We start from the raw sequence: 121,896 nt of genomic DNA, 5'->3' as shown, positions 1-121,896 counted from the left end.
TTTGAGGAGGCCTCTGCTTGCTCTCCTCTGCAGCATGGAGGGCTCACTTTCAACGCAGTGTTTTCGACTGAACAGGATAGCCACATAGGGGGTTACTGGGGGCGAGGAGATACAATCTACTAAGTCTACTATCTCACAAAACCGTACACCCCTTCAGGGAGGCACTGTGAGCGCCTGGGTAATGCCTCCACCGTCTCTACCCCCACCATCCCCAGTTCTCACCAAAATGAGTCATGGTATGAGTGGGTGACAAGACCTGTCACAGAGCCAGACATATGATCTGCATTGCTAAAGAGGAGAGAAAGTTGACTACTCCAAGGAATGCACAACCCATTAAAATGGTCTCCTCTTCGATCCCTTGCCTCCTCCCTTGCCCACAGATTTTGCGGTATTTGGATTAACTGCAGACAAACATGCCGATTACCTTTGGGTACCAAAAGCAGCAAGTCAGAGCACAAAACATACTTCAATGTATCACAAATAAGATGTTCATATCTAGAATTTTTATCAATTACTGTGTTCACACTCTGCAAAACAGAGATTCTATAGCATTTGAAAGAGAAAAATTGAAAAAAACTGAAATCCTAACATAACAGTAACAGCTCAACTTCAGCTTCAGAGCTCAAAATGAAGACTTTCTTCATTCTCAGGCTTTTAAAATCAATAAAATCATGCCCAGGGCCTTCTGCTGAAGCACTGAAACCTATTATACAAATATTTCAGCAAAAAAGCTTGCATTTAAGAATAAATGGTATGTCCAATATTCATTCTCCTTTTAGGTCTGTTTTTGATCTCCACCACCTCCTGACGGATACATCTGGCTTTTCAACTGCTAAATGCTCTACTATGGTCACCAGCTAGTCGCTAATCTTGTCTGTCTGCAGTTTGGCGCTAAGCAGGTAGTGCACAGTGGGTTTTACAGCTATTCACCAAAATCAGCTGCCTGGTGCAACCACAGTGAAGTTTTAAGTTGGATATTATACAGACATTCACTCCAGACCTTCAGTGTTTGGCAATAGGAGGACCTTTAAGAGTAGGAGGAATTTTAAAGACAATTCATTATTTTTTCAGTAACTTCCATATAACATGATGCAGTGACTCTAAATCAATACCCAAATATATTACTTAGTTGAACTAATAGGCAGACAATAATTTTATCCCATGATTATAACCACTGTAACCGTACTGTAGATGCAATAGATGGAATCTATAGAGCTATGTCCTGTGTTGTATTTAACAGAGTAACTGTGAAATAGACTTGACACTATCTTGAGTTCTGAAAACTGGAATCCCCCCCCTGCCACCTGAACTTTCACATTAATCCCCAACTGACATCAATGGATTACTTGCACCACTGATCCCAGCAGCACACACACTTAGGACACATTTTGACCTGCAGTGTTGAGTAGAGGAAGTTGACAACGATGTGTCATCTCTATGTGGTGGAAGAGAGGACTGCAAATACCAGAGCGCTAGTGAGGATATGGGGTAACTAACAACAGCCGGAGGATCGAGGCGTTACCACCACAACACACTCTCCTCACTCTCATCAATCACTTATCAAGGCTTTTGGACAGCTATTTATACCTCCGTCGGCATTAAATGGCACTGGAGAACAGTGTGGGCAACATCTGTGGAAATTATATTAGATATAAATGCAAGAACACTGTATTATGTGTTAAGACCAATGCATTCTGTGCAACCTGAAGAACTCAAGAGTTTCACACATGATCCATGTGAAATGACAGAATTCGAATGTCTCGAATTTAGGGCATTTTTTAGGAAATGTCTTTACTCACTTCCTTGTCGTGAGTTAGATGAGAGGATCAATACCATTTAAAAATCTGAACGGTTAATAAGATACAGCCAGCAACTGGTTAGCTCAGCTTAGCATACAGAGAGGGGAAAAGGGGAAACAGCTTGCGTGGTTTTAACAAAATCCACCAGCACGTTTAAAGCCCACTAGCTTGTTACATCTAACATGCTTAACCACCTGTAAAATTGCCATTTTTACGCTACTTATGCAGCCAAGCTGTTTCCAGTCTTTAAGTTAAACAAAGCTAAACTAAGCTAAGCTAAACAGTTTCTGAGCATGAGCATGTTTGTATATGATATCAATCTTCTCATCTAAAGCTTGGCAGGTAAGCAATGAATTTCCCAAAATGTCAAACCATTTGTTCAAAGATAGTAAATAACAATTTGTTAAACAAATTGTTTCAGTTTATGATGATTTCAAAAGCTCAACATCAAATACATCACCATCTGTCTCTTTCTAAAAAAGTGCTGTATGCTCCTCTCGTGTTTGCTCATTTGTCCATATCTTTATTTTCTTTGACACTATCAGACATCTACAGTTAAAACACAACATTTGGCAAAATACAATGATTTGGCAAAAAACTTGTACTGATTGACTCACTGATTAGGTCAGTGAACTGGCAGAAAACGAGCATTTCTAGAAACCTTCATGTTCAACCACATGACGATTTCATCCCACTTGGTATTCAGTGTTTTTAAGGACTCCAGCAGAATCAGTGCCAGGTCAGACAGTATCCAGAGACATCCTGATTCACTCTCTGGTGCTGTGACACACTCACAGACTCAGACAGGGGACAGAGAAGCCGCGGCTCCTCATGTTTGTTTTTGTGCAAAAAGAGAGAGGGAGAGAGGATGAAACAGACAGACAACACTATAAAAAAAACCCAAAAGAACCAAAAACTGTTTGCTCCTTAAAGTCACCAACCACATTGGACAAGAAACCTTTGTTTTCATAAATGAGATTCGACTGTACAATATGAAAACATGAGTGGCGGACTCACAGTTAATCTGTGGGACAGCCGAGGTCTTGGATGACAGTTTCTGAACTCACAATAGCTCCATCTAAGACAGGCACCAGCACAGTGAGTCACACAACTCCACATGAAAAAAAAGTGCTATATCTCTGCTGCATTTTGGCATGACTTATTCAATTAGCTCATGCCAACAGGATTACCAAAAGAAAAAAAACAAAGACAAAAAAAAACTTCAGTGTAAAATTGCCTCCCTTGATGAAGACGTCCATCTCACAACACTAAAACCGTCGTCTCTGACTCTGACGTATTCCTTTTCAAGTGTCTCTCTGCTTCCTCCTTGATTCACAGCCATTGAAGCACCGTTACTTGCAGCGAAATCACATACGCTGCCTGACAACGCTAGCATGTTTTTAAGAGATTTGAACATTAAAAATATATACAGCACATTGTTTCTTTTCCCCGTAAATCCAAACTCTGTCCCTCAGTCTGGCGCACAGGAATGATCTGTGTTAGTGGGGCTGGTTTGATCCAGATGATAATCTGTTCACTACAAGGTTTATATACAGGTTTCATTATGGCATTTGGAACCATACTCCATAAGAAAAATAATTGAATTCATCCTAATTTACATCAATGGTCCCTTTGACAGTGAAGAGATATCAGAATGATAATAACCTGAAACATGTCCGAGTAGTTTGACCAAAAAGACGCCGGCTCATCTTGCATAAAATGTTGACATGGTTTTGCACAGTAGTACTTTCTGTAAAAACTTAACCATCATGTCAATAGCTGCTGAGTGCTGTTGAGATGCATTGTTCATGGGTTAGCTGTTCTAACATTTAAAAATGATGCAATATCTACAGATGCTGAGCTGTTGTTTAGTAGTGTGATCTTGAGTGGTGTAGGTTGGCTGGCAAGTCACACAACTGTAAACAGGAGAGGAATTTTAAAAAAATCCAGAGAAATATCTTTCACATGCACCCCGTAACTGCCCAAACAATCCTGTGATGTGTGATGATTCAAAGACAGAAATATGGATGATCTTGCTGTAATCGTTTCACATCTTTTGCATTTTTCTTCCAAACGTGTGGGCAGATCTCACTTGATCTGATTTCATCTTAATTAACACCGACTTCACCGATATGTTAACATCTGCTTGAAATAGTTGAAAATATCGGTGTAAATACTTAAGATCACATTGTGGGATGACTGTACAGTACACACAGCACAACAGCTTAATCAAAGGATTCAGTAATGTGTTCATTTTGTGCTCTTACCGTCAATGTATTCAATTAAAAATTACAGACTTTAGCAGATCAAATCAAAATGCAACATAATGAGGTGTGTGGGAGTTTCATATTGCAGTGCAATGGCTCTGTATTGTATGATCATTATCCACACGGGATCCCAGTGCACTGTGGCACATTACATGTGACAATGAACAATTCACAACATGATTTAAATAGTAACCTCCTTCTGACAGAGCAGCGTCGCATCTGCTGTCAGAGTCTACCGGGGTAATGATCACCATATGCCATCTACAACCACATAATATGATGACCGGCTGTCTTACTGTACATATGTAAAGGTAACAGTTGGATCAGCAGTGCAAATGCAAACATATAAAAATATGGAGAAATAAATGACAGCTACATAATTCCAAGATTACACAATATGTACATGACACAATTAAACTACTTTCACATTTGAATTCGGTAAACACTGCATAGGTGACTGCATCACTAGCACAGATGAGATTGTTTTTTATCATATAATGCCTCACTTGAATAAATATTACATAAATATTTTCACTTTTTGTGTCAGTCCCCTTCTGCAGCCAACTATATTTTGATGTCCGCTGTGTGCCACTTCATGGAAAGATGATATTTAAAGAAAAAAACTTGCATCATGAATCTTTATGTACTATACAAGAACATCCATTCAATCTCGCGTTCATACTAATAATAGAACAAAAACATAAAAAATAGCAGCAAATGTAGACATGTTAAGCAAAACATGGGTTGAAATAACAATAAAAAATGTAGTGCATTTGTACTTTATAAAAAATAAATAAATGAGTGACAGAAAAGGCAAAGTAAGGCTAGAATAATTGGCTTGCAAATAAAAAAAAAAAGAAACAAGATGGATGTCTTACTCGGCCACTGAACCAATAGAAAAACATCATTCGGGAGCTCGGGACAGAACAGTAATGAACCTTCATGTTAAACGAAGGACAAAAATCTTAAAGCACTGCCCTCAACAACAAAACAAGCACTGCATAGCCCTTCACAGCACTATCCGCCCCAGTACCACTTGTCAAGGTTATTGAATGCCTTGTACTCCTTGTGCCTACGCAGGTAATCACAAGCCAGACATGTGTGCTCTGCCCAGAAATAGGCCTTCTTTACTTTAAAGTGCCGCCGCCACTCAAAGTACCTGAGGTACATTTCCTCGTTCTTGTCCAGGAGCAGCAGGTAGTCGGCCAGCTCCTTGGGCGAGGTGAAGTCGTCCACGTGGATGAAGGCGTCTCCCTGGATAAAGTTCTCGTAGTTCTGCCGGGGCGGGCCGAGAACCACTGGCACTGTCCCCACAGAGAGCGGGTTGTACAGTTTTTCAGTAATATAGTCCTTGTGGATGGAGTTCTCAAAAGCCAGGTAGAACTTACAGCTGGCGATGGTGGGGAAGTAATCTTGGTCAGAAATGTACTCCCCGAAGGCTTGTCCGTACGCATGAACCTCAATGTGTTTGTACAGCTCATTGTAGTATTTCACCCGCACATGGTCCTGGTTCCAGTTGCTCACAATCCAGCAGATCAGCTTGTTTTTGCTGGGTGGGACAAAGTCCTCCTCGCCCTCTGCTGCTACGATTGACCCATAAGGCACTTCAATGTCGGCGTCCTGACGGTAATTGAGAGTCAGATTGAACAAGTTCTCGATCCCGGGCAGCTGGGAGGAGTGCGACGGCGACTCCAAGTTCATCCATATCCACTTTTGAAAGGATGGTCGCTGGAGCGGCGGCAGGTTGGACAGGTCAGTGCAGATGTCTCGGTGATGGATGACGACCCCATCCGACTTGTTGTAGAGGTTTCGGTCCGCTGTGACGAAACAGCCCTCGATGTTGAAGAGGGAGCTGCACACGCTCAGGTCGTAGGTTTGTCCGAAGGGCCAGAGCCAGATCAGCACGGTGGTCACGTTTTTATCACTCTTGGTAGAGAAGAGGTTCTTGACCCGGTCTGTGGATACTGTTGACTCTACAGGACCCGATAACCAGCTGGTGGATGGTTTAAAATACATCAAAAACAGAGTCACAAAGCATCCCAGTATGAAAGTGCCGAGCAGAAGGGGTCGTAGGATTCTGTGAAAAGGTGCAGATGGCATACTCTGTCCTGAAAAGGACACACCAAAGAAAAAAAGGCAGAATAAAGTCAAGATCAAGAGGATACAACATCCAGGCTAATCACCATATCATAAAGAGGAGTTGCACAAACCATCACGTCTTTATGATGTCTATAATACTGGATCATTGATTCTGAACATCATTTGTGCCTCTATTAATACAGTTGGCTTGTGAGCGTCTGCATGCGAACACAGTGTTCATACTCTTGCTATAATCTATGAACGCACACCCTGCCATACGTGAGGTGCCCACTACTTTGGATCAATACTCAAAGAAAAATGTGTTGCCTCCTCAGGCACATTAAAATACAAACCTGGTGGATTTGACTGAATGCTGAAATCCAAGCAAGAGTAGAGGTTGTGGGAATTGGAGGGAGCTGCTCCTACATTGGGTCGACGGCGGGATCAATCCTCTTCGTGATTCAGTGCTTATAGACAAAAAATAATAATTTGCAGGTCACGGCTATGAGGTGCCTCTTTGCTCTTACGCAGAATAACAATGATCCGTAATGATCTAACGAGGGGTGTTTGATCTTGAATGTACAGGTCTTCTTAATGATGCCTCCTTCATGTGAGCAGAGAGAGAGAATCAGGGAGAATCAATTAGGGCTACAGAGGTGGGAAAAAACACCCAACATCACCACAGAAAAAGCATGCGGTATAATGTTTGGAGGTCATATGCAATCAACATGCAGAGATAAGCTTTATCTCCACAAATCTTTTAAATTAGCTGGAAAATAAAGTGAAAATGTTAAGGTTATTGCAGTTAATCATGGATGTTGTTTCAAATTTGCTAGTAAACCAGGGGTATAAGCTTCAGCTGTTATTAGTTTTTGTCATATGCTATGTATTGTAAGAGAATGCTGCCATCTTAAGGCTGAGGAGAGCAGAAAGGCCCCCTGACTCTCCAGTTCTCTGGGGCTCAACACACCTGCATGTTGCATAAAGGGGCCATACAAGAAGATTGAGACACCTTGAGAGGTGACTTTATTTTTCTGTTCCACACATCACTTAAGTAAATTTAAAACAATAAGACCAGCTCCAGCCCTGATTTTCCTCACATCATCGGCCCAATATGACATATGGGGAATGATATTGGCCTTATATGTGACAGCATCCCTTCATCTCTCCCATCTGTGATTTAGGTACACAGATCTGTGCACAAAGGCCACATGAACCAGGTCCAGATGAATGCAACTCCTTTTAAAGGCTTACGGTATCAATACATTTTCATGTAGGCAAAGCCTCTTACACCGCTCAAACATGGTTTATGTCAGCAGCGGCGATAAGCTCTTTGCTTTACAGAGGATGCTGCCCATGCCTTCATGTGCTGGCGTCAAACATGTCAAACACAATATAGATTCAGAAAGGCTGAAGTGTACAGCAGCGCAAAAGATCAAAATCAGGGCTATTAAATATGCAGTGTGATGGTAAAGTTATAGTGTCTCCATAGTGATGCTGCTGAGGTCAGAGTATTTAACATGAAGGGGTGATGTGGCTCACACAGTGGAGATGCTTCTCTCTTCTTTCCATGCCTGTTTTAAATAAAATAGCTCTGGTTTTGCCAAATGCACTGTGATGTATTTGGGACACCGAAAGAGCACCGCATGGGTGAGTAGTCTGCAGCGGGGCTACGGTTGAAATGACTGGAGAGAGGCGGAAAAGACGCAGCCACACATTTTGGCAGCATCAGTGACAGAGACGCATCAAATCCCTGGTGTGGTTTTAGGACCAGGTAGGCTAAAGGGCAACAGGGAAAGCTCTCATGTCCTGCAAAATGACTTTTGTTTCCGCCTATTTCACTTCGATTCATGTGCGTTGTGTCAGGAAGGCCACTGCACTGATTGTAAAAGGACACTCCATCCCAGGTGAGAATCAATTCCCAGCCACCGAGCACTGAAGGTCATTTTATAGCGTGATGCTGTAGTCGAGCCACTGTTTAAAATGGTTGTCTTTTAGCGTGACACTGAATCCAAGTTAATGAGAATATTGGAGACTTGCTGGAATATTTCATGTGTTGCAAACACACAACAGCCCTTTGCGCACGAAAAACGCGCAGAATATAAATAACAGCGTGGAGGATGATGCTGGAAAAAATGTATGTATGTGGAAGGCAAGCACGACTTAGAGTGCACATCGCATTCACAGGAGGAAAAAAAAAAAGACCTTTATAGTCCGCTGGAGTAGAAACTGTCCAGCGCATTAAACGTGTTATGTAGGCTATCTAAACGCCCAGAGAGAAAGGGAGAAAGCACCGATCATTGGCTTTGCTGTAACATTTTTTTTTTTCCTTCTGTGGAGATCATTTCTAATTAGCTGGCGAGGATTTGCCATCAAAAGCAGGTACCACCGCTCAGCCATGGGGTGCAGGGGGAAAAAAAAAAATAGCCATGCATTTCACTCACCATCTCGACAGGCGTGAGTCAAAACAGACCTTCCTTCTCATTTCCTCCAGAGGTCCGTACCCCTTTCAAAGACACCTTGCAACATACGGAAGATGTGGATGCGTTTGGAATAAAAAAATCGCGCCCGTGTCCGCCGTATTTGCAGGAATAGATCCGGACGAGCCCGCATCCATCGTCCTGATCCACAAAATGATGGTACCTACTGTAGCAATGTGCACTGAATCTTCCCGACTGCTGCACACCGACGCAAAGAATGATGGCTGAAAAAAAAAAAAAAAAAAGAAATTGGCGGCTACCCCGTCAGCCTGCACACTACATTCATGGCTCGGTGTGTGAGGACGCCATGTATGCTCAGGGATGTGATGCGATGTGGAATAATTCCCTGCTGGCTGCCCATGCGCTACCTTGCTCTGTTTACCGTCAATGCAGCTGCAGGCTGTGGCGGAGCTCCAGTGTGTGTGTGTGTGTGTGTGTGTGTGTGTGTGTGTGTGTGTGTGTGATGCTGAGACTCAGCGTTAGTGCATATTACACTTCAATCATCTGCTTCAGGTTCTCTTTTGAATAAACAGGTGAAGCAGGAGGTATTACTTGGACTGTTTAGTCCAAATAAGAGAATAATGGGATGGTAATGTGGTTCATAGCTGCTTTTTAGTGATGCAGCCAAACGCTGAACTATGACCGCCGGTCAGTGATGATGATGATGCACCACAACCACTGAGGAAGAACCAGGTTAAGTGCAACATTTTCGTGCAATTTATATTCACGGATTGATGCCCCGGTACATAAGGTGGGTTAATTATTCAACAAATAACAAAGAGGCACTTGAGCCTCCAAATGTGGCTATTGGTACCATTAAACCTTTAACATCACTAGTTTGCCTATTAGCTCATTATTTCTCATTATTAATTAAAGGGGCACTTCGACATTTTATTATTGCACTTCCATAATGTTAGGAGACTTGTGAGATAGATTTTACTGGAAAAAAAAGGTTGCAAAAGAAGGCGCAAAGGCTGAATTTAGTCTCTCATATAAGCCACGCTCCAAAAACACAGGATACTCAAGTTCCCATAATGCAACTCAGTTCTGTCTTTCATTAGACTCCCTTTGCCTGGAAAATACTCACTTGATCTCACAATGGCTACACACAACTTTGGCAGCAAAATAATCTTCAGGGAACGCTTGGGGAGCGTTTCCCCGACCCAAAAACTGTTAGCTGGGAAGTTTCAAAATGAAATCAGATAATCAGAATGACTATGAGTGACACGTACAGACAGAAACATGGCAGTTTCCGATTACGTGGTGGAAAAGGGGCTAAAATTGAGGAGAACAGAGAACACAGCAGGCAAATGACGTCAGATCATTAATAAGAAGGCAAATTACAACTCGGATAAAAATAATCTTGATTCTACCCTCCACTTGCTGTTTGGGCTCTTTGCCTGATTCAATAACTGAACTGCTGTCCTGTCAGCCCTCTACTGTCGTCATTGCTGTTCTTCATCTCAGATTTAAGGTTGACATGCCTTTCAAATATCAAGATCTGTGTCGTGCTTTTTCTAGCATTGGGCTGAGGCAGAGATGGAAGCTGAGAGAGGCGACAGCTTTACACCAGCTGGCTGCTTTGCTTATTTGCATCTTCCCGTCCTTTGCAGGGTGTACTTCATTTATTTCTGTTGAGGTCTGATATAGTCACAGATTACAGGATGGCAAAACATGCCTATGCACAGTGTCAGCAGGAGAACGGTGATAAAACATGCCGACTATGGTTTTGTATCCAGATAACGTACAAGGCTCCGTGAACAAGAAGTAACATCAGTTAAATCACATACATCACTGCAGCCAAACTTAAGATAATGTAGTTCACTTGTCTGGTGCTCAGCAAACTATTTGGCTGTTCTCAGTTATTAGTCATTTGCATTTTGTTGTGCATTCTGCTACTACGGCTTCCTTTAGCTTTCATGTTATTACTATATACAAAAATTAATAAACATAAATCAAGTATTGCTCTTGATCACATCATTCCTGCCATTTTCGTCGCTCACCACCAAATATCACAGCCCATTTGTGGGTTATTTCCAGGTAGACTGCCGGTTTATGAGGCAGATAGTCCAGATACACAGTCGGGCCTGTTTTGGGAATGGCCATTTCGATCTGAGTCCCCTCGTGCCACTCATTAAAAGATGTTATAGAAATAAAATCAGGCCTGGCTTGCAATGCAGCACTCAGTGAGGTTTCATAGTATTTGCCGTTGATGCGGTTTCGAGTGTTTTGGAAGTTCCAAGGTCTAATGTTTGTGTCAATATACCCCGGGCCCACACTTGGGATGAATAACAGATTGTTGTCTTCGCAGAAAGCTTTAATGGAGTCCCAGTTTCGTTGAGTGGACCCATATGAAAATCCATTAGTAGCAAAGTAGGTGTAGACACCGTCAAAGCCGGCAGTCAGGATATCCCTCTTATGCTTCTCCTCAACTAGCAGAGCAATGAAGATGGCATCATATGGGCTGTCCCTGATGCTGCTACTCTCTGTGTGTTTTAGCAGTTTGGCCCACTGCTCCGAGTTCATCAGATATGAGTCATACACATAGAAGAGTGGAAGCAGCTTGCCAGTGTTTGTCCGGTACTTGAAGAAAGCAGGGTGTTCTCCGTATCTGAGAGGAGGAAACACAAAATAAACAACTCGTGAAAGATATCCCGGGAATAGAAATTGTGATGCAAACATGATAATTATTGATTGATGTGTCATGACAGAATGATTTCCAGAGGGAGCATAAGATCATTGTGCTGACATTTGACTGACAACACTGGAACACTGAACTACTCACTTCTCAATGATGTATTTGACATTAGTGAACATGTTGACTTCATCTCTTCCTTTGTATGGTTCAATGTGAAATACAACCTGTAAACGCATAAATGACAGCAAAAGAAAAGATCGACACTGTCAACAGCAACACAAAGCATCTTTATATACATTGATTTTTTTTAAATTTTCTTTCCTAAATGTTCAGAATATTAAATGTTTTTAAAGATCAAATGTTTAGTCAGCCGCTAAATACAAAACTTAAGGCCACTTAACTCCCGCATTATCTTCATACGGACCTTAATGTGATATTTATGTGCCACTTCCAGCAGCAAAGGCACAAACTCATCCGTTGGATCACCATTATCGTCGTTCAAGTTTGGAGGATACCAGGAAACAGCAATGACACCTGAGAACAAACACAGTTACAGTTCAATGGAGGAAGACACTGAGATAATTGTTCATAAATAAAAGATGATTCATACAGCGTAAATGTATTGCAGTGAAATCAAATGTGGTGTAGGGGTAACACAGAATGGCTGACATGAACATGTCAGTCAAAATATGCATCGTGTATGTTAAATCACGTTAATTGTTTTGTTTTGCAAGCAAAATGGTAATTAGTTAGGTAAAGGGTCATTTAATTTAAATATCAGGTATCTGTTAAATGTCCAAGAACAGCAACTTAAATAGCAAAAGACCGGTGAAACTGAAAAGTTATTGTATATCATGTTTATACTGATATAGCATACTTACAGGCAGCACTAATTATTATTATTACTTTATAATGTAAGTAGGGTGTTGTCAGTTAATTGCATTGAAGATCTGCTTGATTTAACATGTGATTTTACATACATCTGCTAAATTGCTGGGAATTTTCCTTATTAATACTTTAATAGTGGTTTCATTAAGGACAAACTAGTTTTTCCCCCACAATGTAGATTCTCATACCTGAACTCAGTACCGAGGACTGATCGGACACCAATGTTCCCTTTTTTCCTCAAATCCTTTTTATGAGGTAACATGATAGCATAAATGGATAAAAGTAACTCAAAGCAGAAATGCTGAATTTTATGATGATGTTAACAAAGAAACTGTGTTCAATGTGAATTATTTAGGTCAGTATGCATCCCTAGATCACTTAGGACGATCACAGCATCATGATATCATCAAAAAATGGTTTCATTGGTAAAAGACAGGTGATAATGTTGAACTATTGGCCTGCCCTGAAGTTAAGTTTAGGTTTCTGTCTTACCAATGGCTGCTGAACGTAGCTGCTGCATATGAGCCTCTATAATGGAGGGATCCCTGGAACTGTAAGCCCCTAAAGACGGGTAGAAGTTGGACCCGATGTCATCAGGGGGTTTGTGTCTCCCTTGTGGATACCCCTGAGCCACCTTAAAGTCCCAGTGTGGCAGCTGCGGGTGGTCCCAGTGGACGTATTTGCCATCAAACTTGGGGTTCCCATACCAGGCGTAGTAGAAGGCATGGAGATAGTAGTTGGGAGGAGGGAACTTCCTCAGTGCAGCCTCCAGTTCTGCATCTTTTTCTGACTGAGCAGAGTCATTCATTTTGCTCCGGTCAGGTTTATTGTTGTTTTCTCTCTGCATCTCATTCTTGCCGTCTGGCTCTGCGCCAACAGGGCTGCTGAACAGAGAGTCCTCTGGTGTAAGTGCCTTCAAGACCACTGTTATTATGAGCACAAGCAACACCAAAACAACCAGTGTGATGCAAGATTTGCGCTTAAACCTTGCCATTCTTCAGTCAGTGCTTGAGGCTTTCCACAGTTCATTGTTGAGACAGCAGCGAGGGACTGTTGCTGGACTGGATGCCATTGAATCTCGGTCAGTGAGTTTCTGTTCAGCCTGGAGGTTTGAAGGTAAGAAAGGATGTAAGTGTGCCACAAAAAAGCATTAAGGGCTGCAACTAACAGTTATTTCCTCGATTAATCAACTAATCACTTGGTCAAAAGGCCAGAAAATAATCTCAAATGCTTGTAGGCTTATTGTTTCATTTCCCAAAGTCCAGCTCCTCAAATTCCTTGTTTGTCCAACCAACAGTTCAAACCCAAAGATGTTCAGTTTAGGGCTGAAGCGAACAATTAATTCCATAATTGAGTAATCGATTGATTAATCATGAAATCGTGCAGTGAAAATGCATCAAATGTCAAAAAGCCAAAGATAATGATAATGTTGTAACAAGGAATAGCAGCAAATATTTTCATTTGAGGAACAAATATGTAGTATTTTTGCTTGAAAAATCAATAAAGTTGCAAAATTCATTTCCAGTCGAGCCTAATCGAGTAATTGTTCTATTTACTACAAACTGAGGCAAAAAAAACAGCAAATTCTCACATTTAAATGGCTGCAATCGTTAAATATTTGGCGGTTTAGTTTGAAAAATTACTTAAACGGAAAAACAATTATTGATAATCGCTTCGGCTCTAAAAAAGCAGAGAGAACGAGGCGCAGAAACGCAGAGAGCCACGTTATTTCAGATGACTGCACACTATGCGGAAGTGCTGGTACATATACAGTTACAACCACTTACAGTCACTACTGTGTGCTTCACCACATATAAGTTAGCTAGTGCAGTTTAGCAATGTTCACAGACACAATTATTAGGCTGACAACATTAGCTAATTCAACTCTACCTGCAGAGATGAACTTTAGACTTGCAGCCAAGAACCGCGGATGACACAATATTTGTTTTGTCCTCCGGTTGTCAAGAACTTCTCTTGTTTCCGTATTAGTACTGAGTTTCCTCTAATGTCGAACCCAGTCTGTCTAACAGCACCGAGGACACCTCATGAATTATTCTCGTAGCATAAGATGTAGAAGACGGGACGCACCTGCACTTCTGGTTCACCAGCTGGTTCACTGGAAAACGTCACAGATCTGTAAACCATCTGCGACTGCGGCTGCGCAGTGACCGCTCACAGTCCACAGTAGTGACCGTGACCCATCCGTGTTGTGTAGGAAGCTGGTGCGGCGTGCTGCATCCTGTCCAGTCAAAGAGCACTTTAACTGAGTCACAGCGATGCATGTCGCCCCCATTCGTTTGGGAAGGGCATTACACAAACAATCCTCACCAACAGGACCAACAAATTGATGCCATTGATAATTTTTTTTCAATCTGTTTTTATGTAACATGATTGCATAACATTCCTGTTTCGAAAAAAAACATTCTGAGTAGTTTAAAGTTTGTTTTGAAATGCTGGCTGACATCAAATCCTGAAAACAACGTGCTTAATTTCCATCATCAGGCACAATCTGTGTGCGCGGTAAGTGCATCAGACTGCAAAAATAGCTAAATTAATGATAAATACTTCCACCAAATAAGAGAAAACAAGCCTCTCTCTAACATGAACATTCATGCTAATTTGATTTGATTGGTCAATTTGATTGATCATATTTCTTCTGTCATTTCTGTTCCACAGTTGTTTGAAGTGATAAACACGTCACAATGAAAATGGTGAAACCAAAGTCTCGGAGGTCTTCTGGGGGCAGAAGGGAGAGAGCGATGACTCTTGAAGGACTGTATGAGACCCCCTACTTCCTGAGGTCCAATGACAGTGATGATATGATGACGGTTAATGCGAGGGGTGTACAGGATGCACAGGTTCAGCAAGACATGCTATTAGTTTACATATACCCGTAATCAACGGACATAATAGTGTTTTGTTGCAGGAATCATAAATACATGTGAAAATCAATCTAATCTCTCCTCAGGGCTCCTCCACATCCAGCATCATCCTCTACTACACTCTGCTGTCTCTGAAAGTGGGGTTGTGGATCGTCTTTGCTTGGGTCTTGTCTCACCTCCACCTGGGACTTCCGTGTTTTCTTCTGCCACTGACCATCTGGTTGTACTCAGGGCCGATGCACAGAGCTCTGAGCTGGGCTAAGAGACGTGTGAGGGGCCCAGTTACATAAGCTGTCACACTGGGCTGAATGACATAAATTTTGAACAATCACATGATTTTACCTTTATGTGTGTGTTCAGTCCTTCAGGACTACAGAGGAGTTCAAGTGTCAGTCGCATTTTGTGACAAACAAGGAATAATAATAACTTCACAATGTCTCTAATAACTTGACGGTACAGAGATTCATTCATGCAAAGATATTAGTTGAAACAAAGGTGACGACAATTTTGGTTTCCATTGATTTTATTGAATTTATAGACTTTCAAACAAACTTGTACAAATAGCAAAACAGCTTTTGGTAACACCTCATTGTTTTCTTATTATAATTATTAGGAAATAAATTAAGTGAATAAAAAGTAAACAATATGAACAGAGAACAGACAACAGAAAGAAAAATACCACCAAGAGCATAAAGAAAAAAAAAAAACAGGAAGAAAAGGAAAGAGGCAACTGTTTTCCACAGAGGGTCGACTGCACGTCATTTGCAGTCGACCGACATTAACTGCCGACCAGGCTGATCGCTGGTCAGCCCAACGGACAATTGAAGTACCTCCTCGTGGTAAATGACAACATTTTGTACTAGCGAAGCCCATCCTGAGCCAGCTATATCTGATTTGTACTGCTTTGGACTGTACTACTATATTCATACACCAGGTGGCATCTCTACCACGTAGCGAGTCGGCCCGCTCCTGCCACCCACTCCTGAATCCACCAGCTTTCTGACTGTACCTGAACAGAGTGGGTGATGTGAGAGGAGGATAGCTGGCATTTTATTTCCAAAAGCAAACTTTATGCATCATGTTGCTTGTTGCGTGCTCTATAAACACAGCACTAAACAATTCAAATATTGTGCAACATTTTGTGAAGCTTGCTTTTAATTTATTTTGCTGTACTTTTTAACATTGTATGGGCTTAATTAGATGTAGTACACAGTTGTGAAGTTGCAACCTGTGCTGTTAGATAATGTCCATCCTCACCTGCTCCTAAAAGGACAGTTTTATAAGCACTTTTAGTACACCATTTATCCAGAATGTCTGCAAATACTGACCAGAGGGGACTCCAATTAGTTAAATGACTGTACATGGACTTCCATGGACACAGAATTAAAAAAAAAAAAATCTCTTAGCATCTTTCACTATAAATCAAGAGGATGATATTGGAGAATTGATCTTGATGAGAACAAATAATAAATAGATCCAGGAGAATGTCAATACCAGCTCAGCGTGAGAAGCGGCATGTTTTGTGTGGGTGTGGAGCTGAGGCACAGGGAGGCATAACAGAGTGGAGGAATCGATGCCCAGAGGGCGTTGGGTAGAGCATGTCCACTGCCAGCAGGACCTGATTCAGCCTCTATATTTCATTCAAGCAGGTCTCTTCACATTCTTTGCTACTCATGGGGGGGGAAACGACTTTTTCAATATATAAAATGTGCACAACAACCGCAAGTTCACCACACATGGTGTCATGTGTTTCAACTGTTAAATTGGAATATGAGAAATGTTATCATTTGTGTCTATGGAATCTCGTGCTGCACGGAAACCTCTGTCTCATTGAAATACATCGGAAGGATTCTCTCTGCTCTTTGAGAGGTCAAGGCAAAACTATGTTCAATCTCTTTTGTGTTTTTGTTCAACTGAAACACAGTCACTTTGCCCCTCTACACAGAGAAGGCATTTCCTTACACAACACAGAACCTCAGAAAACCTCAAATGGCATTGGAAGTAAAACCACAAAAAAGATTATCTGTTAATAATATCAAAAATACCAACAAACAGGCAAAAACAAAACAAAAAAAACAGATTGGTCACAGCAAATTTATGTACACATACACATTAAGAAAAGAGCTGTCAGTGGAGTTGGGGAGGGGGTGGGTGAGTGAGGGAGACAGGGGAGAAAGATTTGGGCAATTAGATAAGCCCTGTATCTTCACTATACAGGGGGAGTTACAGGGGTTGCCTTGACGGCAGAACAGGGACGGACAGGGTGAGAAGGAGGCGAGAGAGCCAAGGCTGTACGTTCACCTCTTCTTGGGTGCTTGGGCGGTGCGGGGTGGGGTGACAGGCCGACCAGAATTTACACCCCCATACTGGTACTTGGCCTTCTTCTCTGAGGGCTTTAGGATCTTTAAATAACAAGACACAAACACAGAGAGAGATGACACGTGTGTGAGTGTTTTCAGATAATGTGTTAGGTAATAAATCAAAAAGGCAATTAGCATTAATGTACGTAATGTGTGTCCTTTTAGTTTTTACTCTACCTGGAAGGAGCACATGAGGGATTCATCAACGCTCATCATGCCGCCTGCATTGTCGAACTCCCCGCAGTAGTTGGGAGCAGAGAAAAGTGTGACCAGTTGGCGTTTGGCAAAGAACTCATATCCATCCTCCACAACCTGTTAGAAGACACATGACATTATTCCTCCGCCCACGGCGATCAATATCAAGAAACAGATATTCAGCTTGTTTCAGATTCCAACTCTGCAACCACCTACACCTCAATCAATACGAAATGACCAACGCAGAGCTGACATAGCTGTGGCCAATCTAACAACTCTTGTGCTAGTTATTCAGTAATTTAATCAATTAGCAGAGAGCATACACATTTCAGACTGTGATAAATAGTTGTTTTTTAAATGTAAACGCTAGCTTCTCATCGTGTTTCATCACTCATCATTTCACTTCAGCCGAAATACAGATCGACAATAAATGAGTGCTCAGTGAAATTATAATGAATGATGCATGGGGCGAAAACAGATGAAAATGGAGCAGGAAACTAGGGGCTACGCTGTCGCACAAGGTCTATTAATATGTTGTTTAGCTCTGGTGTGCATGTCTTTGAATCAGTCACTGTAATCACTTGCACCAAAACACACAAACTCATGGAGGTCAGCTATCATTAAAGTGCATGGCCAACCGATTACAAGTCTCTCCGTAGCCAGGCTCTCTACCAGCACTCCCTTCATGATTACCTGGTGGGCTCTGCAGATGAGGTCCAGGTCGTGGCGGTTTAGGAACTTGCTGACCACATCTGCCCCGAAGGTGAAGGAGACCCCGCGGTCATTTTCTCCCCAACCTTGTACATCCTTATCTGGGTCTGACCACAAGAGGTCACACAACAGGCCTGACAGGCACACATGGAGATAAAGGACACGATACCCAGGTGAGAGTTGAAAAGAGAGCATAGAGGCAACGGCAGGGGGAGAGACTGTGATATCAGCCACTCAGGCTGGGTGTTGTCATTTTAATGTAAACTTTAAATTCCAGAGGAAGTGAACATGTTTAGTATTAGCACACACATGGTACCTGTATCGGGAACGTCTGTTGGTCTCATGATCCTGCGAATCTGCTCCATTGACTGCAAATCAGGTGATAGCCCTAAAACAGAACATAAAGACGTTGCTTCTGATTTGATTTGCTTTGAATATGTTTCAAACTAAAAGTTCTGGTTTACATTTTGGGACAAGGGGAGGAAACACATGCTAACAGGTCTCTTACCTCCATGGCAGCAGAAGATCTTCTCATCAATGATAGCAGCAATGGGGAGGCAGTTAAAGCAGTCAGTGAAGGTCTTCCACAACTTAATGTTGAACCTGCGCTTGCCTGGCGGGAACAAGTAAACACACATTTAGTAGAACCAAACTATGTATGTGCTTCGGGGCTGTTTGTGTGTGTAGGATGTGCTTATTTACACTCATCGTAGAACCCATAGATGCGGTTGATGGAAGCACACTCATGGTTCCCCCTGAGCAGGAAAAAGTTCTCTGGGTATTTGATCTTGTAGGCCAACAGAAGGCAGATGGTTTCCAGGGACTGTTTCCCTCTGTCCACGTAGTCACCCAGGAAAAGGTAGTTAGCCTCTGGAGGGAAGCCACCATATTCAAACAGCCTCAGTAGATCTGTGTACTGCCCATGGATATCACCTAAAAAAAAGGGGGGGGCGAGAGGTATGGGGGAAGAGAAGGACATGAAAAAGAAACGGATAAGATGAAAAGATTGTAGGAAGATGCTACAATATGATCAAAGAAGACTTAACAGAAAAGCAAATACCTTTCAAAGTAAGTACTAAACCACATATTTGCACCCACACACCTACTTCTATCTCTCCGAATCCATGTTGATTATCAGAACACAGCCAGACATGAAGGTTTGTGGGAATATATGATGTGCTTATGCTTTACTGGGAGTAGAGCAGCAAGCCCAAGGATACACACACAAAAATGAGCCATTACAACTGCCACCAGATCAATGCCATGGCCCAGGGGAAATGAGCTACCAATCCAATCCAGGTTAATCACAAAAATAAAGGACGCGCATACTCATATCCTCACAAACTAACTTTAATTTAAAAACTCTCCCAGGATCCAGGGTCAACCGTGTCTCTTTGACATCAGTCAGGCTGCAATGTGCTGGAACTGCTCTTACCTCTACTAGATCTCTCTGTAGGGGAGTCTCACTTCATCACCTAGCCAAGACCTGCTTCCTTTTATATCCTCTTGCACCAACTGAAGAGCTGCTCTAATTTGGGCTAAGCGCTCCAGACACAGATGACTACAGAGAGCCTCACCAGAAAGGCTAGGACAATAATAACAGGCTTTATTTTGACCCGAATGGAAAGCAAATTCACGTGCCACACTTTTCATGGCAATGCTCAATTACAAGATGGCACCAAATGCAAATTAAATTGAAATAATAGGCCTCGTTAAGCCATGCAGCTGTCTGGCCCTGAGATAAAAATGACCAACAAAAATTGCAACTTTATATCATGAGAGTGTCTGGCATGATTTTCTAAATTTTACGATGCCCGTTAGTGATCTAGGCACCAAAACCCAAACCGCAACAGGCACCAAACCTACATGGCTAAACGCCTATACTTATTTTTGTCTGTGTCTTAGGATGGCATGCAAAAACACACTTTTTTACGTGCAAATGAACGATCAAAGGGACAGTTCTGAATGTCTGAAGTCTATCTCTGTCTTATACACAGTGTTCATGTTGTACTGAGCCAGTTGGGTTTGTGTTTCGCTGTGTGTCACTTGCTTTGCCCTGGACACGCAGCCATAGTTTGCCATTTGGAGTTTTCACGCGAGTACTGGTAGCAGTAACTACTTTACGATCCTTTACAGTGAGGAAACTTCAATGAAAGAAGTCTTAAAATATTAATGTAGTCTTTCAGCAACAGTCCAGGTCTCAAACTGTCAGTGTGAAATCAGGAAGGCATTTTAAATTTTGATTTCTTATTACTTAAGTTTCTGCTTTTAACCCCTATTTTGAGTTTTAACTTCTCACAGGACAGTGAAAAGGTGGTGGCAGGTGGAATGTGGGGATTTCTTTTACCTAAACAAGATGTTTTAGGCTTTTGAAGATTTCAGTTGTATAGCAAAAGATTACTGCACTTAGTTTGTGCTCCAATTAACATTATTCAAATGTTAGTCTGCCATAATAGCAAAAGTAGTCATATCTTTATCATTCTGTCTATGTGCATACTGAACTATCATACAGTCTACACTGTGCTAATCTTGCTTAAGTTGGGAGCAAACCTGAAGACTACTAAAAGCTACAATTACTAGACAGAAACATAGAAATACTGTTTTTAACTAACACAGATTTTTAGTCTTGGCAGTCTGAAAGCAACACATGCTGGAAAACAGAGGGCCGAGTAAATACAGAGGACAACACAGAGGACAATAAAAATGTTTGTGCCTGCACCAAGACAGAAATGGACATGAGGCAGAAACAATCGGCCTTGCTCATTTATGCCGCAGTTTGCTGAGAAAAGGTCATGAAATGCAGGAACGAAACCATTTGTAAAAATGGTGGACGGAGAAACATGGCAACATAGGCTGTAATCTCTGCAGAGACAGTTGGAGGTGAATGAACTTTGTAAAAGTGGAGCTAACTTTGGCTAAGATGAGGCTCTGCAGTAACCTGGATTTCTCAGCTTTGTCGCTGTATTCACTGTATTCACCCACTTTCCCTTCCTGTGACAAAAATTGAGCAAGTACAAAATAATATCAACAGGAAGGATTTTGGAGCCACCATGTGTGTGTGATTTTGGCTGTCTGTTTGAAAAAGTCTGCTTCCAGCCAAGGCACCTCAGGTTAGTTTTACTCCAACTATCCCCAACTTCACACAGAGTTGCTGCATGACTGCATAGTGAATTTGTGAGCTTCACCAAGACTTGCTTTATACGGGTCAGCCCTCCTTCTGCCCTATCACAAGGAAGAGTAGGATGACAGCGAATTATTTACTCAACACTGCCTCTGCAGTGTCAAAACAGTCCGAGAATAGCAGCACAGAGATTTGGGGTTTTCAAGAGGGAGCAAAAAAAGGCTGAAAGTTGTGGGAAAAATGGAGCGCTGAACCTGAGGTGAGAGATATAAATGAGCAAGATTTGTCACAGGAGATAACACAATATAAAAGTGGTGATAACAGAACTCTGCAATAACATAAAGGACACAACAGTGCAAAGTATGCCACCCATGAGTGGTGCATCAGCATAAGTCACCCTGATGAGCTCCTATGCACTGAAACAACATGAAAAATAGATAGGATCAGTTTATCAGATTAAAAAAAACAATAAAACTAAACAATGCTTATGCACGCACAAAGGACTGGCCATTATATCATTAGCCTTGCATGAGAGAACTGGTACATAATAATAACTTGAATTAATGAATAAACAGTGATAAAGCTGTAATTATGTGCACTGTTGAATGACCTTGTGTACCCAGATAATCAGGTTCAAAAGCACCCTCAGTAAACAGGTTGTTTGTCCATAACTGTAATATAGTTGATGTAGATGCCATGACACTTCAATAAAATGATTTCAAAATAACAAAAGATTCTGAAAGTGAAAGAAAAATGAACAATAACACAAATAAATGTGCAATATAAGAAACGCAAGTGATCGAAGTTCCTTCAAGCTGTGAAGTTACAAAAACATGCTGCCAGAGATATTCTGCTAAAATAAGTAGTTACATTTACTTATTATATCATCAACTTCTTAAATGTTTTCATGTCATTGTCTTCAGTCTGTGAGCTGTTTGTGTTTCCTGTCAGTCAGTACTTGTAGTCAGACAATAATCAAAATGATTCTCTATTCAACTCGGACCTAATAATGTATTAAAAAGTTTGAAAATGTGATAAATGCTACCACTGAATGCAAACATATACAGTATAACAATAAGGTGCATGTTTGTGCTCTTCAACTAATTCAACTGGCTACAGCCAGCTACATTTCATACTAATGGTCCTATTACGGTTAACAAACAACCCCTTCGTATTTTTGCAGAGGATTGTGATTGCAGGGTGCTGTTAATAATTATCATCTGTCTAGAATATTTTAGGAACAAAATTACTATCTCACACACCCTCACAATGCGAGTTTGTTTATTATCATCCATGTCACTGCACAAGGAGCACCACTGTCAACAACACTGTGCTGAGACAAAAAATCCAATTTCATATTATTCTGGTTTAATAAATGATAAAGTCAAACAGGGCTTGAGCTGCCAGCTTAGGCAAAATGATGCCAGTGGCATTAAGGTTAACATGTGAGAGAGAGTACGCGCAGAACCTGATCCATGTGGCCTTAGTAAATAATTAAAGGCATTCACTGTTTGTTTGGTCTTTATGCTCACAGCACAGGGTTAAGGGCAAGTAATCAGTCTGGGGATAGAAGTTCAGCAACAAAACAGAGAACGTAAAGGAGAGGCACAGATACTTCATACGGTGACAAATAACACCACCTCAGACTCATGCATCTTTTAGAATAATGAGTCAGGGTTAGGTCTACATGGGTGAAGTCATTTGAGGACATTTGATCAGACATACGTATTACATCTCTCAACATTCAATTTGATAAAAAAAAACAAAAAACTATGCCAATTAGACCTCATCAAATTACTGCTTCACTATATCGTGCTTGTCACTTAAAATACAAATGCTGGCATCTGAGGCTGACACAGTATTGGATCTAAAACACAATAATCTCAAAGTGTGTGTGGGAGGAGGCTGGTATGAGGACAGCCACAAATGAACCGTGTGTAGGCCTGCGCCTATGTGTGAGCTTGTGCACTGTGTTCTGAAGGCCTAGTACATATATTAGACTGCTCTGAGTTGTTTGCAGTTGCAGCTCTACGCTGGAGGGACGAGATAAAGCAAGTGGGAGTGTGCAGAGATGTGCAGGGGCCAGCCAGAGGTAGTGATAGCTGTAGCATTTTCCACTGCTGAGAACTTGCAAACTTGCACTGCTTTGCTTTGCGTCCGTCCATATTTTGTGTGCACGACAGTGATACACAATCTGTGTATGTGTGTGCAACTTGCCTATATGTATCCATCTATGACATACACAGTCAAGACGAGAGTGCAACAGTGGCTTAATCTATGACCCAGGCTGCAGCAGTGTTATCTGGTGTGGTTACATAATTAAACTTGTAAAGCTTTCAGTGCTTTAGAGGAAATGTCACAGCCCTGAGTTTAAGATATTTAAAAAAATTTGAAAGCAAAACTAAACATGTGGTGGTGAGAAAACGGCCGAAAACAAGGGTACAACACCTACCACAGATCTTCAGAGGAGCCTCAAGCTCCAACAGGATGGGCTGGCTGAGGAAGATCTCCCTGGATTTGATGCAGAGGCCCCGCACCTCTGCCTCTGTCATCTGGACTATCTTCCCCGGGCGACATCCCCGTACTGGAGAGGACAGAACAAACACCGTCAGTGCTATCAACAGCTATTATCATCACCGTCAGTGTTGACACAGCAGCACCAGCAAGCCCAAACACCATAAAGTTCATCAGAATGAGGCCAGGATACAGTAAATTTTCACCTGAGGGGAAAAAAAACACTTAAGGCAGAATCACAAAGCAATCTTAAAATCTGGTGAGCTGTGGGCGTAATGGTTCAGTAGCTTATAGCTGCTTATTCTCAGCCATACTTAAGAAACCCACCGCTTAGACTATGAGAGCAGCTTGCATCTTCAGCACTGGTGTGGGTTTATTGGCTGTGTAGTTGCACTGTTAGTTTAAGCCTACTTTCTGGCGTTCTGCCACAGCTCTGGGTGCAGATTTATCTTTACAACGATGAAAAGAGGAGTGAGATTTGCAAACGCTGGCTACAGTCAGCAGTTGAAATAGTCAGAGATATGAAAAGTACGATTATACTGCACATAAAAACTGCTTCCTTGCTATGGTACCTTGTGGCTTTCATAGGATTAAGTTCCATCTGGTTTCTGCATTTGTCTGCATTTTATATATTTGATATTTTTGATTTAATATCTGAACAGCCTGACTAGCGCAATGTCTCTGAGAGACGGCTTCATTTTAACGAAAAAAGAGCATAGAAAAAGCAAAAAAAAAGGGGCAAGAACCAAAGGTAAATAAACATAAAAGAAGATACATAGTAGTAATATGCGAGCGACAAATATATTAGTGCATATACAGCAAATAGTAATCGAACAATACTTTGGCGTCGCAAAAAGCAAATCAAAGCACATATGAAAACTTAAAGTGATGAACAAATCCATAACTGAGGAACTGTGTAATGCAGAACCATTTTGGTGTTATCTTAAAGATAGACGCCCACTAGATATTCCAAGAAAGAATATCTGAGTCTAGAAATCAGTGTGTGTTAATCAGACGGGAAACGTCCTTAAACAATTTTTTTATTTGCCTTTTTGTTTCCTTAAAGGATGACAAATTAGAGAATGGTCAAACAGGGAGTAGCTGGATTACCTGATGCATTCATGGTTTAGTACATGCATTTGTGTGTATACATAAACACGTGTGCATATACATACTATTTACACACGGTCCTCTTCCCTGTCTGTGTCATTAGTCATATAATCCAAACCAAATCTGAGAGAAGTAATTGGACCAGAGGAATATGGATCCTCACAGATGGTCAACCCGAGTGCCAAAAACTATTCTCGGGCTCCACAAACCTTAATTAAATGTTGCTTCACACCATCAATTTCCTTTATCATCCATCTACTGTGTCTACACTGCTTCATACCCATGGTGTGAAGCATGAAATTGCAGAAGTAGGGCTCTTCACTCCACGGCCAGGCCTCATCACAGCTGAGAGAGTTAAGCTCGGATGCTTAGCCTGCTCGGCTTTAACACAGAACCTTTCACTGTTCGCACTTCTGCAGGCTGGCACTTTTAAAAGAGATTACGTTCTTAAGAACATTGAGGGGCAAAGGCTAAAATGAAGCAATGACAGGGATTTGCAGCCATCAGAAACCAGATCACTGTTTGTATGTGTGATTGTGTGTCTGTACATGTGTCTGGAGAAAGTGACACAGTGTTCCATAAGTTTTAATCCCAATGAATACGCACTCTCGCTCTCACTTTACTCAGCAAAACATATAGTAAGCTATAATGTTATGTCAGGATGCAAAAGGCTCCAGGCCTTTCAGATGATCTGGTTTGGAAACTTCTAACCAAAGATTTTGTTGTCTTTTGATTAGGTAACTCTATGCTGAACATCAGGACATATCATCACTTCCCTATTATCATGGCCAAAAGAATTCACAATAACAATATTATTGTGATATTTAAAGACATTTTTAAATAATAATAATGATAATAATAATAATAATAATAACGCTTCTATCAGTCAAATTCATCTTTAACTTTGTTTATTGTGTGTTTTGTTTTTGTTTCTTTTTTGGCAAATGAGTTACACTCACAATCCAAGTGTAGGGTTGTGGGAAAAGAGGTCTGTAACCACATTTGTCCAACAACCACAAAAGCGTAGAAAAAGAGCAATTGCACTTTGAAACAGCTGAAACAAAATTGCTTGGGGGGAGCAGGAGACAGAGAGTTTGTGTGTGAGACCAACCCAGGCTGACAACTAACCACTCTGATAGACTGTGATTTAATATCCACTGACCATGTCCTCGCAGACTCTTTCCACTTGTCACATTCTCCGTCTACGGCAACGGACTTTTATGAAGGAAGACAAGCTTGATTAGTTGATTGGACTTCACGCTGGAGCGAAAACACAGTCTGAATGTGTACACGATTTTATCAAACACTTTTAACACAAGATCAATATTTCATTTTTAAGTATTATGATTATCTTCACTACTGGTGCATCCTGACACCCCCCATCTACAACTACCCATTAAAAACAGACAGAGTTTTGCAGGCAGTCATGTACTACCCTCAACACAACAGACACACAAACCCAGAGCTGGATACTGGGAACATAAACATCTTTAATGAAAGGCGCAAACCAATTTGAAAGACTGTCTTTGGTTTTTTTGTTGCAGGCTTCATTTTTATGTTTGATTTCACAAAACCCTTTAGAATAACAGCTTTTTCTTTTCTTTAAAGGCCTGAACTGATCCGGGCTAATTTAGTCGACCTTACCTTACCTTTCTTACCTACAGACAATCAAAAAAAACCTGCCAATTTATAATGCCCATCACATATTCCTAAATGATCGGCACGGGAGCTTGATTCTACCTTTTCGAACATGTTCACACCACCAACTACAAAGCTAAATAATTATGTAAGAGGCCTATGAAACAATAACATCCAAATTAATTAGTCACGTGTAATCGCTTGAAAATAGAAGTAAAACACAAAATTGGCATCTTGCACCAACAAGATCACTGCAAAACTGACCACTTATGAAAGATGACAACGCCTTGTCAAACTTCTATTCAAAATAAAAGCAACACAATTAACAAGTCGCAGCAGTCCGGGCTGAGTACGAAAGAAAAACAAAGCGTGTGAATCAACAAGGTTTCCAGCTGGGAAAAATTTGTTTCACGATTAAGAGCATAAAACAGGGCTGATCGCAGGCTGTGAAGTCATGGTATTATGTATTTATTTCTGTTTATTTTCAATTAATTTCACCATTTGGTAGCAACGTCAACATAAAAACAAAACTGCAAGAAACACAAGGCAGTTGAAGCACTATGTAATTTTCCAGCAACTACTATAAATAACAAATCTTCGCTTTTCGATGCTGGCGTAGTGTCTCATCGTCTCTCCAACAGTCACAGATACTGGTGGAAAGTATGCCAAGGACAGCTGAATTTGCCTTGGTGGTCTGGTCTGACTGAAAGGATATCTCACAGGGGAGCAGAAAACTCGCAGCCCCCCCCCTCCCTCCCTTCAGCAGGTGGATGGCCAAAACAAAAGGATTTCTGCGCATCCCTCTCCCTCTTCCAAACCCCCAAAAACTGGTCCTCACACACCAACAAAGTTCCCTTTACTCACCAAGTACGAAAGCAATAATGTGATAGCCAACACAGCAATGCAAGGTGACGTACTTTAAATTGCAGATATGAACATCTTTGCAGATATGCCAGAGAAACACACTGTATTCCTTCTGTCTGTCCTAAATGTTACATATTTACTTTTTCTGTTATTCACCTGTACCAATCCTGCAAACACAGACAGGGATTTCAAAACAAGTGTGTGTGCATCCTGGGCCCATAGTGCACAAGTTCCCACTAAAACACACACTACACACACTAACACTACTTTACAATAATCAAAATACCTCACAACTCAAATGCGTCCAGGATGTAGTTATAAGGATCTTTTGGATTAAAGAGTTCTCCATTTATGAGCATCTATCTTATTACTAGAGCTTCCTCTAGCTTACCAAATACATATTAACCACCAAATCTCCAAAAGAAGTTGAAAATACTAACAAAAATACAGTTTATTGGTTAATAAATATTAGCTTAACCTACATAACAGTTACAACCGTTAGAGCCATGATCCTGGGTAGTATTTTAATGTTGTCTCTTCGGCTCGATACATGCCAAAATACATTTAAAAAAACACCAGGCAGAAAGTTTAATTACATGCTAAAGAGCGGACCTTGACACAGTTATTTTACTTGCGAGGAGTAGCGTAGCTTTTACTGCGAAAACTGAGAAGTGTAGGCGTTCACCGCTGACAGTGTTTATAAACACGGCCAGCTAGCGGTAACGTTAGCTGGAGCTAGCCGGGGGATACACCGTTACCATAGGCTGACGTTAGCCGCGCTAGCTTACACATTACCGCGGTAGTTATCGAATAAAACTCAACCAAGGCTTGATGAAAATGCGCAGCTAAGCCTGTGTAACATCACAAACTGTACTGAATTTGTTCACCTTCCAGGAGCCGAGAGATGAGGCTGTCCACGTTCAATTCACCCTCCGCCATCTTCAAACTGATGTGCTTCAGTGCTGGCCGCTTCGGCTCCCCCTCCAGACACCAGGGGGCGCTGCTGTCACTAAAACAGGACCGTACAGGCTGTGAACCACTGAGGACGGAGCACATGTTTATTTTAGAATAGAAGAGACCTAGAATAGAATAATATTTAAAAAAAATATTGTATATCCTGTACAAAATACCATAAATAAAAGGCAAAGTTTGTGAGTCTATGTTTGCAGTGTTGGCTGAAGCATTCAGATCCCATAAGTTAGTACGAGTAGTAGTCTTAAAATCATTTAGTACTTAAATACTAAAATATAATATAAATAATTTTTTTTACTTTTTTAAAAACGGGTTTCACTTATATTTTATGACATTATTTGTCCATTTTATTGTTTGTCAATTGACTACTGGATACCTGAATTTCTAGCAGGAAAAGTAAATACCCAAGTAAAGTACAAATACCTGAAAATTGCGCTTAAGGACTTGAGGAAATGTGCTTTTGTTTGTCACAAAATAAACAGAAGCAGTTGGTGGCTTTCATCGCTGCAAGAAGGTCATAAAATAACCCCTTTTATACTTTATGACAAGACTATCTCACCAGAGGTAATGATTAAGGTAATACACGTATACTGATGTGTGCTGTGCTCTAAGCACAACATGTGCATGGCTGGTTTGTGTAATCTATGATATGGTGATATTTGTATTTCCTCTCTAAAATAAATACCATTCACTTGTAATGGTGATGCTTTCGTGGACAGGCAGGCTACAACATGTCAGGACTGGATGGCGTCACTTGAGCAGCCAAACTAGCTTAGACAACACTGTTCATATGAAATATTGCAAACTGTTTTATTATAACAACCAAAAACATTGTTGTTACAATCAAAAGCAATAAGATCATTTTTTTGTCTGACAAAAAATTAATCGATAATCACATTGTCTTTCCAAATATTCATCACTGAATAAAAAGTGATAAACTGCAATGGTCATACTAAGCACAAGTAAATGCATTTAATTACAATTAATTCAAGCTTAAACTTACTTGTGTATTTTACTCTACAACATGTATCTGGTTAAAATGTGGCAATACAGACATTTGCATTTTAATTAAATATATAACAGCAGTAATAAGTTAATGGGCATTCAATCATTTCAGTCTTTATTTTTGATGAGTACTGGACTCTGCACTCAACTGAACATTTATGAATTTGCCTTCTGCACTTATGGCCAAAGCAGGGCTTAAGATGAAGAGTCATGTAGTCATCTTATTTGTTGCTTTTCTTAAGTAAAGGCTGATGTGCTGGCGTTCTACAATCACTGTTAATAGTCCAGCGAAAAATACAGGAGGCAGCACTTTAAAACGAAGTGCCCCTCATCTCCACCGCAGACGTCACCGTCGTCTTGCCTCTCTTGGCTCTGCAGGAGAGGAGGAGCCAGGCAACAGCCCAGCCAATCAGAAGACCCGCCACGGCCAGCACGGCAGCCACCCATGGTGCCACATTGTTCATGCAACCTGGGGTGAGAGGCAGGGCTGTGCTCTGCATTGTGGGTGCTGGGGTGCTGGAGGAGGAGAGGGGTGAAGCTGTGGTGTCTGTTTTGGGTGCTGTGGTGGTCGTGGTTGAACTGGGCAAGCTGTTCACCTTTGTGAAGATGTATGGATGCTCCTAGAGCACACACAAGGGAAGGTCTTCCATTCAGTCACATCATTATGCACAAATTACACAGATAAATCACAACTAGGTCAGAAGTAGCATGCGAGAAGTTCTCCTGTGGCAGCTTTCTTACCTCAGTGGGGCATTTGATGTTATTTCTTGCATTTGTGAAATTGTTGTAAGTCTGTTTTTTGCCTACTGGCTCCAACTACAGATAAAGCAGAGTACATCTTTGCTCAGCCCATGAGTAAATTACAGTGAGATGTGGTCATTTTGAAAGACATATCCAAAAGCCTCCCCCTGTCAAACACAGTCAGCCTTTTACTGCTCTCCTTGTCGGACTCACCATGTTATTCCACAGAGCGACAGCCATGTCAGCATGTCCCCGTTCACTGAAGTGGAAACAGTCCTCAGAGAAGTAGGTGGCATCAGGTTTGCCGTCCTGGAGAAGAAATAACACAACCTCAGCGTTTGTGAGAATTATGTTCTTTGAGGGGAAAGACTCGCTACTGTCCCAAAGATGATGTATACGTTTGCATATGTGGCGTGAAAAGGAGGGCGGACATGGGGGGCTTACAGCATTCAAAGGAACAACGGTGTTCTTAAAATATGGCTGCGCGACAACTGCAAAGTCCTCTCTGCCATCGTAGCGGCCTCCGTAAACCAACTTTTCCGTGTCAGTCTGAAACAAAGACCACAAATGCTCATGATGTTTGGGTGTATTCACAAAATGTCCATTATCAGGCTATATGTACTTAAATTTCCACATCACACTGATGCATGTTACATTTTGGACCATGATTGTCTCCAAACTAGTACTGATGTTCACACATACACGTCTTAAACTCTGTGAGCACAGAGCACAGAGAAACTGTCTGAGACGAATGTGAAAACAACCTTCAAGTGTCAAAAAAATTATTCTGCACAGTGAGGCTCAAACATCCAAGTGAAATAAAAATAAGCAATGTTTGGAGGGGACTTTAACTAAAGTAAATGTTGGTCTCACGTTTTGGCCTCACCGTTCCTGTCTGCTTACCTGTAATTCCCGATTTATCCGTTTCACCTCAGCCAGCTCAGGGGAATCATCTCCTGGTAACAAGAAGCAAGGGCAGACATACCTGAGGATCAAGGGTGAAAATAAACAGCTGATTGTTGTCAAATAAAATGTCATTCATGCTTTTATAATAATCCATTATTCAGGGATGGGGTATCATTTAATAAACACCAAATTATTACATTGTTCATATTATATAATTCTTTGATGGATTAAAGTAGTAATAGTATTAGATCGATGTTAAAAAAGTGCTGTTGATTCAAAGAACAGTCTGTCCTGGACTGATGAGCATACTTTTGTAACACACTGCATCCGAGACTATCCCTTTTGATCCTTCGAAGGCCTTCAATTTCCAGGATCTCCAAGACATTGACAATCGTCCTGGGAACCTACACCCAGAAAACAAGAGGTCAGGACCTTTATACAGTTTCAAAGAGGAAAATTCTGAATTGATTCTTTTATCAACGATCATTTAAGGAGAAAATCACATATGTGTGTGTGTGTGAGCCAATTTATTCTAGCAATTTTTCAGTTTCTTATGATAGATAACATAATTTTACCTCTTTGTAAAGCATATCCAAGCTTGTCATCATATAATGGCTGTAGTTCTGCGGTGACAAAGAGGCCTGTAGTTTTGAGACCAAAAGAACAATAAGATTGCGCACAATGTCCAAGACTTGTTATTAATTCATGGTAAACACATGTACGCTCGAGCCTTTTTTTAAAATTAACAGTTGTTGTCTGTTGTGGGCAGAAAAAAAAAAAAAACAGGATAAGTAAGGCATATTTCAGAGAAACTGGGCAAGTTTGTAGCTAAAAAGCAGACGCCATGCAACATGCATGAGCGTGCGAGCAACAACTAACCCTAAGCTGTCACTACCACAGTCTCAGAGCTCATCTTAAATTGATGCTGTGCTTTGATATTCTGCTTCAAAGCACAAACATTAAAAGAGAGACTACCCTGTCAGTGGAGAGCAAGGAGAGTAAAGGAAAGAGAGAGAGAGGGAGAGAAAAGGGAAATGGAGGCGAAGTGAGAAAGGAGAGGGAGAGAGAGAAGGAGGGAGTGAGACGGAGACAGGATGAAGAGAGTCTGGGTTGACCTCTGTGTTGTTTATGCCTCTTAGAGAACAAGGCCTGTCACTGTGTCCCATGTGCTTGTTTAATGCAGACAGAGGCTGAGATAGAGAACGGTGGGAGGAAGGAGGGGGGGTCTCTGTTTGAGGGGCGAAGTGGCAGAATGTGCTCATTGAAAAGAAACCACGTCTGCTCTCATCTTACTCTGACACAATAAAACAATTAGGGGAGGGCTGTTCACAAAGCTTGATTATTCTGCTCCAGTGCGTTGTCCCATTTGGAGGGTGATATCATGAGACGGCTCTGCACAGGGTATGACACAACACTACGGGATGTTTAACCACTCCGCTATGGCAGGAGATTATTTTTACTGAAGGAAGTACTTTGAAATTGCCCTTCATCCATTGGATCATCCTTCATCTCCTGTGACGGCTTCTTAAAGCAACTCACCCGGTCGTTGCAGTACTGACACAGGTCATTGCCTCCAATGAAGAGGGTCACCAGCTTCCAGTCATTCTCAAAATCCACTGTCTATTTCCGTTAAAAGGATGGAGAAAAAAATCAGACAGATAGAGATGGAGAGATGGAACAAAGATGGCATTTTTTGTGGTCACAAAATGGCAACAGTGCTAGTGTTAGTGAGGCACAACTCACAGAGTCAATCTTCATGGTATCAATCAGGCGTCGGACCTGCCCAGGGATTCCTCTGTATGAAATTAGAGAAGTTCACAAAATGAGTGCGCAAAATGCTTAAACCTGGTGCAAAATATACGAGAGTGAACCATATGATAACAGATCAAATAAATGTTATAGCTCACGATATTTTAGCCCCTGATACAGCCACGTTGAAGCCAGTCTGCCTTTTCCCCTGTCCCTTTGACACACCTTTGATTTCAGGATTGAACTTCTTAAGGATATCTGGTGTAAAAAAAAAGCAGGGAAAAGACTGCACAAGAGCCAAAACACTAGCGTCGCTACAGTCCAAGTCTGCTATCTAGTGGTGCTAATGTACATTACATGTCAAGAAAGCTAAAGGACAGACAATGTTTGGGACTTACTAGGTAATGTTGTGACAGTCTCAAGATTTTTGTCTCCTCCAATGCTTTTTAATGAAAAACAAAGAAATAAAAAACACTAAATATAATGGCCACAATGCAAAGTGCACAAATTTGTTATGTACATAGTTTGAGAGGAGTGTCTCACCTCCACGACACCCCTCTGTACTCAGTTCTGAGCTGCAGCAGAGTCTTCGCCTTCGCACCAAAGCCGGCCTAAAGACAACCAACAGTATACAGAAAATGTGTGTGTGTAGAAAATGATGCATTAGACAAGAAAATGTAATAATAGCACTGACTACAAATTTCATAGAGTAATCTATTCCATCTGTCAGTATGATCATTACATCATTTGTTATATTCCGCATGAAGTACCAAGAATCAGGTAACATAATAATGGAACGTTATTAGCAGGAATGCAAGCAAACTTATAAATCTGGTACTTTTCAAAACAGAGAAAGCGCTTTACAGTAAGAAACAATAAAAATTTCATATGCTTCTGCACAAACTCACTGTTATCGAGTCTCCCAGGGCAGCCACCACTTTGATGTCTGCTGGTCGTAACCTGTGAGCTAACAAAAGATCAAAATGAGCACAATTTCTACTTCCTGTTAGGTAATGCTTAAGTAACGTCTTGAATGATTACCTGAAGTGGGCACAGAGTTGGATGGAGCTGTGTCAACACAGGAAAAGTCACTGCCCCAATTCTAAAGAATGACAGAGGTGTATTTTAGGCATTTATAGTTATTATCTATTTTTTGCCATCATGCATGAATAATAATAACTTGCCACTTTAAAGCTGTGCAATGTATGAAAGACAGAAACCATGGCCTACTGTATTAGGAGCAGGAGTGGGGGGAGGGCCTGGAAAGGTGTAGTTGCTGTTGAAGGCAGTACTAAAAAAAGGGCTGGCCTAATGAAGAAATAATCAAAAACACATGCATTCACAAAATTGATAAAAACAAGAACATCTATCTGTTGGACTCAATGAGTGTTGATGAATGCAAAGTTACCTCAGAGGGACACTTCAGGTCGATGCCAGCTGAGAAGTTTTGCGTAAAAGTCTTGTTTCCCACTGGCTCTAACTAAGAGATGGTGAAAGTCATTGACTACTTCCAAAATAACAATGCAGGAAGTGTCTTCTAATAAAGCAGGTCCTACCATGTTGTTCCAAAGAGCGCGGGCCATGAGACTGTGAGCTCTCTGGCTGAGATGAAAACAGTCAGGTGAAAAGTAAGAGCGATCAGGCCGGCCATCCTTTCAAAAAGACACAACAGGAGGGATGACACGCTAACACCACTAAAATAAATAAATAAATAAATGAAAACACCATTATGAATATTTTAATGTTTCAGGTGTTCTGGCTCTTACCTCTAAGGTGGGAAGGTAAACCTCCCTCATGAAGGGCTGCAGCACCACAGTGAAGTTGTCGTGTGTGTCATACCACCCAGAGTCAATTAGCTCTCTTATACCTTTCTGGATGGAAAGAAAAGGACCAAAAACTAACTAAGTTTGATGTTTCACTGGCAATTATTTTGAGTTGACACATTCGCGATGGTGATGATGATGATGATGATGATGACTTAAATGAGACCTTTTTAGGTTCATTTTAAAAGTCAAATTAAGACTTGTGTTTTAGCCAAAGAAATGAGAACTTAAGAATATGTACAAAAACTTTTTTTGAGCATTCCTTAGTCTTGTACCTGATAGGCTTTATTGCGGTCCTTGACCCTCTGGAGTTCAGCGGATCCCTCTTTAGGCTTCAGTACACAAGGGCAAACTAAACTGAAACATAAACATCAAACTGTTTAATAATAACTCGATCAGTTTTTTGTCAAACTGTGGTGTACGATGAGAAGTCACTGACCTCACAAACCAGGTGGGACAGTCCAGAGTGTTATCTCTGTGCAGATCACGCAACGGTACAATGTTTAACAGCTCTACCAGATTGACAATGGCACGAGGCACCTGGGTGATGCAAAACATAAAGTTTGTGGGCTGTCTGTAATTTGGGTTGTGACTTAATAGTTGCTGACATGCAGTGAGGTTGTATGTTTGTGCAAGAAGATGAAAACACACTTCTGTGTGGAGGATGTCTAGAGCTTGGCGGATACGATTGACCACATTCCTGGGTGAGAAAAAGACCTGTGGGGAAAAAAGAAGCAGACAAGACCCAAAGCATGAAATGAAACGTGTATGCATAAGTGAAATAAGTTCACAGCTCAAACACTAGACGATTGAGAGAAAAACTAATCAGCAGCTATTTTGATAATGGAGTCAGTGAGTCATCTTTAAGAGGCTGACTCCAGCCTCTAAAATGTTTTATGGTTTTCTTTGTTTTATATGGTGGTTTTGGACTGTTTGAATATCTCTCTGGGAAGTTGTGATGGCCATTTTTCCCTATTTTCTGAAATTTTAACAAATCAAATAATTGAGAAAATAATCATATCAAATTAATTGACAATGATCATAACTGTTCAACAAAGTTTTCAATGGAACAAGGACATTATAGAGTCGATTATGAACAGATCCGAAATTTGTTTTTTTGTCCATCAAGATATTTTAAGTCAGTTCAACAATTGCACTAAAATAAGCAAAACATGCTGCAAAAGTAACTGTGAAATATGAAATTATTGTGGAAATCTTGATAAAAAAAAAAAAAGTAAGAGTGCTCACGCTGTCTGTGCAGAAGTCACATAAGTCATTGCCACCAATAAACATGGTGATCACTTTCCAGTCATTGTGGAAATCAATGCGCTGTTAAGGAGATAAAGGAGTTAAACAGTCTGTTAAGTTGGTCATTGTGAACATAAAACTGAGCCAAAGTTCACACAGGACGTATGTATCTGTGTGTTTCCTCTGTAGTGCACTGCTGCCTTACCGAATCCTTTTTCATTTTGTCCACTAGGACGCGCACTTGTTGCACCATGTCACTGAAAATCAGAACAAGGTCACATTTTAAGAACACATTCTTTGATCTGGTGTGTGATCTGTGACTGAAACACAAATTAAGAAAAGAACAGGACTGACCCACTCTTCGCTCCTGCCACAGCCTGATTGAAGAAGGCTTTAGTGGAGTCCTCATTACCTATTCCCTGTGAGAAGCCGGTCAGGGAGGGGTTAAACTCCCTCAGGATGTCTGCAGACCACAGACACAGGGAAGATCACATAAACTAAAATGGACATTGAATAGGTGCATAGGATTGTGTAGCAATAGATACATGCATTTAAATCATGTAACGTTTATTTCTAAAACATCTAAAAAATTTACTTATTAGCTTTTCAGGTTTCAGGATATATTTGGGAATTCTATTTCAAAGATTAACATGCATTGACGATGTTGCTTCTTAATATTGGTAAAGTAATGCATCCTAAAATATTTTGTTGATTCAGGTCACTATCTGACATAAAAATCAGCCCATAATGATACTGATAAGACACCAGAATCATAAGTATCACTAAGCACAATGCTACAGTGATGATCTAATGAGATAAACCTTAAGTAAGCATTTTAGGCTAATGCTATTACAATAAAAGAAAATCAAATATAATAACAGACACACATACTTGGCAGAGTGGTCACCGTGGTAATGTTCTCATCACCACCAATGCTGGAAATTGAAGAAACAGCTTGTTAGTTTAAAGTGTAGCGCACAAAATGACTAAATTTTGAGGTATTTTCAAATTCAAAATTTGAACAAAGGTGTTCTTTAGCTTATCTTACCTCCAGGACAGCCCTCTGTACTCATTAATCACTAACAGAAGGCTGTCTGTCTGGTGTGCACCCACACCATTGGCTGCCTGCAGAAAACATCAGATGTGAGATAGTAAGACCACATAGAACCAAAGAAAATATCTATTGAAGCATATACTGTATTGTAGGGGTTGCACAAATATTTGCAAGACATTTCACAGCATTAAAACTAAAATTTGCTCAAAGTACTACTATACTAATATATTAATGCCTGAGTTTGGCTATGTTTTTAGATATAAATCTAGACAATAGTGCCAATAATAGGAGGAGAGAAACACTCACTGTTATAGAGTCACCAACTGCTGCCACCACCTTTATATCCCCAGGTCTGAGTTCATGAACTACACAAGGAATAAGGTAGCTGAGTTGGTTGGACTGAACTACATTTCCCAAAATATATGAGCAGAATAAGAGCTAAATAGCATACTTTACCTGAAGTGGGTGTTGTGGGAGATGGATCGTGGTCTACACAAGGTATGTCAGTACCCATAACCTGCAAAAATACAGTATTCTCAGATAAACTGAAATGTATGTGCTGTAATTCCACACTGTAGCTCTGAAGTGGGGTTCAAAGACGTACAGGATCTGTGAGTGTGGAGGCTCTGTAAACCGTCCTCTCTCTTTCATTTTTCTGTGTCCGCAGGAAAGGTCGTTCCTGGGATGAGAGTGGAAAAGATGGAAACGGCAGCTTTAAGTGACCAGAAGGCCCACATTTAGAGGTCAGTAGATGGTGCTATGGGACGACATGCCTCACCTGGGTGGGACAAGGAACAGAAACAACACTGCTGTCCCTGACCTCTGCCTGACCTGCCGATGACTGAAGCTGGAGGAGAAAAAGCCATTCTATGAGCACACAGTGTCAAAAAGTACATATTACACAATTCTTCTATCTGCATATAGACGTAGAATGAACAAAGCTGATGAAAGGTAACCTGTAGGATAATCTCATCAGGTTAATCTTTTGGTATATGTCTTATCTAATCTCACGCCAGAGTAAAAAACGTTCCCTGTTATCATTGTTCCATCTTACTTTTGCTTTGGGGGATTATGATGACTCTTCCCAGTTGGCTCATTGAGAAATTGTTAAATGTTGAAGGCTTTCTGTATGCTGATTTGTCAGATACCTTATACAGTACATTGTGCATTTAGGACATTTAATTAATAAAAACTTACCAGGTTTGTCCATAGCTGAACAGCTAACTGGTTTAGGTCAGACCATTTACTCTCCTACAAATGCACAATATATGCTAGTTACACATTAGCCATTTCAAGGCAATTTCATGTATTTTCACATTTCATGTATTGTTACAGGAAGACAGGCTGTATAATTTAGAGGCGTTAGTTACAGTATTGTTGATTATAACATCTGGAAATACCCTTTCTTACTTACAGAATCTGAAATTTGATCAAGGATAGCTGGAGCAGACTGCAGCACTGCAGTGAAGTCTTCTCTTTTGCTGTGCCACTGTGGATTCTCCAAGATGTGACTGAGAGAGTCCTGAAAACAAGACAAACGGATATTTGGATATTTAAGTAGCAAAATATGATTGATGAGCATAGACCCCAAGTATACAAATGCCATTTATCTACACGATGTTTTACCTGTAGTGTTTTGAGAAGAATGGCTTTATGTAGTCGCTGGTTTGTGCTTTCACCTCTCATACACTCACACCTGCGACAAAATAAAAAACAACCATTGCTGCCACACGCATTTTACAATCTTACAACAACACTATAGACTACATGCATGTAAAAATAAAAAAATAATGAGTCAATCCAATGTATTTTGCTTCAAAACACTCACTTGTCCTGCTGATGATGTGCGCTCCAGACTACCACATGAACTAAAGTGCGATGTAACTGTAAACACATACCGAGCATTTTAATTTTTTTTCCACTTCCATCTTTTCATGCAAAAATTGTGTTTAACAAAAATTGTAATACCCTTTTCTGCAACAACCGCAGAGCTTCTTCCACTTCCTGCACAACAGATTTAACATCTGCAGCAACCTAAAGCAAAAAGACACAAAGTCATACGATCTTAACATCCTTTGCCAACTCTAATGTTTGTGACCTCAAACGTGATTTTGTTGTAAAAAGGAATCTCACATGTGGTGAACAGGCACACATGGAATCTGCCGGAACAAACAGCAGCACAAATTTCCAGTCTGTCACCTGCAAAGATTATAGGAAAGAGAAAACTGAGCAAACTCCATCCACTAAATCAGGACCTTTTTGCTGTGAGCTGATATTGATAACCAGTGAGACACCGCGCCACTCGATTCAGTTTAAAAAATGTAGAAGACGTTGTTCTTTCTGATAATCAATGTAGCATCTCAGAATCAGCGCAGCTCTTCACCAACAATCACTTTTCCTCCAGTTTTTCTATTTCTGTCACTGCCAAGTAATGAAATTCAGTTTAACGTGATAAACACCCAGCTTAGATTAGCATAGTGAAACAAGGGGAACAGCTAGACAAAAAACACACTTATTGACATATTATATCTTGTTTGTTTAGTCTGTACAAAAATGTAAGTGTAAAAGTTGTGGACTTATGGGTCTTATACGAAGGACTATTTCTTGGGTGGGCACAGTGACTCCCTTAAGTCTTGAACTTGACATAAATTTCTAGTTTATCTTAAATTAAGGAAATAGAGGCTGTACATTTAGACAATTAGAGTCTTGTTAACTGTAGTTTCTAGGTTTTGTACGTCCCAAACATCGACAGAGGTGTCCTCAGGGAGAGGATAGCTAACATGAGTCCTCACACTGTTTGATATTCTGCTGTCAGTCCAGGCATCATGGTACATGTGTTATTTGTCTATTTCCTGTCATATTTGTAGTGGGCAAACTCACTCAGTGTAGAATTCTCTTAATTAAAACAATACAATGTTTCAAATACATCAAATATTGTAACAAGAGGGTTAATGTGTACCTGGTGTGACAGGGAGAGACACAGCTCCTCAGTTTCTTCCAACAAGCTTCTGCAACACACACACAATTCATATATAACACACCTGCAGCAACGACCATTTACAGCAATTATGTGTGTGTGATGTGCGTGTGTGTGTCACCTGGGCTGCAGTGAGATCTGATCCACATGTTGAGTGATCACACCAGGGTTAAACATGGACAGCAACTCTATTCAACACACATATGCACAATTGTATTGACTTAATTTACAGTATGTATAACTCCTATGTGTTTTGCTTACTTCCATGTGAAATGAAGGTCAACAACCTGAGTTTATGGCCCACTCTCTTATCCTTTGAGATAAACTTGACAAAACTATAACATTATTGTACTGAGAGCTTTTTTTCAAAGTGCATTATACGGTCTTGACTACACCCTTGAACTCAGCTTTCTGCCAAATTGTAAATACTTCCCCAATAGTGTGGAAAGTGTCTATATTTAACCTAAATCCATTCACAGTTAATGAGTTACAAAGCGTGATTATTGTGGGGAAATTACAACAAAATGAATTAATTTGAAAAGTAAAGTAATAATCCAAATTCAGCACACTGAAAGTGCTCTGCAATGTAGTAGAAATTATCTACAGTTCTTGATCATAAAAATGTTAATAAAACCTCTAGACTTACGTGCCAGTCTACTGACGGCTCTGGATGCTGCATCCCTGATGACAAAGACAGACATGTTTCATCAGCTTCAGCCTTAAAGCATTGTGCATTTAATTGCATTCGTGGTGTGCCAGTACGTTTTACTGACTTATATTTGCACAATTTATTTTTGTCTGCTTACTTGTGTGAATGTGGAACTCCCAAGACATAAACACCTGAGATATCAACAGGTCTGAGAGTGTGGACTAATGGAGAGGAAAAATTCAGAAGTTGGCCATTTCATGATACAACACTAGATGTCATGTTAGAAAATGTGCGTATTGTTTGTATCAGGTAACAAAGAGCATTTGGAAGGACTAATAATCATTACGCCTAAACACGTTAAAACAGTTAAGATGATTATCGGTGATGGGTGCAGTACCTGAGGATGATGGGGATGAAGGGGCGGGGATTGGTGAGCAGAGTATTGACATGTAACTGTCTGTCTGTAGCACAGAAAAACAATTCATCTGACTGTCACTGACACAGCATCCAAACAGTATAAGAGTATATTTTAAATTCATATATTTTCACAAGTGACATACCGTACCTTCTCTGATTTTTCTGCTGACACTTCATTTTTTCGTACATCAGTGCTGACAGAGACTAAATGTGACATAAGAAAAAATATTTTGATAAAATAATGAAATTAAAGTTAAATAAGTTTAAAACATTAACAGGTACGAATAAAACATTTTCATTCCTGCACTTCCTTTACAATATTTTCTTTACTATATTTTCTATGAAGATATTGTTAATATAGGTCTTATGACTTACTTAATCTTAGAGGTCAGTACAGATTCATGAAGAACTGGCTGAATCTACTTTTACTCAGTGCTTTAGTCATCAGATGATGCTCAGTCAGCTGCAGTTTAATAAACTTGATAACTTAAACTTTTCCCAACCTCCCTTATGCACAGTGGACATTTAAAGTATTATGTAACAAACAGAGATTCTATAAACTTGTCTTCATGCTGCGTACATCATTCAAACATATATGCTACTTCATATAATACTGCAGAAAGCTTTGCGATACACAAGAAAAGCTTTACAAACACAAGTTTGTAGCTTGGACCTGTTTTCATCTTTTTCATCTAAAGGGTACAATAGTGCAAAAACCAACAGTGTGCAGACTGGCTATTCATCTACCAAATCTTTCTGATCTCATCACGTGACTGTGCCACCTTGCACTTAAAGGTCCATATCTACAACAAATATTCAGTGTTCAAAATCAAACCGATTGTCAAAACAACCATGCTGTGTATCTTACCTGTAAATTGAACGCAGGATCCAACAAGGGCTGCCAGTATCAGGAGTGCAGATGTAGTCATGATGTGGTGAGATCCGAAGTGCCTTCCACACTGAGGAGTGTGAGCAATACCCTCCTCTCGTTTCCCCCAGCCTCAGAGAAACAATGACTGTAAAAGTACACTGTACCCGTAAAAGGTGCGGTGAAGGAAAAGAGTTCCCAAGAGGGCAAAGTTTTTTTGAAAGGAAAAGGAGAGGAAAACCGCTCATGTGAAAGGAAGAAAATCCTGCGACTTTTTCCACTGTCACTCTTTTATCCTCTGTCATATCTTGCGCTTATCAGTTTATCTGGATGACAAGCTACCAAATTACAAGTCGCACTATCTCCTCTCTATCTAAGCATTTGTGTCTCCTGCAATTTTTATTGTAAATCTAAATGATATCTTCGTGTTTTGCAACAGGCCAACTGACACAGGTCAGTGAGATGCTGAGTTATGTTTACAGCTCTCATCATCTCTCCGTTATATAAATCATTATATCATACACCTGATGGATGATGATGCATGAATGGGTGATGGATATCCCAAATAAAAATATGATCTAATACCATCAGAATAGACATTGACTGAGCAGAAATCTTTAAAATCCATATCTAATTAGAAATTCTCTAATCTTCCTGTTTTCAGTTAGTGTGTTTTTTAGTAAGGTGAGAACTGTTTTTGCTTTTGCTTATACATCTTCGCAGGAGGTATGAATGAAATTCACATCATCAGGAGACACATCTTGGAGCTGTTCCATCATTTCAAGGAACAAGACAGAGTTTGTGGACACAGTGATAGGAACCAGAGTGATTTTCCATTTTCCACTCTCTGATAAATGTCCGGTTCATAATAAAACTCATTTGGGATTAAAAGCTCAAACAACCATAAATTGTCTGCCTCTTAACCAAAGTTTAAAATCTTAGCTCTGTAGCTTATAGAGAGGGTCTTCAATGTCGACTTTGAATCTATCTATAATATGTTGCTCTTTAACCCTTTAAATCTTTAAGTCATGCTCGCGCTTTACTGGATGCACGTTCATGACACACTTTGCAAACTGTGATGATAAATGTAGCTTCCTGGTGTTTCATATATTTGACCAAGGTTATGCAATTAAACGTTAACGACCAGCAATTTAGTAAAACTGGACAGGTTCAGTTTTGGAGATGAGATGAGATATGATTGGATTGCAAAATACTTTATGAGTTTGTCCTTAGATTGGCTTTGCAGATAACCTGACCCTTGGAATCATGACACAGTAAAACAGCAAGTTATCTTGATGTTGTGGAGTTATGAGATTACCATCAAGCAGCAGAAAATGTTTGCAGTTTCTAATGTTTTCGTATGTTGCATCAAAGTAATTGCGTGCATCAAAATGTTGACGTCCAACACCTTACATAGAGACTTTATAGTGTGTTGGTTTTTTCTTTTATTTCTCATCCATCTGTATATTCCTGCCAGAAGAGCAGTTTGAAGTTTCTGCTTTCAAATGTCTCATATTCTTTATCCCATTCAGAACTGCTACATCCACCACCACTACTGTTTTTCTGCTTTAGTCCAAACTTTGCTGGAGACGCTCTGGTACGTTACACTCTAAACTTTTCTTCATTTTGACTTGTCGTAGTTAGCAAAAGCATGTGTGCCACTAGTAACATTAACAATCACTCCGTTCTATTCAAGTGTCCCAGCAAACCTGAAACCCTGAAACTGAGCAAGCTAAATGGAACTCAGCCAGCTTTCATTTTATCATTACACCTGCGTTTTCATTACTGTGATGTGTAAAATGGCAAGTTGTTCACATTTGATAGCTAGACTGGATGCATATTGCAAATATCTGTACTGCAACTCTTCTGAGTTAAAGAGAACATCCCAAATACACTGTGACTGGTCATTATTCATATCCACAACTGGCATTATGACTAGTAAAAAGAAAATTTCACACATCTCTGATCAGAATTGTATCCAGAAAAAATACAACTGCAGACATCCACAACACATTTTTACAAGTAAGGGACATGCAAATGGATTTACCATCCTTTTATCATACTTTTGTATGTCCAGAATTGCATATAATAATGTCAAAATGGCTTAGTTCATGTTATGACTGGTAACAGTTGTGTTAGGAGTCTTTCCTAGTTAGAATTCTAACTATTATCCAGATATCAACAGTGACGTAGATGAGCTCTGAAACTGAAGGCCCAATACACATGAACGGCAGTAGAATGACAGTTGTAGATATCTTGAAAGGCATCTTACCATCCTGTCTCTCTGGTTTAAGACATTCAGAGGTTCATTTTCACTCAGGTTTGCGCTCTGCTGACACCTCGTGGAGCACCCATGGGCCGCTCACAGCTCAGCTCTGCTTTGCTGCGTCCTGACCGGATGTTGATAGTAGCTCGGAGCAAGCAGGAACAGCTGAAAAAGAACAACAAAGCCACGACGACGGCTGTACAAACAGATGTGCTACTAAAATACACTTAAAATATCGGTGACAGTATCGCTGCCGGGGACATTTTGTGCCACCGAAACTAATCTGAAAAGGTAGGACGCCGTCATTTGGAGCCAAGCAGAAATAAACGCTTTGTTGTCGTTCCCCTTGTTGCTAGCTTGTTGTCGTTATCGCTGCTAGCTGGACGGCTAACGTGTCGTTAGCATCTTTTAGCTTAATACGACAGCTCTCAGTCCTAAACCACGGTGGAAACCAGCCTGTGTGTTTCCTTTGGTCGGCTAGTCGCAAGTATTTGTCTTCTAAAGAGAAGTTATTTTTATTGTTCTTCATAATGTCAGTTATTTTCTGCACCATTCAAAGCTCAGCTGCCTGTCAGGAACAAAAAGTACTTGTTGAAATCAGTAAAATGCTCAACAGGAAGCTTCTGCGGCGAGGGGAGGCAACAGAAACACCTCAAAATACAGCTAAAAAAAGACTAATGTGAGCTCATTGTGGGTTTTTTTTTTTTTTTCCTGTTGAGACTGTCCGCTTCAAAGTCATAATAATTATTCCCCTTGCGAAGTTGTTTTATGTTGCCTTTTAAGTTGTTAATTAAAGAAGAGAAATTCTGGTGATTGGCATTCAGTGTACATGTGTACTGAAGGATTGTGACGACTGCCTGAATTACTGCAGCAGTTGTCACAAGCACTGGATAAAAAATACAAAAAGACACTTGGTAAGCACAGGAAAAGTCAACTGCATAAGATGAACAGTGTAGTATGGGTGCTCCAAGGGTCGATCTATAGTAAAGAATATTGACCCAAAGATGTATGATTGCTTAACAACAACACCACAGATAATTATCTCAAAGGTTACTACCCTGATCATCTCTAAATTAGTATTTACATTAAGCGATATTGTTGTTTTGGCTGATACTGATAAAATCATCTATCCAAGTATGTTATTTTATACTGTCACATAGATGAGCTTTACAATATAGTGCATTTTCTGGAAACTAAAACGAAAATGACTAGAATATATGTTGTGGCTAATCCAGTAAATTAAATACTTGATGAATTCATAATAAAGTCCTTCTTCAAATTATGGCAAATAATCATAAAAATCCAGTATATAGAAGTGCTAAGTGAGAGGCAGTTCAGATTCTTGAGCGCGTCTCACTTAAAAGGCGTCAACATTTCTGACAGATTGGTTGGGAGTGTCAGGCATTTAACCTCTGCAGGGTTGTTCAGGTTCAGAATGGTCTTCTTCACACCCTGTCGGTACGCACACGTCTGTAGGATTACACAGGTTTTCACAAGTCATGTATATTTTTGCTTAGGTACACTGTCACTCTATTTTAAATCATTAAGCACAAGTGAAAAACTGTTAGAAATTGTAGAGAGAGGGATAAGGGGATTGAAAGTAAGTGCGAGAGAGAGAGAGTTGAGGCTTAAAAGTGAATCCAAACACAAACCAAAATAACTTTACTACTACTTAGAGCAAGCCCAGTTGTTTTTGACGTAGCACTTCTAGATATACTAAATACTGGATGACCATCACATACATTAAAATCCAATGGAACCATAACAAAGCCCTTTTCATTGATTTACATGATTGCCTACAATGGCCTCACACACCCAGCTAAGTCAAAGGAGTATCTACCACATCACAAACAGTATGGCAAAATAGATAGATCATCAACCCAAGGTTATTGCTTTGTACAACGTGACTGCATGTACTGTTTATGGTCAAGTCCTATTTTTATGTACTTTGGAACAATTAATAGCTTGCCTTACTATTTCTGTCATATTTTAGCCTTAGTTCAGTCACTCCCAGAGATTTGACGATGGGACGCATCTTCTTGGACCACATTGGTGGAACACGCCTGTTTTCCTGTGCCAACTGTGACACCATCCTGACCAACAGGTCGGAGCTCATCTCAACACGTTTCACAGGAGCCACAGGGAGAGCTTTCCTCTTCAACAAGGTACGGGCACATTGCTTATAACTGCCCGTGGCATTTACTCATCAAACAGGATGCACATATTCAGTATCTAGTTCTCTGCTTCAAAAATATGTGTGTATGACTGTGTCTCTCAACACCACAGGTGGTGAACCTCCAGTATAGCGAGGTGCAGGACAGAGTGATGCTCACTGGCAGACACATGGTGAGGGACGTCAGCTGCAAGAACTGCAACAGCAAGCTGGGCTGGATCTATGAGTTTGCTACTGAGGACAGCCAGCGGTACAAGGAGGGACGTGTCATTCTGGAAAGGGCGCTGGTGAGGGAGAGTGAGGGCTTTGAAGAGCATGTCCCCTCAGACAACTCCTGAGCCCCTAACGTCAGATTAACTTGTGTGGGAAAAGCTCACTCCCGTGTCCTCCCCTCCCTGTTGTTATCCCCTTACCTCTGTGCTGCGCACCACCATCTGCAGACTTAGCGGTCAGTGAAGGTTTGGCTTCACCCCTCACACCCTTTCCCTGTCTCTGGCCTGTGACCTTAGACCTCTGCTGATTAGAAGATTGGTTTGCTGGCTCTATTCTTGCTGAATAGGCCTCCCTAAAACACTCCCCGACTTATGTGTCACAGGACACCACCCCAAAACAGCTGAGGACACAGATAGGGAGTTGTAACTTCACCTCACTGCACGGTCACACAATTTTCACTATCTCGGCACCAGGCATGCTCCACACTTCTTCATATGGTAATCAAACACTTGCATGATAATAGACATGGTCTGTCACATTAAAAAAAAACATCTGGTTGTTTATTTAGGTAACTGGAAGCAGTTGGGTTCATCATGCAGATGACACTGGAGGTGTCACTCTACATATTGCTTTCATGGGTCTTGTGCTTCTGTGTTGTCAACTGTGTTTCAGTGTATTTGTCACTGGTGAGCACTGAATGCAATTAAGACCATGATAGTTGTTATTTATGTATCAGTTACCTTTTATTAGCCGATAGTGTAATAACTATGATAGTGTTTAAACTCTGTGTTCTCATCCAAATTATTCTGTAAAGACTGCACAGATTGATGTCATATTTAAGTATTCATCGTTGTGTTTGATGAGGATAGGAGTTTTACTTAGAACTGGCTCACATGATGTGCATTTAAATGTACACAAAGTGTCCCATTCTTGATGTTCATGGTGTGGAAGTGACCTGTACAGTAGATAATCATACACGTGATCCTACATTTTAATTCGGGTCTGCCGCTCTCCACCTGTTACCATGGATTCTGTGCCTGTGTGGTGTGCCGTGTGAAGAGCAACGTGTCATTTTGGTGACTTATGAGGAGCATGTACCTTCCAGCCATGTGTCTTCAGTATGACAGAGGAGGAATGTGTCTGAGATGTGTTGGAGACATTCTCTGGCTGCCTGCTGTCTTAAGGACAGGATTATGAGAGGATGGGTCATGCAAGCATTTGAAAGTAGCCAGCACCAGGAGACAATGGGAGACGGGCGTACAGCCAGCCTCTAGAAAAAATTACAAACCAAGAGCAGACGTTCTCTTGCTTAGTTAATAGTTTACACTTATGGAAACAACACACTAGTAATCTGTTTAAATGAAGCTTGAGTTTCACCGTACAATGTTATTTAAACACAGTCGCCTGCAGATGTTGTCTCCTTGTGTTGAACTACTAGTGACCCATCCTCTTTTTATAATCCAGGGCTTAAGGCACATTTGGTCATAAGATGACTTGTTTCGTACATTACAAAGCCAAGCAAGCTTTAATGGAGTATTAGTCCTCTAAAGTTCAGCATTTGTCCTCTGACTATGCCAGAGCCTCCATTTTATATTGTCAGTGTCCTGCAGAGATTTCTACCAAAATGTCAAATTGTAAAAAAAAAAAAAAAAACCAACAAAAAGAAGTTGACATTTGAGGTTATTTTTGGAGTGGGTTACAGCACAGCATCATGGCCCTGGTGTAACATTGTGCCATTTCAGAGTGTGCATGCCTGCGGGCGTTACCAGAATGACCCAGCCTTTATTTGTGACATTGTTAATGTTTTTGCTCACCTTTACAAGGTCATGCAAAATACTACAATAGGTCGTTTGTACAAAAAAAGCTAAATTAAATAAAAAAGGCTTTTACAGGACACCGACACCATCCATATCCCCAAGTTAGTGGTGTACAGTCAGTGGCCATGACAGAATATTATCATTTTGCTGTTCACTTTTACCATTTTATTAAAAGGCCATTGTTTTTATTTGCTTTACTCTATATGCTTGTTATTTTATTGACTGATGCATCTATCTTATTGTATATTTTCTTGATTGAAGGTTTGAAATGAGTTTTCTTGAATGGCTACAGGAAGGTTTTCTCTGATGTGATTTCTAAATAAATATAGTCTTGCTGGGTTAAATTTGTCTTATCTGTGCTTCTTTTGTAGCTTACAACTTTTTTTTTTTGTCAGCAAGTAGCAGTAGAGTGAGAGAATTATCAATTGCATGTGTTTGAATACTGACAATAATGTCAATCTACTGCCAAATAATAGCTTCTTTTCTCTTAATGTTTCCCTCTCCCTCAAGATGTCTGTAGTTCAAATATCCAAATTCTTCTTAACCCTGACAAATATGTAAATAAGCTCACATGGATTTACAAGCTTAGTGCTCGAACATTGTCTCGTTCATATAGAGATCTGGGTGATGGGAGGCCACTCATGGGTAAAAGTGAATCCTTACACCTCTAGGTGGCAGCAGGACACTGAGAAACAGATGATCTCTGAGGATGTTTTTCCTTTGCAGGAATGATGCCTCGCCTGCCTGCTTGACATGGTCTGTAGAGCGTCACTGCAGTGTGGAAATACATGTCAGTGGTATTACTCTCTGGAGCAGAAAAATAAAACGGAATTATGTGCAGTTAAATAAATGCCCAATACAGGCAAAATTGAATAAGTGACTGTAAAACAAACATTACAAAAATACATACAGATTCCATTTTAATCCCACCTCTTCAGTGCTCACTGTGAATCACCCTCGATGAAGAGGTTTGACTGCATTGGGCTTATAAATAGGCAGTGACGATTCACTCCTAATCCACCCACTAATATTGCAGCGCTGCCGTAGAGTTATTTATAGCTCCAATCCTGTTGGAAGGCTTCTTTGTTAGTGTGTCTGTGTCACAGCGGTGGAATCAACAACAGGTCTGCTTTTCTGCAGTCACCCTTGGAGGCCACCTACACCGATCACGCAGCACTGAAGTTAGCTGGGACACATATTAATCAAGGTTTTTAAACTGTTCAGGTCACGGCCATGTTTGCACCCACTGCGGTTGTTTGCTCTTTTTTTTTTCTTTTGAAGGATCTACAGCATTAATGGCTGTAATGACCATATCTAGAGTTATTTAAATGCTGGAAATAGCCAGAGGCAAAAAGGAGGCACCACCTCCACAGAGCTCACTGTCCTGCTTTATAATTCATGGTAGTCTTTGACTTTGTCCCTGCCTAACCTCAGGATTATCTGCTGCTCTTTATTGAAAAAAAAAAAGCCATCGGGCCAGATAAGGATAATTACACTGCCTTGTTGATCCTATTAGTCTGCATGCAATTGGATAGACATGGCACAAATCTAGATCTGACAGTCTCTACGTGTGTTCACAGCGAGAGCTATTTTTCCTCTATCCTTAAGACACTTCCACGGTGCTCTCAAGACACTGAGATGGCCTAAAGACTTTAACCTCTCATGAGTCTTTAAGGGATCCTTTACATCCAGTCTGCTATTCTGTTAGTAAGAGAGGAAGTCTTTTAGAACTATATCTATTAAAAAGAAAAAAGACTCACTAGTAAAGTGATGCTCTTATGGCTCTCATATAGGATGTACATGTGCATCATCCATCTTCCTTCCACCCACCATCAAACCTATCAGAGCGAATTTGAAGTTATATGATGCAGAGAGTGATTTTGGGGTGGGAGTGAGATGGAGACCAGAAAAGGAACCAAGAACATAATTGCACCCTTAATTGGCTCATGATTCATCATCACTGGACAGCTATTTTAGTTTATCCTTACCTTTTGTCTATCTTTGAATCCACGCGATGTCAGCATCACGCCCCCTCTCTATCCCCCCCCCCACACCTCCCCACCCCCGGCAGAGCAGAGATATAGAATATAGAAATAAACTCTTTCCACCACTCTCTCTCTTCACACACACAAAAGGAGTGACATCATTCTGTCAGCAGGAGAAAATAGCATGCTTTCCATTGACATCACTCTACATCCCGTTGCTAGGAGACAGGGGAGTCAACATTAGTTACTATGGTGACTGCACTTCACCTTCAAAGCTCCTGACCTTTCTGGTTGTCTATGGTAGACTAGAATGAGTGTGTGTGTGTGTGTGTGTGTGTGTGTGTGTGTGTGTGTGTGTGTGTGTGTGTGTGTGTGTGTGTGTGTGTGTGTGTGTGTGTGTGTGTGTGTGTGTGTGTGTGTGTGTGTGTGTGTGTGTGTGTGTGTGTGTGTGTGTGTGTGTGTGTGTGTGTGTGTGTGTGTGTGTGCGCGCGTGTGCTCAACAGACAAGGCAAACCTAGTGTTGTGTAACACGAGCATTCAAGGTCTTGTTGACTCATTCGCTGCAGTGTAGTGATTGTTATAGTACATTCTAGATTAAAGGACTGCAGATACAAGTAAAAACATGACAGTGTAATGGAGGTGTTGCTTTACAGGAGCGGAATGATGAATCAGAAAACCTACAGTCACAATACTTACGTGTTGTAGTGACGTTACACCACGTCAGCAACATGTTGACACCAGCTATTACGTCATCTATCAAAAGATCAGATGAGTTTATAAGCAGTATTAGGAGTCAACATTTCCTAACTTTGCCATAAAGCCTGAAAGAACAACCACCGGAAACATGAATGATTTAATATAGTGTATTTATTTTGATATATATTTCCTCCTCGAAGAGACTGACTCGTTAACAGTATGTACTGTGCTTACCTGAGGACAGTGACTTTAAAGAGGTCCAGCATCAACGAGTGATTGTAAAATGAGCAACAGAAGACAGCACGAGTGAGAGAGTAATATGTGGAGATTCTAGCTGGTTCAGGGTTGAAGAGACGGATATTGTACCATGTTTGGTAAACTACTACATGCTGATGACAGCTAGATCACAGTGACTGGAAACAGCCCCTTTACACTTAAACTACAGGGGCTTCAGAATCATATAAACAAACAAACGAAAAAAAAAGACGCAGTCAACTTTCTGTTGTGTGGTCGACCGGAATAGACATTTGTCTCGCAAAGTAGGGCCAAAGCTAGATCACACGTTGCACAGTGTTACAGAAACTCCTATAGACTGACTGAAATGTTTCCTGACTCTCTTCCTGAATTGACATGATTTGATTGATAGAGTGGCAAGGAGACTCTGTGGCTAAAAATGTGGTTGAAGCGCTGCTCCAATCTTGTTTCAATTTCTGTCCTTTTTTGGCACAATTGGAGTAGCTTTCTCAGCTGTCATTTGCTAATTGAGTTTAGCAGGCGCATCAATGCCAGTCCTCTAGAGAGGGACACAGGCAGAGGTGGGCATTACGGGGCTTTTTTGGATTAGGTTGAGTTCAGGGCCAGTTTTCCACTCCAAGTCTGGTCCTCTGTGCCACCCTGCACATCGAGGGGTAATGTTGTCCCAACAGGACATTCTTCCAACCCAGCACCACCCACATCCTGCCTCTACAAGGCATCCCTTCATTCCCAGAAAGGGCACAAAGCTCATCTGCTTCTACAGTTATCCAGACATAAGATCTCAGTCAGATCTTTGATCTTGATGAGTTAATGAAGTGTTACCTCAGCGTAGTTGTGGGCAACCTTGCCGATGGTATTTGAAGCTACCCTTTCTTGACAAGACAGCCTACATTCTGTTTGGTTACTTTTTTTAAAAATCACGTCTGCTTTTCACACCTTTGGCTTTTATGTGCAAAAGCTACTTGAGGAAACAAGCAGAATAACATACTTTATGTTTCAAGACATTAATAAACATTATCGCACATGACATCTCTACAGACTAACTGGGAAAGGTTAATTCCCCAGTTTGTATAAAAAGGGTAATTATACCCAATAAAGGTAAACAATGGTACACATATATACCTGTATATTCCTTAATAATTCTCTTGGAATTATATCAATCCTTGTGTTGCTGGACTAGAGGCTACTAATGGCAACTGATTCATTTAACTAGTTCTACCAGTCTAATCCAGCCAACTACAGTGCTGAATTGAATATTGGTTAGAGTCAAGTCATCATATGTACAGGTGGCCTGTACTATGGCTCTGCTCCATAATCTATGACACGGTAACCAAGGGCAACATATCATACAGTAAAACCAGTTTCAAAGACGTGGCAACAGTATAACGAATACTAACAGCACTGTTTCATGACGCATGTACACACTGAGGTTCTGAACCAACAACTATAATAAACACTAACAACATAAACTGCTAAAATGCACCGACAGCAAGCTAAGTGACGGTGATTATACAAGGAGAGACATACGAGGGGCAAGTGGCACATCATGTGTGACGAATTCCTTGAATCCAACACAGATAAATGTACATAACATTCTTCTTCAACATAAAGTTAAGCTCTCTTAACTGAAGCCATGCACACCGGCAAGGGGTGAACTCATTACTCCCTTTCTAAGGCATGGAGCATTGGGTAACTCAAAGGGAGACCCTCACTCTCTAGACTGAACAAGCCAAGACAACTGAGTCGTCAGTGTCCTTGCTGGGCACAGGTGGAAAGTGTCATTGTCCAGTCAACCCTCTCTGTGATCCTCACTGCATCTTCCCATCCAGCACCTTTTTCTTCTCACCCACATCGGCAGCCATGGACTTCCAGTATCGATGGCAGGACAACTCCAGCAGTTCCATCCCTCCAATCAGCTTCTGCTGGACTAAGTACAAAGCAACCGCAACCAGGAAGTAGAGCCTGACTGGAGCCCACAGCCACAGGCCGGTGAAGCACAGAGCAATGAAGCTGCTCCAGTACAGCAGTGAGGCGGCTTTGATCAGAGCCACTCGCAGCTCCGTCTTACAAGGTGGCACACGTGCAACACCGTCCCTATCAAAAGCCCGGGGCTGGCCTGAGTAGAAGTCCCGCAGGCGGCTCTCCTTCTCAGCCCAGCGATCTCGGCACCAAGACTCCAGCTCAGAGGAAGAGGTGGGCAGTGAAGTCACAGGGTAGCGGCGGACGTGGAAGTGGATCTCTCGGGGGAAAAGGCCCAGGATGAGGTGGCGTTCTGTCTGAGGGATGTTCTTGGGGTATGCCACTGTAATATCATGGACGGCATCCAGGTTGTCTCCTAGTAAAAGGGAAAGCTTGAATTATGAAATGAACAACACTCGCTGATATACCCGATACACTCGTTATAACCAAAACAACATTGAATTTAACTACTTACTTACCACACAGTTTCAGACATGGCGACTTGACACTGCAGGCAGAATTAATACTATCCCTTTACTAAATCCACACGTTAATGGAACCATGTTATGCACCCTTCAAAATCCCAGCTCTTATCTCCATAACACATGTACCTCTAATTATCCAGGGGCTTACAGCTTCATCCCCTCTCTGCCTTCAAAACTACCAGGAGCTCTGTGAAATCAGCGCTGATCTGCAGTGTCCTTACAATACACAGATGGAGCTGAATTAAATATCAAGGGGACGGGGTGACACCTGCCAGCGCCTGCTCCTGTAGAGCTCATCTCTACCGCAGTAAAAATAGATCTGAGAGGGGCACAGTGGACCTGAACAAGGCACAGCATGCTCAGCGTGTCAGTCAGCGGTGCAGAGAGAGGTAGAGGAGAATTAGCCAAGTCCGATGACATCACGCTGATTCAAAACACCTGCTTGGAGAGTTAGTGCCATGCTCAGCATCCATGGTGGGTTGGGGATGAGACGGCAGGGCCAGAGGTGGTATTTAAGAACTCTGGAGGGCTGCCAAAATTAGCTCATAGGGAAACATGAGAATCTCAGGGGGGTTGTAATGGCTGGCAGAAGCATGGGTCTGTGAAGAATAACAGGTATGATCCCTTGTTGACAAACCGCGTCAGTGGATTAACTGCAATCATCACAATAGTGCGGCATTTTCCCTTAGTTTTGCTGATAAAATATTTCCATCATGATGGCAGGCTTTGCGTAATACTTATTTTTCTTTGACCAAATAGCGTCAATGAATGAGTGTCCAAAAATGAAAACTGTCTACTGTTTGACTGCCAACTAACAACAAGATTTCCACTGTAAGTGGATCACAGTCATTTCATGATTTCAGAAATGGTTGATGTGGTTCACAGCTGACCTTTTCGTAGTCTGTCCACAATGAAGGTGAATCCAGTGGTGCGGGGATGCAGCACATACTCCAATTTTGGCAGGCTGTTCTGGGCCGCAAACACATCACTCTTTGCTCTTGTGTTTTCTGCAAGAGACACAGACACATGATAGACCTCTGGCTAGTGCAATCACCATGTGGCTACTAGTTGTGCATCCAACTATGTGTACATAAATTATGTGCATCATGTTCTTTTTAGCTGCAGGCGAGGAGATAGACCCATGTATAATTGTTTACTTATTTTAAGGTACAATCTGGAAGTAATATTGTCACCTGCATTATACTAATCCTGTTATTTTGTTTTCCACTGACAGCTCAATTAGTCAGCAGCATTAGTTGATTCATTTTGACTTTGTACTTAACAGATGCTTACCTACAGAGTAGCTTAAACTATCTACTTTTGATTGTGAGCAGAAAATATTCAATGTACGTAAACTGTACAAGACTTATTACTGCAAATAAGGTATCCTTGTTTTTTAATAAGTATGACTAAGCTTACAAGAGATAGCAAAAACAACAGTATGTGCTCATAAGAAGTAGCAGTCAAATAACGTTTGTTACGGGATATGACTGTGTTAATGAAATACATTCACCAGTGACCAACGCTTACACATTTGTAAAAACCACAGGGGGACATAAACACAGGAAAGATGACTGTTTATTAACCAAACATTCCTCAGGAACTTGTTGCAGGAACATGTAAACTATATCATGACTCATTAGTCATATTATGTAACGAGTAGCTCCTTCAGGCAGACTTGTAGGAAAAAGAAGACAAATGCAAAGACCAGTTGGGGGGACAGCACTGTTACTCGTCATTCTTAAACAATCTTTGATTCACTCCACACAAGCTCTAAAAATGGGGACATGGAAATTTTTAGAGGGGCTCAAGTGTACCCTGGACCTGATCCTGCAGATAGAGGTATGTATTTATGCCTCTGGAACAAGTAATAGTAGAGTTAAGAACAGGACAACTTCTACATTAGACATAAGAACATACTATATAGATGAAGTACGCAGGACACAAGGGATTGTTTCTTGCGTCAAATTAAGCTTTGAGGTCTAAGAGGCTTAAATGCAGACGTGTGTTCACACGACGACGCACATATACGGGCCCCAGCACAACACCAAAAGTGAAACAATCTTTAAAGCCCTAAATCTGCTGGCCAATTATGACGTAACTTCACTGGACCCATCATGATATTACGGTATGTAAAAAGAGGTTAAGCTCCCCCCAGTAAAGCTACTCGGGACTTTGATTGGCTTAATTGTGGGCTGAAACGGCTTTAGGCACTGGTGTGGCTGTTGCCTGGATTGAAACATCAGAGCATTCTTGCAGAAATGACCGTGTGGGGTGTGCGTCAACGGATTTGGCTATGCCTTATCACTTGGAAATTATGTTTGCATAACAGTGTCAGTGCAAAGGTGTAAGACAGGTGCAGGGCCACACTGGACGCTCTGGAAACTGGTTGGTGGGCAACGCATTCTGAGAATAACGACTCAATGTGAAATGTGGGCAAATTGTCACATGAATGGATGGAGTGTTGCATTGTTTACTCCTCACCAGTGAGGTCCGTGCCCTCTGGGAACAGTAGCAGCTGTAGGGGCTCTCTGATGTCACAAAAGTAGTCCAGCATGTTCCCCAAGTGCTTCTTGTCCTCCTCCCAACGGCGCTGAATAAAGACGAAGCAAGCCACCTGCATCGCCCAGCCTGGGAAGTACATACAAGGCCTTAACAGGTGTAATAGATTACTTCTTATGCTCGACAGATTCTATAAGAGTTTTCAAAGCAGACAGAGTCTGGGCCTTTGTCATCAGAGTGCCTATGCTCTGGAACAAAAATGCTTATTTTCTTTGTTTGTACTAAACTACACTTAACTAAAACTGATGCAGGCTAATATGGCAATCCTGCAATGAAGCTTACTTCCATGATGGTTATATGTTTTTTTTTTGTTTTAAACTGGTTCAGAGAGGTGTTGATTTTGGATGCGCTGACTTTGGAGGTTGCAGTTTGTGATGCTGCTGAATTGCACTGCATTATACGGATGTTTCAGTTGTTTCGTCCACAACATTTGCATCAATAATTGTGAACAATAACAGCTCAACAGGACCACAAACTGCATCCTCCAAAATTATTTTACAGTCTATATAATTCTATTTTTTATGATGTAATAAATTCAATGATGTGATGTTTTGCGAAGCATATAATATATTATGGTATGTGAAGGTGTGCAAATCCGTGTGTGTACGTGCATGTGTGCAGGAAAAGACACCCACTGTGTACCCACCAAAGCCAGGCACAGCCTTCAGGGCAGCCTTGAGGCAGATCTTCTCCAGACGCAGGTAGCTGTACCTGAGCAGACAACACCAGAGGAACATCCAGTCCAGACGGGTTCGGTGGTTCATGATAATCACACTTCGCTCCCCAGGAATGAAGCCATCACCCGTTATCACCACCTTCACGCCAAAAACCAGCTCCAGCAAGGACTACAGAGGGGAGAGACGCCGGGATGGAGGATGAAGAAGTACAAGAGAGGGAAGAATGGAGAGCAGCAGTGAGAGGGAGGAAAACAGAGAGGTGGATGATCAAGGTAAGAAAAGAATGATTGTGTAAAAAAGATGAAGATGAAGAGAGGAGGAACTGGGAAGAGGAAAGGTGGTAAGATAAATTTAAGAGAGAGACAAGAGTGAGAGGAAAATAAATGCATAATGCCGACAATTCATGCGGTCACTGTAAATAAGATTTGCATAATGGATTTCAAAGGTAATCTGGATATAAAGTCTTCTTCTGACAAAAGTAAAATCAGATCAAATAGGGAGACATATATGGCCGAGATGACGCAAATCATCGTGTCTGTGTCAAACACAGGTACCTTAAGACCATCTGGCACATACAGAAGTAGGCTAAGTAAAGGCTAAGCTGGTTTACACACCACAGGCAGGGTGAGCCAGGTAGCGACGATGCGATCAGTGATCCACCGGTACCAAGCAGGAGACAGCAGCATGAGGGGCAAAACTGGACTCAGCATGAAGACACTTCCAAAGAAACTACCCAAAAACAGGGTCACCACAAAGTACAGGCCCCGCACCGACACAGCCATCTGTGGAGAAAACAAGTCAAAGTTCAGCAGTCTTGATCAGGCAAAGTGTGAGCTGAAATTCTTGCATTAAGAAAAAGGTTTGACAAATGACGACATTTGTGGAATTCATCCCTGACTTGGATTTCTTCTATGGAAAGAAGTTCTACTTGAGCAACTCTGTAACGTGAAACAAGTGGGATTATCGACCGTCTCATCAATAGCCAAGACTCCTGTTCTGTTGTTCCTCTGACATATTTTCCCACAAACAGTGGAAAATCCAGGGCAGACATTCCTACTGTGGAATGTAAATAGGGGAACCTTTCTGACTGTGGGTGACAAAGTGTGGCTGCATGGCCACTAAGTTACATGTAGATGTGGCTTCAAAATGATTTACTGATTGTGCATTGGCAGAAATATTTTCTAATGTTTTTAAAATGAAAGAATTAGAAGTAAAATATCACTGTTAAATCCTCTGAAACACTAGTGTAACTAGAGTCCTTCAATATCTGTGGGTTTATTAGGACATTGTAGGCAATATTGAACATTTTTTCCATAAATAGTTTCACATATTTTCCAGAAAATCTACTACATCACATAAATGAAAAAGAAAAAAAGATTACATATACTGAGACAGAGGATTATAACCCTATTGGTCACTCCTACCTGAAGCAATCCAGAAAATATAGTGCCAGTCTCCAAAGTAAAGTATACAGAGGTCACACTCTCACTTGCAATGGATATTTGTAATTAGTTGTGGTCATTTAAATAAAAAATGTGTCTTTTGGTAGGCTTGGTAGCTTATACTAAAAAGAGAAAAAAGAACAAAACACCTTTACAATGGAATCATGTCTCAAATAAATTTCAGTGGCCCACCAGCACCTGAAGCTTTAACGGTTATCTTTGCGTGCCATCGACCCAAATTTCAGGAGTGGAACTACAAGAATGAATTAAATAGCAGACTAATGAAGGTACAATTGAAGTGATACGCGTAAACGTTATCCTGCTTTGATAAAGACATGAATGATTTGATTACAACCTTGGTTTGATAATTATACCCATCATTCATTAATCAGTCTGTACTCTGATTATTGTTCGCACTGGTTTATGCATTACTAGGAAATTTTGAAAACACCAGATGACGTGATTGGCCTAAAATATACATAGACACCAGCGCTCTAGAATAACGTAAATGGAAACCGTGTAAGTAGACTGAATACTGATTAAGCATGTTTGTAACAGTAGCTGCAACATAGCAAAGCTGAGCCTGTAATCCTTCTGAAATTCAAAACCAAGTAATGGGACCTTCAATTGTCCATGACATATCTGATCAGTTTAAAGTGACTCTTTTGGACATGAGACGAGGGATCCCTCGTCATTTTAATAACATCTGCAGTGACCATTTCAGCTTCCAGCGGTGATGTTATTCATGTGGAGCATGCCCCTCTTGAAAATATCTATCACATGGTCAACCCACACAGGTGTTTCTTTTTTCGTTTTACCTTATCAGTACAGAACTTTGCGGATCATGTATTTCATTGTCTGACAAGCCTGTGATGGTGTGCAGGGCCCTTAAAAGTGATCTACATAGCCGCAAAGCAAAGTCAAATTAAGTCAAATACACCAATTTATTTCCATGTAGCCAAACCACAACTGTAAAATCTGAGGTAAGTGGATGACCAGTCTCAACGGCAACCAAGTCAAGTTGTCCTTGTTTTGATGTGCTGCACTTTTACTTGCTGAGACACTTTTGAAGAAGAGCTCTGTAAACAAACTTGATTTGACACAGTAAAAACAGTGTTTATTCACGTTAGTTGCATTAGGATCTAGATTATGAGTTTCTATAAATAAGAAGCAGGATCCTGCTGACAAACAGCATTTATGTTTATAAAAACGTACAAATCCATGTTTTTAGAAAAAATAACCTAAACCTCTAATCTTAAACTTCGCACTAGGGGAAGTCAATCCAGTCCCTTGAGATGAAGGTTAAAAGGGGAAATACAGTGAGTCTTGATTAGATTAGGCCCTTCCCTTGCTGACACAGGGAGCTATTTCATCCAGCAGGTGTTTACGTCTCCTGTATGAGCTGCGGTTCACACCTTTCCACCTCAATTACTGTTATGACAGCACAAGCCTTCAGTTCAGTCTGCCTACCCCCAACACTCCCATCATCTTTCCCTCTGCGGCACCATGACGCTGCAAGTCTCATGGCAGCCACCAAAGTGGCTGAAGGTGCATTTAAAGGATGCGAGTGTGTTTGCGTGCAGGATTATGCTGGCAGTAAGGGTTTAAGGGTTACTGGTTTTAACAACGGAAAATGTGAGGCATGAGAGAGGTGAGAAAACAGGCTTGCTTTGCAGAATTAGGCCACACCCTTGGGTGGCTGCTGGAACAGCCTGTTCACACATATAGCAAAAAGGGATGACACACCTGGAGCCAGAGATGTGAGAAGTGAATGGAATCATGGACATTAAGATGCTAAATTAACATGTTTTTCTTCTGCTTAGCTGGACACCTGGGACATAGCACTATTTATACAAGGCATCCACGGAAACCCTTTTGTTTCCGTACTCCAAAACAAGTACCACTTGTGAGTTTGATTTAGTCCAACCCATTTGGGTTGGTTTAACATTTATTTAATCCCCATAGAAATGATCCTGAAAGCACTTCCCCAAACACACCGCCACATGCAACTCACAGCATACTCCTCATGGTCAAAGCTGGAATTCTCTGGCAGTCATTTTGCATTCCTTACTTTAAAACAAGACCAGACATCCCAACAGAGCAAAGCAGAGCGAAGAGGTCAAGCATGTCTAGGCTAAACAATGTGCTTAAGTGGTGTGTGTGTGTGAGAGAGAGAGAGACAGACAGAAAGGGAAAGAGAGAGGAAGAGAGGAAGAATGAAATAGATAATGCTGCAGAATAAATTACAAATAGATTTAAGTGCAAGTCTATTTTACAACTTTGAGGACACTTGGAGAGGACAAACTTCTTCCCGAACTGAGCAACTCTCCAACTTGCTGTGACACCCAATGTTTCGCTCCTTATCATTTCTAAATTTGATTTCTTGACCTTGCAAAATTTGATACAAAGTTTGGGAATCAAATCTCTCAATATTTACCAAGATAATTCACAGTAAACCCCACGTGACTTTTGGAAACCCTTTTGACAAAGATTAACCAGGCTAATGGTGAATGGCAAAAAAAATTAAACATATAAAAAAAACTACATGGATTAATACCTCATATTCACTCAATATGCCATCATTGATTATGCTTAGACTGTATGTAACACAATGACACTATATGGGATGCGTCATTTTTCAACTGAGTCATAGTGAGCCGTAAAAGCTTAACAACCTCAGTGGATGAAAGGATAAAATATAGAGGACTTAACAAGCGGAGTTGCTGATGTAGTGATGAAGTTAGTTGTGGTGGAAAATCTGGTTTTCTGCAGCAAATTTTCCTTCACAACATCCTTTAGTGTCCAACCACTTTTTGGAAGGGGTGGGCAGCACACCAGTGACATAGTCACCACCAGTGCGCTGATGTGCCACAACATGGATTTTGAAATACCGTCATCACTGCGATGAATCAGCAATGATTCTGAAATAATAAGGCATTTAATTTTCTTCAACACTGCTTGCTTCTCCCAGGGTTTTCTCCCAGGTGTTCTGAGGGCCTGACTAGACATGTGGGTGTGCTCGCTGGAGGGACGGTGGGCTCCTGTCTGGTGCCGCCCTGCCATTTGGAACATTAACTGAAGTTTGGCGCAGCGACCTCGGCTTTGCTGTCCTCCATGCACCTCAAAGTGTCCAACTCTACACTGTCCTCTGGAGGGAAGGAGTCAGGCGTTCAATGATTAATATCTCCTCTGTTGCTTCATGCATTGGTCTTCTATATTCATTTCAATTTCATTTTATAGAAAGGGCTTTCTCATGATAACCCTGGACAAAAGGCAACAGAAAAACAAGCAAAAGGACTTCAATGGCAAAGAGGAACTGCCTGGAGAGAAAAATCTCACCTCCACCTATATACAGTATATTTATTTGTTTTTTGGTTGTTGTTTTTTTTGCTGAGTCAGTGCTGTTGAGAATGCATTAATTTTTTACATAAAAAGGGACAGGACAGGCTAGTCCTACAAAAGAATTAAATTACTGTCATATAATACCATCACCATCCAAAAATAAATTGCCATATTAATTTCAGGTCATAGCAGCTTTCAAGCAGCTTTTTTTTTTTTTTTTTTTTTTAAATATAACCTTTGGACATATGTTTCTGAATTGATTTGGGTTTATTGACTGCTGCAGCTCTTTAAAAAGCATATGAAAGGGTGAGGAGTGAGTTTGGGAGGAAGGTGCAGGATAGTGGCTGCTTCTTGTTCCTTCCCTGGCGACCATATCGACTAAACCAATAACGCTGGGTAGTTTATGTGGCTGAACCAACCTACGTTGGGAAACAAGCACCAAAGCGCAACTCGTTGACGGAATCCAATCGAGAGCAATAAGTAGTTAGTGCACCATTATCACACGTGCTCACACGTTTTCCATGAAGCCTGGGTGGGGCAAAGAAAGAGCAAGGACTTTAACCAGAAAGACAACAACAGTTAGCCAACATTTAACCCCAAGCCAAGTCGTTACACAAGCGAACCCCACAAGAGATTTTCCATGCTCGGTCTGTAAATAATCATCCCATCGGTCTAGCATGTTGCTTTGTAAATTATTACTTAACCCAAGTCTTGTATGCAAATAAGTGACAACCCTGCAGAGATGATGTGCGGTGAATAAGATTGGCTAAGCTAATGATCGAACAAGTTATGACAGTTTTGCAGAGAGTTTTGCGGAACATGTCCTGCGGGCATTACTATTAAATAAGGAAACTTCATCGATGCCACTCTACCCTAAGTTGTGCTGTCTTTACACTTTAAGGTCCGCCACAGACGACAATGCTAACTTCCCAGCTGTCAGTGTGCTCTCTGGCTGCAGCGACAACAACAACGTGAATGCTAACTTAGCGACCCAAATATAGCATAAAGCAGAAGCTGCTATCCTGCTCGTTTCAACAGCACCGCCTAATGCACTGACAACGAGTCGCTACATATTGTCGGGTAACAACATACTCACCTTTCGTGTTTTTCCTCCAGAGTTGAAGTTAGGTGGGCTAGCTGTGTTAGCTCCACTGGGTCCAAACACTTGGTTGAGACATAGCAACGCAGTGAGTCAGCTAACGCTAACGGTAGCTAGAAAACTAGCAAAGCTAATCAACAACTGCGTTACTGCTCCTCCTGTTTCACGGGCGATTTGTTGTTGTTTTTTAATCGAGCTCACCGCATGCCCACGACTACTTCTTTTTCTTTGAGTGCCTTTACTTGCTATGGCTGCAGCAAAAGTGTAGCTGCCTCAGCGCTTTGCTAACACGACCTCTCAACTTGTTACCTCTCACCTGTGTTCACACCCAGCCATCGACAGGGGGCGCTGCTCCTTCTGACTCCATCCACAGTCACAACCAGCAGCAGCAGAAGAAGCAGAATCAGGTTTGAGGTTGAGAACATATACAAGGGATTTTTTCCACTGTATTTACACATAAACAAGAACACATGATCAACAAAGCTGAACAAAGTAAACACACATTTAACTTGTGCAAAATATAATAAAATATAACATAATATATAATTAATATAATAAAAAACATTTAAGGCCTGTGTACAATGTAAATATATATGTACGCATAGATGTAAAGAAAACTAGAGTGTAAAGAGTGTGAAGAAGACAGTAGTGCAGAGGTGCTTGAATAAAAATTAAAATACTACATACAGGTTCCATTATTGTTATTGTTGTTATTGTCATGTGATGTGCAAAAATATGTGCTGAGGTTTTTTTACCGGTCCCACACTGCACTCCACATGAGTACAGTCTGGTGTCGCATGTTTTTTTCTCCTCCCCTCTCTCTCCTCTTGTTTTTTCTCCCCCCACTTTCCCCACCACTGTAAAAATGGAATTTCCCCCCTTGGGGGATCAATAAAGGTGAATTGATTGATTGATTGATTGATTGATTGAGGTAGGTAGGATATGGGTGTGTACAGTGTAGTAATGGTGTGCTAACCCAAACTGTTTTCTGGACAGTGAAGAATATACTTTAGAGAGAGTAGGCACAGCGTAACAGGGTTATTGCACAGGGGTTTGTTTCTGATACTGTGACAGATTAAAGTGTTCACTGAGTGTGTGAAAGAGACAGAGACAGAGCATGAGGAGTGACACAATATACAGTGTGCCCCAGTACTGAAAGCTGTGTAGATTTCACATGCTGATAGTGACTGTGGTTTACATGTTTGTTATATTTTAAGCAATAGTCAAATGGTCTCATAAAGCTATTATAGAAGGTATAAAAAGAGAAAATGATCAATGAGGAAAAAGATTCCACGTATGCACAGCTAATGTATGGAGTCTACTAGTGGTAGAGGAAGTCAAAAATTTACTAATACCGATATGAGAAAATACTCCATTATAAGTGAAGGTCCTGCATTTAAATCACCAAAGTAAAGTCACCAAAATGTACTTAATGTATCAAAAGTAGATCTCCTTATTATGCAGAAAAATGGTTCATTTGAGTGTGGTGCTTTTATATGTCATATTATTTGATTTTCAATGTCTGAGCAGCTTTTCAATCATGTCTTGATCAATCTTGATCATAGGTTAATCTGGAAAGTAACTTGTAACTGTAGCTGTCAAGTACTAGCAGAGTGAAAAGTGGACCATGTTTGCCTTCAAAATGCAATAGAGTAGAAGAATAAAGAAGCATAAATTCTCAACAAGTACCTCAAAATTGTACACTACAGATAAGACATGGACACGTACAAGATACACATTTAGGTATTTATTTTACTACACTACACTTGTCTATAGATTTCTCCTAAATTGCTGTTTTTAAAAGGCTGTTTTGTTAATATTTTCTCTCACCCCGAGCCAGAAATCTCCACTTCAGTATCATTTTATTCCTATTTATATTCAGAAGGTTTTTATAGAGGAGTTTGTTCATATATCTTTCATAGCCTGATTAATATAAAATTTTCCTCCTAAAAACACAGCAAAAATAGTTTCTCTATGGCTGTTGACAGTGTCTTATGATTTAAAGAGTGATTTAAAAAGATGTAAAAAAAATTGCTCTGTAAAAACCTTTGGCACTAATATGTCAACAAGATGAAACATTTTGTAGACTTTTGTAACTTTCTCCAATGTTCAGATTTCTATTCTGGAAATTTGGGCAAATTAGTGCATATTTGATTAGAGACATCATTTGCATATCTAAACTTTCATAAAACATGTAAAACAAAACGACAAATAATTAAAAAATAATTATCTTAATGTAAGTCGTCAACTGGGGAAGTTTCAAGGGTCTTTTTTTTCTCTTATTCACCTGTAGTGTCTCCCCTGAAGCACTTTATCAGCTGAGCCTTTCAACTTTAGTATATAACAAACAAAACAACAATCACATCATGTAAAGTGAATTAATACAGTTAATCTATAACAGCATAACACTTTAGACTAACATTTGTAACCACGTGAGCATTTCAAAATGTAATTTATCCAATTAACTAATCAAAACATCATCGTTTAAATCATTATACGATGAACAATGAACAAGATTACACTGTTAAGAAGTTTGTCATTCATGCCTCTTGGTTGAAGTGTTTCAAGAGTAAATATCCACATTGTCTCAACAGACTCCTATTACCTAATAGCCTACTTTGTTTCTGGGAGTTTAACCTTTGCAATGACATAAAAGGTCTTTAAATCATGTTTGAAATGACTGAAATGAGGCCACTGGATAGGTATGTCCTTTCCGTAACAGCACATGTGCTCACTAAAACTAGTCTAGAGTCAGTGCTCTTCCTCAAGATCCCCGAGTTAGTAATATGTCAGAACTCACTCAAATCTCAAGCATGGTATTGATGATATACTTCTGGACTCAGTCCCCCAACATATCCTTTTAAAGTAGTGTAAATCCTCACATGTGTCATTTGTTTCTTTTACCCGCAGTTATGAGCTGTTCTACTGTTACAAATTACCTCAGCATTCAGTGATGCGTGTGCGCGCAGATTGGTCAGTGTGCCTGAGTGTATCCGAGCATGCACACGTACTCTCTTGTGCGTGCGCGCGAGTGTATGTGTGTGCGCATGCTGCTGCTGTGTGTGTGGTGAGTGAGTGAGGTAGAGACGGACTGACAGACAGGGTAAAAGAGAGAGTGCACTTAGTCAAACTCAAGACTTTTCCATGACCTGCTCCCTGTGGCATGCACTCTATCTGAGAGACTGAGTGAACTGTATAGCTTTGTCAGTATAAACTTCTCAAGGGTCAACGCATCACTTCACAGGGGAACGGAAAAAACTTTGCTTTGAAACAAGCTCTCATTTTTTCGGTTTAGTGCCAGCTCACCTTCAAAAGAGAAGCACGTCCACATGATTAATGGCGCTTGTCTAAGATAATTTAGCAAAAGCAATTTGATCAGGTACTCCTAATCATATGCGCTTTGAGAATTCCAAATATCTAAGCCCTGTGGTAAGAAACACACACATTTAATCCATGAAAAACATAAAACATTTAAACTTCAGTTATGTTTGCTGATAAAAATGACATAGAATCGCCAAGTTATGTGTAACATGTTTTTTTTTTTACACTGAAAGTTCGGATCAAATTACTGTATAAATGTAGAGATGAACAGCATTAATTCGTGGTAGACATGCCATCTTACTTACATAAGTCTGTGTGGGAGAGGCTATTTTCGGGTATTGTACACTGTGTTTTGGTTTATTTTCAGTGGAATCTATTGATAGCACTTTAACAAGGCTTTACTGAAAAAAAACAACTCCTTTTTAAACATTCTTGCCTCCAACGACCTCTTGAGGTTTCTCGGTATAGTTCAAACGAGGGACATGGGTGATTTCACTTGAGTCTTCTTCTCTTTCACTTCACTTCCTCTTCACATTGACAGCATGTCTCGGCCTCACACCTTTAACAGCACACGCACATCACGGGAACTCCAGTCTTGATTTCTGTGTGTTCATCTATATACTGATCCTGTTACTTCTTCTTTTCCTCCCTCTCTCCACCCTTTTTCCATCTAGGCAATGAGGATTAGAGTGGCGGGGCCATAAGATTTCTATTTATATCAATAACAGCCTATGGAAGAACAGCAGTCTGCGGCTTAGCACATTAACGCACAAAACTACCCTATAAAGTGGATGCCAGCAGATTTGTATTGATCAAAGCTTTAAACGCTTGAGGATGAGATCTAGATTACATCACCCTGTTAAAATAGAGAATGAGTCCCAGGGTGCTTAGACTCATCTGTCCAGATATGTGCTGCGGTTGTGAGTCCAGCCATCACATTACGTCTTCAAAGGTTGGTCTGTTGGCGTGCACGTTACAGAGAGCACTTTGAGTATTGAGTACGCTTGATTCTGATTGATTGTGAAGATGTGGAGGCTTTGTTTTGACTAGCAATCACTACTTTGTAGCTCTCTGTTCTTGATTGGTGTATCACATGGCACTGTGGGCTTTTCAAATGTCAAATATGTTCAGGGAAAAGGCACATTACAGCAAAATGAATTATCTTACTGACTTCAACAGGTCCTGTGTATTTTTTTTCTTTTTTTTTTTCCATCCGTGCTATTCATAGTGTCATGTGGAAAGTACATGAGTTACATTTTATGAGGGCATTTTTCCCAAGTGTCATTCTTGCGACAGTTGCATTTTACCATATCTCATGGAGTCTTATCTAAGCTGACCACCAGGAGAGACAAGCAAACGTGCGATTCACACATGTCTCAGTGCAGGTGCTCTTTATGCTCTACCTCCTCAACATCATTAGTTTTCCTTCCGTGACCCCTTCACCCATTAATCCTCCCTCCTTGTTGTATGCCTCTCAGCGTATCTTACTCTAGCTCTTCCCTTGTTGACAGTGCCAGATATGTGTCTACGCTTGGTGGGCCGTCTCCAGACAGGTTATAAATAACTAGCAGAGTTTTTGCTTAATGTCCTGAGAGCTCTACTTTCTTCTCACACTTGAGGAACCATGGGAAAAGAATCTTTCCCTTACGCACATGGCACTCATAATAACAGACACGGTTATACATAAAACCTCCAAGCACAATGTGCCCGTTTGCAAGCTTTGCACTAACACACAGACACAGTTATGCATGCAGACACAGAATAAACCTTGGCGGCTTATACAGTAAGGTTGCAGCACTAAAATAGCAAGGTTATAAGAACTGGAGCGCTGTTTATAATGAAATGTTAACTTACATTACATAACCTGAATTGTGGGAGTGCAGAGTACGTTTCTGCTGTCATGTAAGTATGGGAAACTTGCTGAAACAACAGAATGGGATAAAAGTCTGGGAGAGTGAAAAATAGAAAGAACAAGAAAACAACTGCATTGGAGAAAAAAGTAAGATGAGGATAGGGAGTGGAAAAAGAGTTCATCGGATAAGCATTTTTTTCCCCTTGTGACATACCAGATTGAAGAGGGAGGGGTTATGTTATGGGTACATGAAGGGGTTGGTGTGAGTTTATGTGTAGAGGAGTGACGCTGAAACAGCGTTAATGCGGACTATAGTTGGGAGTAGGGGAGAATTCAAGGGTTGGCAGGTCAGACTCTGCTGACACACTGGGATCAGCGATGGGATTGTTTCCATTGGAAAGAATTCCAAGAATGAGCTAGAAGAGCTATCAGTGACTTCACTCAGAGGGCTCTGACAACAGTTTTAATACATAGCCAGACATACACGCTCTCACACACGCTCAAAGATACTGTGTCTCACGCCAACAATGGTGTGCGAGACATACTCCGTTCCCCTATGTCACTGAGTACTCAGTGACTCTCTCTGAGTAGGCTACTCATCTTACAGTTTGTAACATGAATGCTGTCACCTCTGGCTGCCAGCAGAGTGGTTAGGAAAAAGATTAACAGAGTAAATAAATTACTTTCACGCAAGAGATACAAGATATGATAGTTAAGTGAACTAAATGTGTTCATAGGGCAATATAAGATTAAAAGCCCTGAAAGTTTGGTTTCAAATCATAAAATTTACACATGTAAAATTGTCATGACTAAATAAGTAACGATACAATTTAAAGTTAGGAATAAAAAACATCCTTTTTAGTTCATTGAGTGTAGAAATATATTTTGGGAAGTTTGTGTATTTGCTGTTTTGAAGAGAGATGGAATTACTGAGCCTAAGATGTGTCAGTGAGTGGGTTTTATTCATAGATGTATTATAAGAACTCGATACTGGATTGCCTCATAGCCTTGATTCTCAGTGGCCACTGGTGATATTGCAATGGAAAATCACTTGCATCCCAAAAAGCATTTTCCCCATAGACTACCATTGTAAAAGAGGCATCTATAAAACTACTGACAGGACACCTCCAGCTATAAACATGGTCAATTACTACTCTTTGTATCGTATATCTTTATGCCATGGGGGTTTAATTTTTGTAATACATTTCCAAAGCTCAAAAAAGTAACTTCTTTCTGAGTGTCATCATTGCTGTAGTATGAGTCATTGAACAACTCAGCTGGGCCAGAGGCATGATGGGATTAATTCTAACACATGTATTCAGTGGGCCGTATATCCTAGAACCTAACCTGAAAGCCACAATCTTTTTTGGCGTATGTGCCAGGCAAGCAATTCTGTGAAGTGCCATTTCCATATATAATATATGGTTTTATTACTTTTACAAGGAGCCACACTAACTGTTTTCTTCGTGTTAAACTAAGCCAAGTGGCTACAGGCTTTTCAGCTGCATATTTACTAATATTCTCATCAAACTCTTGGCAAGACAGCAAATAGACAGTTGTCCCAAAATATCAAACTATTTTTCAAATACTCAGCGATTTAACATCTGCTTTTACGGAGCCGTGTGGTTGCAGTTTGATCGTGTTGAGTTGACAGTGGCTTGGCAACATAAGCAAATAACCCCACAAATGTAATCCTGATTCAGATGTTGCTAAACCTAAACCTCGATTGGTGCATGGAAGACTGTGGCACTACCTTTTGTGAGCCCCATCCGCTTTAGCACAGAAAAAAAGCACAGAAATCTCTCAACTGAAACAAACAAAACTGCTCTAACTTTGGCAGGACCCCATCAGTCATAATAACAAGCTGGTTGAGAAAATCGTTTTTTCAGAGCTTTTTAAATGAAATCTTTTTAAGGAGATGTAACCGAAACTGAAATGTTTGCAGTTAAACTTTGAATTGTCCAGATGATGAAAATAGAGGCTCAATCGTGATTGTTTTTATGAAACTTAAATGTTAAACTCTTGTTAACATTTCAGATTTTAGTGTTTCTATAAGGTCATACGGGGTAAAACCATACCTGTCAAAAACAACAGGAAAACCAGGGAAGGCAGTCATTTTTCCGTTCAGGTGTCTACAGCTCAGTGTGGTTCTCTCTCTTTATCTTTCTAAAAGCTAAACCAAACCCATGGTACAAGCAGAAACAGCTCACTTCAAGGCCTCTTGGGTCGGCTCATTGGGAACTGGTACAATTGTTAGTCCTTACTCACCTTTACCCCTTTGAACAATAACCTGCTTGTGTCACATTTAGCTCTCATTCTTGTACTGTTTTGCTTTGTCATCCAAGTACTGTTTGTAAGGCTTACAGGAGGCCAATAATGAGAGGATCATAACAAGACTGTGCCTGCACAACCAGCCTTTGCGCAATGAATATATCACACAAGCTTGGCAGGGCAAGGTGGTTCTTCTTCATTCACATCCTGCTCACTTCTCTGAAATGATTCCAGGTTGCCTTTTTACTGTGAATGCCTGAAATCTTTCAGATGAATCTTTATTTCACAAATGAAATCCACTTCTCAAAAATCGGACAAGTCCCAGAGCATTCACTCCTCAAAAACAGACAAATCTATGGACAGCAGCGGTAATGGCCCCTCAGACATACCATGCCACTGCATGGTAAGAGGTATGTGTTAATTAGAGGTGTGTGTGCTCCTTGTTTTGGTGGGTCTGCAGTTAAGGAGCATGAATCATCGTGTTCATTGTTTCTCTTGTGCGAGTGTTAAGGTCTTCTCTTGCTTTGGTGTTAAGGGCAACAAGATGGCATCACAAATTCTGATTACCAGTTGCATTGAAAAGAGTATTTCGTTGCAGTTGTTCCTTAGGGAGTTAATCAGCAGAGAAGTGGCTGAAAAAGAGGAGCTGATGATAAGAGATGCTCGAAATGTCAAAATGTTATGCAAAGACGCTTCAGGGGCTTCATTTCATATTTCCTTAAGCCCCAGAGACACAGGGCACTTCTTTATTAAAACTGAAGTTTATTGCTTTCTTGCTATTCCCTTCTCCAGTAATATTTGAAGGATGACACAAAGTTCAGAGGTTTCTAGCTGACGTCACATGATTACGTAACTGGATGCAAGTTCAGTCAGTAGCTCTAGGGACTGTTGTTGTCCTTTTTGAACTCCTTATGATTTCTTCTTTCCGTGAACTCATGACATTTTCCAATGAGATAAAGGAGCAGTTGTCAAGAAAGGGATAAAGGGCATTCCTTTTCTAACCTCCTCAGGATTAGCCAGACACACACTCTGCTGCTGACCACCATTATCAGCTGGGGGATATTAATAACTCTTTATGCTCCATTTTTTCCAGGAAGAAGGAAGCAGGATAGAATGTCAGTTCATTGTTCCCCTTCCAGGAAGTGACTGTAAGGTCCTGAGAGTACCACCTCGACAAATCTATCAGGCCCTTGGCCCCCAAAGGCCCTACCACAGCAGCTCCGATGGACTATTCCCGGTAGTGGGCAATCAAACTTGACCTAGCGAGTCACTAATACAGTACATAGCAGCAAATCACCTGAGAAGTTTCCATTGTAACAGTGATCAGAAAGCTTTCCGTTTATTCCTGTAAATCCCCCAGTTCCCCATTAGAGCTTTTCCACTCAGCCACATTTTATTAGTCTTGTATCATTGTGGTGAGTGTTTATGGGTAGAGCGTGAGGAGCTCCTTCCACAGGCTTTTATACCCTGTACTATCCTTAATATCCTTGTAATTGTAAAAAAAAAAAAAAAACAACACACTCCAAAAAGTGAGGAGGTCAAACCAATGTTCTCCATAATGCTGGATGGAGTTATTTAAACATTTCAAACATGCAATTTTTGGGAACTTAGAAACGAAAGCTGAACAGTGCTCAGAACTAGATTTTGTTGCAGCAGTCAGATTGTTTCTGTGCAAGCTGAAGACAGGATGCAGCATGTGGCCTATTCTCGCTTCTACATATACGCATTTCATAGATGCATCTGTATTCGTAGAGATTCTGTATGTGAGAGAGGCCAAGCAGGAAGTACGACTTCTTTTCTCTAACCACTGCAGGTGAAGTGAGTAAAGTAAACACAGAAAGAAAATCTCCTGGAAACAATACTTTAAATGCGCTGGAGGATTACCCCTGTAAAAGACTCATTTACTTCATTTTGTGCCATAAAAATGGCAGTAACTCTTCATAGTCAATTACTCACAGCAGAGTCATGCAGTTGGATAGCAAATTCAAATGTTTATTTACAGCCTCTGTAACTGTCAGAGAAAAGTGGTCTAAATACAAAAAAAGAACAAACAGAAAAACAAGATAGATGGCGGCTAATCTCCCTGAGCTTTACAAAAACAATGTGGGACCTGTAGGTGACAGACAGGAGAAAGAGAGATTTTCTGTACACAGCCCTAATGCCACTCAAATGAGAAATTAAATTACAAAAAAAAAAAAAAAAAAAAAAATCTCAGTCATGCTTGTACAACAGGATTTCATATTGAAATCTTTCCCACAAATTGACTCCACAAAAAAAATATAAGCCGTTTTAGAGAGTGAACATCAACTTTTGAAACAGTGATACAGACAAATAAAATGACATCACTACCAGAGAACAAATAACAGCTTTTGGCAAACATCAGGACTTATTTTATTGTGACTACAGAGTTACGGTTTCAGATACTGCCCGACTCATTTGTGAACCCTCTGTAACCTGAAGTATGGCCGTTTTCAAAAAGAACAGGAAGACTAGGTAAGATGGTCAACTTTCAGTTCAGGTGTGTACAGCTCAGAGCAATTCTCGGTGTTGGCCTAAAAAGTAAACCAAACCCATTAGAACAAACTACATCAGCACACTACAAGGCCTCAGGGACTCACGGGGAACAAGTATTTACACATCCTTCATTGGGTCCGTACATTGCGTTATCAACCGCTTTCTTAAAAAAAAACAAAACAAAACAAAAAAAAAAAAACAAACAATCGCTCGGCTTTGCCCTTGTGAACAACAACCTGCTTGCTTCACATTTAAGCTCTCACTGTTTTGCTTTGTCATCCAAGTACTGTTAGTAATAAGGCTTACAGGAGACCAGTGATGAGAGGATCATAGCAGGACTGTGCATAACAAGCCTTTGTGCAATTAATTTGTCACAAGCAGGTTTATTTTCCTCTCACTTTCCGCTCACTTCTCCAATGACTCCAGGTTGCCCTTTTACTGCAAATGCCTAACATCAAATATATATATTTAGGCTAATTTTGTTGGGGGGGTAAAAAAAAAAAAATAAAAAAAATAATAATCCTGGAAACACAAACACCCACTTCTCCAAAAAAAAAAAAAAAAAAAAAGACAGATCACAAAACATTCACTTCTCAGAGACAGACAAATCTATGGACAGCAGTGGCAATCACAATAATCAACATATCGATCTGGAAACGAAGGTATGGACAGTGTACTGTAGACGATAATCCCCACGGGTTCCACAATAGTTTTGCATGCGAGTACGAAGTCTCTGGGGTCATGATGCCAGCCATTTTGGAGTGGAGTACAGAGCAGTCGGAGCCCCCTGCAGTCTAAGAGCTGTCCGTGGAGCACTGGGCTGCTGCTGCTGCCCAACAGGACGTCTGTACTGGGTCGACACGCACATGACGGTAGGCATGGTAGAAAGTAAGTGTAGGTTAGAGGTGTGCTCGTCCGCTCTTTTCAAGTCTGTTTTGGTGGGTTTGCGGTCCAGGGCGATAAATCATTGTGTGGGAGAGTGTGCTGCCTGTGTGTGTTACTTCTCTTGTGGGAGTGATGCTTTGGTGTCAAGGGCAACAAGATGGCATCACAAGACACTGAATGTGTCCACCAGCTGAGTCCGTTGGAGCGCTGAGGTGCACTGAAACCAGCGTGGGAAGGGGAGAGTCGATCAGAAACAAAGAGGGAGCAAGAGTGTATGGGTGCTGCAACACCGCCTCTATTGCTGAGAATTTTGTGTCGGCTGTCCGTTTGGGATGCTGCCATTGTTCTGCTCTTCTTCCTCTTCCTCCTCCTCCTCACTGACCAGAAACTCCTCTGGAGGCCAGCGAAGCTCCCCACTCTCGACTTCTCCCTCTGTCGGCTCAACCACGATGGATGGAAGTCGATCTTTGAGCTTACAGCAACGGTCAAAATCTGAGGGGTCTGGGAATATCTAAAAAGGGAAATACAGGGGTAACACACTGGTCATTAATCCGTCATTGACCTCAAATTAATACAATTAATTTTCTGAACTGTAGAGCAGGTTTTCTCAAGCTTGGGAGAGTCAGCTGTCCTCCATTGTAAGGAAAGAAATTATTTGTGAGCATATTTCTGATGTCCTCGTAGAAGTGTTGCAGGCACCACTACGAGGCTAAACAACTGTGAAGGAAGTGATGTGAAGACTAAACATCTGTGACGGGAAGTGGTTTCTTAAAATCCCAGTGGCATATCTGCTCTTGCCCCGCCCACATTCCTCCAACAGCCAAGCTAGCTTTCGACATAGGTGCTCACCCAAAAACAAATTGCACAAGAGTTACATCAGTGGCCGTGTATGGGTAAATGAGGCATGTCTAGCGAGACTTACGGTAAATGCTGCATCATGTTTAATCTAAATGCTTCGGAAGGCATTGGGCCAAGCAGCTCGTAGCTGCTTATGAACTTATCCATCACCACATCAGCCACCCCTTGGAAGATTATATAAGAGCATAATCGTGGCATTTCGAATCAACAGAAAAAGGTGAAAGGTTTACTGGGATAGGATTGTCTATAAATAGAACATTTATCCTTATAAAAACAGTCAGCATTAGGTGTTTAATACTTTATACTTTTGTGGCAATGGAGTAGGAAAAAGCTTTAGGAAACAACAAGAAATCAGCAGACTTATCTGCAAATCCAGACTGATACGTCTGCTTATATACGCAGCGTGCCACACTAATGTTTGGATCTAAACTGAAGGGCATGAGAGACAGTCTGACAAGAAAGATTACATGCATTCCCTGTCCTGGCAAGATTGGACATCAACCTCAGACTCTGTTCTCAGGAACCGGAGAAATGGCCCAGGGGAAAGAAAAAGAAAAAAAGCCTGCTACTCCTGGTCCAAGAACAGCATTTTTTGCTGTTGTTTGGATAAAGTGGATGAATATTTTTAGACCTGCATATTTCATTCCAAGACATGGGGGGGTTGGGGGCGGGGGGGCTGGTGTCGCTGTCTGGGCAAAGAGCCGAGTGGAAAGAAAGCATTAGATGAGGCAGGAGAGCGACTGAGATGAGAAGAGATAGAGGGGATCCAGCTGTGTCCAAGTCTCCATGAATTCCATAGGAGACAAAAAAAAAAAAAAAGAGAAAGGGAGGGAAAAAGACAAAAAGCTATAAATATGCCCTTTGAGTGAGAGAATTTGTCAGGTTTTGAAGGCCTACATGTGTCTAATCAGCTGCTTCTACCCCAAAACAGCTGTGTATACATCCATGCCAAGAGGTGTGATTACATGCGCGCAACTATGTGTGTGTGAGCATTTCTGCGTACGCGTCTAATGCCTGCGTGTATCTGCATTTCCTGGCCTGCCTCACCAATCCTCACTGTGCGTCAGCACCAAGGGGAGTTAGGCAGCGAATGACCTTGCCTTTGGACCCCTAGCTAACACATGTCATAACTTGTTTCACTTCCAGTGGCAGGAAGCAGCGACACATCAGCCGGGCACAATGCTGGCTATTTTAGGATCTTCTGGGGTGCTCAGTGGGACTGGGAGGGGGGTACAAACTATAGGCCTGAATCATGACATTGCCTTTTGAGATGATAATTCAGTAACCAAGTGCTCATCCTTCTTCTCTTGTAGGTCACAGTCATTTCAATACCTTTTATAGGTGCAGCTGGAATTTAATGGTCTGGCAATTGTGTGTCAAAAGCACCCAGCATCCATAACGCAGGAAGTGACTGGTGTCGACATCACTGCTTCATACAGAGCTTCTCTAAGGAGTGGCTGGGACCTTGGGCAAATGGCCGAGGTGAGGTAATAGAGAGTGGGAATGGAAAGAGAGGAGAAGTGGCACACTCCTTGTCTCCCGTCCCCCCCCCCCCATCCGCTCTTCCTCATCCTCTCAGACAGACTCACAGCTGGGGTGTGAACTGTGGGGAGAGGAAGTCAGCCTTTTCCTCTGGGTCAGTCTACATCCTCTCAGAGTCTACATACAACATGGCATTAGCAGGCTTTTGAGTTAGGTTTATGAACGCATGAATGCGCACCTTTCATGCCATTAAATCATTTTGACTGTGTATGAAATTATTCGTCTTTCAACAGGAAATGGCCTTTAGGCTCAGTTTTAAAAGCCTCAGCAGGTAGAGGTTGAATATCTAGAATATTTTGGTACCCATCACCTTTCAACACCAATGGTTGCTCAGACCCAGTTAAGATACAGCTTCACTAACCATGACGAGTGCTAACCCTTTATTTTTAATCCTAGGTACAAATGTGAAACTAAAATAAGCACGCAGCTGTGTGTTTAAGTAGTTTGTGTTTCCTAGATGGCCCTGTTGAGCTGACAGTAAAACAAAGCCACTGGTAACACCTTGTCAAGACCACCTGATGGCTGCTTCTTTCATTTCTCTGGATCTGTCTGGTTTATTTTTCTGACAGCCCACTAGAATTACCCGGATGTACATTTCCTTTGTGCGTTTAAGCTTGTGACCAACAGTAACCTAAAATGACCTCTTACCAACACAAGAAATACAAATAATGGATGTAGAAGGTTGTAAAAATTACCTTTTTGCTCTTACACTTCAAAGAGAAAAAAATAATGTTCACCTCATAACATGGGCAAACTGCTCCATTTTTATATGTTATCCAAAATGATATAATATGAAAATATACATTACATATATGGAAAAAAAAACCCTGACATTTTGACCATCCCATACTAAAATGAAGCTGCTGCTCCCGAATCACAACACGGAGAAGTGGCTCCTGCGTGCTCATGTGGATTGATCTAATTCATGCTAATAAAGAATTAAGACGGTACAAAAATGACAATGCCACATAAAACTGTACGGGCAGGGAATTGGGATGGAAGTGGCGTTTCACTATGTGTGTGCATGTGCGTGCGTCTGTGTGTCCTACCTGGAAGGAGAGTCTGTCCTTGCTGGGGCTGAGCCTCATGTCCTCCATGGGGGTGCTGTTGATCATCACCTCAGTCATATCTCGGCCTGGCACAAACACTGGGCTGCAGGGTTGACAGAAGAAAAGAAGTTGTGTCATTAGATACTGTGCAATGAGATGATGGTCCATGCGGGGAGAGAAAACGGCAGCCCGACATCCCAACAGAAAATATACTACACAAAAAATAAATAAAAGTTCATAGCGCCAATTCATAATTAAATCATTAAAAATTACAATTAATATGAATACATTTTTACTATACACACACACAAGCTCTAGAGGACAGTCTGGGTGCATACAGAGAGAATAAACAGTCATGTCAGTTAAAACAGACAGTAAGTCCATGTAACAAGAAGAGAAAACTAACAAACAAATACCAATCTTTGATACTTTGGCTGTGTCTGTACATACAGGTTGTTTGTTTCACCTGTTTGACAGTTTTGTTTATACTCTGTGCATCTTGACCACAACACAAAGCATCCAGTCCGTGCTCTGCAAAGCTGCACAGCTCATGCTGTGGCTTGCATAAGGTGGCCGTCTCTAAATACAGGATGATGCCTTTGTGCACTAGCAAGCAGAGAACACAGTCATTGTGAGAGTGTGCTGGGGGCGGGCTGTGGTATTTGACTAGGGTGGAACTCGATGCACTCAGTTCCATCAAAGCTTGGCCAAACTTTCCATTTTAGATTAAAGTAACAAGAGGTTGTTTATCTATGTTCAGTGTATTTGCTCCCCAGCATTGTCGTAGTAAAGCTTTAAAAAAAAAGAAAGAAAAGAGTTGAAGCAGGTCCCAGGACTGACATAGACGCTGTCTTGAGACAAGATGCTGAGCGGCCTTCTCACGCTCTCTATTTAAAGCCTGGTGCCTTGTGGTCAGTGGCCACAGGCTTGTGGTTTATGTGGTCACTGGCTATATAGAACAAAGAAAACAGAACACAAGAGGCCCACTCACGACCTCACATTATCCGATTCAATTGACTTCTTTTTTGTAAAGAAGTGTGTGAGCTTTGCTTGACCCACTTTGAATCTTAAATAAAAATGTTTATTTTTGGTCACAGCAGAATGATGAAAAATTACTGTTGTAGTGAGCACGGTTTTAAAATAAAGAGCGATTATGTAAACATGTTTTCCAAAGAATTAATTTTGCAATTCTCCACAGTTCTATTCATCCATCAAAACAGCCCCTTGCTTCACAGTCTGTTAGAAAATACTGAATAATTTCTGGGTTTGTTTACTTTAAAAAAGGAACTTCTGTTTGTGTAACTAGGTGTCAACCCCTACAATACTTTCACTTCACCTGCAGTTACAGTGAAAAACATCTTCTATGGAACTTCCATGTCTTTTTGTCTCCGATTATGACTCATTCAAAACTCACTGTGCTGAGACTACTCTTGATGAAGACATCTATACATCTCCATGTTTACTGGCACATGAAATACCTAGAATTAAAAATAGGTTTATCGTTGATATTTATCGGACAAACTGTTACACACATTCTTATAAAAGCAAACTTAAAGAAATGTTCATAGGACTTGCACTAGGAATGCACTCTTGCTCACTTTGGTGCTGCTACAGCCTCATTTGATCTGGTATGATCAGTAGTTTATGGCAGCTCATGTTAGAAAAATTGTTGTGCCACACAAGGACGTTATTTAGGGAAAAAAAAGAAAAGAAAAAAGTTATAGTCTCGCTTTAAAGTCAACAGCAAAAATAGAAGTCCTTATCTGTGGAGATTTGGGCTCTTTCATTAAATTTCTGATAAAGCCCCCAGGATTTCAAGGCTTCCACCTGGTGTAGCTACAGCTTTGTGAAGCACCGTCAGTCACGTTGCCAGCGTTTTCAGTTTCCCCATTCATGTTCAGAAACACACACACCACATATATTGTGGTCTTCATGCAGGCTCAGGAAGAACAAATTAACACAAATTCATGCTGAGGAGGAGAGAATGGCGCGATGCGAGTCAGGAGATCATTAACCCCTGAAGCAATTACATCTATCAATCAGTTTTTCCATCCGTACTATTTACACACACCCCTTGTCCCCTTTATGGAGGAAGCACTGACATCACAGCAGGGTGTACAGTGGCTCTATAAAGGAGAAAAATTAAAAGCTTCTGGTCAATCACTGTAAAGTGACCTTAACTGCAGCAGTCAGACACGCACGGCATACTTGGCCGAAACAATACCCGGATACACAAATATAAAAAAAAAAAAGAAGGATGCTTGAAGGATACGCGAGGTTTAACGTGGAAAATAATGTCAGCTGGGGCTGCTCCTGAACTTATTTCATCCTTGAGTGGGGAGCGGAGAGGGTGAGGCAGGCATGCAAAAAAAAAAAAGCGGAGGAGGAGGGGACAGAGGGATGAACAGTGACAGCGAAGACCTGAGAGGAGGAGGAGGAGGAGAGGGAGGGAAGGGAAAGAAAGATAAACACTCAGGCTTGCCAGTCATATTTCTGTTCAGGGATCGTATAAACATCCTGCTCGGCTAAGAATAACAGAACATCGGCCTAATAAAACATAAAGGGGCACAATGAGGAGGAAGTGGGGGTGCGCATGTAACAAGTCAACCTGGGAGGAAACAAACACACACTACAGTCATATCTATTATTGCTTCAAGCGTCAAGTGGGCTGAACAGTGTGTCCGTCTCGAAGGGGAATAATTGATTCCTAGGAGGGGAGACGTCAAGTGTTTTACATGCAATCAACCTACACATGAGTTTGGTAGTCATGTCTGAATGTGATAGTGCCACAGGTGAGTGACGAGACATACATTAAGACAAATGGCCTTCACCGATTACTACGTGTGGCAGATGGCAATAAACCCATTTGTCTCCTGACCCAGTCGAGATAATGCATACCTGGGCCCTGCAAGCTTCCTAATGCCGCATCCAGCCAGGGCACAGATGTCAGTCATGCACCGTAGGTCCAAAACTAGTAACAGATTACCAGAGTTTGGAGCCGAATCTGTGTGTCGATTAATCCATTGCGTGTGGGAGAGAAAATATCAGAAATTTCAATGTGATCAAATGTGGATGTTCGGCGTTTTTAGGCTTTCTGACGACAAATTTTACATTTGGGTTTTGGACTGTCAGGCAAAATAAACAATTTGGAAACATCAGTCCTCGACTACGAATGAGTAATTGAGAATAATGGCCACATTAGTGTATATTGAAAAACAGTTTGTTGACTTGTGCAATATTCAGAAGCTACAGTCACATGAAAGATGACCAGGTTAATCAGTGATGGTCTCTCCAGTGCAGTTTTAAGATCACCCTCATGCTAGAACAGAACATAGTGTGACTTCTTCTGACTTGTCACCCTGTGCATTACAACCACTGGAGGTGCAGACAAACGCACTGACCCAGTGACCGGAGGAGGAGCAGACATGCTTCGTTTAACACCTTCCTCACCTCACCTACCTGACCTCATTATAAAAGAGACTGTATGTCCCCATAGCCTGAAGTCGTTATTCAAGTATGGCACCGGGTTCGTTCACCTGTCAGAATGCTACACAAGGCCGTGCCAGCTGCTTGCGTGTTTGCGCTGCGGCGGCACCGACAGGAGCCCAAGTGGTCTCCGCAGCAATGCCACTGCACCTTGCATAATACACATTGTTTCCCCTCTGCCATCCCACAGATCTTACTACTAGTATCATAAATCTTAGCCTATGCGGCGACAGGGCAAAGCTGCCGATGTTCCATGCAAATGTTAAGCTTTCCATCAGGCGAGTCACACAGCTCTGCAGGTATGTGGGAGGTGCGGGGACTCACTAAAAGCCCAGGAGTGTGCTGGAATGAATGGGTTGTATCCAGATTCCTGTGGGTTGACTGTGCCACTGAAAACACATCGCGGATCAGTTGCTACTCCAGTGCCTTATGGTAATCTTAGTGATGTGTGTGGGAGTGAAAATCTTATTGACTTTATACGTTTGGCAACTTGTGCCAAGCTTTCCATATGCTGTAGACCAGTATGTGTACATTTTCAGCTAGTAGTGTGAAAAAAAAATGTATTCCTGTTCAGGTTTTAGTGGAACTTGCAGCATGCAGATCCAAACTAAATAATGGTCAGAAGTTTCTAATTATACATTTGAAACAAAAGTCCAACCTTGCAGAAAAAAGGTAAAAACCTGTTTTGAGAACAACATACCAGAAGAACGCATAGGTCTACTGGAAGCAAGCGCAGACGAGAAAAGAAAAGTGTGGTTACAGTAAAGAGGTCGATTCTGAACTTCCTGGAAGAGTCAGCCAGGAGCCTGCTGAGGTTTGAACGGTGCTCGCAAAACAACGTTTCAAAAGCTTGTCGCATATCCTCTCAGACAGGAAAACATTCAGCAGATAAGAACACCACACAGGCTCCAATAAACAAAAGATGCACTCACTATTCCTCTGTCAAGAAGTGCCAGTCAAGGAGTTAGAGGCCTGGCTGCCAGAAGAAAGTGAGGGGAAAAAAAGAAAAAAGATACTGATAAGTGATAGTAGTAACAGATAGGAGCAAGGTGCATACGTTCTTCTCCGATTGCACTGCACCTGCAGCACTAAAAGGATGAAAGCAGTGTCTTATTGCACCAAAATGTTTAAGGACACAGCGAAATCATCATGTGTGTTTCCTGGTTCAAAAAAGGTTTTGTAAAAAAAAAAAAAAAAAGGAGGATTAAGGTGCACTTTTATCCCTAAATAGAATGGACGAAAACTAAGAGCCTGTGTGACCACTGTGACCTTTCCGAATTGGCACATGCAGCAATATTTATCAAGCTGGGGGCTGACAGCCATTTGCTTACACTCTCACACACACACACAAAAGTGAGACCTTGAATTGTCTTTTTTTTCCCCCCCAATTCCTGCGACCTGACATTTCCAATTTCAGGGGCAACACCCCACAGAAAAAGAAAAAAAATCTCAAAAGGAAAAAGAGTGGGTGCAGCAACAAAAAGGTGACAGATTCTGAGGGAAATCACCAAGCAAAACAAACCACAACTACATACTTCATTGCGCTTACTTGTCTGATGCAAAGGCAGCAAATCTAGGGTTTGATGTTTGATTTTGTCATTTCTATCAAAACAGCTGAGAGAAAAAAAAAAAAAAAAAAAAAAAAAAGCAAAAGGCTGACACAACACGTGAACAGGTAGGAGTCGAAAAGATGGGACAACTCACCGGTATATCTGCGGGGAAAATACAGACATGAATTCACACCTGCTGTCAATTCTGCTGATCAGGGAATATAAATTCGGCCACAGACTTTTCTCTCTGCTGTTTTTCTGTCTTCTTTTCTCTCCGAGGCAGCGCAGGACGCTCGCCTAAACCGAAAGTAAGTGTGCGACAAGCCGAACAGCCCGGGGAAGCAAACGGCGGGTCTTTAAATGTGATGCTTCTGATCATCACCACAGTGTGTGTTCAGTATTTAAGCAAGAGGCGTGTGCTTGTTCAGCCGGAGACACACCTCCTCGCTGCCAGGGCCAGAAAAACCTCAATGGCAGCTCATTATCAGCGGGAGCCAATCAGAGCGCAGGTGACTCGAGCCCAACCACCCCCCCCTCACCCCCCCCTCACCCTCCTCCCCCCCGGTCCTGATGACGCCAGCAGCTGCTGAACCCTCTCATTGGGAATGGACATGCAGATACTGCATGATGCTATTGATTTGTAGTCTCCAAGGCAACAAAAATGAAAGTTTTACCTTCTCTTGAATGACACAAAAACACACACACACACACACACACACAGATCTGCCTGTTAGGTAATCCGTGACATTTATCCAAATGTGGAGAGAGGAGGAGACAGCTCCTCTGCCTGGGCTCATTCACAAATGTATTTCAAGGGCAAGTCAATGTCTGCATATTTCAGTAGCAGTGAATGGTCCTCCTGCAGGTTTTTGCTTTTAACATACCATGTAGGTTGAGCATGCACACAGCATGCAAAATACACGTGTCCACTACAGATCCTCCGATCAGACTGTTTCAAAGTATGATAAGCCTGATTTTCCAGGACCTGACCGTGTCTGTGTTATGGTGGGGACCTCTGGGGCATAGTTGACCTTCACACCTTATAAAATGCCCAGTTGTCTTTTTCCCTGCATGCAGTGTGCTGTACATTTGGCTCAGAGAAAGCAGGTGCACAGGACGCTCTCTAGTTTTAGTGGCAGATGGTAAAATGCCAATAAGCCTTTACTGCCACCTTGTGACCGCCCAAGGAGCCTTTAGCAGCTCCCATTGACTTCATACAAAGACATGGCTGCTACTTTCATTATAATAAACACACGGTGTATATATCACTTTGGAAGAAGGGCAGCAAATGTTTAAATGGTCTCCTCATTGTGACATAAACGCTACATTATAATGCAGCAGACAGCCTCAGCCAGTCTGGCAGTGTGCAGATGCCCTTTATTAAAACCTCTTGGGTGACAGCAGATGGCACACACACACAAACAGGCACTTTGTGAATCTCATATTAAAATGCTCCAGAAAGAGTTTTCTTCAACCCTGTTAACAAGCAACAAGCAACAACCAACTATTGCACCTGTCATCGAAAAATCCTGTTTTTTGTTCGTATGTTGTTCAAACCCACAGAACTTTAAATATGGGAAATCATAGCCCACATCTTGGTTGCTTTGAAAATAAGAATTTTGATTGTGGCACATACACTAGTTCAGTGCTGAAAAAGAAGCATCTGAAGACAGGCTGTATAGATTTTTGAAACACTGTGTACTATTATACTACTATATTATATTACTATAGTGTTCTATCAGAAGTCTCTGTGAATTGGAGGGAATAGGAGATAAAACTAAATGCTTAATAACAGCTATAGCTGTTCTGTGCCAGTGATTCCCAGTCTCACTGCTCTGCAGGTTTTTAGATGTTTCCCTGCTCCAGTGCACCTACTTTAAATAATCAGCTTGTCATCGAGCTCTGGAGAAGCCTGACAACGACTCCATTATTTGAATCAGGTGTGCTGGAGCAGGGAAACATGTAAAATGTGCAGGTCAGTGGGCCTCCAGGAGCAGTATGTCTATACTGTAGACATACTTACAGCCAGTCTTCAGCTCCCTGGATAGCGGATTACTCAGCAATAGTGTGGAACAATAAGTGGCAACATATTCACTTATAGCAGTGATCTTCTGACCATGTAAATGTGGATGTTCACATATTCTAGTACCCTCACTGTGAGTTTAGATGTACAGATACACCTCCGGTACAGGCTGAAGACAGCAGCTGGCCTGCAGCATGAGCAACACTGCAATAAGATGAAACGCACTAAAAGTAAGGCTATGCGGTCATTATGGGGTACAGGTATACCTTAATTAATCACTGATTTAATGCACCACCCGACGAGCACGCTAGGTGACCCAAATCAAACACACCCCACAGGTGCATGCTGGGTCTAGCTAACATGCTACATGCTAAAATGCCCATGATGGATCCCTCAGTGAAGTGAAGTGTGTGAGGCCTTTCCCTTCTGATGCCTTTAACACTGATGCTCAGCACTCAGACAGGTGAGTTCGGCCGTAGACATTAATATGTTCACGAGGACTGAATTCAATGTGCGGATGGAAACGTCAACAACTGTGTGCATGTTGTGTAAAACTTCTCTGGTCTCTTTTGGCTTTGATGTGTGTGTTTGTGGTTTGAACGTTGTCTGCTTTGGTTACATTTTGTTCTGCTGTTGATGGCTTGTTCCACCCGCCGCGGTGCCCACAGGTTTTTAATATGTGTCTGTTCCTTTTTGAGTTTTGTCCCCTTTACCGGCCGGTTTTAGTTTGGAGGTGGTCATATATAACTGATCCATATAAATTGGATGACTGTTGGTTTGGACATGAGGTCTTGGTGGTGGTGATGTTGCTACACTAGTGTATGACTTGACATTTAATCCAGTTTGTCTAGTGGCCTAAAGGTGGTTTCGATTTAACAGTAGCATCCCACATCATCAGAAAACTTAATTTATTGTTAATAATTTAGTATTATATGAAATGTAAGGTGAAGATAAACTAAAGATGTGTCGTTGCTGGTGATGCTCAGAGTTCGTAACCATGCTGGAGCTGAAATTAACGCGCATTAATCATTTCAGCGCAGCACATCGTGTATAAGTGGTGTCCTGATAGTACATGTGTTATTTTAACTGTGTTCTATGTGAGGTGACTCAGTCAGTGGCGTCATCACACTGTGACGTGGTGACGTCACAACCAGCTGACGATGTTTTGGTCAAATTTGTCCACTCAGCATAAACTCCTGCTGCACCATAAGGCTCATAATGGGGGCGGAAACATCACAGATATTTTTTTATCGCTTCCCAATCATTTGTTTGCTGTGACCTTAATGCCTCATCGGGATCCCTCGTGTGTCAGTCTGGCAACCTCCAACAAGAGATGGGAAACTATTACAATCATTTATTTTGAAAGAGTCATTGACACATTATGACCACAGGATGTCAGTAGTGTCTGTGGAATGGACGGGAGGGACCCTATGAGCTCCACATGAGCTGCTGTTGAGAGGGTTAGATTGATATTTTTACTAATTAGTTGTTTTGCTTGGCATGAACTAATTTAAATGATGTTTTACTGTTCTGACACTGATGACAAAATGTAGCTCTAGGCTGTGTGCGGACACCTAATGTGCCCAATCTAATATCTATTACATCTGAGGATTCTGCTTAAAGTCATAATCCCAATAGTTTTTAAGATTCCTATTACATTAAAAATATGTAAAAGGAGTTTTTTTTGCTAAGGAAATATTTTAGTGGAGAATAATAAGTTGGTCCAAGAGAAATGTTTCTTAACTCAAACTCAGTAAATCTGTCTTATCAAAGTCATTATAATAAGCAGGTGACAGAAATGCTTTTGGTGAAATTAACCCACAATATTACAGGTAACAAAACGGAGTGCTGCTCTGACGTGAACCACAAAACTCTCAGTATGAAGCTGATTTTTGATATATTAGAGGATTCAAGTATCATATTAAAGGCATATAGTGTAATGTGAGCTTTGGCTTAAAGATAATGCATTGATCTGTACGTTTTTGTTATTTTTTTGTGCAGTCATATCTAAAAACTGGTTTAGCCTATAATGGGTCAGTTGAAATAATGCTGAATGTATGATAATTATCCAATTTTACATGGTCTGTTTACATATTTAGTTTTACTTTTTTAAATCATGAACCTGAGGTGGAAACAAATTAAATGAAAAGTGAAACAGTGCGCAAAATTCCCTAAAACCACCACTTCCCTCATCATGATCATCATTACAGGCAGTGTAATTTTCCTTTTGAATGCTTTTAAATGGTTCAAAAGTGAGTGATTAAGAAAACGAACTGTTAGTGAACCTTTTGTGAAATCGGATTATCTGAGCAGTCAGTCCCCTGCTTAAGAGCTGTGTGTTTGGAGAATGGCGACCCCCTCTGTTCATTTTGAAGACGTGGAGGGCAGGCAGGCCAGCTGCTTTTACCGCTGCTCCACATAAACAGCTGCACATCTGGGCAGGCAGAGAAGCCTCGGGGGAGCAGAGGGGAGGCTGAGGACCGACTGCACGACGTGTAAATGAACGAGGCCCTGAAGGGGACGGCAGTCGACAAGCACCCGTTGTCTTCTTGGCTGCTTTTCGAAGAAGGCTTAAGTTTCTTTTTGGACTCTGAAAGTTCCAAGTTTCCTTGTTCTTCATCATTGTTCACTGCCTTTGCTGATTGTTCTAACAGACAGAATAAGAAGTATTCAATGTTCAGTGGAGCCACACATAGGTGAATTTAACTTTGAACAGAAATCAGAGAAGCATCAGTCTGCAGAAGTGCTCTGTATCACATTCAGGATTCTGTATCTCTCGCTCTGTCCTCACCAGTTTGAGTGTTTCCATGTTCGGTGTTTTTTTTGTTGTTGTACGTGTTTGTCCATTAGTGCAAGCATGTGCAGGCCTACAGGTTCATCCTGTGTGGGGACATTGGCGAGTGTATATATATTTTTTCTCATGCATACATGTGTGTGTTTGCGCATGTGTGTCGCTGAGGGACATCTGATCTCTAGGCTCGCCGCACGCCACGCTTGCTTGCAGGTGGTCTGTCCACACTTGGGGGCCGAGCAGATTTAATATTTCATAGAAGCACAGCACACCCTTGGACGCCATCATTGAGTCCACATGGCTGGCCGGAAAGCTGCTCTGTGAACACTCGGCTGAAATATGCGGCCTGCCAGCCCCCTCTCCAACATGCTGCTCGCTCACTTGCTGGGCCTCACAATTAAAATCTAACCACAGCTACAGATGTTGGCAGCTGTCTTTAACCCGTGAGATGCCACTCTGAAGTTCTAGGCTGCCACTCTTCACTAGGGAAAGTGCGAAAAGCGGCTGATAAACGTTCGGTAGTTACTCGTATTGTGTCATATTGTGTGTATTGGTTTGGCGAAAGAAGCGGTCATGTGTCGAAGAAAAGGCAGAAACAAAAGCGGAACAAAGAAGACGACGGGGCGAAAAAGAAAAGAGAAAGCAGCAATGGATTTGTGAGGTTCTACGCAAAGTATGCTAGTTTAACCCTCAACTCCAGTTTTAATGCTCCCTCCATCTTTATACACCATATAAACAGGAAACCAAAACCAAAAGTGTTTATGACCACCTTGCAAAATCCAATGTTAGGAATTCAAGTTCAGGTCAGAATTGCATCCACCATTCATCAGATTCCAGTGAAGCCAAACCTTGTTCTGTGTTTGCTGTCATGTATGGTGCGGAGTTGGACTCCATCCAAAGAGAACAGAGGGAACTTCACCAGCACCATTATTCAACAAGGTCAAACCCGATTTAGATTTGAAACTGAAGCCAAAACAGGGCATCTTGAAACTGTTAGGAAACTATTCCAGATCTTAAACAGACCAGGGGGACTGTGTACATCTCCCTAATTGCACATGTCAATTTATGTTCAAGCGCTTGGTTTAGTCAAGCTCCATTTCCCCTCTTTTCTTACTCTTGTGCTGTTTCACCGTCACTGTCACCCTGTCTTATTCTCTCTCTGTCTTCCACACATACACGCTCAACTTCCTGGACATGAAAATTAACAGATTAGAAGTGTGTGTAGCCTTAAATGCTGCGACCGGTGTGCTTACACAGAGGCACAGAGACACACTCTCATTCACACACACAGAGAACCAACTACAAGTCACTGAGACAAACCATGTCAGTTCACAGCTTGACAGCTTGTTAATGTTGTGTGACTTCTCTGGGAACAAAGGATGCATTGCAGAAAGTCAAGACTGCATGTAATTAATCCAATCCCGGCAATAACTCTCTCAAATATTTACTGTATTCCACTATCAGTGGTGAGGGAGACAAATGAAGAGCTTGACGAAGACCTCACACAACCATGGGAGTCTGCTGATTCCTCAGACTGTGGCGAGCAGAGCAGGTGAAAAGAGTTGTTACTCACTTCTTGACCGTCAGGGCCTATATAATGTTTTTAACACGCTGACCGTAACCCTTCAGGGACCTAACTACAATAATGCTGTCATCACCTGGTTCGAGAGTTGAGGCTGGATGGTGTGACACCACCATCCAGCATCCATGGGAGACTGACCAAAGCAAACACAAAACAGTGAGCGTGCAAACTTTTCTCTTACTCCTCTCATATATCTCAGTGGAAATGCATTTGATTCCAGTATACATGTTGCATGACATGTCAGGAGCACAACACATCATTACGGAGGTGTACGATAAGGCTGAATCATATGCTTTTTTTTAAGGGTCAGTTTGCACAAAAAATGAACATATTCTTCCACCACCAGATAGTTTAGATTCTATTTACCCAGCCAGAGATGCAATATCTTCCTCCGAGATTTGTCATAAAAATGGAGGTGACTAGAGGTTTATTTGTGGTTCTCACAGCAAACTGAAAATATAACATCTTGCATTAAGTTGTTCTGGTGAAACATCATGCCTCTGGCCACCTGACAAATATAAGTCCAGTATTCACCCTACTTCTAGCCCTGTGTTTTTTTGTTTTTTTTCCCCCTACCTTATCTCACTCTTTAGCTCTTACATGTTTTCAGAGCTAGTTGCTTGTGAAGTGTACAGTACAAATGAGAAAAGGACGAGAAAACAAGGTTGATGAGGGCAGAGTTGGTAGACCGGAAAACCAAAACAAAGAAGTAAAACGGACTAAAAGAGTTGGAAAATCTCCACTTCACTCCATTCACCTCCATAATCAGTCAGATAGCTCAAATTCTGGTGTTAACTTAATTTTATTTGTATGAATTTTATTAGTATGCACTAAATAAAATAATATCCATAATACTGAATTCTCTCTCATGTTTCTCATTTCCTATTTTTTTGTTTCTATTCTCCGTAATATTTCTTTTCTCCTTGCTTGTCTCTCGGTGGCTGAGCTCAGTGCCCAAGAGAGAAATGAGAGGCTTGAATTACTTGTTAAAGAAGGTTAGATGAATGTACATTTGATGTTAATATTCTGTTTGACCTTTTACTCCTTAAAAATATTGACAACATCACACAGAACCCACTCTGCACTGACACTGGGGCAGAGGAGAAAGAGGCCCACTCATTTAAAAAAAAAAAAAAAAAAAATGACAATAGCCTCTCAGTCTCTGCGAGCTGTCTATTTTGGATATGAGTAAATAGCCATGTTTGGAAAGCAATCATCTGGCAAACCCTTTTACATCTGGTTGGAGGATGAAAGTGAGGCAAAACTCGGGCAAAGGTGACCTCCTAACTGGAAATAAGAAACTCATCAATTTCTCTGCATTTGAAGAGCAGGGACAGTTAATAGCTGCAAGTTTATTGTTACTGCGAGTAGAAATAACCATTGTGAGCCTGAATTATCTTTTGTGGTTTCCTTCAGCCAGCAGCAGGTTGTAATGATCTGACAGACATTATCAAGATGCAGCGTTGGTGTGAAAACATGGCACTAATTGAGCTGTGATTAATCCTATTTAGTGTGGAAGGAGACGTTGAAAGCCACGTTGTGAGCCATAATGGCTTTAAACACTAGAGGGTAGCCTATTCAAGCAGGATTCTGTGAACTTCCACTTCACAGAGATGAAATTACCCTGCCCCACCAAATATTCCAATAGTGGGGAGATGGGGCCATTAAAATACTTTTAAAAGGTCACAGAAAGCCAACTTCAAGGTTTGTTGTCTCACCAGTTCTGAGTTTTACTGAGAGGCTGTCAGGATGCCTTATGGGCCTTGCAAAGAGGGGGGTCCTGCCATTCTACAGGTTCACAGGAAAGATGGCCAAGCATGTTTGCTCATGCCATGGGACACAGTGTTTTCAGTGGAACAGCGGAGGGGGCGGAGGATGGAGGGAGTGGAAGGAGGAGGGAGGAGAAAAAAAAGCTCTGAAGGAGTCTGGTGGCCACATGTCGCCGTTCCTGATCAGTTCTTGGGTATTGCTTTCGTGCTAAACATCAACGTGGGGGCTGAAAATAAACCCTGTCCAAATACAGGAGTTGGGTGGTGGACTGGTGAAGACAGGACCCAGACAAGACCCCCCCCCCCCCCCCCTTCCTTATCCATCCAGCTTTGGTCTCTCCAGGGCCAAACGTCGACACTGACCTCCATCCCCTGACTCCCAACGTCCAAATCCAACCAATGAAGAGACGGTAGAAAAAATGTTGGGCTGGGGAAGAGGGTTGAATTTGGACACTACGTTTGACTCATGACCCCCCTCCTCCATGAATTAGATCAGATGACGCTATAGCCTGATATTTATGATCTCAGATATCTGACAGTCCATCAAATCAGTTCAATGATTAGTTGCGTGACTGCAAGTGTTTTTCCAGACAACCTTTAGAAGAGCATTTGATTTAGAAATGAAAGCCATCTTTGTAGCATATTTGATTTTTGCAAAATTTACAAAAAAATCTCAAGTACATAATGAATCTGGAATCGGCAAAAAGCCCCTCCCTTGCTCTCCCATAACATTCAGATTACCTTCCCTCCAGCAAAAAGACCCTGACCCCTCTCCTCTTCTAATGATTTTTATACAGTCGCTAAGGCTGTGTGAATTGCTGTATTTCTTTTCATGTTTTGTGTCTGTTTCAAATATAATAGAAGTTCATTCAAACATCACTATCGATTACATTACATTTGACTCACACACTTCTTTTTTGCTAAATTCGGCAGCCGCAATGTCAGTCCTCTGCTGCCATATTGAGAGCAGACATGTCTATATTAGTGTCAGAGACACCCAGAGGTATGTCACATTATCACACAGTAAAACAGGTTAAAGAGGACCTTAATTGCTTGGTTGCTGTCCTTTGAAAAGTTCTGTTTTCCTTGGAAGAAAAGTTTCCAAAAGCAGACGAGCCGAGGTTGAAGCAGAAGGAGAGAGCCACATCAAACGAGGAGTGTGCATGAATCTGTCAGCAATGAAGGGCTATTACTACAGTAGCAGCACCCTGCCTTAGGGAATATGCTGTCAGCTTCCTCATTAAAAGACTGACCTGGGCTGCAGAGAGCCTCAGGTTAACTCACATTTTCAGGTCGACTCTTTTGCTGCTTTCCTGTCATTTAAGAAAAAATCTAGTGAGGAAAATGATGGGAAAAGGTTTTTTAACATTAGATTAAGTGTATGTGTGTGTGTGGGAGAGGCCAAGAGTGAGATAAACGGCGTATGTGTGTTTGCATCCTGTCTACGAAATTAGAAACACAAACACATCAAATCTTAAACAAGCTTACCACATCCAACCTCTGCGAGCAATTAGAAAAGCATCGACACCATTACGCACCGACTCTGACACGCTATGCCTGAGCCCTTCACCTTCCCCAATAAGTAAACACACACATTGGCGATAAAGCTAATGAGGCTCCTGCGAACGGACCACATGAGGAGACAGAGAGAGAGAGAGAGAGAGAGAGCGAGCGATCCATCTCCATCGTGGGTAACCATCGCCAGCGTCCGGCCGGGGGACAGAGGAACCACCACAGAGGTTGTGCAGTAGTTAGTGAACCTGTCTGTCTCCTGTCAGACTGCTGTCACACACACATCGAGTCAAGCATCAATACACCCTGGCCTTTCCCCCCGTTTTCCAGGTCTATACGCACTGAACGCACATGTTTTGATTGCTGACGGCCATGTCAGGAGTCAAGTAGAGCCTCTTAAAATGTGGCCTAGGGGCAAGGGTCATCCGCTAATGAGTAAAAGCTTTTTTTCCCCCCTTTGTTGGCAGGGAGGGAGTAAGGAAATGTGCTCACTAGGTGGTAGGGAGGTGAGGAGGGGGAGGGAGGGGAGGAGAGAATGTGTGAAGGGATGGGTAGTGGCAGGGGAGAGGAAGGGTGAAAGGGCCGAGCGGGTGGAGGGAGGGGGTGTCAGGAAGTGGAGCGAGAGGGGAAGCAAGAGGTGAGGTCTCAGGTGAGAGGGGGTGATAATGATAAACTGTGTTTTTCTGCCGTATCTGACAGAGAAATAGAGAGAAGGGAAGAACAGAGAGGCAGAGTCAACGGGTAGAAGTGACTTTAATATTAAGGGAACATTTCTAGTGTTTCAATTGCATTTGTTCAAACAAATTCTCCAATATTTTCAGCAACAATTAGAATATGTGCTCTACATTCACATAGCTTGTTTAATGCAAAAATTATGATTTTGGACTATAGAAATAAAACTGAGTTGATTTAACTAGTTTATTAGCAGTTAAAGTGTGTTTGGACTATACTGAGTTTTCATGGTAAACCTTTCTGTCACCTCTGACTATCGGGTCATTAAAAATGTAAGAATATCGTCAGATAACACCCATATTTTGAGGAGGGTTACGATGAAACAGACTTCTTAACCTTTCTAGAAAGCAGAAATATGTTGGCAGTGTTTATGGAAAATCTTAACTAATGAGAATCATTAGTTAGCAATTTGAAAAAGCCTTGTTTTTCCTGTAGATATTAAAATGAGAGTGGCAGTTTTGGGTTCTTCACAGTGCTTTTGATCCTTTTTTTTTGGTCAGAAAATCTGCTTCCTTGGTGTGGATGAAAGGCAAAAACAGAGAAAAAAGTGTTTTTTTACTTTGATCTGTGTAGCATAGCATAGACATTGTGTCTACATCTCAAGCAGCCATTTCATCCATCGCTGTTTTTCCACTCCGAGGGTTTGTCTTTTACTTTTTAGGCGCTTCGTCCAATGCATCTCCATCTCGTGTCATTTCTAACTGTTACCATACATACACATGTCGTGTATTGATCTTCCTGCCCTACGGCACTCTGGGTGTCCTAGCGGCTTGTCAGAGGCCAGACAGCCTGACCCTGACATACTGAAACTGTGTCAGGAGAAGCTCCCCGTGCTCCATTCTCTTTCTCTGTGTCCTGGTGGGCCGGGGACCTTGGCAGGGCTTCATATATATGAGGATGTGTAGATGAGACACTGGTGGAGAAGAAAGCCAGCCCTTGTGCTCACAGAGTTAACCTTAAGTGCCGCAATACCTTTGAGCGCAAAGAGACTCTCTTTGTCCTCCACCCCTCGCTCATCTGATCTGGCCTTTACCTCTGCAGCCAAGAGGTGTGTGTGTGTGTGTGTGTGTGTTTGTGTTAGCAGTGGCGGGCTGTTTGAAGCCCCTCTGATGGTTCTTTTGGTGCTCTCCAGGAAACATTTGTCTGTGCATTGGATGAGCTCCTCCAGATGTTCCCATAATTCCACTGGATGTGTACGTGCATGCCTGACTGTGTGAGCATATCTGAACGTGTGAGTGTACGTGTGTGCATGTGCGTGTCTATGTGTTTAGATAGAAAGGGGAGCGAGGGGGGCCATGTTCCAATTACAGATGGGTAAACTGTTGATGTAAAAGAAACTAAAGCTAACATTTACAGGCCGTGACTCTGTGATGTCTCCCATTGTGACTTCAGTCTGCACTGTGGCATCGGGCCTAAAGCACCGTTCAGACGAGAGACGGGCCTGAAGGATTGTTTTTAGATTCCACATTATAGTTTCCAAAGTGCACTCCAGTGCTCTAAACACATTTTAATGTACAATCACTGTAGAAAACACTTAAGAGTACTCTTTTCCCGTCTGAACTTCAAATGCCCTGCTGAAGTGTCGATGAGCAAGAACAAGAGCGAGATTGTAGCTGACCTGTGGCTTTGACCTCCCCGAGGACAGGGGAGCGAGTTAATATATGATTTTCCTTTGTGAAAACAGTTCTGCAAAACAGCCATAAAATCACTCACAACTTAACGGCCAATAAGAGACAAACCTGCCTCCACAGAAGGTTCGCATATACTGCCTCAGTGGCAGGAGGGTGAATCTCCAGTGAGAAATAGTCTTCATTTTGTCAGCTAGTTTTATATCTAGTCATAGTCCTGTGCCATCTATTCTTGTTAGTATTTCTCGTGTTTAGTCAGCACCACCTGTTATCATTCTTTTCGAATAGAACAATGCGTTAATTTTTTTTTTTTTTTATTCTCAGTGGCATTGTAACGAAAAAGGGCCTAAATGTGATCTTGTTTCTTTCTCCCAAGCCCCGTTGTTGTCATTGTTAACTTTAACGTGCTTTGAAGTTGAAACAGCAGTTGGAACAGTTGAAATTGGTGCACAAAGCACAGGAAATGAAAGTGCTACATAGAAATAAAAAAAAAAAAAAGTCTCATATTTTGTCTTCTCTTCAGGAGAGAAAATGGGAGAAATAATGACAGATTTTGTTAAAGTTATTTCTTTGTAAACTACAGTTTAGTCTTTAGTTTTAGCTTTTTTTTCATCAACCATATTGCATGTTGATAAAGTCCCATTCGTCCCGTCATTGTCTCGTTTTCCCACTCAAGGAACACTTACTCACTTGTTTCAAGGTTTTCAGTTGTATCACATGGTCTTCATACTCTTACTCTTCAATTTATTTTCCATTGATCTAGTAGACTATTAGGTTGCTCTGCAAAACGTTACAGATTTGATGCGGCTTCGTGTCACTGACCACTTTTATTAGGTACATCTGTTCACTCTAATGCAATCCAATACAATAGTTCTGCCAAAGTCCACTTTTATTATGTCTAGAATAGTCAGTTTTTGTTGACACTTAGTTGGTCATAGAGTTGTTATTTCATTTCTATGTTTCAGTTTTTTGGTCATATCAGTGATGCTGTTGTACTGGATTATATTCAGAAATATGTGTGATATTCTGGCCTCTTCATGCATGTATATAGACAGGACCAAAACATTTGAAACACACTCAATATAATATGGTCCAGTACAACACCACCTTCTAACTATGACCTCAGTGACAAACATGATTGCATTTAAATACACATTTCTCACAAGATCTCCAAAACTGGACAAAACACATAATAAAAAGACACATCTATCTATAGTCTAAAAAGACTATCTATAACATATGTGTTTCCTCACACACACAAGCTGCCAGGTCACTGCTGAGTACACAGAAATATACCGAGATATTGAAAAATAAAAAGCTGTTTTCGCAACATTTTGCCATGCAGATAGTTTTAGTTTTATGTGTCCAGGTTTTGAGATATCGCCAAAGGTTTTTGCCAAAGCTCCTCAACGCAGTGTGGGTTTTATTTCATTTGTGGCGTTAAAATTGAAAAATTACATTAAAAAAATTCTGCAGCAACATCTTGCTCCAAAAATAATATTCCTTTCAGTGCATATAATCCACAGACCTTACTGTGACCCAAAGTTTTCATTGGAACTCCTCTCTACTGAAGAGATGGTCCTCTAAATATATATATATTTATATTTTGTAAAGTTGAAATCAGCTTCTTCAGAAAAACAACACTCTTTTCTTGGAAATACTGTGGATCAAACTTTTTTTTTTTTCTCTTTGTAGCTTTGCAAGCTTGTTGTTGAGTAAAGATGACAATGTGAATAGCTGCGCATAAGAAAAAAGGAGAGATATCAAGGGGCTTTCCTCAAGACTGAGTGGAGAATGGACACAATGAGCGATTCAAAAGCACCGGAAACATCATAAGGAAAATACCTGCATGAAACCATCAAAGGAACAGAACTGTGACACGAGGGGAGGGGGTTTATATCTTACTCTGAGTTTATCTTTCAGTGTGTGTGTGTGTCTGTGTTTAGCCATCATCAATTCATCCACATGTGTAGTCGTCTGTATAAGTTTATTTTACACCGTGAAGCATGTGTGTGTGCTGCCATTCATGAGTCGAGAGTAATCAAAATCCCTAAAATACATGAAGTAAGTGAAAATGAAGACATTTAAAATCTCTTTGATATTGAAATTCTCATTTGTCATCTTCTTCACACCTTGAAATTCACACTGACAAGTCATTTTAAAGCTACTTAGAATCAACATTTTTCGTTCTAACATTACACTAACCTTTACACGCTTAAGAAGGCCAAAACAGGCCAATTTCCAGCGACTCCCAAATGACATAAGTTAGTATAAGTTGTCAAACAGTGGCAGGTCGATTAATTTCAGGCACAAAAACTACTTGATTAGCATTATGGTTTGGGTTGAGATAACATAGCTCTGGAAGTTTGAGTTAAAATAACTCAACACTGGTCTCCTGGGTGAAAGTCCTGTGTTTGATCCACCTCCGTCCTCCATCCTACATACTTTGTCGCTTATTATACTCCGTCACTTGACCTCTTATTTCACTCCCGTCATAATTACTAAAGCCACTAGAGGTCGCCTATGTAAATGTTGGTTGTTTTAACGCCCTTGAAAACACGGCCACTGTTTTAGCTATGAGCTTAGTTTGTTGTTCCTGTGTGCAAATATCTGGAGTCCATCCCACACGGGCACTTTCCATGTTTGAGGTGCTAAAACCATTTTCAGAAACCGATGGAGGTTCTCCAGCTGAAATCCAACTGTATAGGTTTGCCTTAATCCCTTACACCAATTAGGAAAACCAGGCAAGACTTAACAGCCCATCCCTAAAACAAGTTGACCATACATTATGTGCCAAGTGCAAAATAACAAAGAGCCAAAGGTAGGAGGGACCTATGTAAACTGCAATTAAAAAGAAACGGAGTATTAGCAGTCCATATAAACAGATGAATTCATGTAGCTTACCGTCTTGAAAGCGTGAGATTACAGGACTTTAATATAAAGTATCTGTGTGTCCATTTCATATGTTAAGCGTGTGTTTTTGTTTCCCATCAGCCAGTTCTCACCTGAAATATTTCAGCCTCTCTCCACTTCTGAGCCACACTTGAGCTGTGACCTCATTTGGACAGCGAGCACCTGCGGAGTGCAAACAATTATCCCATTAGTGCTAAGAGGGGCTGCTCCTGCTCACCTAGAGGAGCCCTCATCCCCACCCACACCACCACCACCACCACCACCACCACTGCAACCCCTCCATCCTCCAGACAGCTTTGGTTTCTCTCGGCTCCCACATCTGAAGCTGGGGAGTATCTTGGAGGTGTGGTAGCGCTCTGACGGAGGGGGGGGGGGCATGGGGATCAATGGTGTTCTCCTGGTTGACAAAGCTCAGACAAAAAGGGCCTTCTCTGGCTGAGACAGACGGGCCAGCCCACACACACCTGGATGGCCAGGGGAATCATAAGAAGGCTTGCAGCGCTTCAAAGCCACTGCCACCTGGGCTCATCGCTTGTGTGTGTGTGTGTGTGTGTGTGTGTTACACATGTACAGCAAAAGGGTTTAAATGTTAAGTCTAAAGTCCTACTGAAGTCCTACTTATCTCAAAGTGATAGATGCACGCAGATACAACGCAGGCTGCTATACATCCACATGTACAGACAAAACAAACACTTAGCGACACACACACACACATGCGCATCCACCCGTGCGCACACAGATACAAACACACACACACACACACACACAGCTCCGTGGTGAGGCTGGGAACCTGGGTGCAGGGCTGCTGTAGGAGCTGTTTGAAGCCAGCTGTCACAACCTGACAGCCTGTTGTTTTAGAGGCCTTTGGTATGGCCGAGGGGCCGAGGGGAGAAAAACAACACCAGGAATGTGTACAAGTCAGGACCCAACAGTAAATCCTTCGTCCGTTTCCTTTCTCCCAATGCAGACAGAGGGGAGCAGGGTCGTCCAAGGGAGAAAGCAGGGGGACGTGGGAGAGCCCCGAGTCTCCCAGACGAGCCACTGAAGCAATATACATCTCCCTCACATTCTCTACTTTTTCTCACACCTTTTACTCTCCTTTCTTGTTTTGTCTCTTGTTTTTTTTTGTGTGTGTGTGTGTGTATTCTCTCGGCCTCTTTCTGCTCTGCTCTCTCTCTCTCTCTCTCCATCTCTTGCTATCTGCCCCGTGCTTCACATATGTGCTCAATTGCAATTGTTTTATCATGCGGCTGTTTATCCTGTGGCTGTACTCATTAAGAGCAGACACACACAAACAACCGCTTAGAGAGGAGAAAGGCAGAAAAGGGTGGGGAAATCACAGACACACAAATACATTCAGCACGCACATATTCTCCGAGTGATCACAAAAACGCACAGTGACATCCGTATGCTGGACGCCCATAGATGTGGATACATGACCTGCCTCTTTTTCTTATGGGAAAATAGGTTCCTCTGCAACTGCATGCAAATAAGTCAATGACATGCCAAAACACAAGAGCATGCAGAAACAAGGCTCTGCACACTGAGAGGGAGACAACAAAAGTACGACGTCTCGTGAATGCATCCTGGGAATTGGGTGTGATGTTGCATTGAGTCCTCACCCAAAGGCTGAAGTCCCCTAAAATGTGTTTTTCAAAAGCAAATTTTGGCAACAAACGCACACATTTGGAGGAAAAATGAAGCACTACATCAAAAATCATCTCATTTCCTCTTCTGATTCATTACTGTCATCTGTGTACAAACATCTTGTGATGCATCTCGGTTTGATTTCAGTTGACAGGCCTCACATCCTGAGTCTGATCTTTTTTTTCGCTCACTGTCGTTGCTCCACTCTGAGTTTCGGTTTCCACTACATTACCGTAACCTCTTTAATCTTTATGCATCCCCGTTGTTGATGTATAGTGTAAATAAATGAACAAATCAAAGCCACAGTGAGTATACACAAAGTTTCACATGACACCAAGTTTTTGTTTTGGTCAAGTTGAAGTGCAGCCTCCGGAAAGGGACTCTCCACCAATTTTACATATGAAGTTTAGTTTGCTCGTCATAAGTACCACTCAGTAAAAAAAAAAAAAAAAAAAATGTTTATAATCCGTAGTCATGAATGGGGCTTTCCAAAGTCTGAAAAGAAGTTTCAAACTGACTGTAGCACTTCAGTTGGAGAATACTGACATCCTTAGGATGATCCAATAAAAGACACTAACCAGATGCATTATAGCAAAAGTAGGATCCAATGTTTCTTGATCGTTGCTAAAAATCAGGATATTTTGGTCATTTTTAACAATTAAATCTCTCATGTCTCTCGAGTCCCTAAACTTTTTTTTTTAGCGCAATGCTAAATGGCTGGAATGCCCCTTTAATTCTCCTCCCATTAGAGAAAACATGTAACACACCACTCTTCCAGCACAGCATTCAGTGATAATGTTTCAGTGTTTTGTTCGGTGTGGTTATCTAGTGACTACGCTGAATGGGAAACAGGCCCCAGGTCCTGCTCAGTGTTTGCATGGGAGAGCATGATGTCATTTTGCATGTCACTAACACTGTGGTCAAATTTGTTGCCTCTAATCTTTGCTTGTTGTTTTATTATGCTGTTTGTTAGATTACGCGCATGTATGTATTGGCTTTAACGGCATTAAAGCATTGTAACAGAACCGAGGTAATGACCAGGTTCTAACAAAAGTCAACTCACCACACAATACTATTAATTATTATTTTGTCTGTGCATGTGTGACCTAAAAGGAGTTGTGTTTTCTCACACACACACACACACACACTGATACAGAAGGGATACACTAAAGCCATGACCCTGGTGGTCCAGTCGGCTATACATCATCGTCCCCAACACTCCTCCAACTCCTCTCTGTGCTTTGAACTGAACACGGTTCACTGAACAAGCTGCTGCCTCCCTATTGGGATACATAGAGAAACCCAGAAAATCACCACAAAACTCTGTGGTGAAACTTTATGGGGCTCTCAAAGGAAAGCCCAACAGATGTTCGAGAAAGCTTTTTTACCACTGTCCAGGCAGGTCTCTCCGGTCTTTGGTGTATATCTCAGTGAAAGGCCTCACAGTCAGATATTGTATTACTAACACAGCTTTGCCTTTGGCTTCCTGAAATCATTGTGGTTGTGACTGGCATTCATTAAAGAAGAGCGGATAACATTCGGGATTAGCCTCATCTCACTTTGTAGCTGCGTCCGCTCCAAGTCTCTCAATGACTTATTAAGTGCCTTGGTAATTACATCATGGCCATGAGAGAAAGGGGAGTGGAGGCGGGGTGGAAGGTCTGAGAGCAATATTGCTGTTTACACAATTAGAGTGATACATCTTGGTTATGTGTGTATACTGTGTGGTAAGTGTGTGTGTGTGTGGTCGGTGAACATTTGTTTCCTCCCTGCCCTACGTGTAAATACAGTGTAAGTGAGTGTTCTGACAATCAAGCACCTGAGCCAACAATACTCCCTTTTCTCCTCCTGCACTGATTGGACAGAGAGAGATATTGAGACAAAGACAAAGGGAGAGAAAGAGAAACAGAAAAAAATGAAGTGAAAACAGAAACAGCAGGAAACGGCAGAAGTGGAAACAGTAGTCCATTTTCATATAGAACGCCTAAAATCCTCCAAGAAAAGAGCTTTTCTCAAAAGGAAAGTAAATAGCATGCTTTCATGGAGAACATGTTTATGTCTGTGTTTACTTTTTTACATATTATAATATACAGAGTTGCCTTTCATTTCTGATTATCTGTGTTTCTCGTGTTGACAAACCTGCGAATATATCTTTTTAGGTTCTTATCATGATCCGAAAGTTATAGGTGTAGGTGTTCAAACTTCAGGGACCGTTTGTCCGTGGTGGCTTAACAGCGTAGATTTAAAATTTGTTCTTGATCTTGAAAACAGCAGTCGACATCAACAGTCTTACCACCAAGGTCCATTTGTAGCTGTCAATCATATCACTGTATAGGCTCTGTAGAAACAGATCTGAACCCAAACACGCATCTGACGCAAAGCTGGTAAAATAAAAAGTTTGAAAGTCAAAATCAGGCAGGGGGGGGGGGATCTGAAATGAAAGTTAGCACATGGCAGGGAAATGTGAGAGCAGGAGTTGGCTGACATTGTGATCATATTATATTGAGTCCATCAGACCGGTGGAGCGCTGAGTAATGTAAAAACACACATTTCAGTTCCCTGCTGCTGGGTTTATCAGGTCACACCTGTTACCTGGGCAACAATGGCAATGCCTTGTACCCTCGTTACTGAAATAATATCAAATCAATCAGACCAGATTTAAATTTAGGACACCGCTTTTGCATGGTATTTGGACAGTCTGGCATAGTAACTGTTCTCTGGTTGTAGTCCCCCAGTCACACCAGGAAGCAGCACAGAAAAAATTCATTTGTACTTGGTGATGTAATTATTATTTTTGTGTCATTCAGAGGCTGCTGATGTTCTGTTCATGGCAGGATGGCTATGAAGAGAAAAGCTCTACTGGTGCTGCTCCATTCATCAGAGGAGGCCTAAATAAAATTGGATCGTGCCACATGACAGCTTTGGAGTATCTCTCTTCCCCTAAAGGTCAGCACTGATACGATGTTTAGATGCTTAACAGTGTAAATTTGTGAGAATTCACCGAACATTACTCAAAAGCACCATTCAAATGTATTTCCTCCAAGAGAACATCCACTGATCAAGTCCACTAAAATTGCTTTCATTCTGAAATGTTGCTCTCATAAATGCTGGGGTAACTGAGTGCAGAAAAGAAGGGATCCTGCACTCATCATGTAAACGTTCAGTTATGAATATTTGTGATTAAATGTAATTCCCAGCCTTCCCACAGAATGCCAAGGACCTGTCCACAATCTGACCTACATGCAGAACGTATTTATTTACAAAGAGCAGGTAGCCAACTATTTCACAGCCACATTCTTAACCGTGATGTCAATCCCTCTACAGGGACATCGATAATAAACATGTACCACTAGGACAGTGCGTGCACTCTTGACAGCTGCTCCGTGTTGTTTATGTGTGGCCTGTACATAAATGCTAGCATGGGGGTCTCCAAGTTTCCAGTCCCATATCAGAGCCTGACCCTAAATCTGAACCCCCTTCCCAGACTGCTGCATTGGGCTCGGGTCCTGCGGGACGACGGCTGGCCTTGGGGGCTGCCCCCTGGCCCGACGTCCGCCTCCCCTCCTCCCCCCCCACTCCCTCCACAGGCCCCTGAGTTGCCTTGTGCAGCCTCAATCCTCAGGGAGCCATGTTAAGCAACGCCCCCCCCCTCCCGCCCCACCACCACCAGTCTGTGGAGGAAACGGGGGCCTTCTCCTGCACCTCTCGGCTGCAACGTTTGACAGCTAATATTTTTCTGCCGAATCCGCGTCTGTAATCCGCACTTCCATGTAGGGATCCCGTTACGACCTGTCTTGAGAAGGCCAGCTGTTCAAACAGGGTGATTAATTAAAGGAATTCTGTTTGTAAAACAATCCCCGACCTCTCTCTCTCTCTCCTGCCATCTCGTGCTCTCTCTTCCTCCATCCTGCACTCTCTCTGTCTCTCTTCATCATCACTCATCTTCACCCTCTCTCTCTCTCCCTCTCTCTCTCTGGTCCGCTCCCCTCGGACTCCCGGTGCAGCTCCAGCCAAGCTCGGCGAGTGCTTATTCCTTATTAAGACCATAGAGCGCAGAGTTTGCGGTCTCCTTGCATTAAGTCTGATTCTCCCTGAGGTACTGCACATTAGCAAGACAAACATCTCAAATAAAGCAGATTGAGCTAGCGTGTGTGTGTGTGTGTGTATGTGTGAGGGTTTGCATGTATCTGTGTGTATGATAGTGATAGTGGGAGGGGGGCGCTGCTGCAGCTTTCAGGGAGGCAGGAGGGGAGTTTTGCAGGGAGGCTGTGTTTTTTTTTTTTTTTTATTGCTGCCTTCTAGCAGGTGAGGTCTCTTGTTGCCAATTTCAGAGCTGTTCACTCACTTTCTTTCCTCCCCTCCTCTCCATCTTTCAATCTCGCTGGTTTCCGTGAGCAGTGCAGGTGCTTGCTATTCATCACGACACAGACAGATGCCTCAACTCCCATCAGGCCGCGGCGCATGGTGACCTCGCTCGTTCACACCGTCCTGCAGCGTCGGGGCAAAGGGTCACGTGGCCCATGAGCAGCAACAAAGCGGCCTGCTCACACATGCACACGTTTCTGTGTGTGCACACACACTCTCTTGCGCAGCTGTCTCATCACAGGCTCCCCGGAGCACAAACCCCCGACTAAAGTGTTCAGAGAAACTAGAGAGGTTGGAGTGCTCACACGACATGTACCACTCTGGTGGAAAGACAGCACAGACCCAGTCCAAGATGTAAACAGCATGGGCCGCACCTAGTACACGCGAGACATGTATGCACCCGGTGCTCCCAACTGTATTTTGTCCACAAACACGCACAGATGTTTCATCACAAGGCAGAAAAGAGGCCATAAAACCAATTGGACCAAAACCCCATAGCACACACGACCTTACACATGCCTCGCGATCGGTTTTCTCCCTAAAAAGCCAACAGGGAGTTTTTGAAACTATTTCTATTAGGAGTCTGGGTTTTGTCTGTCCAACAACATCTGTTGTGAAAAAGGACTTGGTGAAAGAATTAAGGCAAGGCCCGGGATAAGGGGCCTCGCTACCAGGGTTACTAACCGATTCTACGCCACCTGGTCACCTCAGGTCTCACACACATCAAACACATCCTGTCACTCGACTGCTGCACCTGACCTCCCTCACACCATGTCCCAGTCTCAGTAGGGGAGGCTGTACCGTGAGCCTGACTTAAATTCCTGGATCTGGCCTGGAGAGAATGCTCGAATTTGTTACAAGTGAGGATCAATCATGGGAAAAATACAAATTAAAATGAGAAATGGGGAAGTCATATGCTTAGGGATTTTGTGAAACTGGATAACTCACTTGATCTTTCTATTCTTGTCAGTGAAATCCACTGTTATTTCCCTCATCTGAGCTAAGCCGCCAGATAGAGGGATATGGAGCCTGATGCTAAGCCAACAGAGTTTAATATGAAGAGGTGAAACTTAAAAGTGGAATTACATCGCTGCTGTGGCTCATAGCAGGCTCGGCTCCTCCACAACTCTGGATTCCAAACCTCTGAGATTCCAGGGAGGTATTAGGTGACTCTAACCGGAAATCCCCTCTCTGTGACCGCTGGGGTTTGTTTTCCTTAGCTGAGCTCCGAGATGGGTGGCATTGCGGGCCTGGGCCTCACTCATTCTGTCTCTCCCACTTCCAGATGCCCAGGAGGGAATCGTTAGAGCTGCCTTCATGCCCGGCTGGCATCGTGTGGATCGGGTCCAGCTTCTAACATGCTGGGCTGCCTGGTTACAGTTTACATTCCTCCCTCGCTCCCTCCCTTCCTCCATCCCTCCCTCTCCCTTTTCCATCTGGCCCTGCGGCCAAGGCTGTACCACCAAAAAGGAGGCTCACTATTCTCTGTGGCTGAGAGGCTAAAAGACCTTTCTGCATAATTACAAACAGACACATATTCACAATTTTGGCAAATTGGTGATCTCACACCTTTGCTCTGCTGGCTGCCTGACTGTTCCTCAGGAGTGAGCCAAGGGGCAGGCTCCGTCAAGAGGCGTATATGAGTGAGAGTTTGGGCTGGGTTACTGGCTGGACGGGGCAGTTGGAGGGGCAGTTGGAGGGGACAGAATCCTGTTTTGATCCCAGGAAAGGACAAACCCTGTGTGGTGGTAATAGTGACTTGTTTTTCCGTTTTAAAACAGCCTGCTTCGACAGAGAACAAGATATATAGAGAAGGGAATGGGTCAGAATGGACGAAACGTAAGTGAAAAGTGTGCAACAAACGTGAGTGAAACAAAGAATTAGAGGACAAGAGAAGAAAGGGGAAAACAAGAAAGGAGAGAGAAGGAGCTCGTTGAGGAAAAAAGAAAAGAGAGGGGAAAAACATCTTGAGCTGGAAGCGTTCCTTTATCCTGGCCAATCTCGGCTGCACCTGTGATGACAACCCCTTGTGTGCAGTGCAGTGATTGTGTAACCTGGAATGAAAGCAGGGGGAGGCTGTGGATGGTGTAAGGGGCTACAGAGGGGGAGAAAATGACATAAAGCGTTCCCCCGACTTGTAAATCCATGACAAGACCCAGACAGTCACCCTGAAACCCCCACCCAGTGTCCCCCTGCAGGGCATAGATGGGAGAAAGAAGGGGGGTGGGGGGGCACAAATCCAACGAACTCCCTCCCTATTCCTGTTACCCATATTGCCCCCCTTTAGCCCTTGTCTTACCCTCTAACACACACACACACACACACAGACATTCTGTGGGGCAGTGCGTTTATTCCATTCCGCACAAGCTGTTGTTTTAAATCATAATAGTAACCAGACTGTAATCACATTATTGCACACATGGTGATTTTGACAAGTGGTGGGAGTCATGTGCTGAGGCTTTGGCAGAGTTAGCGCACCATTCTCCCAGCTGTGAGCTCAGCCCCAACCCAGCTAAACACACACACACACACACTTTACACACTCTACCCCCATCACTCTCAACCCCCCTCCCAGGCAATATGTTGCTCCGCTCTGTTCCACTGTAACCTGCATGCATTAGTGCAGCCTAATCTAAATCAGATTCCTCTATTATGTATATCTGTAACTGTAGTTACACGTGTGCCTTGGGACTGTCCCCGCCAGTAAAACTACAGCATTGGTTGTTTTGTTCAAACACTTAAAACGACCTGTGATAAAAGTTTCACTGCAAACATCCATTACAGTCTCCACCACGACTTCCTGGTAACATATTAAATACTCATGGATTTCCTGTGCAAGAAGGATATATTAACACTACAGGTGTGCTCGCTTTCAGTTTTACTTCCAAATAAAGTTGGCTGGTCTACAACCTGTAAGATCCTCACATGTTTGTTAGCCGGTTTGACATGTTTTCAACAATGTTGCCATGTTCTGAGTTCTCAGCAGTTACTTACTCCAGCCCATAGAACTGATGGCTATGAAAATAAAACCTACAATGTAATAGCCATAATTTTCTTTGAGTGCTACAGGTGTTCAATGACACTCACTCAAAGACACGTCTGTTGACGTAACATGGAGCGTAGTTTAATATTGTGTCATTAAGAGCATTTAGTTATGAGAGGCCACGTACGGCAAAACTAAATATACATATGGGTCCTCTCATTCATAAACATGCACATACTCATGCACATCACATTATGCATTCATGTCTATGCTCTACAGGCATATACATGAACAAATACGAACATATATGCACAAGAGTATGCGTGTATGTGTGCTTACTACTGGTGTAAATTTAGCGACCTGTAGCACAGAACTTGAACCTGCCACACAGACGGAAGTCATCGAGGTACAGTAGCTAGGATGTCATAATCTGGACAATGAATCTCATAGAATTGCTTCCAGGGGCCTGTAATGAAACATAAGGTTGTTGGCAGTGTGTAAGCTTACGTAAAAAGCATGGTGTTTTAATACATGCCAATCGTTGATGGTGTGTGTTATGTTCACGATAAAAACTGATGGGCTTGGACCTACCCAGGGCTCACATTCCATTTCTTATAATCATGACCACAGTCTTGGTCTAACTTTCTTTTAGTAGTTTTAGTTGCCTAAACCTAAACCTTAATCAGGGGAGTGGCAGACCAGAAAAGAGTTGCTTTCCAGCCAGTTATATGGGTTGTTTTGGAAAATATAGAGACAGACAATTTCATCCCTGCTGAGAGGGGCACCAGATCATAAAACACTCATGGATTGTTTTTGACGGTGGTGACAAGCAACCTATTTAGTCACTTGGGTATGAGGGCCTGTTTGTGCTTTCTGTAAGTAGTCTGTTTTTCAGTAAAGTCTCATAAGAGGTTGGCTGTTATGATGTTGACCGATTAAGACATCATTCAGTCAGACAGCAACTCTGTGTGGATGCATCCAAGAGTGCATCTGTTTGTGCCCACACGTGGGGGATCCCCAGTGCGCCATGGCAAAGCATCAGGCAGGCGAAACAACCACAGAACCCCGGTCCACGCCTCAGGATACTGTGAGGGGGACGAGGGGTCGAACCTGGACCACTGCTCTCCTTCTGTTCCATCTTTTCTTTCATTTCTTTGGAGGTGTGGCTGCACTCTCCGCCACACCGCAAACAAGATCAGGCTGCGGGGTGGGCCTCATCCAGCTGGCTCTTTGTGTGTGTGTGTGTGTGTGTGTGTGTGTTTGGAACAGACTTGGTTATTGCAAATAGTTGTAAGAGAAACTATACTGAAAACAACCTCTTGTGTGAGAGAGAGTATGGAAAGAGAAAAACTACCAAAATAATAGCTTACCCAATCTTTCCACAGTTGTAATACCAATCAGGCAGTGGGCAAACTGTTCAAAGTCAGAAAGGAAGAATGACAGATTGTAAATTGATGATATCCACCACAATTTCCCTAAAACTTTTAGTTAGGATGAATTTAATCATCTGTACTAACAAGGCTATGCTACTCCCCTTCAACCCTCCTCAGTGTGTATTTCCTGAAACAAGCATGCCAAGAGTTTTGAAAATAAAGACATTTGAAATGATGGATGGCCGAGACTGACAGACAGACAGAGAGACAAGGAGTCAGCACAAACAAACGTATGAAAGCATAAACACAGACTTTGCTTTCGCTGGTGAGATGTACAACAGAGCTTTGGTGTCCCTGACTTTTACTCGTTGTGCCATTGTGGTCTCTGATTTATAGCGGAAGAAAAAGATGAGAGAGAACATTTCTCTCTAAACAATGAAAGCAGATGTACTTTATAAAGCCGCCGCACTAAAAAACATACCGTCCTCTCGGCTGTTAAGGGCTTTTGCCTCACGTCACGTCAAAAACATTTTGTACAACTCCAAATGCTTAGATGTTCAGACCCCCATCTTTAAAAGCTTGCAGGTTGCCTACTTTTTGCACTCGTGGACGGTGGTCCAAACGGAGATAATACTCAGAGCCCAGGAATCCTTGGAATGGTTTTGTTTAACTTTGCATCCAGGAAGAAATATATTGTGACGATCCTCGGAAGAAATCATGCCCATATTTGCCTCCTATCTGAGAAAATCTGAAACCATTGCTCCATCAAATTTTAAGACCCCAAAATGAGATAGTAATGGTTTGTAGCAGAGTGAAGGGAATGGAGACTCTCAGTGAGAAGTTGTTAACATTTTTAACCCTCACAGGCTGTTATCTGCTCTCCACCATGCAGGACTTGTGCACTGTGCATGTCGCTAATCTCAGATGCAAAAGCTGAGGGGGAAAAAAAATGTGAGGTGTCAGGATGATCTCCTCACATGCCACACGTGGGAATGTATGTGAATGATATGTTTTATGTGCGCAAAATACTTTGTTATACCTGAATTATGAATTAAAAATGCAAAACGGCATGCATTCGTGAGAGTGGAGTTCTCTTGGAAAAAGGGCTGTGTGCGCTACAAACACACAAGAATTCACCTGAGTTTTTAAAAATGCAACCCCCCGCTTTAGAAATGAAAGGAAAAGCAATGGCTTTGGACTGAGAGGAAAACATGTGTTTCATTGGTTTTGTATTTGCCTGTTTTGTATTTGCGGGTGTATTTATTTCAGATGAAGGAGCGCCAAGGAGAGTGTGCCAGGCCCCAGTTAGTATGCAGGCTATAATTTCTGCTTCCTTTGAAGTCTATGTATGTGTGTGTTGAGTGTGTATGTGTGTGTGTGTGTGTCCATTGTGGCGTTGGGGTACGTAGCGTGGCTAGCTGAAGTATACTTGTCTTACATCAGAGGAAGTGTGTCCTGCAAAAATACACTTTAGAATTCTTTAATTCGCTGTCTAACTGACTGACTGTTAAGTTTATGAACTTACAGATTTTAGTAAAGTGTCGGGCAACTTTGTAGTTTGACAGGCTGATGGGGTAACTTTTGTGTAATCCTAGACAAGAGCAGCCTTTGGCCACAAACGTTACCATAGAGACAGAGTATCAACATCATATGCTTCACAAAGGGGGGTATTGTGATGTGCTGTATTACATTAGATTGTACAGGTGGTCATGATTCTGTGTCCACCCCATGAGTGCATTTCCATATTGTCCATTTTATCATGTCAATAAAGCACACATTGAACTGAACTGAACTGAATTGAAAAGCAGGCTGTTATTAATGTTAAATAACAAAAACAGCACTCGAAAACACATCCTCCATAGTCAGCAGCAGCAAAACTACTTAAGCAGATGGGCCTGTTCTTCCTGTCTGCAGCCACTCAGCCTGTGATGATGGAACCAAAATCTCTGCTCTCAGCACCCCAGAGATAGAGGTGCATAAAGGGGGCAGAGTTAAGTTTGCGAGGGAATTAACATGGATGTTTCAGCCCACGTCCTATGCGAGCTGACTAAATTTAAAATCTCACGTTTTCCTGTACGTGTTGGCCTTCCATCTACATCAGGCAGCCATTTTTCACACCCAATAAAAGAGTTTTTCTAAAATGCTTGATGGAGTTTGGTGGTGTGTAGCAGAGAGCAAATTACCATTTTGTACTCCTACAGTTGAAAAATATGGTGTGTTTCACAATATTGGAAAACATCAAGTGATCAAATCTGCAGACACTAAAGCAGCATAAAGCAAGTGAGGCTTTCAGCGGTTGCTGGATGAAAGCGTGGCGCCGATTCAACATAAAGAACACAAGTGTCGTCACTGCAGGAGGCAAAAATGTAACTGCTCGCTGTCTGACCTTAATAGCTACAGTACATTTTGTTTTTTTAATAGGAAAAGAACAGATTTTGCCATTTGAGTTTGGGCAGAGAACTTTTAAAAAACAACTTGGAAGTGCTGGTTTGGTTGGAATTTATTTTCTCTTGTAAATGAGGTTCCCAGATTTATCCACCTTGGTGTGGATGTGGCCTCTGACTGTTTACTTACTCACTCGGCTTACTAACTTATAGCCCCCGGAGTGCTCATCCAATTAATGTTGTTATTTTGTGGCTGCGGCTTTAGGATCTCACAGGATTTTTTTTTTTTTTTAAAAGGGTAGCACTTATATTGGGGAAAACACTTCATTGGAGACCATACCATTATAACCCCTCCCCGACCAAACTGTCCAGGAGTGTGGGAGAGAGATTGTCATTAGTTCATGCTGCCTGCTGAGTGACAATACACAGACAAAACTTTTAACTGGGGACATCAAAGCGAGGTCAATTAAGGGAGCTATTTTGTCCAATGAGTACCTGAAAAGAAAGAGAGAAAAAAACAAGAGAGTGTCTTTGTGTTGCGGGAAACGCCGTGGCTCCTCTAGGTGACTCACGGAGAAAATGGACTCACAAAGTGAGTCACAAACACTAATTGACTCACTCACAAGTGTAATTGACTCACCCTCTGAAGAACTCTGCATGACCCCGAGAGGGAAGCCACTGCTACATGCCATTGTAGTAACTTGTTTCCTGGTAGCAAGGTGTTTTTAAACGAAGACAGATTTTTGGAAATATCATACTGGATCCATGACACATTTATGGCATAAAAACAGATACAGAGCCAGTATGAAGATGTCTTCCATTTTGACAAATGAATTCTCCACAAAAGCTTCACTGTTTTCTCGTAGAGCTTTCGGCCACAGGTCATTTCCTTCCTCGGCAGATGGATTGTGAAATTCTGATCAAGTGACTGTCTGTCATTCCGACAACATAACAACAAGCCATCTCCATGACGACTGGGTAAACTCACTACATTAAGGAAGGTCACAAGATCTGGCTGAAAGCTTTACAAAAAATGAGTGGAACTTGAGATAAAAAGCAACTGTCAAAATGTTATCTCTAAGGTCAAGAATGAACCCTCGTGCCCAATTTCTGCCATTTCTCTCATTTCCCTATTGATTGTTGACTAGTAAAGGCTAACAGGGAGCATGAGTAAAGACAAGAAAGAAGCCTGACTGAGATTAAAACCCACATATTTTGTCATATGGTCAAGTGAAGTCGGTAATAAGTACATTTCTTTGATCAACATGTCATAAGTTAAATGATTTTTATCAGCTCATGTTCTTAAGATTATTTAAATTCCAGATTTGAGCTTTTAAGCAGAGTGTTACATAAAACCATCTATTATAATAAAAACACATAGAATGTTCTGTTTAAAAGCAGATCATCACATATGCATGTAGCCCTGTTCCCCAGCCTCAGAATAACACCCACCTGCCCCATCGCATGTTGCGTATCTTGAATCGACTCATCTGTAATCTCCTGAGGTTTGCAACATCACATTAGAGCAGGCGTATCGTAGCAGGGCTTATTGCGTCTGATGTTATGAGCTGTGGACATGTCCGCCCTCTGGCCCTCATGTGAAGATAGCTGTTCGGTACGAGTCCAGATAGCGGCCCCGGAGCTGTGAAACCCCACGCTTGGCAGGATGCAGAGCTGCAGCGATAACTCACCTGTGTACTGATAGAAGGGGAGACAATGTCCCAAACAGATTAAAGGCGAGCTGATTGCAAAACAAGATGCATAGTTTTGCTGTAGGGATAAACACGAGATGGAAATATTCTAAACAAACCGGATGAAAGAGGCTATTGGATGTTTTTATCTTACTGTCTTTGATTCATTTCTGCATTTGTGTGTGAACATGAGCGCATGCACATGCTTGCCATTTATATAGAATATCAGGGTCTATTCATGTTTGGTTTTGAAATCCTAAACAGCCGAAAAAAACGCGAGACACAGTCAAATGTGTTTTCCACAGCTCGGCTTCAGAACCACAATGTCAGTGGCACATTTTCAAAACCGCATTCTGACAAGATATAAAACACTGAAATGTCAACATTGATAGAAGATGGGAGCAGAGCAGCTCAGAGTCTGATCTCAATCTACTTTTTTCTCTCCTCCACTTTTTTCCAATCTCCAGGAGATGCTCTGTTGTCACGTAACAGTCTTTACAGTCTGCTGGCAAAAATGTCATTTCCAAAGAAGGAGATAGCCCACCTAATCTCTGACAACTCTGTGCGATGTGTTTTGGAGTTTTGCGCAGAATGATGTGTGAATGTTTGTGTTTATCTCGCTGGTAGATAAACTCCAGGTGCTGTGATACAGATGGTGTCACTGGACTCTGACATTCCTCTGTCACGATCAAGCTCGCGTTGGTGTCTGCAGGTGTCAGTATGGTGTATCGCATGAGAGATTTTGTCTGCTCAAATACTAAAGTGTGCGTGGCTTCTTTGAATGATATGTCTGGTGATATTGTATGTTTTCAAAATGTCTATAAATCCATTCATCTATCCATCCATAAATCTATTCTCAGGAAGTGGGAAAGTACAGAGAGTTGTACAAACATGTTGTTGGTTTAAGGACATTTGATGGCATTTGTTGACAATAACAAAAAATATAGAATATCACCAGCTTTATCTGTGTGATAAATAATTCCTTGCTACTGAAGAAAACTGTGTAGGCACACAGCAGTATCTGATTAAACTGCAGCAGCACTCCTGAGTTGATACATTATATCAAATATCTTAATATCTCTTTTCATACTCTTATACTCATTTCCAATAGACAGCTTGGGCAATAACTTTACAAACTGCTTTTATTTTCTCTTAAACTGGGGGCTTTATTTTAAGCCTTTATGATATTCTGACTGCTTGTTATTTTGCCCCATCTGGTTTCCTTTAAGCAATGTCACTGCATGTCCAGATTTCAGCACTTAACGTGAGAAGTATAATCCTATTATTACTAATAAGAGCTCTCACTAAAACTGCAAAAGTAAGATCCAAGGAGAGCACTGTCCTGTTAAGTGCTGATCACATAATGTTGTAACTGTCAGAATAGGTTTATCGTTTACTATTCATTGTGCAGTCTAGTGCTCGCTTAAATTAAAAGTGACGTCCGTGACAAGACAAACAAATAACACGGAACAAACTGACATTTGAATCGCACAACATCCTCGTCGGAGTTGAAGTAGACCAATCGCAGTGTTGCACTGCAGTTGATTTAGCTTGAGGTCATTCAGTGAGTTAAAGGAACATGTCAGCTCCACCCTCACAGTGTACATGAGTTTTATGGTATTTAACATAACGCAAAACATAATTATACAATATGGCGTGACATCATCGTCCACAGGCGTGGGACTTGTAGCTTTGGGGATTGTACAAAGACATGAAACCATTCTGATGGGCAAATCTTCGTGGAGGTAGCCTCACCGCAGGTCTAACCACTGCCAGAAAACTCAACGAGTTACTGTAAAAAGCTTCAAGTTTAATATGTGAGTGTTGCCACACACAAATGAGGTTAGCACAGCTCCTAGGGTGGCTCAAAAGACTTTGCGAAATGTCATAAAACAGGCAGCCAAATAAACAGCATCAAACCAATGCACAAACAAACAAACAAACAGATTCCTATTAAGAACGGAATTAAGGAAACTAGCTAAGTGACTGCAGCCTCTGCGGAGGAGAAAAGCATGCAGTCGGCCTGCCTGAGTCCTGAGAGTGTGTCTCTGTGCATCTGAGAGTGTTTATGGACTGGCTCTAAGTGGAAGTCATTATGGGACGTTTGAGTGCACTTGCGCTGATAGCAATGGTTCTGGGTCCACCCAAGGCTCCAAACGTAGGTGGTCTGGGCCAAGGAGGAAGATGAGCGACAGAAGGAAAGAAGGGTAGAGAGAGAGAGAGAGAGAGAGAAAGAAAGAGACAGAAACAGAGAGAGGAGAAGGAGAGAGAACCAGAACGTTTGGCCTCCACCCTTCCTCTACTATTTGCCTCTGCTGCAGATGTGGTCGTAAGGAAGGGAGGGAAAAAATCTCCATAAAGTTATAATTATCCACATGAATGCAGACCAAATTCTGGAAAACTGCAAACACACACACATACACATGCACTCAAACACATGCAGGTTACACACTCGCAACTAATGGTTGTACCTTAGCATTTGTTTTTAAAGCACAAACAAAGTACTTATTTCCATAAAATTTATGAATTGTGCAATATATATTACGTTTTGTCGTAAAAGCACAACAATGCTTCAGACCCCACATAGCCTCGAGGCAAAAGTCTGTCTGAAGTTCTTGGGAATTATGAGAAAAACCTGCTATTTCTGACGTTGCAGGGTGGAGGCAGACAGTGTGCAGCACACTGCTCCGATGGAGGCAGCAACCATTTCATGAGCGGTTACAATCTGTTTACTATTGCAAGCCTACAACTGGTTTGTATCAGCGAAGTTTACTTAACAGTATATTTCACCTCAGGACATTTGGAGAGATAACCAAATAAACCTTTCAAGGCAGGAATGTTCCCTGGAGCTGCCAGGTTCAAAGTGAAGCCCTTGACAGACCCCTTAGCAGTGCACGGTGGGTGCCTGCACTCAGGGTGGACATGTTTTACTGAGGTCTCAATGGCCGCTGAGACACGGCGATGTAATGGGGAACAGGAAGTACATTTAGCATTGAAAGAAGTGCAGAGGGATGGTGAGATAGAGGGTGGTTTGACTTGTGGGGGGCTGGTGGTGGTGGTGGTAGTGGGAGGGGGTAACATCAGCCACCCCAGCTTTGACACTTTGCCCAGAAGAGCACACTGAGAATTCAAACATCGTCTCTCAGATGTTCCACTTCCTCTTGTAAATTGCAGGAATTCTTTCATGTTACAAGTGCTTTTGTTTTATGGCCACGGCCCTGGAGAGTGGCTCTGCAGAACCCCGCAGCTCACAAATTTCTCCACCCGGATTGCTGCCACAGGATTTGAGACCGGTGTGTATGTATGTATGTGTGTGTGAATTGATGGAGGGCGTGAGGGAGAGAGAGAGAGACAGAGAGAGAGAGAGAGAGGAGGTGGTGGTGAGTGTGTGGGCATATCCCTTCCTCACTAGCCGCTCCATTCATCACTTTGTTGTCCCAGCTGTAGCCTAAACCGCAGTGTAGTGCATCCCTTTACAACATGATAAGGATTCCTGGATTGAAGTGGCACAGCCCACGCTTCCTTGGCACATGGGCTACTTCCTCCTAAGCCTGGTTTGTGTGGCGGACTGGGACCATGACAGGACTCTGAGGTTGGTTCTGTCACTCCCCAAACACGCATCATGTCCTGCCAGATCATACCAATGATAGGGTGCCTTGGCACCCAGACTGTGATGTCATACTGTGACACACAGGAAAGGGAAGAACCCCGTCTGGACTTGGCAAATGGTCGTCTGGATCCCCCAACCATCTAATTAGGATAGTGTATACATGCGTCAGTGTGACGACAACCATGAACCACCAGAAGGGGCGGAGTTGATACCAGCTGGTGGAAAGATAGACACTCTGAATTTTAACTTTTCTCATACGGACTGGTTTAGGAGAGGGGGAGCACCTGGTTAGAGTGTGCAGCAGGCGGAGCATGACACAAAAAGTACAGAAAGGCACTGTTAAGTTTGGTTTACAACACATAGAAGATGGCGGACAAGGCCATCAACTCATCCATAATGATGACGTGTTGATATCAATACTCCATGTATTTGGACATATCTGCAATATCAACGCAACACTTAAAAAAGAATAGGGATGTTAATTTCATTCCAGTTTCGCATCAGTCACGTGATGGAAACGCCGTCAACATGCACACCTGTTCGCTGTTAATTCTCTGGACAATGACCTGCACTATTCACACATGGGCTTAATGGGACATTGCACAGACTTTATACAATGGAGCTGGCAGGGTCCAGTTGTCCAGCTGATGTCCAGTCTAGCTGATTTGGACATTTGCATTCTCACATACAGCTCCTCTGGGTAATGTCTAGATAAGTTCAGGGTTGTAGTACATGTGTGAAAGGGACACTAACCTGTATGGCGTCCAAATCCACAGCACAAGAACCCTCTCCAACATTCAAACAACAGAGATCTGCAGCCTTCTTCCACTTCTGGGATTTCCTAAACTTACTGACCTCAGCTATTTTGTGTTTTGGCGTCTTTTCCGACAGAATCCATCATATGTCCAACAGACAGCTATATGGCCAGACTACTGCCAGATGGAGTATCTATTTGCTCCTCTTTAACTCCAGTCTATGCACCAGATAGATAGATGCGGGCCGGCAGAAAGAGAAACTTTGGCACAGCACCAAAAAGGCTGTGCAGTGAACTGGTGCTCTGAGTTTAATGCACTTGGGTTCAGAGAAAACGGGGCTTGATTCAAGTCCATGCTGACAGGTGGGACAGTGTCAAAGGTGATCTCAGGGCAGACTGAAGTATGGCCCTCTCTCTTCCACTATTCTTGTCTCTGTTGGACTGTGCTGTTCTCTCCATCCCATCTTCCTCTCTTGTTTCTTGTTCTGTGTGCCAGTACGCCTGTGCTCAGCGGGGGGAGGCTCAGAAACGAAAGGCATTAACACAGACCTCCAGAAAGTCTGCTTTCATGATTGATCTTTCAACAAAGTTATTTGTAAAACTTGTAAGGAGTATGGTGTGTAAGTGTGTGTGTGTGTGTGTGTGTGTGTGTGTGTGTGTGTTGGGCTGTGCAAATATGTACTCTTGGTGTTTATTTGTCTGTGTGTTTGTGTCTGCGAGTGTGTACAGTTGTGTAAGTGTATGAAGATAGAGTTGTGTTGTGGACGTGTATCTTCTTGACAGTGCATGTGCAAGAAGCTGGGTGCTGGAATCCATCCACTGCCAACGTATCCAAACACAATAAATCAAAACAGGTGTTTCAATATGTCAAATGCCGTAACATGGAGGCCAGACGCTCGCCAGGCAATTCCTTTCCTCTTCGACCGCTAAATCAAAAAACAGAAGACCGGGATGAAGTCAAGATGTCAAAGATGAAGCCTTAAATGTCTTTGATTGGCTCATACGTTTAAACGGAGCCCAAATTCAAAAATTCAAGCGATAAATCAACAGACTACTCTTTGAACTAAGTAGCTACAACAGCATTTGACAGTTTGTTGCCCTTCTGCAAAGGCTTGACTCTGCAAATCTTCTGACCGCCTCCTCACCAAACTCACCGACCAACAAAATCTGTTTGTATTTTAGTGGTTGAGTGATGCACAACGATGACTCACATGATTTTTTTCAGACCCAAAAAGCAGCTCTATTTTCACTGTGGACAGAGAGCAATAGATAAAGGACTCAAGTGTTGACCTGGAAAGGTTTCTCTGGTGGGATGACAATGGTTGTGAACTGTGACCTCCCAGCTGTGGTCTGGGGAAGTTTCCTAGTGTTGTGACGCAGTCTTTTCTATGGTATCATTCTGGCGTTTGAAACAAGTCTGCAGTACTGTGTGTCCATGGTGCCTCCAGTAAATTGTGCTTTTCACTTTCTTTCATTGCTTCTGTACGTCACCAACTTCACCCACACTTTACATTGCCAATCATCACCACAGATGTATTATGACGTCAAGTAATGCGACTTATTGAGACGATTTTCCCACAAAAGTTTTGTCACTATTCTAGTGTAGCTTACCCAGCATGGGTGTTCCCTAATGAACTCAGATTGACTGTGCAGGGAACATACATCTCAACTTGACATGGTGGTGACTTCTGATACTTACTTCCCGTACTTACTTATGTTGTGCTGATGGTGATCCGTTTTGGTGTTAACTGGCTCATGCGCTGAAAACTCATTTCTGTTTGACAGTGAATTCCCATCATGATGCTTGATAGAATAGTGCACTTGTCTGCTCCCTAAATGGAGAAAACATGATTCAGGGGCCTCTACGGTGTCCTTACAGTTGAGAACCTCAACCTCACCGCACCGCATGCAGTTGATGCTCCTCTTATGTTTTTTTCACCCCTGCCACTCAGACAGCCTGAGTCTGCAGCCGCACCAAGCCCACCAATCAGCCCACAGTTTGAAGTCTAACATTACATTTCAGCAAATGATTATCAGTCCTGACTGTGGAAGCCCCAATCTCCTCTATATAACGTTTGTATTGTGCTGAAGACATGACAAACTATGATTACGAAAGTGTAGCCAAACAGCTATTTGGTGCAAGTGTGGCAAGCTATGGCTCACTAATAGAAGATCGCGCTATAATCCCACATTACAGTGTGTCTGCCCACAGCTCTGGAGAAAAGAAAACTGCATCGCCAACATGTACCACACGCCAGCCCTGTGCAGATCTTCACTGATCATCTTGTTATCTGTTATTTGCACAGCACTTTATCAGCCGAGCCTCAGAGACGAGTTACAACAAGACTTAAAAGTCATTTTGAGGTACTCGCCAGATATCGTTCAACAAAACCTGCGATATTTATTTTTGTTCATGTCAACAACTTTTGTTGTTTATGTCTGTCTCACTCAGATATCTCTTCCTCGTATCTACTCATCTCTCAAGCCTTTTTCGTCACCCAAATGTTCATCTTCCCCGTACTTTTCCTTTCAGTCTGACTCTTTGTATGGTCTGGAATGAATCATGTCCATTTGATGACACCTAAACATAACCAGAGTATGCACTAATTTGACATGAAACACCAAAAGCTGTCAAATTGTTGAGAGCTGAAGTCAAAACTTCAGCTGTGGGTAACATCACAGCACTGTTTCAGGCCGGGCACGGTCTCTCTGTGCTTATGCCCAATCAACATTGTATCTCCAACCATCCATCCATCCTGTGCTTCCTCTTCTCTTTAGGATCACTGAAACACTTTAACAATGATATTTTGGGCATTCTGCTCGTCAGCTCTCCACTTTTTCCTGCCTCTGTCTTAAACTCAACCATTCCATTCTTTTCCTCTGTTTTTCCAAGCTGTCACCTACTGTTTTAAACAGGCCTGAGCCAAACAGTAATTTAACTTTTCTCTTCTTTATGTGTCTAAGATTCAAATGCTTTCCAGTGAAATTTGACAAAGAAAAATTAAAGGAAGCCACTAACATTTTTGTATCAATTATCAGACACAGGTATGATGATTTTTTTTTCCTTCATTCTCTCTAAGTCTCTCATTCCCTCCTTCTTCCCCTCATCCCTGATTTGATAGCAGCCTGTGCTTGTAAGAGTTACAGTACCCAGCCCATAATGCACTCCAGACGGCCTGACTTCCTAATGACTGGTTGTGCTCCAAGCCTTTCCGGGCACGGCTGTGGCCGCGAGCCTCACACAAATACAAAAAAAAGACGCACACACACACACACACACCACGTGTTGACCAGTCAAATGGAGTACCTTAGTCATGTGCTTGTCCTATCCAGCACCAAAAGTTGCTGTGTTTCCTACCTGGCCCTTTTAAAGTGACATATTATGCAAAATGCATTTTCCAATGTGACCCCCTTCAGCTCTTCAGAGGGCTGATGGGTCACACTTATTGAAAACCTGAGTCCATCTTGCTGTCACCATTGTTATGTGACTAATCGCGCTTGCTGCAAAAATGCTAAAACGGACAATTCAGATAAAGGCTGAAAATAGCTCCATCCTATACCTCTTATCCTTAAGGGTCGCAGGGGGGCTGGAGCCAATCCCAGCTGACTTTGGGCGCTGATTGGTCGCCAGTCAATCACAGGGCTGCAGTATGTACAGTATAAGAAAAATAAAACTTGAACATTACAGTTTTCAAACATATCCTAGTACGACCCTTAAAACCAAGAAAGGACCTGAAAATGAGCACAATATGTCTTCTTTAAAGTACACTGCCAGAACAGCTAGAATCTCCATCTTTGTGCTTCATCTTCTGTCATATATCACCGGATTATCAAGGCAAAAAGCACCAGAAAGGCTAACATGTGGCAGGAGCTTGCGTGAACCCATGACATGCTGCAATATGTCTCCCAAATGTAAAGGACAAACGAATGTGAGTGTTGTGGAAACCCCCTCGCTGTATCCAATAGAGCCGACCATCCTGCAGGATAGCCTGGTCCTCATTAGGATGCTATTCTTTTCTACCTTTTTCCTCAAGTTCACAGAGGAGACTAAAACCAAAACAGAAGAAATGTTTCTTTTCCTCAAGTCATGTCTGTGAAGTATTCCAACTCACTCCTCTAGTGGGTGTTTGGTTCTACATATAGCTCATTCCGATGGGTCCCTTCTTCCGACAGTCTGGAGGGCCCATAAGCAACACCTCAGTAGGCGCTTTGTCCATTACCAAGGCAACAGGTCTGTTTGTTTGGTGTGACTGTTCCTCTCCTTTTTTATTACTGGCTGAAATGTTTAATTGTAGGTTTTCACAGTTTTTCCTCCATGGCACGGGGGTTTGGGTCAGGGTTGTGGCAACAAATTGCCTTAGAGAGCACAATAGTGGACAAACTTTAATAATATCGCATAGATAAAAGTCATAAGTTCATGATCAAAAGCAGATATGCACAGAAAAACTGTTTCATTAAAAGTTAATATTATAAGTTGAACATATCAGCAGAAATCCAGGCCATGAAATCCAATCTTTTAAGCAACAATCAAAAGTTGGGATACTTGGGTTGTTGCCTGAAATCATTTTATTTTCTCAGTACAAAAAAATGCTAATAATACAAGTGCATGTTACTTTTTTTTTTTTTTTTTTGCTTGTCTACCACCTGCTCAGTTTCTGGTTTAAGGACTTTGTGAACAAGCTTTTTCCACACAGGGACAGGTAATAATATCTGAAGTATATGATCAGTATTCACTTACACAACCAGGCTGTCCCCCTGGGCTTATGGCTGCAGGCCATAACTGCTCGGCCCATATGTTAATGATCTCACTCTCGAATGCCCCAGCGTCCACAGCTAAATGTATACAGTTGTGTATGTTCATGCCAAGAGCAACAAACAGCCTCTTGACAATCACTCGCAAAGGAGGGAGTGTCAGAGTTTATTCAAGCTTAGTCCTAAATCTGGGGAAAAGTGCTGGCTTATTTTCTCTCTACACTAGCTTGGATGTGCAAATACACACAGATACACCAGTGGCTGAAACAATGCTGCTCCGTTATTCGAAAATCCACCCAGAGTTTGAAAACGGCAGGCTGCATACGAGACGATAATAATAGCCTTAGCGCTACATGTTGATGAATCTGTTCTTACGGTGCCATTTTCTTTCTGACACTAATGCTGTTATTCTTCTCTCTACTTTCCACTCGCCTCCGCCCTCCTTCATCTCCAGGTGGCTCAGGACCCACTGAGGGCCCCACTCTTTCACTGAAATGAACAATGTTGCTTTTGGCTGGAGCAAAAACCTCTAATTGTAAGCCAGGTCTCCTATCTTTGTCAGGATATGCAGCTGATGCTGGGTGGCCTCCCCACACAAACATACAGTATTGTGCTCTCACCTGAGGAAGCACGTTCTTTTACTGTCTCCAGATTAACACGTAGACACACGAGCACCTTTTGTGTGCAAGCAGATACACACACACACACACACACACACTAACTCACAAAAGCGTAGGTTGTGCTGTTGCATCCTGCCACCAGAGGGTGCAGACAATATGCCCCCATCACCCCTGGCTTCAGCCCGAGATTCCTTTAGGGACCAAAGAATGAGCCTCCGGATGTTGGATCGGCTAGATGAGCCAGACAACAATGAGCTGTGATAGGATACAAACGTACATTTTTCACTCACACACAGTCACATGTCTAAAGACATGACTGCGTATATCTGCACGATGACGCTTTGGAAGATACAAGCCATTTCAAACAAGCTCTCCCTGTCTCTATCTTTTTCTTTTTCTCACGGTCTGTCTCTTTTGTTCTCTTGCTCTCACACACAAATTCACACAAACACACACACACACACACACACACGAACACACACACACACACACACAGATCAGGGAAAGCAGCAG

The 121,896-nt window shown here is 41.9% G+C and overlaps 7 protein-coding genes across 11 annotated transcripts; 1 reads left to right on the top strand and 6 right to left on the bottom strand.

Moving 5' to 3' along the window:
• Positions 1 to 5,083: 5,083 nt before the first annotated feature.
• Positions 5,084 to 8,630, bottom strand: fut9a (fucosyltransferase 9a). Of its 2 annotated transcripts, XM_070842627.1 has the most exons (3): positions 8,590 to 8,630; positions 6,499 to 6,612; positions 5,084 to 6,059 (listed from the first exon to the last, which is right to left on the bottom strand). In XM_070842627.1, exons 1-3 carry the CDS (start codon positions 8,628 to 8,630, stop codon positions 5,084 to 5,086), a joined length of 1,131 nt encoding a protein of 376 aa, XP_070698728.1. The 2 variants fall into 2 exon arrangements, with proteins under 2 accessions (XP_070698728.1, XP_070698729.1); XM_070842628.1 differs by lacking the exon at positions 6,499 to 6,612 and having other exon boundaries at positions 5,084 to 6,174; positions 8,590 to 8,599.
• A 1,571-nt stretch (positions 8,631 to 10,201) lies between these two features.
• On the bottom strand, positions 10,202 to 14,308 carry manea (mannosidase, endo-alpha). 2 transcript variants are annotated; one of them, XM_070842217.1, is made up of 5 exons: positions 14,240 to 14,308; positions 12,644 to 13,253; positions 11,688 to 11,797; positions 11,411 to 11,487; positions 10,202 to 11,236 (listed from the first exon to the last, which is right to left on the bottom strand). In XM_070842217.1, exons 2-5 carry the CDS (start codon positions 13,143 to 13,145, stop codon positions 10,603 to 10,605), a joined length of 1,323 nt encoding a protein of 440 aa, XP_070698318.1. In that variant the 5' UTR covers positions 13,146 to 13,253; positions 14,240 to 14,308; the 3' UTR covers positions 10,202 to 10,602. The 2 variants fall into 2 exon arrangements, with proteins under 2 accessions (XP_070698318.1, XP_070698317.1); XM_070842216.1 differs by having other exon boundaries at positions 14,042 to 14,277.
• A 1,230-nt stretch (positions 14,309 to 15,538) lies between these two features.
• Positions 15,539 to 28,516, bottom strand: LOC139211654 (serine/threonine-protein phosphatase PP1-beta catalytic subunit). The gene is made up of 8 exons (XM_070841969.1): positions 28,434 to 28,516; positions 23,873 to 24,004; positions 19,002 to 19,232; positions 18,808 to 18,912; positions 18,616 to 18,687; positions 18,282 to 18,433; positions 17,571 to 17,705; positions 15,539 to 17,435 (listed from the first exon to the last, which is right to left on the bottom strand). Exons 1-8 carry the CDS (start codon positions 28,483 to 28,485, stop codon positions 17,331 to 17,333), a joined length of 984 nt encoding a protein of 327 aa, XP_070698070.1. The 5' UTR covers positions 28,486 to 28,516; the 3' UTR covers positions 15,539 to 17,330.
• Positions 28,517 to 29,535: 1,019 nt separating this feature from the next.
• LOC139212079 (phospholipase B1, membrane-associated-like) lies at positions 29,536 to 42,261 on the bottom strand. Of its 2 annotated transcripts, XM_070842534.1 has the most exons (43): positions 41,956 to 42,255; positions 41,236 to 41,291; positions 41,068 to 41,131; positions 40,828 to 40,891; positions 40,668 to 40,702; positions 40,143 to 40,209; positions 40,004 to 40,052; positions 39,178 to 39,243; positions 39,013 to 39,078; positions 38,873 to 38,928; positions 38,671 to 38,740; positions 38,459 to 38,566; positions 38,242 to 38,295; positions 37,823 to 37,891; positions 37,649 to 37,723; positions 37,501 to 37,561; positions 37,351 to 37,409; positions 37,039 to 37,115; positions 36,882 to 36,925; positions 36,345 to 36,453; positions 36,196 to 36,247; positions 35,991 to 36,071; positions 35,394 to 35,459; positions 35,182 to 35,282; positions 35,018 to 35,099; positions 34,686 to 34,790; positions 34,476 to 34,571; positions 34,328 to 34,399; positions 34,150 to 34,227; positions 33,961 to 34,021; positions 33,828 to 33,886; positions 33,463 to 33,530; positions 33,318 to 33,361; positions 33,078 to 33,177; positions 32,914 to 32,965; positions 32,710 to 32,790; positions 31,746 to 31,811; positions 31,480 to 31,574; positions 31,168 to 31,249; positions 30,709 to 30,813; positions 30,478 to 30,573; positions 30,265 to 30,339; positions 29,536 to 30,143 (listed from the first exon to the last, which is right to left on the bottom strand). In XM_070842534.1, the coding sequence occupies exons 1-43, from the start codon at positions 42,014 to 42,016 to the stop codon at positions 29,835 to 29,837; spliced, it is 3,336 nt and encodes a 1,111-aa protein (XP_070698635.1). In that variant the 5' UTR covers positions 42,017 to 42,255; the 3' UTR covers positions 29,536 to 29,834. The 2 variants fall into 2 exon arrangements, with proteins under 2 accessions (XP_070698635.1, XP_070698636.1); XM_070842535.1 differs by lacking the exons at positions 29,536 to 30,143; positions 30,265 to 30,339; positions 30,478 to 30,573; positions 30,709 to 30,813 and having other exon boundaries at positions 31,168 to 31,220; positions 41,956 to 42,261.
• Positions 42,262 to 44,356: 2,095 nt separating this feature from the next.
• LOC139212347 (protein yippee-like 5) lies at positions 44,357 to 48,273 on the top strand. 2 transcript variants are annotated; one of them, XM_070842882.1, is made up of 3 exons: positions 44,357 to 44,512; positions 46,221 to 46,386; positions 46,508 to 48,273. In XM_070842882.1, the coding sequence occupies exons 2-3, from the start codon at positions 46,246 to 46,248 to the stop codon at positions 46,730 to 46,732; spliced, it is 366 nt and encodes a 121-aa protein (XP_070698983.1). In that variant the 5' UTR covers positions 44,357 to 44,512; positions 46,221 to 46,245; the 3' UTR covers positions 46,733 to 48,273. The 2 variants fall into 2 exon arrangements, with proteins under 2 accessions (XP_070698983.1, XP_070698982.1); XM_070842881.1 differs by having other exon boundaries at positions 46,215 to 46,386.
• A 3,003-nt stretch (positions 48,274 to 51,276) lies between these two features.
• On the bottom strand, positions 51,277 to 63,248 carry lclat1 (lysocardiolipin acyltransferase 1). Its single transcript, XM_070842877.1, has 6 exons — positions 62,924 to 63,248; positions 57,658 to 57,825; positions 57,013 to 57,211; positions 56,289 to 56,435; positions 54,695 to 54,811; positions 51,277 to 53,695 (listed from the first exon to the last, which is right to left on the bottom strand). Exons 2-6 carry the CDS (start codon positions 57,823 to 57,825, stop codon positions 53,169 to 53,171), a joined length of 1,158 nt encoding a protein of 385 aa, XP_070698978.1. The 5' UTR covers positions 62,924 to 63,248; the 3' UTR covers positions 51,277 to 53,168.
• Positions 63,249 to 73,438: 10,190 nt separating this feature from the next.
• Positions 73,439 to 82,505, bottom strand: lbh (LBH regulator of WNT signaling pathway). The gene is made up of 3 exons (XM_070842680.1): positions 82,409 to 82,505; positions 77,219 to 77,321; positions 73,439 to 74,280 (listed from the first exon to the last, which is right to left on the bottom strand). The coding sequence occupies exons 1-3, from the start codon at positions 82,435 to 82,437 to the stop codon at positions 74,065 to 74,067; spliced, it is 348 nt and encodes a 115-aa protein (XP_070698781.1). The 5' UTR covers positions 82,438 to 82,505; the 3' UTR covers positions 73,439 to 74,064.
• Positions 82,506 to 121,896: the final 39,391 nt, after the last annotated feature.

Source organism: Pempheris klunzingeri, chromosome 13 (assembly GCF_042242105.1).
Source record: "Pempheris klunzingeri isolate RE-2024b chromosome 13, fPemKlu1.hap1, whole genome shotgun sequence".
In the NCBI taxonomy this organism is placed as follows: domain Eukaryota; kingdom Metazoa; phylum Chordata; class Actinopteri; order Acropomatiformes; family Pempheridae; genus Pempheris; species Pempheris klunzingeri.
The sequence above is the reverse complement of the archived record's forward strand: the minus strand, read 5'-3'. Positions and strand labels throughout refer to the sequence as shown.

What these genes read in the sequence shown, in the direction of transcription:
- manea (XM_070842217.1), bottom strand. Translation starts at nt 13,145, where the DNA reads ATGGCAAGGTTTAAGCGCAAATCTTGCATCACACTGGTTGTTTTGGTG. An exon ending in CACATAAATATCACATTAAG is followed by an intron (nt 11,488 to 11,687) that starts GTCCGTATGAAG and finishes ATGCGTTTACAG; the next exon opens with GTTGTATTTCACATTGAACC. An exon ending in GTCAAATACATCATTGAGAA is followed by an intron (nt 11,237 to 11,410) that starts GTGAGTAGTTCA and finishes TCCTCCTCTCAG; the next exon opens with ATACGGAGAACACCCTGCTT.
- fut9a (XM_070842627.1), bottom strand. Translation starts at nt 8,630, where the DNA reads ATGAGAAGGAAGGTCTGTTTTGACTCACGCCTGTCGAGATG. An exon ending in GACTCACGCCTGTCGAGATG is followed by an intron (nt 6,613 to 8,589) that starts GTGAGTGAAATG and finishes TTTGTCTATAAG; the next exon opens with CACTGAATCACGAAGAGGAT. An exon ending in CATTCAGTCAAATCCACCAG is followed by an intron (nt 6,060 to 6,498) that starts GTTTGTATTTTA and finishes ACCATCCACCAG; the next exon opens with CTGGTTATCGGGTCCTGTAG.
- LOC139212079 (XM_070842534.1), bottom strand. Translation starts at nt 42,016, where the DNA reads ATGACTACATCTGCACTCCTGATACTGGCAGCCCTTGTTGGATCCTGC. An exon ending in CCACTCCTGCTCCTAATACA is followed by an intron (nt 34,022 to 34,149) that starts GTAGGCCATGGT and finishes GTCATTCTTTAG; the next exon opens with AATTGGGGCAGTGACTTTTC. An exon ending in CAACTCTGTGCCCACTTCAG is followed by an intron (nt 33,887 to 33,960) that starts GTAATCATTCAA and finishes ATCTTTTGTTAG; the next exon opens with CTCACAGGTTACGACCAGCA.
- lclat1 (XM_070842877.1), bottom strand. Translation starts at nt 57,825, where the DNA reads ATGGCTGTGTCGGTGCGGGGCCTGTACTTTGTGGTGACCCTGTTTTTG. An exon ending in CCTGGCTCACCCTGCCTGTG is followed by an intron (nt 57,212 to 57,657) that starts GTGTGTAAACCA and finishes TCCCCTCTGTAG; the next exon opens with TCCTTGCTGGAGCTGGTTTT. An exon ending in AGAGGGCACGGACCTCACTG is followed by an intron (nt 54,812 to 56,288) that starts GTGAGGAGTAAA and finishes TGTCTCTTGCAG; the next exon opens with AAAACACAAGAGCAAAGAGT.
- LOC139211654 (XM_070841969.1), bottom strand. Translation starts at nt 28,485, where the DNA reads ATGGCGGAGGGTGAATTGAACGTGGACAGCCTCATCTCTCGGCTCCTG. An exon ending in GGCTCCTCTGAAGATCTGTG is followed by an intron (nt 19,233 to 23,872) that starts GTAGGTGTTGTA and finishes CCTTTTTTTTAG; the next exon opens with GTGATATCCATGGGCAGTAC. An exon ending in TCATCTGCAGAGCCCACCAG is followed by an intron (nt 17,706 to 18,281) that starts GTAATCATGAAG and finishes GTCTTCTAACAG; the next exon opens with GTTGTGGAGGATGGATATGA.
- LOC139212347 (XM_070842882.1), top strand. Translation starts at nt 46,246, where the DNA reads ATGGGACGCATCTTCTTGGACCACATTGGTGGAACACGCCTGTTTTCC. An exon ending in GAGCTTTCCTCTTCAACAAG is followed by an intron (nt 46,387 to 46,507) that starts GTACGGGCACAT and finishes TCAACACCACAG; the next exon opens with GTGGTGAACCTCCAGTATAG.
- lbh (XM_070842680.1), bottom strand. Translation starts at nt 82,437, where the DNA reads ATGTCTGTATTTTCCCCGCAGATATACCG. An exon ending in TTTTCCCCGCAGATATACCG is followed by an intron (nt 77,322 to 82,408) that starts GTGAGTTGTCCC and finishes TCAACCCTGCAG; the next exon opens with CCCAGTGTTTGTGCCAGGCC. An exon ending in AGGACAGACTCTCCTTCCAG is followed by an intron (nt 74,281 to 77,218) that starts GTAGGACACACA and finishes TTCCCTTTTTAG; the next exon opens with ATATTCCCAGACCCCTCAGA.